The following is a 144,179-nucleotide window of genomic DNA, read 5'->3' as shown; positions in this document are numbered from 1 at the left end:
ATATAGTGTTTTTACTGTATAATATAGTGTTTTACTGTAAAATATACTGGGGTTTTTTTACTGTATAAAAGTGTTTTTACTGTAAAATTCACAGTATTAAATTGTATAATATAGTGTTTTTACTGTAAAATATAGTGTTTTACTGTAAAATATACCGTTTTTAATTGTATAATATAGTGTTTTACTGTATAATAGTGTTTTACTGTAAAATAGTGTTTTTACTGTAAAATATACCGTTTTTAATTGTATAATATAGTGTTTTTACTGTAAAATATGCAGTGTTTGACAATAAAATATACAGTTTTAAATTGTATAGTATAGTGTTTTTACTGTAAAATATAGTGTTTTTACTGTATAATATAGTGTTTTACTGTAAAATATAGTGTTTTACTGTAAAATATAAATTTTTTTACTGTATAATAGTGTTTTTACTGTAAAATACACAGTATTAAATTGTATAATATAGTGTTTTTACTGTAAAATATAGTGGTTTTACTGTAAAATATACAGTTTTTTACTGTATAATATAGTGTTTTTACTGTATAATATAGTGTTTTTACTGTAAAATATAGTGTTTTACTGTAAAATAGTGTTTTTACTGTAAAATATACAGTTTTTAATTGTATAATAGTGTTTTTACTGTAAAATATAGTGTTTTACTGTAAAATAGTGTTTTTACTGTAAAATATACAGTTTTTAATTGTATAATAGTGTTTTTACTGTAAAATATAGTGTTTTACTGTAAAATATACAAGTTTTTTTTACTGTATAATTTAGGGTTTTACTGTAAAATATAGTGTTTTACTGTAAAATATAGTAATTTTACTGTAAGATATATGCAGTGTTTGACTGTAAAATATAGTGTCTTACTGTAAAATATACATTGCTTTTACTGTAAAATACACAGTTTTTACTGTATAATATAGTGTTTTACTGTAAAATATAGTGTTTTACTGTAAAATATACAGGTTTTTTTTACTGTATAATAGTGTTTTTACTGTAAAATACACAGTATTAAATTGTATAATTTAGTGTTTTTACTGTAAAATATAGTGTTTTTACTGTAAAATATACAGTTTTTTACTGTATAATATAGTGTTTTTACTGTATAATATAGTGTTTTTACTGTAAAATATAGTGTTTTACTGTAAAATAGTGTTTTTACTGTAAAATATACAGTTTTTAATTGTATAATATAGTGTTTTTACTGTAAAATATAGTGTTTTACTGTAAAATATACAAGTTTTTTTTACTGTATAATTTAGGGTTTTACTGTAAAATATAGTGTTTTACTGTAAAATACAGTAATTTTACTGTAAAATATATGCAGTGTTTGACTGTAAGATATAGTGTCTTACTGTAAAATATACATTGCTTTTACTGTAAAATACACAGTTTTTACTGTATAATATAGTGTTTTACTGTAAAATATAGTGTTTTACTGTAAAATATACCGTTTTTTTACTGTATAATAGTGTTTTTACTGTAAAATACACAGTATTAAATTGTATAATTTAGTGTTTTTACTGTAAAATATAGTGTTTTTACTGTAAAATATAGGTTTTTTACTGTAAAATATAGTGTTTTTACTGTAAAATATACAGTTTTTTACTGCATAATATAGTGTTTTTACTGTATAATATAGTGTTTTTACTGTAAAATATAGTTTTTTACTGTAAAATATAAAAATTTTAATTGTATAATATAGTGTTTTACTGTAAAATAGTGTTTTTACAGTAAAATATACCGTTTTTAATTGTATAATATAGTCTTTTTACTGTAAAATATACCGTTTTTACTGTAAAATATAGTGTTTTTACTGTAAAATATACAAGTTTTTTTACTGTATAATATAGGGTTTTACTGTAAAATATAGTAATTTTACTGTAAAATATATGCAGTGTTTGACTGTAAAATATAGTGTCTTACTGTAAAATATACATTGCTTTTACTGTAAAATACACAGTTTTTACTGTAAAATATAGTGTTTTAATGTAAAAAATATTTTTACTGTAAACTAAACAGTGTTTTACTGTAAAATATACAGTACTTCTACTGTAAAATATAGTGTTATACTGTAAAATATACAGTTTTTACTGTAAAATATACACTGTTTACTGTAAAATATACAGTGTTTTACTGTAAAATATACAGTTTTTACTGTTAAATATACAGTTTTTACTGTAAAATATAGTGTTTTTACTGTAAAATATACTGTACTTTTACTGTAAAATACTGTTTTACAGTCAAATAAACAGTGCGTTTACTGTGAAGTGAATTATAATTATATAGCGCTTTTCTCTAGTGACTCAAAGCGCTTTTACATAGTGAAAGCCAATATCTAAGTTCCATTTAAAGCAGTGTGGGAGGCACTGGGAGCAGGTGGGTAAAGTGTCTTGCCCAAGGACACAACGGCAGTGACTAGGATGGCGGAAGCGGGGATCGAACCTGGAACCCTCAAGTTGCTGACACGGTCACTCTACCAACCGAGCTATACCGCTTTTTAATAAATACTGCATATTTAATGTAAAATATGCAGGTTTTTGTACTGTAAAATATAGTGTTTTACTGTAAAATATAGTATTTTTTACTGTAAAATATACAGTGTTTTACTGTAAAATAAACAGTGCTTTTACTGTAAAATAAACTGTGTTTTTACTGTAAAATATAGTGTTTTTACTGTAAAATATAGTGTTTTACTGTAAACTAGACAGTGTTTTACTGTAAAATATACAGTGTTTTACTGTAAAATATACAGTGCTTTTACTGTAAAATAAACTGTGTTTTTACTGTAAAATATACTGTTTTACTGTAAAATATACAGTACTTTTACTGTAAAATATACAGTATTTTACTGTAACATATACAGTGCTTTTACTGTAAAATAAACTGTGTTTTTACTGTAAAATATACTGTTTTACTGTAAACTAAACAGTGTTTTACTGTAAAATATACGGTACTTTTACTGTAAAATTTACAGTTTTTACTGTAAAATATAGTTTTTTATTGTTATTATTAACATAAAACTATAATCGTTCATAACATAAAAACTATAATAGTTAATAATATACAAACGATAATCGTTTTTAACATAATAACTATAATAGTTAATAACATAAAAACTATAATTGTTAATAATATAAAAACTATAACAGTTAATAACATAAAAACTATAATAGTTAACAATATAAAACTATAATAGTTAATAATACAAAAACTATAATAGTTAACATAAAACCTATAATAGTAAATAATATAAAAACTACAATAGTAAATAATACAAAAACTATAATAGTTAACATAAAACCTATAATAGTAAATAATATAAAAACTATAATAGTTAATAATATAAAAACTATAATCGTTAATAATATAAAAACTATAATAGTTAATAACATAAAAACTATAATAGTTAATAACATAAAAACTATAATAGTTAACATAAAACCTATAATAGTAAATAATATAAAAACTATAATAGTTAATAATATAAAATCTATAATAGTTAATAATATAAAAACTATAATAGTTAATAACATAAAAACTATAATAGTTAATAATATAAAAACTTTAATAGTTAATAACAAAAAACTATAAATCGTTTATAACAAAACTATAATAGTAAATAATATTAAAACTATAATAATTAACATAAAATCTATAATGTTAATAACATAAAACTATAATAGTTAATAACAAAAAACTATAATCGTTTATAACAAAACTATAATAGTTAATAACATAAAATATTGTATTGTTTTTAACATAAAATCTATAATAGTTAATTGTATAAAAACTGTAAGTGTTAATAACATAAAAACTGTTATAGTTTATAACATAACAAATATAATAGTATTTGTTGAGTGAAATGACTTGTGAGACAGCGCCCTCTGTTGGACTGAAAGCTGCACTACTCTTTCCCGCCTGCAGATAGTGCCACCAAACGTATTGAACAAAAAGGTTGGAATGTGTTAGCCAAAAGTTGAAAGATTGTTGAAGAAGATGATCAGCATGGAAGAATATTTGCTGAAGTTTGCATCCTAACGACTTGTGTCAGTCACCTTCGTTGAAGAAGGCCAGCGCCATCATCAGCCTGTCCAGTGCCAGCGGCATGGCGTCCGTGGTGTGCACCACCAGGGACACGCCCCCTGCCAGCCCGAAGAACAGATACATGGTGGCGTGCTGCCAGTTCATCACATCTTTCCACTGCTTCGCTGGCCAGTCATACAGCTGCAGGTGTGGCCCGTCTGACAGGAACTGCTCTGCAAGCATGCCTAAACCATCATGTACATCAACTTTACTCTTAGCATGTATGTCATGTACATTAACTTTACTCTTAGCATGTCATCATGTACATTAACATTACTGTTAGCATGTCATCATGTACATCAACTTTACTCTTAGCATGTATGTCATGTACATTAACTTTACTGTTAGCATGTCATCATGTACATTAACTTTACTCTTAGCATGTCATCATGTACATTAACTTTACTGTTAGCATGTCATCATGTACATTAACTTTACTGTTAGCATGTCATCATGTACATTAACTTTACTCTTAGCATGTCATCATGTACATTAACTTTACTCTTAGCATGTATGTCATGTACATTAACTTTACTCTTAGCATGTCATCATGTACATTAACATTACTGTTAGCATGTCATCATGTACATCAACTTTACTCTTAGCATGTATGTCATGTACATTAACTTTACTGTTAGCATGTCATCATGTACATTAACTTTACTCTTAGCATGTCATCATGTACATTAACTTTACTGTTAGCATGTCATCATGTACATTAACTTTACTGTTAGCATGTCATCATGTACATTAACTTTACTCTTAGCATGTCATCATGTACATTAACTTTACTCTTAGCATGTATGTCATGTACATTAACTTTACTCTTAGCATGTCATCATGTACATTAACTATACTCTTAGCATGTCATCATGTACATTAACTTTACTCTTAGCATGTCATCATGTACATTAACATTACTCTTAGCATGTCATCATGTACATTAACTTTACTCTTAGCATGTCATCATGTACATTAACTTTACTCTTAGCATGTCATCATGTACATTAACATTACTCTTAGCATGTCATCATGTACATTAACTTTACTCTTAGCATGTCATCATGTACATTAACTTTACTCTTAGCATGTATGTCATGTACATTAACTTTACTCTTAGCATGTCATCATGTACATTAACTTTACTCTTAGCATGTATGTCATGTACATTAACTTTACTGTTAGCATGTCATCATGTACATTAACTTTACTCTTAGCATGTCATCATGTACATTAACTTTACTGTTAGCATGTCATCATGTACATTAACTTTACTGTTAGCATGTCATCATGTACATTAACTTTACTCTTAGCATGTCATCATGTACATTAACTTTACTCTTAGCATGTATGTCATGTACATTAACTTTACTCTTAGCATGTCATCATGTACATTAACTATACTCTTAGCATGTCATCATGTACATTAACTTTACTCTTAGCATGTCATCATGTACATTAACATTACTCTTAGCATGTCATCATGTACATTAACTTTACTCTTAGCATGTCATCATGTACATTAACTTTACTCTTAGCATGTATGTCATGTACATTAACTTTACTCTTAGCATGTCATCATGTACATTAACTATACTCTTAGCATGTCATCATGTACATTAACTTTACTCTTAGCATGTATGTCATGTACATTAACTTTACTCTTAGCATGTAATGTACATTAACTTTACTCTTTACTCTTAGCATGTCATCATGTACATTAACTTTACTCTTAGCATGTCATCATGTACATTAACTTTACTGTTAGCATGTTATCATGTACATTAACTTTACTGTTAGCATGCCTAAACCATCATGTACATTAACTTTACTGTTAGCATGTCATGTACATTAACTTTACTGTTACCATGTCTAAACCATCATGTACATTAACTTTACTCTTAGCATGTCATCATGTACATTAACTTTACTCTTAGCATGTATGTCATGTACATTAACTTTACTGTTAGCATGCCTAAACCATCATGTACATTATCTTTACTCTTAGCATGTCATCATGTACATTAACTTTACTGTTAGCATGTCATCATGTACATTAACTTTACTCTTAGCATGTCATCATGTACATTAACTTTACTCTTAGCATGTCATCATGTACATTAACTTTACTCTTAGCATGTCATCATGTACATTAACTTTACTCTTAGCATGTCATCATGTACATTAACTTTACTCTTAGCATGTCTAAACCATCATGTACATTAACTTTACTCTTAGCATGTCATCATGTACATTAACATTACTGTTAGCATGTCATCATGTACATTAACTTTACTCTTAGCATGTATGTCATGTACATTAACTTTACTGTTAGCATGTCTAAACCATCATGTACATTAACTTTACTCTTAGCATGTCATCATGTACATTAACTTTACTCTTAGCATGTCATCATGTACATTAACTTTACTCTTAGCATGTAATGTACATTAACATTACTGTTAGCATGTCTAAACCATCATGTACATTAACTTTACTCTTAGCATGTATGTCATGTACATTAACTTTACTCTTAGCATGTCATGTACATTAACTTTACTCTTAGCATGTCATCATGTACATTAACTTTACTCTTAGCATGTCATGTACATTAACTTTACTCTTAGCATGTCATCATGTACATTAACTTTACTCTTAGCATGTCATGTACATTAACTTTACTCTTAGCATGTCATCATGTACATTAACTTTACTGTTAGCATGTCTGAACCATCATGTACATTAACTTTACTGTTAGCATGTCATCATGTACATTAACATTACTGTTAGCATGTCTAAACCATCATGTACATTAACTTTACTGTTAGCATGTCATCATGTACATTTAGCATGCTTAATCCATCATGTACATTAACTTTACTGTTAGCATGTATGTCATGTACATTAACTTTACTGTTAGCATGCCTAATCCATCATGTACATTAACTTTACTGTTAGCATGTCTAAACCATCATGTACATTAACTTTACTGTTAGCATGTCATGTACATTAACTTTACTGTTAGCATGTATGTCATGTACATTAACTTTACTGTTAGCATGTAATGTACATTAACTTTACTGTTAGCATGTATGTCATGTACATTAACTTTACTGTTAGCATGTAATGTACATTAACTTTACTGTTAGCATGTATGTCATGTACATTAACTTTACTGTTAGCATGTATGTCATGTACATTAACTTTGCTGTTAGCATGTAATGTACATTAACTTTACTGTTAGCATGTATGTCATGTACATTAACTTTACTGTTAGCATGTAATGTACATTAACTTTACTGTTAGCATGTATGTCATGTACATTAACTTTACTGTTAGCATGTAATGTACATTAACTTTACTGTTAGCATGTATGTCATGTACATTAACTTTACTGTTAGCATGTATGTCATGTACATTAACTTTGCTGTTAGCATGTAATGTACATTAACTTTACTGTTAGCATGTATGTCATGTACATTAACTTTACTGTTAGCATGTATGTCATGTACATTAACTTTACTGTTAGCATGGCATGTACATTAACATTACTGTTAGCATGTCTAAACCATCATGTACATTAACTTTACTGTTAGCATGTCATGTACATTAACTTTACTGTTAGCATGTCTAAACCATCATGTACATTAACTTTACTGTTAGCATGTCATGTACATTAACATTACTGTTAGCATTTCATGTACATTAACATTACTGTTAGCATGTCTAAACAATCATGTACATTAACATTACTGTTAGCATGTCATGTACATTAACTTTACTGTTAACATGTCATGTACATTAACACTACTGTTAGCATGTCATGTACATTAACATTACTGTTAGCATGTCTAAACCGTCATGTACATTAACATTACTGTTAGCATGTCATGTACATTAACATTACTGTTAGCATGTATAAACAATCATGTACATTAACATTACTGTTAGCATGTCATGTACATTAACATTACTGTTAGCATGTCTAAACCATCATGTACATTAACATTACTGTTATCATGTCATGTACATTAACAATACTGTTAGCATGTCTAAACAATCATGTACATTAACATTACTGTTAGCATGTCTAAACCGTCATGTACATTAACATTACTGTTAGCATGTCATGTACATTCACATTACTGTTAGCATGTATAAACAATCATGTACATTAACATTACTGTTAGCATGTCATGTACATTAACATTACTGTTAGCATGTCTAAACCATCATGTACATTAACATTACTGTTATCATGTCATGTACATTAAAATTACTGTTAGCATGTCATGTACATTAACAATACTGTTAGCATGTCTAAACAATCATGTACATTAACATTACTGTTAGCATGTCATGTACATTAACATTACTGTTAGCATGTCTAAACCATCATGTACATTAACATTACTGTTAGCATGTCATGTACATTAACATTACTGTTAGCATGTTTAAACCATCATGTAGATTAACATTACTGTTAGCATGTCTAAACTATCATGTACATCAACATTACTGTTAGCATGTCTAAACCATTATGTAGATTAACATTACTGTTAGCATGTCTACATAATAATGTATATGATTAAATAATGTTAGCATGTCTACATAATAATGTATATGATTGAATACTGTTAGCTTGTTTACATAATAATGTATATTATTAAATACTGTTAGCATGTCTACATAATAATGTACATGATTAAATACTGTTAGCATGTCTACATAATAATGTATATTATTAAATACTGTTAGCATGTCAACATAATAATGTACATTATTAAATACTGTTAGCATGTTTACATAATAATGTATATTATTAAATACTGTTAGCATGTTTACATAATAATGTATATGATTAAATACTGTTAGCATGTCTACATAATAATGTACATGATTAAATACTGTTAGCATGTCTACATAATAATGTATATTATTAAATACTGTTAGCATGTCTACATAATAATGTACATTATTAAATACTGTTAGCATGTTTACATAATAATGTATATTATTAAATACTGTTAGCATGTTTACATAATAATGTATATGATTAAATACTGTTAGCATGTTTACATAATAATGTATATGATGAAATACTGTTAGCATGTTTACATAATAATGTATATGATGAAATACTGTTAGCATGTCTACATAATAATGTATATTATTAAATACTGTTAGCATGTTTACATAATAATGTATATGATGAAATACTGTTAGCATGTTTACATAATAATGTATATGATGAAATGCTGCTAGCATGTCTACATAATAATGTATATTATTAAATACTGTTAGCATGTCTACATAATAATGTATATTATTAAATACTGTTAGCATGTTTACATAATAATGTATATGATGAAATACTGTTAGCATGTTTACATAATAATGTATATGATGAAATGCTGCTAGCGTGACACGCACACTAAGTGAGTGCAAGCTCACCCACAAAAGAGAAGAAGAGGATGAGGGAACATTCCACCACCTCCAGGCGGCGCTGTGACGCCCGGCTGGTGAGTCGCGTGGAGCCGATGTTCCTGTTCCTGCGAGTGGCGTGCCACAGCGAGAACTTGGCCGTCCACCAGAGCCCGCCCAGCAGGAAGAAGGTTCCGGGTAGCGCGTGGCCCTTAAAGCTCCCCATGGCGAGCACCTGGGAACCAGGAAAGGAACACGCTAGTCATCAACAGCGCCCCTGCAGGTTGCACTCATGTACTGCAGGCCCATCACGTCCACACAGGAGAACAACTTCATTACAGTGGATTCACACATGCATGACATTTAATTATCATATCTTTTATTTAAAATAATTATATTCTTTTTTTTACAACAAGAGCATGAAACATAAAACCCATTAAAAAATAAACAAAACCGTTATATCTATTGATAAGTCTGTTGAAAATGTAAAAGTTGTTTTTTAAATAAATATATATTACTTATTTATAGCATGTCTACATGATTAAATACTGTTAGCATGTCTACATAATAATGTATATTATCAAATACTGTTAGCATGTCTACATAATAATGTATATGATTAAATACTGTTAGCATGTCTACATAATAATAATTATGATTAAATACTGTTAGCATGTCTACATAATAATAATTATGATTAAATACTGTTAGCATGTCTACATAATAATGTTTAGGATTAAATACTGTTAGCATGTCTACATAATAATAATTATGATTAAATACTGTTAGCATGTCTACATAATAATGTATATGATTAAATACTGTTAGCATGTCTACATAATAATGTATATAATTAAATACTGTTAGCATGTCTACATAATAATGTTTATGATTAAATACTGTTAGCATGTCTTCATAATAATAATTATGATTAAATACTGTTAGCATGTCTACATAATAATGTATATAATTAAATACTGTTAGCATGTCTACATAATAATGTATATAATTAAATACTGTTAGCATGTCTACATAATAATGTACATGATTAAATACTGTTAGCAAGTCTACATAATAATATTTATGATTAAATACTGTTAGCATGTCTAAATAATAATGTTTATGATTAAATACTGTTATCATTTATACAAAATAATGTTTATGAATAAATACTGTTAGCATGTCTACATAATAATGTTTATGATTAAATACTGTTAGCATGTCTACATAATAATAATTATGATTAAATACTGTTAGCATGTCTACATAATAATGTATATGATTAAATACTGTTAGCATGTCTACATAATAATGTTTATGATTAAATACTGTCAGCATGTCTTCATAATAATAATTATGATTAAATAATGTTAGCATGTCTACATAATAATGTATATAATTAAATACTGTTAGCATGTCTACATAATAATGTTTATGATTAAATACTGTTAGCATGTCTTCATAATAATAATTATGATTAAATACTGTTAGCATGTCTACATAATAATGTATATAATTAAATACTGTTAGCATGTCTACATAATAATGTATATAATTAAATACTGTTAGCATGTCTACATAATAATGTATATAATTAAATACTGTTAGCATGTCTACATAATAATGTACATGATTAAATACTGTTAGCAAGTCTACATAATAATATTTATGATTAAATACTGTTAGCATGTCTAAATAATAATGTTTATGATTAAATACTGTTAGCAAGTTTACATAATAATGTTTATGATTAAATACTGTTAGCAAGTCTAAATAATAATGTTTATGATTAAATACTGTTATCATTTATACAAAATAATGTTTATGAATAAATACTGTTAGCATGTCTACATAATAATGTATATGATTAAATACTGTTAGCATGTCTACATAATTAAATACTGTTAGCATGTCTACATAATAATGTATATAATTAAATACTGTTAGCATGTTTACATAATAATGTTTATGATTAAATACTGTTAGCATGTCTACATGATTAAATACTGTTAGCATGTCTACATAATAATGTATATAATTAAATACTGTTAGCATGTCTACATAATAATGTACATAATTAAATAATGTTAGCGTGTCTACATAATAATGTACATAATTAAAAACGATTAGCATGTATACATAATAATGTACATAATTAAATACTGTTAGCATGTCTACATAATAATGTACATAATTATATACTATTAGCATGTCTACATAATAATGTACATGATGAAATACTGTTAGCAAGTCTACATAATAATGTTTATGATTAAATACTGTTAGCATGTCTACATAATAATGTTTATGATTAAATACTGTTAGCAAGTCTAAATAATAATGTTTATGATTAAATACTGTTATCATTTATACATAATAATGTTTATGATTAAATACTGTTATCATTTATACATAATAATGTTTATGATTAAATACTGTTATCATTTATACATAATAATGTTTATGAATAAATACTGTTAGCATATATACATAATAATGTATATGATTAAATACTGTTAGCATGTCTACATAATAATGTATATAATTAAATACTGTTAGCATGTCTACATAATAATGTTTATGATTAAATACTGTTAGCATGTCTACATAATAATGTATATAATTAAATACTGTTACCATGTCTACATAATAATGTTTATGATTAAATACTGTTAGCATGTCTACATAACAATGTATATGATTAAATACTGTTAGCATGTCTACATAATAATGTTTATGCTTAAATACTGTTATCATGTCTACATAATAATGTACATGATTAAATACTGTTAGCATCTCTAAATAATAATGTATATAATTAAGTACTTTTAGCATGTCTACATAATCATGTTTATGAATAAATACTGTTAGCATGTCTACATAATCATGTTTATGAATAAATACTGTTAGCATGTCTACATAATAATGTATATGATTAAATACTGCTAGCATGTCTACATAATAATGTTTATGATTAAATACTATTAGCATGTCTACATAATAATGTACATGATTAAATACTGTTAGCATCTGTAAATAATAATGTATATAATTAAATACTGTTAGCATGTCTACATAATAATGTATATAATTAAATTATGTTAGCATGTCTACATAATAATGTATATAATTAAATACTGTTAGCATGTATACAGAATAATGTATATAATTAAATACTGTTAGCATGTCTACATAATCATGTATATGATTAAATACTGTTAGCATGTCTACATAATAATGTACATGATTAAATACTGTTAGCATCTCTAAATAATAATGTATATAATTAAATACTGTTAACATGTCTACATAATCATGTATATGATTAAATACTATTAGCATGTCTACATAATAATGTACATGATTAAATACTGTTAGCATGTCTACATAATCATGTTTATGATTAAATACTGTTAGCATGTCTACATAATAATAATTATGATTAAATACTGTTAGCATGTCTACATAATAATGTATATGATTAAATACTGTTAGCATGTCTACATAATAATGTATATAATTAAATACTGTTAGCATGTCTACATAATAATGTTTATGATTAAATACTGTTAGCATGTCTTCATAATAATAATTATGATTAAATACTGTTAGCATGTCTACATAATAATGTATATAATTAAATACTGTTAGCATGTCTACATAATAATGTATATAATTAAATACTGTTAGCATGTCTACATAATAATGTACATGATTAAATACTGTTAGCAAGTCTACATAATAATATTTATGATTAAATACTGTTAGCATGTCTAAATAATAATGTTTATGATTAAATACTGTTATCATTTATACAAAATAATGTTTATGAATAAATACTGTTAGCATGTCTACATAATAATGTTTATGATTAAATACTGTTAGCATGTCTACATAATAATAATTATGATTAAATACTGTTAGCATGTCTACATAATAATGTATATGATTAAATACTGTTAGCATGTCTACATAATAATGTTTATGATTAAATACTGTCAGCATGTCTTCATAATAATAATTATGATTAAATAATGTTAGCATGTCTACATAATAATGTATATAATTAAATACTGTTAGCATGTCTACATAATAATGTTTATGATTAAATACTGTTAGCATGTCTTCATAATAATAATTATGATTAAATACTGTTAGCATGTCTACATAATAATGTATATAATTAAATACTGTTAGCATGTCTACATAATAATGTATATAATTAAATACTGTTAGCATGTCTACATAATAATGTATATAATTAAATACTGTTAGCATGTCTACATAATAATGTACATGATTAAATACTGTTAGCAAGTCTACATAATAATATTTATGATTAAATACTGTTAGCATGTCTAAATAATAATGTTTATGATTAAATACTGTTAGCAAGTTTACATAATAATGTTTATGATTAAATACTGTTAGCAAGTCTAAATAATAATGTTTATGATTAAATACTGTTATCATTTATACAAAATAATGTTTATGAATAAATACTGTTAGCATGTCTACATAATAATGTATATGATTAAATACTGTTAGCATGTCTACATAATTAAATACTGTTAGCATGTCTACATAATAATGTATATAATTAAATACTGTTAGCATGTTTACATAATAATGTTTATGATTAAATACTGTTAGCATGTCTACATGATTAAATACTGTTAGCATGTCTACATAATAATGTATATAATTAAATACTGTTAGCATGTCTACATAATAATGTACATAATTAAATAATGTTAGCGTGTCTACATAATAATGTACATAATTAAAAACGATTAGCATGTATACATAATAATGTACATAATTAAATACTGTTAGCATGTCTACATAATAATGTACATAATTATATACTATTAGCATGTCTACATAATAATGTACATGATGAAATACTGTTAGCAAGTCTACATAATAATGTTTATGATTAAATACTGTTAGCATGTCTACATAATAATGTTTATGATTAAATACTGTTAGCAAGTCTAAATAATAATGTTTATGATTAAATACTGTTATCATTTATACATAATAATGTTTATGATTAAATACTGTTATCATTTATACATAATAATGTTTATGATTAAATACTGTTATCATTTATACATAATAATGTTTATGAATAAATACTGTTAGCATATATACATAATAATGTATATGATTAAATACTGTTAGCATGTCTACATAATAATGTATATAATTAAATACTGTTAGCATGTCTACATAATAATGTTTATGATTAAATACTGTTAGCATGTCTACATAATAATGTATATAATTAAATACTGTTACCATGTCTACATAATAATGTTTATGATTAAATACTGTTAGCATGTCTACATAACAATGTATATGATTAAATACTGTTAGCTTGTTTACATAATAATGTTTATGCTTAAATACTGTTATCATGTCTACATAATAATGTACATGATTAAATACTGTTAGCATCTCTAAATAATAATGTATATAATTAAGTACTTTTAGCATGTCTACATAATCATGTTTATGAATAAATACTGTTAGCATGTCTACATAATCATGTTTATGAATAAATACTGTTAGCATGTCTACATAATAATGTATATGATTAAATACTGCTAGCATGTCTACATAATAATGTTTATGATTAAATACTATTAGCATGTCTACATAATAATGTACATGATTAAATACTGTTAGCATCTGTAAATAATAATGTATATAATTAAATACTGTTAGCATGTCTACATAATAATGTATATAATTAAATTATGTTAGCATGTCTACATAATAATGTATATAATTAAATACTGTTAGCATGTATACAGAATAATGTATATAATTAAATACTGTTAGCATGTCTACATAATCATGTATATGATTAAATACTGTTAGCATGTCTACATAATAATGTACATGATTAAATACTGTTAGCATCTCTAAATAATAATGTATATAATTAAATACTGTTAACATGTCTACATAATCATGTATATGATTAAATACTATTAGCATGTCTACATAATAATGTACATGATTAAATACTGTTAGCATGTCTACATAATCATGTTTATGATTAAATACTGTTAGCATGTCTACATAATAATGTATATAATTAAATACTGTTAGCATGTCTACATAATAATGTATATAATTAAATTCTGTTAGCATGTCTACATAATAATGTATATAATTAAATACTGTTAGCATGTATACATAATAATGTATATAATTAAATACTGTTAGCATGTCTACATAATAATGTATATAATTAAATTCTGTTAGCATGTCTACATAATAATGTATATAATTAAATACTGTTAGCATGTCTACATAATAAAGTACATGATTAAATACTGTTAGCATGTCTACATAATAAAGTATATAATTAAATTATGTTAGCATGTATACATAATAATGTAGATTATTAAATACTGTTAGTATGTATACATAATAATGTATATAATTAAATACTGTTAGCATGTCTACATGATAATGTATATAATTAAATACTGTTAGCATGTCTACATAATAATGTATATATTAAATACTTTTAGCATGTCTACATAATAAAGTACATGATTAAATACTGTTAGCATGTCTACATAATAATGTATATAATTAAATTCTGTTAGCATGTCTACATAATAATGTATATAATTAAATACTGTTAGCATGTCTACATAATAAAGTACATGATTAAATACTGTTAGCATGTCTACATAATAATGTATATAATTAAATACTGTTAGCATGTCTACATAATAATGTATATGATTAAATACTGTTAGCATGTCTACATAATAATGTATATGATTAAATACTGTTAGCATGTCTACATAATAATGTATATGATTAAATACTGTTAGCATGTCTACATAATAATGTATATAATTAAATACTGTTAGCATGTCTACATAATAATGTATATAATTAAATACTGTTAGCATGTCTACATAATAATGTATATAATTAAATACTGTTAGCATGTCTACATAATAATGTATATAATTAAATTATGTTAGCATGTCTACATAATAATGTATATAACTAAATACTGTTAGCATGTCTACATAATAATGTATATAATTAAATTCTGTTAGCATGTCTACATAATAATGTATATAATTAAATACTGTTAGCATGTCTACACAATAATGTATATAATTAAATACTGTTAGCATGTCTACATAATAAAGTACCTGATTAAAAATGTGGTCACCCCTGGCTTACTCTCTAGCGTGACTATAAATAGCATCATTTGTCTGTGAAATGGTAGTAAGTACACCTCTGCACATGAAAACTGTGATTTCGTGCAACAATACGCTGTAAAGGTCGCTCATTTGTGGCGTGGGAGAGGAGGACCCTCACACCCATCACAAGTAGACGCTGCCTCCTCTTCAGCGTGAGCGCAAACAGTCGCGTCGCCACGGCAACCATGCAATCAAGCCCCTCCCACTGAGGCAGAACATAAAAGTGTTTCATCGCCTTGTTGTTTCATCCCAAATTCATGGAATCACAATCACTAAACATGACAAGAAAACAAGGGATGTACAGTATATATGTACATACAGTATAAGTATATATGTACAGTATATATGTACATACAGTATAAGTATATATGTACAGTATATATGTACATACAGTATAAGTATATATGTACAGTATATATGTACATACACTATAAGTATATATGTACAGTATATATGTACATACACTATAAGTATATATGTACACTATTTATAAGTATATATGTACACTATTTATACAAACACTATAACTATATATGTACACTATTTATACACACACTATAAGTATATATGTACACTATTTATACACACACTATAAGTATATATGTACACTATTTATACACACACTAGAAGTATATATGTACACTATTTATACATACAGTATAAGTATATATGTACACTATTTATACACACACTATAAGTATATATGTACACTATTTATACACACACTACAAGTATATATGTACACTATTTATACACACACTATAAGTATATATGTACACTATTTATACACACACTATAAGTATATATGTACACTATTTATACACACACTATAAGTATATATGTACACTATTTATAAGTATATATGGACACTATTTATACACACACTATAAGTATATATGTACACTATTTATACACACACTATAAGTATATATGTACACTATTTATAAGTATATATGGACACTATTTATAAGTATATATGGACACTATTTATAAGTATATATGTACACTATTTATACATACACTATAAGTATATATGTACACTATTTATAAGTATATATGTACACTATTTATACATACAGTATAAGTATATATGTACAGTATTTATACACACACTATAAGTATATATGTACACTATTTATACATACACTATAAGTATATATGTACACTATTTATACACACACTATAAGTATATATGTACAGTATTTATACATACACTATAAGTATATATGTACAGTATAAGTATATATGTACACTATTTATACATACACTATAAGTATATATGTACACTATTTATACACACACTATAAGTATATATGTACACTATTTATACACACACTATAAGTATATATGTACACTATTTATACACACACCATAAGTATATATGTACACTATTTATACACACTATAAGTATATATGTACACTATTTATACACACACTATAAGTATATATGTACACTATTTATACACACACTATAAGTATATATGTACACTATTTATACACACACTATAAGTATATATGTACACTATTTATACACACACTAGAAGTATATATGTACACTATTTATACATACACTAGAAGTATATATGTACACTATTTATACACACACTATAAGTATATATGTACACTATTTATACACACACTATAAGTATATATGTACACTATTTATACACACACTATAAGTATATATGTACACTATTTATACATACACTATAAGTATATATGTACACTATTTATACACACACTATAAGTATATATGTACACTATTTATACACACACTATAAGTATATATGTACACTATTTATACACACACTATAAGTATATATGTACACTATTTATACACACACTAAAAGTATATATGTACACTATTTATACACACACTATAAGTATATATGTACACTATTTATACATACACTATAAGTATATATGTACACTATTTATACACACACTATAAGTATATATGTACACTATTTATACACACACTATAAGTATATATGTACACTATTTATACACACACTATAAGTATATATGTACACTATTTATACATACAGTATAAGTATATATGTACACTATTTATACACACACTATAAGTATATATGTACACTATTTATACACACACTATAAGTATATATGTACACTATTTATACATACACTATAAGTATATATGTACACTATTTATACACACACTATAAGTATATATGTACACGATTTATACGCACACTATAAGTATATATGTACACTATTTATACACACACTATAAGTATATATGTACACTATTTATACATACAGTATAAGTATATATGTACACTATTTATACACACACTATAAGTATATATGTACACTATTTATACACACACTATAAGTATATATGTACACTATTTATACGTACAGTATAAGTATATATGTACAGTATAGGTATATATAAACAGTATTTATATGTACAGTATAAGTATACATAAACACTTTTTATACGTACAGTATAAGTATATATAAACACTATTTATACGTACAGTATAAGTACGTATGTACAGTATTTATACCTACAGTATAAGTATATATGTACAGTATTTATACATACACTATAAGTATATATGTACAGTATTTATACATACAGTATAAGTATATATGTACAGTATTTATATATACAGTATAAGTATATATGTACAGTATACATATGTATGTACAGTATGAGTATATATGTACAGTATAAGTGTATACTGTATGTACAGTATAAGTATATATATATACAGTATATATATGTATATATGTGTGTGTACAGTGTATATACAGTATGTACAATATAAGTATATATATACAGTAGTTATATGTACAGTATAAGTGTATATGTACAGTAGATATATGTGCAGTATAAGTATATATGTACAGTATAAGTATATAAAGTATGTACAATATAAGTATATATGTACAGTATAAGTATATATGTACAGTATAAGTATATGTGTACAGTAGATATATGTGCAGTATAAGTATATATGTACAGTATAAGTATATACAGTATGTACAATATAAATATATATGTACAGTATAAGTATATATGTACAATAGATATATGTGCAGTATAAGTTTATACGTACAATATAAGTATAGATGTACGGTAGATATATGTACAGTATAAGTATATAAAGTATGTACATTATAAGAATATATGTACGGTTTAAGTATATATGTACAGTTTATATATGTACAGTATAAGTGTATATATGTACAGTATAGGTATATATGTACAGTAGATAAATGTACAGTATAAGTATATATGTACAGTTTAAGTATATATGTACAGTTTATATATGTACAGTAGATATATGTACAGTATAAGTATATATGTACAAGATAAGTATATATGGACAGTATAGGTATATATGTACAGTAGATAAATGTACAGTATAAGTATATATGTACAGTTTATATATGTACAGTATATATGTACAGTTTAAGTATATATGTACAGTATAGGTATATATTTGCAGTAGATATATGTACAATATAAGTATATATGTACAGTATAAGTATATATGTACAGCATATATGTACAGTATAAGTATATATATGTATAGTATATATGTACAGTATCTATTTAAATGATGAAATAAGTATGATATGCTGTACAATTAGGATGATTCTCTGTACATCTATTCATAAGAGTGTATTTTTTGTAATAATTTAATTTTTTCTGTACTTATTTTATATTCTTTCTTCTTTTTTTATATGACATTCACTATCATTATGGTATGTTTAATTTAAAAAAAAAAAAAGAAGTAATATTAAAGGACAAAATATTGTATCATTTTGTGAAATCATTGCATAGTTTTTTTTTAAAATAACATTCACTATAATTATTATTATTTATTTTTTAAATAAGAACAGTAACAAATAACAAGATATTGTATAACTTTGTGATGAAATCATAAAATAGGGCAAGTCGGAGGCAGCCAACAACCCTACTCTAGTGCGCCCAGAAAGTCCTCTAAAAAACATCCAAAAATACAAGTATTAGTGATATTGTTATTATAAGTGCTAACGCCGAGGAACTACTTTTAGTGAGCTATCAATCTTATGCTGCTATATTGACATACTGAGCTGCTGCATCGCTTCTGAGTTGGTGAAAGTTAATTCTGGTTTATGAATCATGCCTCTCACCTGGAGAGTAGAAGGTTGTGGACATAAACCCACAAGTTGGTCAACTTTGACATCCAACTACACCCGGAGATGGCGAGAAAGACATGAAAAAAACAAATGTTTCTCTCTTTTAACGCTTTGTGAGGAGTATGATTAATTTTTTATGTAAACGGGAAGACATAAACATCCCGTCAGTCCCCAGTGAGAGCAGACAATGTACAGTAAGTGATTGTTTTATTATGTTTGCAACAACATAGCAGGATCTGTTTCTAAAACGTGTAGATCATCCTCCTTATATTCAAAAATAGAAATTTCTGGATCATCATTTGTCCCAAAGTAGTCTTTGTTGTCTCTCGTCAAGTCTGCCAGGATTAGTAGTGTTGTTGTTGTTGAAGGGAAGTGAGCGAAATGTATTAATATTACATGTTATTATGAATGTGACGGATACTACACGAGCAGTGAAGTTGTCACGTTGTGTAAATGGTGAATAAAAACAGAATACAATGAATGAATGAGAAACTTTGTTATTTTTTGCGAATATTAGCTCATTTGGAATTTGATGCCTGCGACATGTGCCAAAAAAAAGCTGGCACAAGTGGCAAAAAAGACTTAGAATGCTCATCGAACACTTATTTGGAACATCCCACAGGTGAACAGGCTAATTGGGAACAGGTGGGTGCCATGATTGGGTATAAAAGCAGCGTCCGTGAAATGCTCAGTCGTTCACAAACAAGGAGGGTCACCACTTTGTCAACAAATGCGTGAGCAAATTGTTTGAGAACAACATTTCTCAACCAGCTATTGCAAGGAATTTAGGGATCTCACCATCTACGCGCCGTAATATCATCAAAAGGTTCAGAGAATCTGGAGAAATCACTGCACGTAAGCCATGATATTACGGACATTCGATCCCTCAGGCGGTACTGCATCAACAAGCCACATCAGTGTGTAAAGGATATCACCACATGGGCTCAGGAACACTTCAGAAAACCCACTGTCAGTAACTACAGTTGGTCGCTACATCTGTAAGTTCAAGTTAAAACTCTACTATGCAAAGCCAAAAAATATTTATCAACAACACCCAGAAACGCCGCCGGCGAACTCATCTAAAATGGACTGGTGCAAAGTGGAATAGTGTTCTGTGGTCCACATTTCAAATTGTTTTTGCAAATTGTGGACGTCGTGTCCTTTGGAACAAAGCGGAAAAGAACCATCCGGATTGTTCTAGGCGCAAAGTGTAAAAGCCAGCATGTGTGATGGTATGGGGGTGTATTAGTGCCCAAGACATGGGTAACTTACACATCTGTGATGGCGCTGAAAGGTATGAATGCTGAAAGGTACATACAGCTTTTGGAGCAACATATGTTGCCATCCAAGCAACGTTATCATGGACGCCCCTGCTTATTTCAGCAAAACGATGTGTTGCTGCCACTAAATTCTAAGTTAATGATTATTTGCACACAAAAAAATTAACATTAAATATATTGTCTTTGAAGTCTATTCAATTGAATATATCATTGTATTCCGTTTTTATTTACCATTTACACAACGTGACAACTTCACTGGTTTTGGGTTTCGTACATGTTATTACGAATGTGACGGATACTACATGACATATATACTTACAGCGTGTATATAAAAACTTAATGGAGGTTTTGGATAAATAGTATAGGGCAGGGGTCACCAACGCGGTGCCCGCGGGCACCAGGTAGCCCGTAAGGACCAGATGAGTAGCCCGCTGGCCTGTTCTAAAAATAGCTCAAATAGCAGCACTTACCAGTGAGCTGCCTCTATTTTTTAAATTGTATTTATTTACTAGCAAGCTGGTCTCGCTTTGCCCGACATTTTTAATTCTAAGAGAGACAAAACTCAAATAGAATTTGAAAATCCAAGAAAATATTTTAAAGACTTGGTCTTCACTTGTTTAAATAAATTCATTAATTGTTTTACTTTGCTTCTTATAACTTTCAGAAAGACAATTTTAGAGAAAAAATACAACCTTAAAAATGATTTTAGGATTTTTAAACACATATACCTTTTTACCTTTTAAATTCCTTCCTCTTCTTTCCTGACAATTTAAATCAATGTTCAAGTAAAAAAAATGTTTTTATTGTAAAGAATAATAAATACGTTTTAATTTAATTCTTCATTTTAGCTTCTGTTTTTTCGACGAAGAATATTTGTGAAATATTTCTTCAAACTTATTATGATTAAAATTCAAAAAAAAAATTCTAGCAAATCTAGAAAATCTGTAGAATCAAATTTAAATCTTATTTCAAAGTCTTTAGAATGTTTTTTTACATTTTTGTTCTGGAAAATCTAGGAGAAATAATGATTTGTCTTTGTTAGAAATATAGCTTGGTCCAATTTGTTATATATTCTAACAAAGTGCAGATTGGATTTTAACCTATTTAAAACATGTCATCAAAATTCTAAAATGAATCTTAATCAGGAGAAATTACTAATGATGTTCCATAAATTGTTTTTTTTAATTTTTTCAAAAAGATTCGAATTAGCTAGTTTTTCTCTTCTTTTTTTTTTCGGTTGAATTTTGAATTTTAAAGAGTCGAAATTGAAGATAAACTATGTTTCAAAATGTAATTGTCATTTTTTTTTCGTGTTTTCTCCTCTTCTAAACCGTTCAATTAAGTGTAAATATCATTAATTATTAATAATAACATAGAGTTAAAGGTAAATTGAGCAAATTGGCTATTTCTGGCAATTTATTTAAGTGTGTATCAAACTGGTAGCCCTTCGCATTAATCAGTACCCAAGAAGTAGCTCTTGCTTTCAAAAAGGTTGGTGACCCCTGCTATAGAGCTAGCTGACACTTGCTAATGTTTATTTACCATTTAGAATGCATTTAATACAGAAAAACATAAGTGTTCCTGTCTTACATAAGGATTGTAAACGATAGGCAAAAAAAAAACACCTAAAAAAAAGTGCAGTTCCCCTTTAAGAGGACCTGGCATCCTTTTTCTAGAAGTTATCCACCAAGAGGAAAGTCTTAAAAGATGTTTGCAGTGTTAACGCAGAGAACGCTCGTAAAAGTATTTTTACTCAAAATACTACTAAAAGTATGTGCCGCGTGTACTAGTCGTTGAGTACAAAGATAAATGTGTTTATTTACTAGTAAACCGAAGTAAAACAACACTTTAAATACGTCAAGAAAACATAAAGAAGGGGGTTACTTAACTTACTTACCCAAGAAGCTTTAGTTTATGCCGATTTGAAAACACGTTAAGGCAGGAATTTAAAGCATGTTGGTTGTCTCCGACTTGAATAAAGTTGTTGAAAAAGTGAGTAAAAAGAGCCTTCATCAAGTGAAGTAAACAGCGTCTCTCCTCCGACTCCTGCTCGCCTCCGATCTGCTTTCTTTTTTCCTCCTTTTTCTTCTCATCTTCTGCAGGGCTCAGCTAGAAGCCTCCTCATTGGCTGACTGCGGCCACTGACGTCATCGACTCCCGCCTCTATTGGCCGAAGCCCACGTCAATCTCAGGTGTCCACGTGTGCACACTTTCACTCCTAAAGAAAGGAGCGGGGGCGGAGGGAAGAGCCGAGTCGAACCGAGCGGAGCCGAGTGGTGGCGAGTCCAGGAGTACGTGAAGTAAACAGCAGCAGGAAGAGCGAAGTGTTTGTGTTGAGTTGGAGTAGTTTGACTCACAAACCTTGCAGGGGACACATTGGATTGTGATGGTGGGGGGAAAAAACGAGTCGTTCCTGAAGGCAACATCTGTTTAAAAATGAATGACGGAAAACGTCTATAAATATCATTTGAATTGATTTAAGATTATAGAAGCCCGTTTGCGCCACTAGAAATACACCAATGACGTAATTATGAGGTAAAAGTCATAATTGTGACATTTTAAAAGTCAAATTTATAAGATTAAAAAAGTGGAAATTATTAGATACAAAATCGAAATTATGAGATAAAAAGTGAAAGGGTGAGCTACATTATCGAAATTATAAGATAAAAAAAGTGGAAATTATGAGATACAAAATCGAAATTATGAGATAAAAAGTGAAAAGGGTGAGCTACATTATCGAATTTATAAGATAAAAAAAGTGGATATTATGAGATAAGCAAGTCGAAATTATGAGATAAAAATTGGAAATTATGAGATAAAAAGTGGAAATTATGAGATACAAGAGAAACATGAATAATTTTTATCTCATAATTTTGATGTTCTTATCTCAAAATTTTCACTTTCTTCTCTAATAATTTCGACTTTGTTTCTCATAAATTCCACTTTTTATCTCATAATTTCCACTTCATATCTCATAATTTCGATTTTGTATCTCATAATTTCCACTTCTTATCTTATAATTTTCACTTTTTATCTCATAATTATGACTTTGTTGCTCATAATTTCCACTTTTTATCTCATAACTTCGACATTGTTTCTCATAATTTCCACTTTTTATCTCATCATTTCCACTTTTTGTCTCATAATTTCGACTTTGTATAACGTAAATTCCACTTTTTATCTCATAATTTCCACTTCCTATCTCATAATTTCTACTTTTTATCTCATAATTTCGAATTTGTATCTCATAATTTTCCCTTTGTATCTCATAATTTCCACTTCTTATCTTATAATTTCCACTTTTTATCTCGTAATTTCGACTTTGTTTCTCATAGTTTCCACTTTTTATTTCATAACTTCGACATTGTTTCTCATAATTTCCACTCTGTGTCTCATAATTTCCACCTTTTATCTCATAATTTCCACTTTGTATCTTACAATTTCTACTTTTTATCTCATAATTTTCACTTTTTATGTCAGTATTTTGACTATGTGTTTCATAACTTCGACTTTTTATCTCATAATTTTCACTTTTTATCTCATAATTTCCACTTTGTAGCTCATAAATTCCCATTTTTTTCCTCAAAATTTCCACTTCATATCTCATAATTTCGATTTTGTATCTCATAAATTCCACTTTTTATCTCATAATTTCCACTTCCTATCTCATAATTTCTACTTTTTATCTCATAATTTCGATTTTGTATCTCATAATTTTCCCTTTGTATCTCATAATTTCGACTTTGTTTCTCAAAGTTTCCACTTTTTATCTCATAACTTCGACATTGTTTCTCATAATTTCCACTTTGTGTCTCATAATTTCCACCTTTTATCTCATAATTTCCACTTTGTATCTTACAATTTCTACTTTTTATCTCATAATTTTCACTTTTTATCTCAGTATTTCGACCTTTTATCTCATAATTTCCACTTTGTATCTTACAATTTCTACTTTTTATCTCATAATTTTCACTTTTTATCTCAGTATTTCGACCTTTTATCTCATAATTTCCACTTTGTATCTTACAATTTCTACTTTTTATTTCATAATTTTCACTTTTTATCTCAGTATTTTCACTATGTATCTCATAACTTTGACTTTTTATCTCATAATTTTCACTTTTTATCTCAAAATGTCCACTTTGTATCTCATAATTTCCATTTTATTCTCATAATTTCCACTTTGTATCTCATAATTTCCACCTTTTATCTCATAATTTCCACTTTGTATCTTACAATTTCTACTTTTTATCTCATAATTTTCACTTTTTATCTCAGTATTTCGACTATGAATCTTATAATTTCGACTTTTTATCTCATAATTTTCACTTTTTATCTCAAAATTTCCACTTTGTATCTCATAATTTCCATTTTATTCTCATAATTTCCACTTTGTATCTCATAATTTCCACCTTTTATCTCATAATTTCCACTTTTTATCTTACAATTTCTACTTTTTATCTCATAATTTTCACTTTTTATCTCAGTATTTCGACTATGTATCTTATAATTTCGACTTTTTATCTCATAATTTTCCCTTTTTATCTCATAATTTCCACTTTGTACCTCATAATTTCCACCTTTTATCTCATAATTTCCACTTTGTATCTCATAATTTCCAATTTTCAACTCATAATTTCCACTTTGTATCTCATAATTTCTACTTTTTATCTCATAATTTTCACTTTTTATCTCAGTATTTCAACTATGTATCTCATAATTTTGACTTTTTATCTCATAATTTCCACTTTGTATCTTACAATTTCTACTTTTTATCTCATAATTTTCACTTTTTATCTCAGTATTTCAACTATGTATCTCATAATTTCGACTTTTTATCTCATAATTTCCCCCTTTTATCTCATAATTTCCACTTTGTACCTCATAATTTCCCCCTTTTATCTCATAATTTCCACTTTGTACCTCATAATTTCCCCCTTTTATCTCATAATTTCCACTTTGTACCTCATAATTTCCACCTTTTATCTCATAATTTCCACTTTGTATCTCATAATTTCCAATTTTCAACTCATAATTTCCACTTTGTATCACATAATTTCTACTTTTTATCTCATAATTTTCACTTTTTATCTCAGTATTTCAACTATGTATCTCATAATTTTGACTTTGTATCTCATAATTTCCCCCTTTTATCTCAAAATGTTCACTTTGTATCTCATAATTTTCGCCTTTTATCTCATAATTTCCACTTTGTATATCATAATTTCCCATTTTTATCTGATAATTTCGACTATGTATCTTATAATTTCGACTTTTTATCTCATAATTTTCACTTTTTATCTCAAAATTTCCACTTTGTAGCTCATAATTTCTACTTTTTATCTCATGATTCCAACCTACTTATCTCATAATTTTGATTGATCTCATTAGTCTGAGACAACAAAAAAAATAGTTTGCCTTTACGTCATAATTTTGACTTCTTCTCTCATAATCATGACTTTTATCTCACGAGTTAGAATATTTTTTTCATCTTTTTCAACTAGAAAAAAAGGGTCAAAATATTAGGAACGTAATTGGAACAAATACAAATAATAACACATTTTATTTGTTAGGTTTAAGAACACACATTATGAGCATTAAATCTTACACACATTGTTAAACAACACCAAATGAAGAAAAACAACAACAAAAAGTTAGCTAACAAAAGAGAGTGTAAATATATTCTACGTTGAAATAACTACTTTACAAACACAACTTTATAGAACGAGAGCAGAAATATGAGATATATAAGTCATAAATAAACAAAAAGTTCAGAAGATGGCGTTGGCCTCGAACCACAGGAGACATCAGCGGTGTCTCCGCCCACATGAGACATCAGCGGTGTCTCCGCCCACATGAGACATCAGCGGTGTCTCCGCAGGGACAGCTGACGGCGGAAAGTGTGCTGCCCCTCCATAGCCGACACGGGCTCGTCCGCCGACCTCCGCCTGCCACTCAGCAGTCGCCGCACCAGACAGGCCGCCGCCACCGCCGCCTCGCTGCCGCTTCGTGCTCGGCACTGCACCGACCTGCGGCCGACCTTGGGCAAAACAGATAAAGATGGAGAAATAGTTGTCATATTTTGGTGCCTGGCATGTTTTCACTGCAGGACTGGTCATGCATGGCGAGGCAGGACTGGCATGTTGGCACATGACAGAGACAATGGAACAAACAATGAGTATAACAGCATTCTTGCTGCAAACACCACGCAGTATTTGGAACAACAACAACAAAAGACAAGGTCACCGCGCAAAAGGAGTCATTCCAAAGAAGTGACTTCATTATAAACAAAATCATAATAAGTACAAAAAAATAATAATGTTAGCATCGCGTGTTGTTAGCATTGTGTGTTGTTAGCATCGGGTGTTGTTAGCAGAGGTGGGTAGAGTAGCCAGAAATTGTACTCAAGTAAGAGTACTGTTAATTTAGAGATTTATTACTCGGGTAAAAGTAAGGAGTAGTCACCCAAATATTTACTTGAGTAAAAGTAAAAAGTATGTTGTGAAAAAACTACTCAAGTACTGAGTAACTGATGAGTAACCTGTTCGTTCAATGATGACGGCAACAAATAATGCACAAAAACATAAAAATAGCAATGAGTAAATTCAGAGCCAGGAATATCTCTTAAGCAACTAAAACAATAATATATATGAAATAATAATAATACATTAACATAACAAAAATGAAGGCAAATTGAGCCACAATAACTTAACTTAACATAGGCTCAGTAGGCAGAGATTACAAAGGAAAATAACAAGTTAGCCTTTACGCAAACCATAAACTGATAGGTGTGGGCGGCACCTGGGAACACACTGTGCCATCAATTGATTAACGTGGACCCCGACTTAAACAAGTTGAAAAACTTATTCGGGTGTTACCATTTAGTGGTCAATCGTCTGGCTCTGTTTGATTGGTGAAACGGAGTCAAACGTCACCAGTGACTGCATTTGATTGGTGAAACGGAGTCAAACGTCACCAGTGACTGCATTTGATTGGTGAAACGTCACCAGTGACTGCAATTGATTGGTGAAACGTAGTGAAACGTCACCAATGACTGCATTTGATGGGGTGAAACGGAGTCAAACGTCACCAGTGACTGCATTTGATTGGTGAAACGGAGTCAAACGTCACCAGTGACTGCATTTGATTGGTGAAACGTCACCAGTGACTGCAATTGATTGGTGAAACGTAGTGAAACGTCACCAATGACTGCATTTGATGGGGTGAAACGGAGTCAAACGTCACCAGTGACTGCATTTGATTGGTGAAACGGAGTCAAACGTCACCAGTGACTGCATTTGATTGGTGAAACGTCACCAGTGACTGCAATTGATTGGTGAAACGTAGTGAAACGTCACCAATGACTGCATTTGATGGGGTGAAACGGAGTCAAACGTCACCAGTGACTGTATTTGATTGGTGAAACGGAGTCAAACGTCACCAGTGACTGCATTTGTTTGGTGAAACGTCACCAGTGACTGCAATTGATTGGTGAAACGGAGTGAAACGTCACCAGTGACTGCATTTGATGGGGTGAAACGGAGTCAAACGTCACCAGTGACTGCATTTGATTGGTGAAACGTCACCAGTGACTGTATTTGATTGGTGAAACGGAGTGAAACGTCACCAGTGACTGCATTTGATTGGTGAAACGGAGTCAAACGTCACCAGTGACTGTATTTGATTGGTGAAACGTCACCAGTGACTGCATTTGATTGGTGAAACGGAGTCAAACGTCACCAGTGACTGTATTTGATTGGTGAAACGGAGTCAAACGTCACCAGTGACTGCATTTTTTTGGTGAAACGTCACCAGTGACTGCAATTGATTGGTGAAACGGAGTGAAACGTCACCAGTGACTGCATTTGATGGGGTGAAACGGAGTCAAACGTCACCAGTGACTGCATTTGATTGGTGAAACGGAGTCAAACGTCACCAGTGACTGTATTTGATTGGTGAAACGGAGTGAAACGTCACCAGTGACTGCATTTGATTGGTGAAACGTCACCAGTGACTGCAATTGATTGGTGAAACGTAGTGAAACGTCACCAATGACTGCATTTGATGGGGTGAAACGGAGTCAAACGTCACCAGTGACTGCATTTGATTGGTGAAACGGAGTCAAACGTCACCAGTGACTGCATTTGATTGGTGAAACGGAGTCAAACGTCACCAGTGACTGTATTTGATTGGTGAAACGGAGTCAAACGTCACCAGTGACTGCATTTGATTGGTGAAACGTCACCAGTGACTGTATTTGATTGGTGAAACGGAGTGAAACGTCACCAGTGACTGTATTTGATTGGTGAAACGGAGTCAAACGTCACCAGTGACTGTATTTGATTGGTGAAACGTCACCAGTGACTGCATTTGATTGGTGAAACGGAGTCAAACGTCACCAGTGACTGCATTTGATTGGTGAAACGGAGTGAAACGTCACCAGTGACTGTATTTGATTGGTGAAACGGAGTGAAACGTCACCAGTGACTGTATTTGATTGGTGAAACGTCACCAGTGACTGCATTTGATTGGTGAAACGTAGTGAGACGTCACCAGTGACTGCAATTGATTGGTGAAACGTAGTGAAACGTCACCAGTGACTGCATTTGATTGGTGAAACGGAGTGAAACGTCACCAGTGACTGTATTTGATTGGTGAAACGTCACCAGTGACTGCATTTGATTGGTGAAACGTAGTGAAACGTCACCAGTGACTGCATTTGATTGGTGAAACGGAGTCAAACGTCACCAGTGACTGTATTTGATTGGTGAAACGGAGTGAAACGTCACCAGTGACTGTATTTGATTGGTGAAACGTCACCAGTGACTGCATTTGATTGGTGAAACGGAGTGAAACGTCACCAGTGACTGCAATTGATTGGTGAAACGTAGTGAAACGTCACCAGTGACTGCATTTGATTGGTGAAACGGAGTGAAACGTCACCAGTGACTGTATTTGATTGGTGAAACGTCACCAGTGACTGCATTTGATTGGTGAAACGTAGTGAAACGTCACCAGTGACTGCATTTGATTGGTGAAACGGAGTCAAACGTCACCAGTGACTGCATTTGATTGGTGAAACGGAGTGAAACGTCACCAGTGACTGCAATTGATTGGTGAAACGTAGTGAAACGTCACCAGTGACTGCATTTGATTGGTGAAACGGAGTGAAACGTCACCAGTGACTGTATTTGATTGGTGAAACGTCACCAGTGACTGCATTTGATTGGTGAAACGTAGTGAAACGTCACCAGTGACTGCATTTGATTGGTGAAACGGAGTGAAACGTCACCAGTGACTGTATTTGATTGGTGAAACGTAGTGAAACGTAGTGAAACGTCACCAGTGACTGCATTTTATCCAATCCAATCCAATCCACTTTATTTATATAGCACATTTACACAACAAGAATGTTTCCAAAGTGCTGCACAGCCATGTTAAAAACAATATTAAAAACAATATTAAAAACTATATTAAAAACAATATTATGCTACACCAATGACTGAATAAAAACAAAGAATAAATGAATAGAAAACCAATACAGAGACAATATAAAAAATAAATATGATTAAAAACGATTTTAAAGGGTGAAACCAATTAAAACAGTAAAATAGACATCAAAATTTATAACCCTAACCCTAACCACACAGGACAACAGAGGACAGAAGACCACACAACTCACGTAGTGTTAAAAGCCAAAGAATAAAAGTGGGTCTTTAGACGAGACTTAAAACACTCCACTGTGGGAGCAGTTTGAACATGGAGGGGCAGAGTGTTCCAGAGTTTAGGGCCGACCACAGAGAAGGCCCTGTCTCCCCTGGTTTTAAGTCTCGTCCTGGGCACCACGAGCTGGAGCTGGCTCTCGGACCTCAGAGCGCGCGCAGGAGTGTAAATTTGGATGAGGTCCGAGATATACTGAGGTGCCAGTCCATGTAAAGCTTTAAAAACAAACAGCAAGGATTTAAAATCAATTCTAAAATGAACAGGGAGCCAGTGCAAACTCCGAAGAATTGGGGTTATATGCTCACGTTTCCTGGCCCCTGTTAAAAGTCGTGCTGCCGCGTTCTGGACTAACTGCAACCGGGAGAGAGCTTTTTGGCTAATGCCAGCATAAAGTGCATTGCAGTAGTCTAGGCGACTTGAAATAAAAGCATGCACGACTTGTTCAAAAAGGTTAAAAGATAAAAATGGTTTTACCTTTGCTAAAAGACGAAGATGATAAAAACACGATTTTAAAACGCCATTGACTTGTTTGTCGAATTTAAAATCGCTGTCTATAGTGACGCCAAGGCTGGTGACTTTGGGACGCACATGATTTTGCAATGGTCCCAAGTCAGTGAGGGCCGGACCAATTTTATTGGTGAAACGGAGTGAAACGTCACCAGTGACTGTATTTGATTGGTGAAACGGAGTGAAACGTCACCAGTGACTGTATTTGATTGGTGAAACGTCACCAGTGACTGCATTTGATTGGTGAAACGTAGTGAAACGTCACCAGTGACTGCATTTGATGGGGTGAAACGGAGTCAAACGTCACCAGTGACTGTATTTGATTGGTGAAACGGAGTCAAACGTCACCAGTGACTGCATTTGATTGGTGAAACGTCACCAGTGACTGCAATTGATTGGTGAAACGGAGTGAAACGTCACCAGTGACTGCATTTGATTGGTGAAACGGAGTCAAACGTCACCAGTGACTGCATTTGATTGGTGAAACGGAGTCAAACGTCACCAGTGACTGCATTTGATTGGTGAAACGTCACCAGTGACTGTATTTGATTGGTGAAACGGAGTCAAACGTCACCTGTGACTGTATTTGATTGGTGAAACGTCACCAGTGACTGCATTTGATTGGTGAAACGGAGTCAAACGTCACCAGTGACTGCATTTGATTGGTGAAACGGAGTGAAACGTCACCAGTGACTGTATTTGATTGGTGAAACGGAGTGAAACGTCACCAGTGACTGTATTTGATTGGTGAAACGTCACCAGTGACTGCATTTGATTGGTGAAACGTAGTGAGATGTCACCAGTGACTGCATTTGATGGGGTGAAACGGAGTCAAACGTCACCAGTGACTGTATTTGATTGGTGAAACGGAGTGAAACGTCACCAGTGACTGCAATTGATTGGTGAAACGTAGTGAAACGTTACCAGTGACTGCATTTGATGGGGTGAAACGGAGTCAAACGTCACCAGTGACTGCATTTGATTGGTGAAACGGAGTGAAACGTCACCAGTGACTGCATTTGATTGGTGAAACGGAGTGAAACGTCACCAGTGACTGTATTTGATTGGTGAAACGGAGTGAAACGTCACCAGTGACTGTATTTGATTGGTGAAACGGAGTCAAACGTCACCAGTGACTGCATTTGATTGGTGAAACGGAGTCAAACGTCACCAGTGACTGCATTTGATTGGTGAAACGGAGTGAAACGTCACCAGTGACTGTATTTGATTGGTGAAACGGAGTGAAACGTCACCAGTGACTGTATTTGATTGGTGAAACGTCACCAGTGACTGCATTTGATTGGTGAAACGTAGTGAGACGTCACCAGTGACTGCATTTGATTGGTGAAACGGAGTGAAACGTCACCAGTGACTGCATTTGATTGGTGAAACGTAGTGAAACGTCACCAGTGACTGCAATTGATTGGTGAAACGTAGTGAAACATCACCAGTGACTGCATTTGATGGGGTGAAACGGAGTCAAACGTCACCAGTGACTGCATTTGATTGGTGAAACGGAGTGAAACGTCACCAGTGACTGCATTTGATTGGTGAAACGGAGTGAAACGTCACCAGTGACTGTATTTGATTGGTGAAACGTCACCAGTGACTGCATTTGATTGGTGAAACGTAGTGAAACGTCACCAGTGACTGCATTTGATTGGTGAAACGGAGTCAAACGTCACCAGTGACTGTATTTTATTGGTGAAACGGAGTGAAACGTCACCAGTGACTGTATTTGATTGGTGAAACGTCACCAGTGACTGCATTTGATTGGTGAAACGTAGTGAAACGTAGTGAAACGTCACCAGTGACTGCATTTTATTGGTGAAACGGAGTGAAACGTCACCAGTGACTGTATTTGATTGGTGAAACGGAGTGAAACGTCACCAGTGACTGTATTTGATTGGTGAAACGTCACCAGTGACTGCATTTGATTGGTGAAACGTCACCAGTGACTGCATTTGATTGGTGAAACGGAGTGAAACGTCACCAGTGACTGCATTTGATTGGTGAAACGTCACCAGTGACTGCAATTGATTGGTGAAACGTAGTGAAACGTCACCAGTGACTGCATTTGATGGGGTGAAACGGAGTCAAACGTCACCAGTGACTGCATTTGATTGGTGAAACGGAGTGAAACGTCACCAGTGACTGTATTTGATTGGTGAAACCGAGTCAAACGTCACCAGTGACTGTATTTGATTGGTGAAACGTCACCAGTGACTGCATTTGATTGGTGAAACGGAGTGAAACGGAGTGAAACGGAGTGAAACGTCACCAGTGACTGTATTTGATTGGTGAAACGTCACCAGTGACTGCAATTGATTGGTGAAACGGAGTGAAACGTCACCAGTGACTGCATTTGATGGGGTGAAACGGAGTCAAACGTCACCAGTGACTGCATTTGATTGGTGAAACGGAGTGAAACGTCACCAGTGACTGTATTTGATTGGTGAAACATCACCAGTGACTGTATTTGATTGGTGAAACGGAGTGAAACGTCACCAGTGACTGTATTTGATTGGTGAAACGTCACCAGTGACTGTATTTGATTGGTGAAACGGAGTGAAACGTCACCAGTGACTGTATTTGATTGGTGAAACGTCACCAGTGACTGTATTTGATTGGGGAAACGTCACCAGTGACTGTATTTGATTGGTGAAACGTCACCAGTGACTGTATTTGATTGGTGAAACGTCACCAGTGACTGCATTTGATTGGTGAAACGTCCCCAGTGACTGCATTTGATTGGTGAAACGGAGTCAAACGTCACCAGTGACTGCATTTGATTGGTGAAACGGAGTCAAACGTCACCAGTGACTGCATTTGATTGGTGACACGCAGCCATGCATAGATCCTACTTTGAAGGTCTGTCTGACAGACCAAAACAAACAAAGCGTGCATAAACAGATGGATAAAAATCAGTAGCGAGCTGAATGTAGATAAATGGAGCGGAGTAAAAGTAGCGTTTCTTCTCTATAAATATACTCAAGTAAAAGTAAAAGTATGTTGCATTAAAACTACTCTTAGAAGTACAATTTATCCCAAAAGTTACTCAAGTAGATGTAACGGAGTAAATGTAGCGCGTTACTACCCACCTCTGGTTGTTAGTATTGCATGTTGTTAGCATCGTGTGTTGTTAACATTGCGTGTTGTTAGCATCACGTGTTGTTAGCATTGTGTGTTGTTAGCATTGTGCGACATTAGCATTGCGTATTCTTACCCTTGCGTGTTGTTAGCATCGTGTGATGTTAGCATTGCGTGTTGTTAGCATCACGTGTTGTTAGCATTGTGTGTTGTTAACATTGCGCGACGTTGCCATGCGCGTTCTTACCGTTGCGTGTTGTTAGCATTGTGTGTTGTTAACATCGCATGTTGTTAGCATTGTGTGTTGTTAACATTGCGTGTTGTTAGCATCGCGTGTTGCTAGCATTTTGTGTTGTTAGCATTGTTCACCACAACATGATGGTAGAAAAGAAGACCAATAGTGTAACACATATAATAAGTGCAAAAGTAAACATGTGTGAAGTAGTGACCATGTGACCATGTGACCAAGTGACCATGTGACCATGTGACCAAGTGAACATGTGACCAAGTGACCAAGTGACCATGTGACCAAGTGACCATGTGACCATGTGACCAAGTGACCAAGTGACCATGTGACCAAGTGACCAAGTGACCATGTGACCATGTGACCAAGTGACCAAGTGACCATGTGCTATCTTCACCTCCTCATGTAGGGCGTGCACACACGGCAGTCCTTCAAGCGCCATGCCGCCATCTTGGAAGACGTTGTCATGGCAGAGCGCACACAACTTGTCAACATCCTTCTGGAAAACAACAACAACACAAATGTACATTTTTAACATTTGCACATTTGCAGTCCTGCAGCGTGTTTATTTGTGTGAGATATCATGTGCGATACAAATGGCCCTGCAGTGTGTGTTTACTAGTGTGTGATATCATGTGTGATACAAGCAGTCCAACAGCGTGTTGACTTGTGTGTGATATAATGTGCGATACAAGCAGTCCTGCATAATGTTTACTTGTGTGTGATATCATGTGCGATACAAGCAGTCCTGCAGCGTGTTTATTTATGTGAGATATCATGTGCAATACAAGCAGTCCTGCATAGTGTTTACTTGTGTGTGATATCATGTGTGATACAAGCAGTCCTGCATAGTGTTTGCTTGTGTGTGATATCATGTGCAATACAAGCAGTCCTGCAGCGTGTTTACTTGTGTGAGATATCATGTGCGATACAAACTGTCCTGCAGCGTGTTTACTTGTGTGTGATATCATGTGCGATACAAGCAGTCCTGCAGCGTGTTTACTTGTGTGAGATATCATGTGCGATGCTAGCAGTCCTGCAGCATGTTTACTTGTGTGTGATATCATGTGCAATACAAGCAGTCCTGCAGCGTGTTGACTTGTGTGTGATATCATGTGCGATACAATCAGTCCTGCATAATGTTTACTTGTGTGTGATATCATGTGCGATACAAGCAGTGCTGCATAGTGTTTGCTTGTGTGTGATATCATGTGCAATACAAGCAGTCCTGCAGCGTGTTTACTTGTGTGAGATATCATGTGCGATACAAACTGTCCTGCAGCGTGTTTGCTTGTGTGTGATATCATGTGCAATACAAGCAGTCCTGCAGCGTGTTTACTTGTGTGAGATATCATGTGCGATACAAACTGTCCTGCAGCGTGTTTACTTGTGTGAGATATCATGTGCGATGCTAGCAGTCCTGCAGCGTGTTTACTTGTGTGTGATATCATGTGCGATACAAGCAGTCCTGCATCGTGTTTACTTGTGTGTGATATCATGTGCGATACAAGCAGTCCAACAGCGTGTTGACTTGTGTGTGATATCATGTGCGATACAAGCAGTCCTGCATAATGTTTACTTGTGTGTGATATCATGTGCGATACAAGCAGTGCTGCATAGTGTTTGCTTGTGTGTGATATCATGTGCAATACAAGCAGTCCTGCAGCGTGTTTACTTGTGTGAGATATCATGTGCGATGCTAGCAGTCCTGCAGCGTGTTTACTTGTGTGTGATAGTATGTGCGATACAAGCAGTCCTGCAGCGTGTTTACTTGTGTGTGATATCATGTGCGATACAAGCAGTCCTGCGTAGTGTTTACTTGTGTGTGATATCATGTGTGATACAAGCAGTCCTGCATAGGGTTTACTTGTGTGTGATATCATGTGCGATACAAGCAGTCCTGCATAGGGTTTACTTGTGTGTGATTAAAACTGACTTTAACACTTTTAATGTGTTAGCTTATTTTTGCACTTAAATGCCGTTTAATGCCGTTAGTAACTGGAAGCATCGTGTAATTGTGCGACCACAGAGGTGGTTGTGTGTCACTTACCACCGCCAATGTGTGTTTGTCCTGCAGAGAGAGTCTCTTCTCCAGGGATTCGGTGAGTTCCGGGATGGTGCTGATGCGCTTCTCTGTCATGGCCGACTTGTGGCGCCCGCTGTCGTCGGAAGAAGCCCTGCGAGCTCTCTGGTGACTTCGCACCTCGCCCTTCTCCTCCCTCTTCTGCCCGTGGACGGAGGCCGGCGCCATGGCGTTGGCGTGCAGCCGCTTCAGCTTCATGGCGTCTAATTGGGACTGACAAAGGAATTAAGTTTTTACACAACCTTGCACAATTTTACACGTTACACAGCGCCACACAGCGTTACGCGGCGTTACACAACATTACGCAACGTTACATGTTACTCAATGTTACATGTTACACAGCGTGACACAGCGTGACACAGTGTTACACAATTTTACACATTACACAACATTACACAGTGTTACACGATTGTATACGTTACACAGCATTACACAGCGTTACACAATTTTACACGTTACACAGCATTACCCAATTTGACAGGTTACACAGCGTTACACAGCATTACACAGCGTCACACAGCGTCACACAGTGTTACACAATTTTACACATTATACAACATTACAAAGTGTTACACGATTTTACACGTTACACAGCATTACACAATTTGACAGGTTACACAGCATTACACAGCGTTACACAGCGTCACACAGCGTCACACAGTGTTACACAATTTTACACGTTATACAACATTACAAAGTGTTACACGATTGTATACGTTACACAGCATTACACAGCGTTACACAATTTTACACGTTACACAGCATTACACAATTTGACAGGTTACACAGCATTACACAGCGTTACACAGCGTCACACACAATTTGGCATGTTACAGTGTTGCACAATTTGACACGTTACACAACATTACACAGTGTTACACGATTGTATACGTTACACAGCATTACACAGCGTTACACAATTTTACACGTTACACAGCATTACACAGTTTGACAGGTTACACAGCGTTTACACAGCATCACACAGCGTCACACAGTGTTACACAATTTTACACATTATAAAACATTACAAAGTGTTACACGATTTTATACGTTACACAGCATTACACAGCTTTACACAATTTTACACGTTACACAGCATTACACAATTTGACAGGTTACACGGCATTACACAGCGTTACACAGCGTCACACAGTGTTACACAATTTTACACGTTATACAACATTACAAAGTGTTACACGATTTTATACGTTACACAGCATTACACAGCGTTACACAATTTTACACGTTACACAGCATTACGCAATTTGACAGGTTACACAGCATTACACAGCGTTACACAGCGTCACACAGAATTTGGCATGTTACACAGTGTTACACAATTTGACACGTTATACAACATTACACAGTGTTACACGATTGTATACGTTACACAGCATTACACAGCTTTACACAATTTTACACGTTACACAGCATTACACAATTTGACAGGTTACACAGCATTACACAATTTGACAGGTTACACAGCATTACACAGCGTCACACAGTGTTACACAATTTTACACGTTATACAACATTACAAAGTGTTACACGATTTTATACGTTACACAGCATTACACAGCGTTACACAATTTTACACGTTACACAGCATTACACAATTTGACAGGTTACACAGCGTTACACAGCGTTACACAGCGTCACACAGAATTTGGCATGTTACACAGTGTTACACAATTTGACACGTTATACAACATTACACAGTGTTACACGATTGTATACGTTACATAGCATTACACAGCGTTACACAATTTTACACGTTACACAGCATTACACAGTTTGACAGGTTACACAGCGTTACACAGCGTTTCACAGCGTCACACACAATTTGGCATGTTACACAGCGTTACACAGTGTTACACAATTTGACACGTTACGAGGTGTCACACAGAGTTACGTGGCGTTACACAGTGTTACACAGCTTTACACAATGTTACACAACGTCACACAATGTCACAGAGTTACACAATTAGGCATGATACACAGCGTTACACAGCGTTACACAATGTTACACGATGTTTCACAATGTTACACATTACACAGTATCACACAGAGTTACACAATTTGGCATGTTGCACAGCATTACAGTGTTACACAATTTGACACGTTACACAGTGTTACACAATTTGACACGTTACACAGTAATACACAGTGTTACACAGTGTTACACAGTGTTACACGATGTTACACTTTACACAGTATCATACAGAGTTACACAATTTGACACGTTACACAGTGTTACACAGCGTTACGTGGTGTTACACAATTTGACGTGTGTTTTTTGTTTCTTGTCCATAGTGTAGCCTTTGTGCTATTTTAGTTTATAGCTTAGTTTGTTCTCCGCCTTGTGCGCGCCTTTTGTTTGTACCCTTTTGTTTGTTTTTTGCCAAAATGTTTTATTAAATCATGTTTTCTCACACAACGCCTGCCATCATATCTGCATCTTGGGGTTCGTCAACTACAAACTATGACAGAAGGAAGAAAGAAAGGAATGAACAAAGGAAGGAAGGAATGAGTTAAGGGTTGAAGGAAGGAAGGAAGGAAGGACTATAGGAAGGAAGGAAGGAAGGAAGGAAGGAAGAAATGAAGGAACGAAGGAAGGAAGGAATGAGTTAAGGATTGAAGGAAGGAAGGATTACAGGAAGGAAGGAAAGAATGAACAAAGGGGGGAATGAGTTAAGAATTGAAGGAAGGAAGTATTATAGGAAAGAAGGAATATAGGAAGGAAGTAAGGAAGGAAGGAAGGAAGGAAGGAAGGAAGGAAGGAAGGAAGGAAGGAAGGAAGGAAGGAAGGAAGGAACGGACCAAGAGGACTAAGGAAACATGGAAGGAAGGAACGAAGGAGGGAGGGGAAGGAACAAAGGAAGAAAAAGAAGGGTGTGAAGGAAGGAATGAGTTAAGGGTTGAAGGAAGGAAGGAAGGAAAGAGGGAAGGAGGGAAGGATTGAAGGAAGGAAGGATTATAGTAAGAAAGGAAGGAAGGAATGAACAAAGGAAGGAAGGAAGGGAATGAGTTAAGGGTTGAAGGAAGGAAGGAAGGAAGGATTATAGGAAGAAATGAAGGAAGGAAGGAAGGAAGGAATGAACAATGGAAGGAAGGAAGGAATGAGTTAAGGGTTGAAGGAAGGAAGGATTATAGGAAGGAAGAAAGGAAGGAAGAAAGGAAGGAAGAAAGGAAAGAGGGACGAGGGAAGGAGGGAAGGGTTGAAGGAAGGATTATAGGAAGAAAGGAAGGAAAGAATGAACAAAGGAAGGAAGGGAATTAGTTAAGGGTTGAAGGAAGGAAGGAAGGAAGGATTATAGGAAGAAAGGAAGGAAGGAAGGAAGGAATGAACAATGGAATGAAGGAAGGAATGAGTTAAGGGTTGAAGGAAGGAAGGATTATAGGAAGGAAGGAAGGAAGGAAGGAAGGAAGAGAGGAAGGACAGAGGGAAGGAGGGAAGGATTGATGGAAGGAAGGATTATAGGAAGAAAGGAAGGAAGGAATGAACAAAGGAAGGAAGGGAATGAGTTAAGGGTTGAAGGAAGGAAGGAAGGACTATAGGAAGGAAGGAAGAAAGGAAGAAATGAAGGAACGAAGGAAGGAAGGAATGAGTTAAGGATTGAAGGAAGGAAGGATTATAGGAAGGAAGGAAAGAATGAACAAAGGGGGGAATGAGTTAAGAATTGAAGGAAGGAAGTATTACAGGAAAGAAGGAATATAGGAAGGAAGGAATGAAGGAACGAACGAACGAACGGACGAAGAGGACTAAGGAAAGGGTTGAAGGAAGGAAGGAAGGAAGGAAGGAAGGAAGGAAGGAAGGAAGGAAGGAAGGAAGGAAGGAAGGAAGGAAGGAAGGAAGGAAGGAAGGAATGAACAAAGGGGGGAATGAGTTAAAAATTGAAGGAAGTATTATAGGAAAGAAGGAATATAGGAATGAAGGACGGACGGAAGGAAGGAAGGAAGGAAGGAACGAAGGAACGAACAAAGGAAGGAAGGAAGAAATTAGTTAAGGCTTAAAGGCCTACTGAAAGCCACTACTACCGACCACGCAGTCTGATAGTTTATATATCAATGATGAAATCTTAACATTATAACACATGCCAATACGGCCGGGTTAACTTATAAAGTGACATTTTAAATTTGCCGCTAAACTTCCGGTTCGAAACGCCTCTGAGGATGACGTATGCGTGTGACGTAGCCCGGCGAACACGGGTATGCCTTCCACATTGAAGCCGATACGAAAAAGCTCTGTTTTCATTTCATAATTCCACAGTATTCTGGACATCTGTGTTCGTGAATCTGTTTCAATCATGTTCATTGCATTATGGAGAAGGAAGCCGAGCAAGCAAAGAAGAAAGTTGTCGGTGCGAAATGGACGTATTTTTCGAACGTAGTCAGCCACAACAGTACACAGCCGGCGCTTCTTTGTTTACATTCCCGAAAGATGCAGTCAAGATGGAAGAACTCGGATAACAGAGACTCTAACCAGGAGGACTTTTGATTTGGATACACAGACGCCTGTAGAGAACTGGGACAACACAGACTCTTACCAGGATTACTTTGATTTGGATGACAAAGACGCAGACGTGCTACTGTGAGTATGCAGCTTTGGCTTTTTTTTGCGTATGTACGTAACTTTTTTAAAATATATAAGCTTTATGAACCTTGGGTTAGGTGAACGGTCTTTTGGGCTGAGTGATTGTGTGTGTTGATCATGTGTTTGAATTGTATTGGCGTGTTCTATGGAGCTAGGAGCTAGCAGAGGAGCTAGGAGCTAGCATAACACGTACCGTACCGTACGTGCGCGTCACGTACGTAACTTTTTAAAAATATATAAGCTTTATGAACCTTGGGTTAGGTGAACGGTCTTTTGGGCTGAGTGATTGTGTGTGTTGATCAGGTGTTTGAATTGTATTGGCGTGTTCTATGGAGCTAGGAGCTAGCAGAGGAGCTAGGAGCTAGCATAACAAACACGCAGGTGTTATTATGCAGGATTAATTTGTGGCATATTAAATATAAGCCTGGTTGTGTTGTGGCTAATAGAGTATATATATGTCTTGTGTTTATTTACTGTTGTAGTCATTCCCAGCTGAATATCAGGTACCGTGAGTATGCAGCCTTGGCTGCTAAACATTCGATAACTTGACCGTATGTGCGCGTCACGTACGTAACTTTTTAAAAATATATAAGCTTTATGAACCTTGGGTTAGGTAAACGGTCTTTTGGGCTGAGTGATTGTGTGTGTTGATCAGGTGTTTGAATTGTATTGGCGTGTTCTATGGAGCTAGGAGCTAGCAGAGGAGCTAGGAGCTAGCATAACAAACACGCAGGTGTTTTTATGCAGGATTAATTTGTGGCATATTAAATATAAGCCTGGTTGTGTTGTGGCTAATAGAGTATATATATGTCTTGTGTTTATTTACTGTTGTAGTCATTCCCAGCTGAATATCAGGTCACCCCCGGCTCTCACAGCATCTTCCCTATCTGAATAGCTTCAACTCCCCACTAGTCCTTCACTTGCACTTTACTCATCCACAAATCTTTCATCCTCGCTCAAATTAATGGGGAAATTGTCGCTTTCTCGGTCCGAATCTCTCTCACTTCATGCGGCCATCATTGTAAACAATAGGGAACTTTGCGTATATGTTCAACTGACTACGTCACGCTACTTCCGGTAGGTGCAAGCCTTTTTTTTATCAGATACCAAAAGTTGCAATCTTTATCGTCGTTGTTCTATACTAAATCCTTTCAGCAAAAATATGGCAATATCGCGAAATGATCAAGTATGACACATAGAATAGATCTGCTATCCCCGTTTAAATAAAAAAAATTCATTTCAGTAGGCCTTTAAGGGAAGACAGGAACATTGTAAGAAAGGAATGAAGGTGCAGAGGAAGGAAGAACGATTATAGAAAGGAAGGAACATAGGAAGGAAAGAAGGAACAAATGAAAAAAGGAAGGAAAGAAGGAGGAAAGGAAGGATGGAAAGAGAAAAGGAAGGAAGTAATGAGTGAACATTTTTAAGAAGGAAGGAAGGACTGAAGGAAGAATGGAAGGAAGAAAGGAAGGAATGAGTGAATGCAGGAAGGAAGGAAGAAAGAAAGAAAGGAAGAAAGGAAAAAAGAAGAAAGAAAGGAATAAATTAAGGAAGGAACAAACGAAGGAAGGAAGGAAGGAATGAAGGAAGTAAGGAAGAAAGAAAGAAAGAAAGAAAGAAAGGAAGAAAGGAAGAATGCAAGAAAGAAAGAAAGAAAGAAAGAAAGAAAGAAAGAAAGAAAGAAAGAAAGAAAGGAAGGAAGGAAGAAAGGAAGAATGCAAGAAAGAAAGAAAGAAAGAAAGAAAGAAAGAAAGGAAGAAAGGAAGAAAGAAAGAAAGAAAGAAAGAAAGAAAGAAAGAAAGAAAGAAAGAAAGAAAGGAAGGAAGAAAGGAAGAATGCAAGAAAGAAAGAAAGGAATGAAGGAAGGAATGAATGAAGGAAGGAAGGAAGGAAGGAATGAAGGAAGGAAGGTAGAATGTACATGTGTGTTCCATTACTTGCATCTATTATGTACAATTTTACAACAAGTAGTTTTCCAACAATTATTAGATGTTTGTAAATAAATGTAATATTTATGGAAGTTTCAGTCTGCATTTAGGGAGAACCAAAGTACTTTTAAAGATGGTGAACGATCTCAGGTGGAGTTCTGACTCTCAGTCTTGGTTCTACTGGATCTTAGTGCTGCCTTAGATCAGGGGGGTCCAAACTTTTTCCACTGAGGGCCGCACATGCAAAAATGAAAGCATGCGGGGGCCATTTTGGTATTTTTCATTTTCAAACCATAACAAAATATATGGATTTGTTTTTTTGTTTTTTTGTTTTTTTTACCTTTTGGGCTCCCGGGGACCATAAAGGGTCTAAGTCAATAAAATGTTAAAAATAAGTCAAATTATTTATTTTATTTTATTTAACGCTTACAGTAAATCACCATGCTTGACGGTAGGAATGGTGTTCCTGGGATTAAAGGCCTCACCTTTTCTCCTCCAAACACATTTCTGGGTATTGTGGCCAAACAGCTCCATTTTTGTTTCATCTGAGCACATAACTTTCCTCCAGAAGGTCTTATCTTTGTCCATGTGATGTCAGATGAAACAAAAATGGAGCTGTTTGGCCACAATACCCAGCAATATGTTTGGAGGAGAAAAGGTGAGGCCTTTAATCCCAGGAACACCATGCCTACCGTCAAGCATGGTGGTGGTAGTATTATGCTCTGGGCCTGTTTTGCTGCCAATTGAACTGGTGCTTTATTTACAGAGAGTAAATGGGACAATGAAAAAGGAGGATTACCTCCAAATTCTTCAGGACAAGCTAAAATCATCAGCCCGGAGGTTGGGTCTTGGGCGCAGTCGGGTGTTCCAACAGGACAATGACCTCAAACACACGTCAAAAGTGGTAAAAGAATGGCTAAATCAGGCTAGAATTATGGTTTTAGAATGGCCTTCCCAAAGTCCTGACTTAAACGTGTGGACAATGCTGAAGAAACAAGTCCATGTCAGAAAATCAACACATTTAGCTGAACTGCACCAATTTTGTCAAGAGGAGTGGTCAAAAATTCCAGCAGAAGCTTGTGGATGGCTACCAAAAGTGCCTTATTGCAGTGAAACTTGCCAAGGGACATGTAAGCAAATATTAACATTGCTTTATGTATACTTTTGACCCAGCACATTTGCTCACATTTTCAGTAGACCCATAATAAATTCATAAAAGAAGCAAACTTCATGAATGTTTTTTTGTGACCAACAAGTATGTGCTCCAATCACTACATCACAAAAAAATAAGAGTTGTAGAAATGATTGGCAACTCAAGACAGCCATGACATTATGTTCTTTACAAGTGTATGTAAACTTTTGACCACGACTGTATATACATACATATATACACATATACATATATACATATATATATGTATAGTAACTGCATGTAAAGTAACTATACACAAAATTAAATGTTAAAAAATCAGTGTAAAAATATTCAGTTCAAAAATTCAGTGTATAAAAATTCAGTGTTTAAAACATCAGTGTAAAAAATTTAGTGTATAAAAATTCAGTGTAAAAATATTCAGTATTTAAAATTTCAGTGTATAGAAATTCAGTGTTTAAAACGTCAGTGTAAAACAATCAGTGTACAAACCCCGTTTCCATATGAGTTGGGAAATGGTGTTAGATGTAAATATAAACGGAATACAATGATTTGCAAATCCTTTTCAAGCCATATTCAATTGAATATGCTACAAAGACAACATATTTCATGTTCAAACTGATAAACTTTTTTTTTTTTTTGCAAATAATAATTAACTTAGAATTTCATGGCTGCAACACGTGCCAAAGTAGTTGGGAAAGGGCATGTTCACCACTGTGTTACATAGCCTTTCCTTTTAACAACACTCAGTAAAGTTTTGGGAACTGAGGAGACACATTTTTGAAGTGGAATTCTTTCCCATTCTTGCTTGATGTACAGCTTAAGTTGTTCAACAGTCCGGGGGTCTCCCTTCTGCTATTTTAGGCTTCATAATGCACCACACATTTTCAATGGCAGACAGGTCTGGACTACAGGCAGGCCAGTCTAGTACCCGCACTCTTTTACTATGAAGCCACGTTAATGTAACACGTGGCTTGGCATTGTCTTGCTGAAATAAGCAGGGGTAACCATGGTAACGTTGCTTGGATGGCAACATATGTTGCTCCAAAAGCTGTATGTACCTTTCAGCATTAATGGTGCCTTCACAGATGTGTAAGTTACCCATGTCTTGGGCACTAATAATCCAATCCAATCCAATCCACTTTATTTATATAGCACATTTACACAACAAGAATGTTTCCAAAGTGCTGTACAGCCATGTTAAAAACAATATTAAAAACAATATTAAAAACAATATTATGCTACACCAATGACTGAATAAAAACAAAGAATAAAGGAATAGAAAACCAATACAAAAACAATATAAAAAATAAATATCATTAAAAACTATTTTAAAGGATAAAACCAATTAAAACAGTAAAATAGACAACAAAATTTATTTTAAAAAAACACAGAGGACAAAAGAGGACAGAAGACCACACAACTCACGTAGTGTTAAAAGCCAAAGAATAAATGTGGGTCTTAAGACGAGACTTAAAACATTTAATACACCCCCATACCATCACACAGCCTAGAACAATCCGGATGGTTCTTTTCCTCTTTGATCCGGAGGACACGACGTCCACAGTTTCCAAAAACAATTTGAAATGTGGACTTGTCAGACCACAGAACACTTTCCCACTTTGCATCAGTCCATTTTAGATGAGCTCAGGCCCAGCGAAGCCGACGGCGCTTCTGGGTGTTGTTGATAAACGGTTTTCGCCTTGCATAGGAGAGTTTTAACTTGCACTTACAGATGTAGCGACCAACTGTAGTTACTGACAGTGGGTTTCTGAAGTGTTCCTGAGCCCATGTGGTGATATCCTTTACACACTGATGTCGTTTGTTGATGCAGTACAGCCTGAGGGATGGAAGGTCACGGGCTTAGCTGCTTACGTGCAGTGATTTCTCTACATTCTCTGAACCCTTTTATGATATTACGGAGCGTAGATGGTGAAATCCCTAAATTCCTTGCAGTAGCTGCTTGAGAAAGTTTTTTCTTAAACTGTTCAACAATTTGCTCAGGCATTTGTTGACAAAGTGGTGACCCTCGCCCCATCCTTGTTTGTGAATGACTGAGCATTTCATGGAATCTACTTTTATACCCAATCATGGCACCCACCTGTTCCCAATTAGCCTGTTCACCTCTGGGATGTTCCAAATAAGTGTTTGATGAGCATTCCTCAACTTTATCAGTATTTATTGCCACCTTTCCCAACTTCTTTGTCACGTGTTGCTGCCATCAAATTCTAAAGTTAATGATTATTTGCCAAAAAAAAAAATGTTTATGAGTTTGAACATCAAATATGTCGTCTTTGTAGCATATTCAACTGAATATGGCTTGAAAAGGATTTGCAAATCATTGTATTCCGTTTATATTTACATCTAACACAATTTCCCAACTCATATGGAAACAGGGTTTGTATAAAAATTCAGTGTAAAAAATGTCAATGTTTAAAAAAATCAGTGTAAAAATATTCAGTTTAAAAATTCAGCTTTTGGCCCTCGACCTAATTCTTTTAGCCCAATGTGGCCCCCAAGTCAAAAAGTTTGGACACCCCTGATATACACAATGTAAACAGTTAAAAAGCCAATGAAATAATGATATTATTATTGTGAATATTAGTTATTTACATCCCTCTTGATGAATATTAATATGTAAGACTTTCATGAACAAAGGTGAAGTTTTTACCACGGTGGGAAGCGACGCCCTTCGGTCCACTCTGGTCCCTGCGGGTCTTCGAAAGCTGTGTTTCCTGTCCCGGGACCGTCCGCCCTCGGCGCCGTGCCCCCAGTAGCTGCTCATCCAGTTGGTGAAGTTGCCGTCGTCGTCGTCGTCGTTGTCCGTGATGATGGCGGGCAGCAGACGCAGCGCCATGGCGGCTCACACAGGCTGCAGACTCGGGGACGATACCGGCCGCGATCCTGATATCTCGCTCTTCGGTGGAGAGGAATGAAGGTCGCTGGTGTCGGATGCGAGGAAGGAAGAGCATGTCAGGGTTTTGGCACCGAGCCTCTTTTGTCTTTCCAGCGCGGCAGCGGCCTGAGGCAAAGTCCACTCGCCATACTTTCCATGCGCATGACCTATAATCATCGATAATTATGGAGCGCAGTTTGACACCGCATGTGTCCCACTGGCCTCTAGCTCGTGTCACACAACTCATCTCACATCGCACACTAGGACGACTACACAACTCATCTCTCGTCGCACACCAGGACGACTACACAACTCATCTCAGAAGGCGGGCTCACATTACACCAGTTTTAAAATCTGGGCATTGGCTCCCTGTGTGTTCCAGGATCAATTTTAGGCGTCTTCTTGTGGTTTATAAATGTTTTTTATCGTTCAGATTTGCTTACACTAATTGTCAGGTTCAAACACTGATGACATCTATTAAACAGGACAAGAAGCAAAGAATCAAACAGAGACAGAATTCAATTTGGCTCAGTGAGGAGAAACGTGCACATCTGTACCCTTGCACAGTGTCGTCACGCTCTGCCAAAAGATTGCACGCCTCCTTCTTTTATTTTGGACCTTCCCTGACCACATGGCAACAGCTGCTTCCAAAGGGACGTGGGTCGTAAACAGCCGTCGCCTTTGATTACAAAACAGTTCAAAAGAAAAGGTCTGTTCAAAAAAATTTTTTAGGCTTCTTCTTGTGGTTTATAAATGTTTTTTATGGTATCGGCCCTTCTTATCGGTCAGATTTGCTTACACTAATTGTCAGGTTCAAACACTGATGACATCTATTAAACAGGACAAGAAGCAAAGAATCAAACAGAGACAGAATTCAATTTGGCTCAGTGAGGAGAAACGTGCACATCTGTACCCTTGCACAGTGTCATCAGGCTCTGCCAAAAGATCGCACGCCTCCTTCTTTTATTTCGGACCTTCCCTGACCACATGGCAACAGCTGCTTCCAAAGGGACGGGGGTCGTAAACAGCCGTCGCCTTTGATTACAAAACAGTTCAAAAGAAAAGGTCGGTTCAAAAAAAATTTTTAGGCTTCTTCTTGTGGTTTATAAATGTTTTTTATGGTATCGGCCCTTCTTATCGGTCAGATTTGCTTACACTAATTGTCAGGTTCAAACACTGATGACATCTATTAAACAGGACAAGAAGCAAAGAATCAAACAGAGACAGAATTCAATTTGGCTCAGTGAGGAGAAACGTGCACATCTGTACCCTTGCACAGTGTCATCACGCTCTGCCAAAAGATCGCACGCCTCCTTCTTTGTTTTTGGACCTTCCCTGACCACATGGCAACAGCTGCTTCCAAAGGGACGGGGGTCGTAAACAGCCGTCGCCTTTGATTACAAAACAGTTCAAAAGAAAAGGTCGGTTCAAAAAAATTTTTTAGGCTTCTTCTTGTGGTTTATAAATGTTTTTTATGGTATCGGCCCTTCTTATCGGTCAGATTTGCTTACACTAAGCCCTGAGCAGGAGACAAGAAGATGTCAGAGAAGTTAACCAATGTTACACGTTACACAGTATCACACAGAGTTACACAATTTGGCATGTTACTCAGCGTTACGCAGTGTTACACAATTTGACACGTTACACAGCGTTACGTGGCGTTACACAGTGTTACACAATTTGACACGTTGCAGAGCATTACAGAGCGTTACAGAGCGTTACGCAGCGTTACACAGTGCTACACAGTGTTACACAGTATTACACAACGTTACACAATTTTACACAACATTACACAAATGTTACCCGACATTACACAACGTTACACAACCCCCAAAAACGGTTGGTAGTTTCCATTCACCGTCTCATTGATATTATCGTACAGTCAAACTTTACGTTAGGGGACCAAGGAAACATGGAAGGAAGGAAGGAAGGAGAAGGAACAAAGGAAGAAAAGAAGGGTGTGAAAGAAGGAATGAGTTAAGGGTTGAAGGAAGGAAGGAGGTAAGGATTGACGGAAGGAAGGATTAAAGGAAGGAAGGAATGGACAAAGGAAGGAAGGAAGGGAATGAGTTAAGGGTTGAAGGAAGGGAAGATTATAGGAAGAAAGGAAGGAAGGAAGGAAGGAAGGAAGGAAGGAAGGAAGGAATGAACAATGGAAGGAAGGAATGAGTTAAGGGTTGAAGGAAGGAAGGAAGGAAGGAAGGAAGGAAGGAAGGAAGGAAGGAAGGAAGGAAGGAAGGAAGGAAGGAAGGAACGAACGAACGAACGAACGAACGAACGAACAATGGAAGGAAGGAAGGAATGAGTTAAGTGTTTGAAAGAAGGAAGGAAGGATTGAAGGAAGGAAGAAAGAAAGGAATGAACAAAGGAAGGAAGGAGCAATGAGTTAAGGGTTGAAGGAAGGAAGGAAGGACTATAGGAAGGAAGGAAGAAAGGAAGAAATTAAGAAACGAAGGAAGGAATGAGTTAAGGACTGAAGGAAGGAAGGATTATAGGAAGGAAGGAAAGAATGAACAAAGGGGGGAATGAGTTAAGAATTGAAGGAAGGAAGTATTATAGGAAAGAAGGAATATAGGAAGGAAGGAAGGAAGGAAGGAAGGAAGGAAGGAAGGAAGGAAGGAAGGAAGGAAGGAAGGAAGGAAGGAAGGAAGGAAGGAAGAAACGAAGGAAGGAAGGAATGAGTTAAGGATTGAAGGAAGGAAGGATTATAGGAAGGAAGGAAAGAATGAACAAAGGGGGGAATGAGTTAAGAATTGAAGGAAGGAAGTATTATAGGAAAGAAGGAATATAAGAAGGAAGTAACCAAGAGGACTAAGGAAACATGGAAGGAAGGAACAAAGGAGGGAGGGGAAGGAACAAAGGAAGAAAAGAAGGGTGTGAAGGAAGGAATGAGTTAAGGGTTGAAGGAAGGAAGGAAGGAAAGAGGGAAGGAGGGAAGGATTGAAGGAAGTAAGGATTATAGGAAGAAAGGAAGAAAGGAAGGAAGGAATGAACAAAGGAAGGAAGGAAGGGAATGAGTTAAGGGTTGAAGGAAGGAAGGATTATAGGAAGAAAGGAAGGAAGGAAGGAATGAACAATGGAAGGAAGGAATGAGTTAAGGGTTGAAGGAAGGAGGGATTATAGGAAGGAAGGAAGGAAGGAAGGAAGGAAGGAACAATGGAAGGAAGGAAGGAATGAGTTAAGGGTTGAAGGAAGGAAGGATTATAGGAAGGAAGGAAGGAAGAAAGGAAGGAAGAAAGGAAAGAGGGAAGGAGGGAAGCATTGAAGGAAGGAAGGATTATAGGAAGAAAGGAAGGAAGGAATGAACAAAGGAAGGAAGGAAGGGAATGAGTTAAGGGTTGAAGGAAGGAAGGAAAGAAGGAAGGAAGGAAGGAAGGAAGGATTATAGGAAGAAATGAAGGAATGAACAATGGAAGGAAGGAAGGAAGGAAGGAATGAGTTAAGGATTGAAGGAAGGAAGGAAGGATTATAGGAAGGAAGGAAGGAAGGAATGAAAAAGGGGGTATGAGTTAAGAATTGAAGGAAGGAATTATTATAGGAAAGAAGGAATATAGGAAGGAAGGAAGGAATGAAGGAACGAAGGAAGGAAGGAATGAGTTAAGGATTGAAGGAAGGAAGGATCATAGGAAGGAAGGAAGGAATGAACAAAGGGGCTATGAGTTAAGAATTGAAGGAAGGAAGTATTATAGGAAAGAAGGAATATAGGAAGGAAGGAAGGAATGAACAAAGGGGGTATGAGTTAAGAATTGAAGGAAGGAAGTATTATAGGAAAGAAGGAATATAGGAAGGAAGGAAGGAATGAACAAAGGGGGTATGAGTTAAGAATTGAAGGAAGGAAGTATTATAGGAAAGAAGGAATATAGGAAGGAAGGAAGGAATGAACAAAGGGGGTATGAGTTAAGAATTGAAGGAAGGAAGTATTATAGGAAAGAAAGAATATAGGAAGGAAGGACGTGTCACACAACTCATCTCTCGTCGCACACCAGGACGACTACACAACTCATCTCAGAAGGCGGGCTCACATTACACCAGTTTTAAAATCTGGGCATTGGCTCCCTGTGTGTTCCGGGATCAATTCTAGGCTTCTTCTTATGGTTTATAAATGTTTTTTATGGTATCGTTCAGATCTGCTTACACTAATCACTGAGCAGGAGACAAGAAGGTGTCAGAAAAGTTCAACACCTCCTGGACTGACATGGTCTTCATCTTCACAACACCAACAACAACTCAAAGAGTTTCTACCCGACAACTCTGAAAAAGTGACGAGCTGGCAGCTTTCAGGTTGAGGACGCTTGGCTGCTGGCCAGAATCGAGTAGCATCAGACAAATGGGACAGTGTGTGTTTGACCCACACACACACACACACACACACACATGCTAACCTAGAGTCTGACAACAACAAACTGTCCCACCTTCGGGCACAATGTACTCTACATGAGATCTCATCACATGTACACAACATTGTGCGCACCATGTTTCCTGTCCCCGCAAACACACACATCGTATCTCATCTCCAGAAGAAGAGGCACCAGGAACGAGACCAAGGGAGAAGAATGTCGCAAAGTTAACTTTCAGTTTCGATCCCCGTCAAGCTAAAGGAGTAAGTGGACAAAATCATGCAAGGAGAGCGAGAGAAGGTTAATTTGTGTCTTTGTTACGAAAGCTTTTTTTGACGCTGAATTTATGGAACTGAATTTTTTGTGTTCGAATTTCGTGAACTTACTTCTTCTTCTTTTTTTTTTACATTAAATTATGCTGACAATTTAATTGAAAAAAACATGTGTTAGTAAAATGCATGTGTTTTAAAAATTCAGTGAATAAAAATTTAGTGTAAAAAATGTGCTGCTTCAAAAAGCAAGACTCACTTCCGGTAAATTAAGATGAAGCGGTCGCTCCTGTCTCAGAAGCAGCCAATGAGGTGTCAAGTTTAAAGTCACATGACACGAGTCGTGCAAAACCGCATACAAAAGGCACTGAATTTTTAAATACTGAATATTTTTACACTGTTTTTTTTTTTAACACTTAATTTTTATACACTAAAATTTTAAATACTTAATATTTTTACACTGAAGTTTTAAACACGGAATGTTTATACACTCAATATTATTACACTGATTTTTTAAATACTGAATATTTTTACACTGATTTTTTTTAAACATTGAATTTTTTTACACTGAAGTTTTATACACAGAATTTTTTACACTGACATTTTAAACACTGAATATTTTTACACTGATTTTTTTAAACACTTAATTTTTATACACTGAATTTTTAAATACTGAATATATTACATAGATTTTTTGAAACATTGAATATTTTACACAGATTTTTGAAACATTGATTTTTTTTAACACTGAATTTTTAAACACTGAATATTTTTACACTGATTTTTTTAAACATTGATTTTTTTACACTGAATGACGTTCAGTGTAAAACTGACGTTTTAAACACTAAATTTTTCTACACTGAAATTTTAAATACTGAATATTTTTACACAGATTTTTTAATCATTGAATTTTTTTACACTGAATGTTTATACACTGAATGCTTAATGACTGAATATTTTTACACTGATGTTTAAAAAAAACATTTTACACTGAATTTTTATACACACTTTTTACACTGACGTAAACACTGAATTTTTATACACTGAATATATTTACACTGATTTTTTAAACACTGAATTTTTAAACACTTAATTTTTATACACTGAAATTTTATATACTGAATATTTTTACACTGGCTTTTTAAAACACTGAATATTTTTACACTGATTTTCTAAACATTGCCATTTTTTATACTGAATTTTTATACACTGATTTTTTACACTGACGTTTTAAACACTGAATTTTTATACACTGAAATCTTAAATACTGAATATTTTTTAAAACATTGTTTTTTTATACACTGAATGTTTAAACACTGAAATATTTTTACACTGAATTTTTATACACTAAATTTTTTACGCTGACGTTTTAAACACTGAATTTTTATACACTGAATTTTTAAACACTGAATATTTTTACACTGATTTTTTTAAACACTGAAATTTCAAATACTGATTATTTCTACACTGATTTTTTTATGGCAGCACGGTGGAACAAGGGTTAGTGCATGTGCCTCACAATACGAAGGTCCTGAGTTATCCTGACTTCAATCCCGGGCTCGGGATCTTTCTGTGTGGAGTTTGCATGTTCTCCCCGTCACTGCGTGGGTTCCCTCCGGGTACTCCGGCTTCCTCCCACCTCCAAAGACATGCACCTGGGGATAGGTTGATTGGCAACACTAAATGGTCCCTAGTGTGTGAATGTGAGTGTGAATGTTGTCTGTCTATCTGTGTTGGCCCTGTGATGAGGTAGCAACTTGTCCAGGGTGTACCCCGCCTTCCACCTGAATGCAGCTGAGATAGGCTCCAGCACCCCTCGCGACCCCAAAAAGGCACAAGCGGTAGAAAAAAATGGATGATTTTTTTTAAACACTGAATATTTTTATACAGATTTTTTAAACATTTAATTTTTTTACACTGAATTTTTAAACACTGACGATTTTTACACTGATTTTCATACACTGAAATTTTAAATACTGAATATTTTTACACCGATTTTTTTAAAAACTGAATATTTTTACACTGATTTTTTAAATATATATATATATCTTTACACTTATTTTTTTAAACATTTACATTTTGTACATTGAATTTTTATACACACTTTGCTAAGACATTTTTTTAATGAAATTGTCAACATAATTTGAAATTCAAATGCAAAAAATCAGTACCATAAATTCAGTGTAAAAACATATAAATTGTTAAACTTCAATTGAGTGAGAAAATAAAATATTCAGTCTAAGCCTGGGCCCCTGGACAGGGGTCCAGACTGGGGCCAAATAAAAAAAAACTCATAGCTATAGTACACGTAAGCATGTGTGTAAGAGGAATACATCAAACATCAAAGAAAACAAAGGACATTAAAGACATTAAAAGAGCAGAGCTGATACAACCTGTCATTTCTACATACAGCTACAAAAGTAAAACAACAACAACAAAAATAAAAATTTAAAATAAAACAACATATACACTGTGGTGGCCTCTGCGGTGTTCCACGCCATTGTCTGCTGGGGTGGGGTGAGCATGGCCAGAGACAGGAGCAGACCCAACAAAGCAACCAAGAGAGCCGACTCCACACTCTGTCGCACGATCCCAAAGAAACACATGAAAACAAGAGGGAAACATCAGGAACACAAACGGATGATACAAGAGCACAGAGCTCCTGCCACCAGCAGCCACTACATCTTGGATAAAAAAACAAAAACAAAACATGAATATAATAATATAATGATTAATGTTTGTGTTTATTTTAAACAGTGAGTACTGGTGGCCATGCCACTGCCATTTGTAAACTACATAGCGTGTTGGATAAATGTTGATGTGTATTTAAAGATTAAAAATTGTGGGGAATATACATTTAAAAAATAAAATAAAAAAAATTAAAAAAATCTCATTAACATGCAGTACTTCTGCAGACCGCCAGGGGGTATGGTTGAGTGTCGACAGAGAGAACCAACAGAAGGGAAGAGGGGTCATATAAACACTGTTCTTGCTATTAGCACTTAAAATAACGAACAAGCTACAATACCTTTCCTTTTTTATAATGTTCTCCAGTTTTCCTCATTCTGGTTTGTATGTGCGTGAGACAAATGCCAATCAATCTCTGCGTCCATAAGAACTACAACTACCGCCATGCAACATCCCATGATTCCTTGCTGCGCATGCGTGACCTCGCGCAACACAGGAAGCAGAAGAAGACGCATTGGTACTCGCCTGACTGGGTAACTATCATACCTAAAAACAATTATTATTCCAACATAAAAACATGAATTGTTTTTAAAATCTCTTAAAACAACGTAGACATAAATGTGCAAATTATATATTTTTGTGAAAAGGCTTAAACATTTTTTCTAATGTTCATTTTATAATGTTCACATTTTCCTATTACGTTTTTTTAGATAACATGCTAGTTTCATTTTTTACAGCGTTTGTCTGATTTATGGTTAATTGAAAAACGCTAACTAACTTACTATGATCTTACTGGATACACGTGTGTAAATAAAGTTATGTTAAAAAAAAAGCTAATTAAGTTACTATGATCTTACTGGATACACGTGTGTAAATAAAGTTATGTTAAAAAAAGCTAACTAACTATGATCTTACTGGATACACGTGTGTAAATAAAGTTATGTTTAAAAAAGCTAACTAACTTACTATGATCTTACTGGATACACGTGTGTAAATAAAGTTATATAAAAAGCTGACTAGCTTACTATGATCTTACTGGATACACGAGAGTAAATAAAGTTATATAAAAAGCTAACTAGCTTAGTATGATCTTACTGGATACACGTGCGTAAATAAAATTATATAAAAAACTAACTAGCTTACTATGATCTTACTGGATACACGTGTGTAAATAAAGTTATGTTAAAAAAGCTAACTAACTTACTATGATCTTACTTACTATGCTCTTACTGGATACACGTGTGTAAATAAAGTTATATAAAAAGCTAACTAGCTTACTGGCTACACGTGTGTAAATAAAGTTATGTACAAACATTTTTTCAAAAGATAACTAGCTTACAGGCTACATGTGTGTAAATAAAGTTATGTACAAAAAATAAAAACAAAGCTAACTTATCTTACTGGCTACACGTGTGTAAATAAAGTTATGTACCAAAAAAAAGAAGTTGACTAGCTTACTGGATACACGTGTGTAAATAAAGTTATGTACAAAAAAACAAAAACAAAGCTGACTAGCTTACTGGCTACACGTGTGTAAATAAAGTTATGTACAAAAAAAAGCTGACTAGCTTACTGGCTACACGTGTGTAAATAAAGTTATGTACAAAAAAAAGCTGACTAGCTTACTGGCTACACGTGTGTAAATAAAGTTATGTACAAAAAAAGATGACTAGCTTACTGGCTACATGTGTGTAAATAAAGTTATGTACAAAAAAAAGAAGCTGACTAGCTTACTGGCTACACGTGTGTAAATAAAGTTATGTACCAAAAAAAAAGAAGCTGACTAGCTTACTGGATACACGTGTGTAAATAAAGTTATGTACAAAAAAACAAAAACAAAGCTGACTAGCTTACTGGCTACACGTGTGTAAATAAAGTTATGTACAAAAAAAAAGCTGACTAGCTTACTGGCTACACGTGTGTAAATAAAGTTATGTACAAAAAAAAAAGCTGACTAGCTTACTGGCTACACGTGTGTAAATAAAGTTATGTACAAAAAAAAGATGACTATCTTACTGGCTACATGTGTGTAAATAAAGTTATGTACAAAAAAAAAAAGCTGACTAGCTTACTGGCTACACGTGTGTAAATAAAGTTATGTACCAAAAAAAAAGAAGCTGACTAGCTTACTGGATACACATGTGTAAATAAAGTTATGTACAAAAAAACAAAAACAAAGCTGACTAGCTTACTGGCTACACGTGTGTAAATAAAGTTATGTACAAAAAAAAAGCTGACTAGCTTACTGGCTACACATGTGTAAATAAAGTTATGTACAAAAAAAAGCTGACTAGCTTACTGGCTACACGTGTGTAAATAAAGTTATGTACAAAAAAAAGATGACTAGCTTACTGGCTAAACGTGTGTAAATAAAGTTATGTACAAAAAAAAGCTGACTAGCTTACTGGCTACACGTGTGTAAATAAAGTTATGTACAACAACAACAAAAAGCTGACTAGCTTACTGGCTACACGTGTGTAAATAAAGTTATGTACAAAAAAAAGCTTACTGGCTACACGTGTGTAAATAAAGTTATGTACAAAAAAAGATGACTAGCTTACTGGCTACACGTGTGTAAATAAAGTTATGTACAAAAAAACAAAACTGACTAGCTTACTGGCTACACGTGTGTAAATAAAGTTATGTACAAAAAAAAGCTGACTAGCTTACTGGCTACACGTGTGTAAATAAAGTTATGTACAAAAAAAAAAGATGACTAGCTTACTGGATACACATGTGTAAATAAAGTTATGTACAAAAAAAAAGCTGACTATCTCACTGGCTACACGTGTATAAATAAAGTTATGTACAAAAAAAAAAAGCTGACTAGCTTACTGGCTGCACGTGTGTAAATAAAGTTATGTACAAAAAAAAAGCTGACTAGCTTACTGGCTACACGTGTGTAAATAAAGTTATGTACAACAACAACAAAAAGCTGATTAGCTTACTGGCTACACGTGTGTAAATAAAGTTATGTACAAAAAAAAAAGCTGACTAGCTTACTGGCTACACGTGTGTAAATAAAGTTATGTACAAAAAAAAGCTTACTGGCTACACGTGTGTAAATAAAGTTATGTACAAAAAAAAGATGACTAGCTTACTGGCTACACGTGTGTAAATAAAGTTATGTACAAAAAAACAAAACTGACTAGCTTACTGGCTACACGTGTGTAAATAAAGTTATGTAAAAAAAAAGCTGACTAGCTTACTGGCTACACGTGTGTAAATAAAGTTATGTACAAAAAAAAAAGATGACTAGCTTACTGGATACACATGTGTAAATAAAGTTATGTACAAAAAAAAAAGCTGACTATCTCACTGGCTACACGTGTGTAAATAAAGTTATGTACAAAAAAAAAAAAAAAGCTGACTAGCTTACTGGCTGCACGTGTGTAAATAAAGTTATGTACAAAAAAAAAAGCTGACTAGCTTACTGGCTGCACGTGTGTAAATAAAGTTATGTACAAAAAAAAAAAGCTGACTAGCTTACTGGCTGCACGTGTGTAAATAAAGTTATGTGCAAAAAAAAAGCTGACTAGCTTACTGGCTGCACGTGTGTAAATAAAGTTATGTACAAAAAAAAAAGCTGACTAGCTTACTGGCTACACGCAGCTAGCGGATCCTGGGTCGCTCATCATGGCCGCCTCCAAGCCGATAGAGCCGCACTCCGGCAGCGGACTACCCCGTTGGCAGCTGGCTCTGCTGGTCGGCACTCCCATCGTGCTGGGAGTCGGTGCTGTGTACCTGTGGAACCGCAGGAGGACGAAGGAGGGCCGAGGCAAAGGCAGCGGGGAGCGGATAACACCCGAAGGCAGCGCTAGTCCGGAGCAGGGCCAAGACGGCGCCTCCCGGGCCAACCAGGAGGCGGAGATCTCCATGGTACAACTCCTCCATTTTACTTAATAATGTACTTTCATAGGCCGCCTGGCTTTCAACATACTTTGTTCCGTGTGTGGGCGTCTTATCTCGGCCGCATGTGAGCGTGCCGTGGAGGCGGCGTGCAGCCAAGGGCACCTGCCGCTGACAGGCTCCCTTCAGCGGGCGAGGCGGTCATGCTTTGCCGGTCTTATCACTTGTGGTGGATTTAACCGTGTGCTAATGCTAAGCTAGTCTTTGATTTCTTTAACTGCACATTAAACAGACTTTAATGAGCTTTCATGCGCTAACTGAGGAACTCCATTGAAGTCTGAATGGTTGCCAGGTGGGTAGATATGAGCTTCATTTGTGTCTTTGGTGCCAAATATTATTTTTTACATCAAATTGTGCTAACAATTTTATACAACTAAAATTCAGTGTTGAGTTTTAGGCCCCGTTTACACCAAGCCGGATAAGGTTAACCAGGGTAAATCACACCTAACCTTATCCGTGTCCACACACACAACAACGCCCCCGTTTAAGACCCCCGCCCGCCAGAGCAACGCGACCTAGTACGCATGCGCGGAAAATGCGCACTTCATAGTCATTTAACTTATCTGAACAATATCCAGTGTTGTGGTATTTCAATTAACTGGAATCCAGTGTGCTGTGGGGCCCTATTGTAGAATAGAATAGATAGTACTTTATTGATCCCTGGGGGACATTCAGCACCACTGTTCGCTCATACTTTGGTATTTTTACATGTGAATAATATAAATACAGTCTATCATACAGCATTATTCACATGTGAATAATATGAATACAGTCTATTATACAGCATTATTCACATGTGAATAACATATACAGTCTATTATACAGCATTCACATGTGAATAATATAAATACAGTCTATTATACAGAATTATTCACATGTGAATAACATAAATACAGTCTATTGTACAGCATTTTTCACATGTGAATAACATAAATACAGTCTATTATACAGCATTATTCACATGTGAATAACTTAAATACAGTCTATTATACAGCATTATTGACATGTGAATTATATAAATAGTCTATTATACAGCATTATTCACATGTGAATAACATAAATACAGTCTATTATACAGCATTATTCACATGTGAATAACTTAAATACAGTCTATTATACAGCATTATTCACATGTGAATAATATAAATAGTCTATTATACAGCATTATTCACATGTGAATAACATAAATACAGTCTATTATATAGCATTAAGAGTGTCCGCCCTGAGATCGGTAGGTTGTGAGTTCAAACCCCGGCCGAGTCATACCAAAGATTATAAAAATGGGACCCATTACCTCCCTGCTTGGCACTCAGCATCAAGGGTTGGAATTCGGGGTTAAATCACCAAAAATGATTCTCGGGCGCGGCCACCGCTGCTGCCCACTGCTCCCCTAACCTCCCAGGGGGTGATCAAGGGTGATGGGTCAAATGCAGAGAATAATTTCACCACACCTAGTGTGTGTGTGACAATCATTGGTACTTTAACTTTTATCATTCACATGTGAATAACATAAATATAGTCTATTATACAGCATTATTCACATGTGAATAATATAAATACAGTCTATTATACAGCATTATTCACATGTGAATAATATAAATACAGTCTATTATACAGCATTATTTACATGTGAATAACATAAATACAGTCTATTATACAGCATTATTCACATGTGAATATAAATACAGTCTATTATACAGCATTATTCACATGTGAATAATATAAATACAGTCTATTATACAGCATTATTTACATGTGAATAACATAAATACAGTCTATTATACAGCATTATTCACATGTGAATATAAATACAGTCTATTATACAGCATTATTCACATGTGAATAGTATAAATGCAGTCTATTATACATTTAAGTACAGTCAAAAAGGAACATATGCGTTATACAGTCTGATGGCTGTCGGTATGAAGGACTTCCTGTGTCGTTCCGTGTTGCATTTTGGGAGTCTGAGCCTTCCACTGAACGCGCTCATTCTCTCCGCCAGGTCCGAGTGTAGTGGGTGGGAGGTGTTGTCCGTAACGGCTAGGAGCTTTGCTAGACTTCTCCTCTCTGACACCACCGCCAGAGAGTCTAGCTCCACTCCCACCACGTTACTGGCCTTCCTTACCAGCTCGTCCAGCCTGTTTGCGTCCCTCACTCTCAGTCCGCTGCCCCGGCAGGCCACGGCGTACAAGAAGGCGACCGCCACCACCGACTCGTAGAACGTCTTCATCATCTTTGTACAGACGTTGGAGGATCCTAGCCTCCTGAGGAAGTAGAGTAGAGTGCCTCAGCGTGTTTTGACCCATTCAGCTTGTAGTGAATCACACCTGAGACATCATGAATTAATCAAATCCTTATTAGACACGTAAACAATGTGATAAAGAACATTTAACAACAGTTAATCTAGGGATTTAGATGTCTGGTCAGGACACTCCTCACTCTTTTGTCTTCACCTTCATTCTCCATTCATTTTTGGGGACTTTATATACTCTGGACCGAGACGCCTAGTCCGCGATATACATGGCGGACAATAACTGATACAGTCTGCTTTGCCAGTCCAAAAGCATTCGCCGTTTTCCTCGACGGCCAGGTAATACAAAGCACACGCTATCTTTTTTTATCACATCCACGGGAGCCCGCATTCTCGTTGTCTCTCCTTCGACAAATGGACAAAGTTTTTCGCTAAGTAGCATCACAGCTGACCTGGACATTGTTAAGTTCTCTTGCCGTCTGAGAAGTGTCGTATCCCAAATAGCTGCAATCGCTTTCTCTTAAGGTATTCATGTGTGATTTGCACAAGTGTCTGTACATGTAGAAGACTGAGAAACACGGGCATGTCTGGATGATCCGAGCTACGAAACCGCTTTTATTATGAAGCTGGCTGTGGCGTGTTCTTTCTGACGTCACTTCCTGTGTGGGCGTGGTCTTTCTGGCGTCACTTCCTCTCCGAACTCACTTTGTAAACGATCAAGGAGTCCATACAAAGCTAAGTGCCGGAGATTAAAAAATTACACGTGTAAAAATGTGTCCGAAGAGGGGGACCTTAAACGCTGGTTTACTGTGGCTGAAACGGGGCTTAGGCTAAATAATTATTCGTTTAAGGGTTTAAACGACTTAGTGTAGACATGGCCTTAGGCTAATTTCTTGTGGAACTTCGATTTACGAACTAAAAGGGGGTGTTTGCAACATTTACACAGATGCTAGAGGACGCCAACGCAAAAAATGAAGTTACCAAAAAAAAAACACTTTCATAATAAAGACAGAAATGACCTACAGAGGTTGATTTGTGTCGGTCATTTCAAAATGTGTACCGTATTTTCCGGACCATAGGGCGCACCGGATTATAAGGCGCACCGGATTATAAAGCGCATTAAAGGAGTCATATTATTTTTTTCTAAATGTAAAAGACTTCCTTGTGGTCTACATCAGTGTTTTTCAACCTTTTTTGAGCCAAAACCCATTTTTTGCATTGAAAATATCCGGAGGCACACCACCAGCAGAAATCATTAAAAAAGGAAACTCAGTTGACAGTAAAAAGTCGTCATCGCAATTGTTGGATATGACTTTAAACCATAACCAACTATGTATCAATATAGCTCTTGTCTCAAAGTAGGTGTACTGTCACATCATGCCATTTTTTGCTGTTTTCCTGTGTGTAGTGTTTTGGTTCTTGTCTTGCGCTCCTATTTTGGTGGCTTTTCCGCTTTTTTTGGTATTTTCCTGTAGCAGTTTCATGTCTTCCTTTGATGCCTGGTTCACACCAACGGCGCTTGCCGCGCTTTAAAGCGGCGAGCAAAGCGCCGTCATTTTTGTCAATTTTTCCACGAATATCCCGATCTCCGAAGTAATGTTATGCTTTGATACGCTCTGATACGAATTAGTTGCCGCTTTGTTACCGTTCCTCACGATTTGATGCCGCTTTGATCCCGCTTTGATACGCTTTAAATCACGCTTTGATACGTTTATTACGCTTTATTGAACTTTATTACGCTTTGATGCGATCCTGACGCTTTAAATCGGGCTCTGACACGATTATCAAGCTCTGTTGTGCATTGTTACAACAAAAATAAGAAAAAAAATTGAAAAACTCAGTATACTAAGTTTTCGCCACATTTTTTTAGATTTATCTATTTATTTGATTTCTCTTTTTGTTTTATTATATACAGGATAAAACACAATGTAATAAAAAAGAGAAATATGCTAAACAAATAAGTGGAAAAAAAATGTGAAAAACTCATTATACTGTTTCCCACACATTTTTTATACTCATTTATTTTTTCAATTTCTCTTTTTTTTCCGTTATATTATGTTTATTATTTATTATGTTTTATATCTTCATTTCTTTTATTTCTTTGTCATCTTAATAAATATCTATCTTTCATTTCTTATGCTAGCTGACAATAATAAAAGGCATTTCTTTTATTTTTTATAGTCATTTATTTTTTCAATTTCTCTTTTTTTTTCGTTATGTTTTATATCTTCATTTCTTTTATTTCTTTGTCATCTTAATAAATATCTATCTTTCTTTTCTCATGCTAGTTGACAATAATAAAAGGCATTTCTTTTAAACGTAACATATTCTCTATTAACATTTTCATACAGAAAAATGATAGACAGTAATGTCAAACTGCAACATCAAACAGCAGAAGTACAGAAACAACGATCATTGTATAAAAAGGGCAATGATGCAAAAGAGAATGGATTTGTAATCCTGTGTTGGTTTTACATAAAGTTTCAATGTCACTAGTCAATATCACAGTCACTTCCTATTGCGCTTTGAACCAAGATCTGTTAAGCTTTCCTACGCTTTGGGTCAAGCTTTGCTGAGCTTTGTCAGGCTTTGTCACGCTTTGATACGCTCTCGCCGCTTTATTCCATTCTTGACAGAGCGCAGATTTTTTTAAAACCGTTTAAACATTTTTGGCGAACTTGCCGCATGTCCCGCTTCACTACAAGCTTTCCCACGATCCATTAGGACCCTCACGCTTTAATCAGGCTTTGTTACGCTTTAACGCCGCTTTGCATGCCGCTTTAAAGCGCCGTCAAAGCGCAGTTGGTGTGAACCTAGCATGAGCGATATTTCCCGCATCTACTATGTTTTAGCAATCGAGAATATTTCAGTTGTTTTTATCCTTCTTTGTGGGGACATTGTTGACTGTCATGTCATGTGCGGATGTACGTTGTGGACGCCGTCTTTGCTCCACAGTAAGTCTTTGCTCCACAGTAAGTCTTTGCTGTCGTCCAGCGTTCTGTTTTTGTTTACTTTGTAGCCAGTTCAGTTTTAATTTCGTTCTGCATAGCCATCCCTAAGCTTCAATGCCTTTTATTAGGGGCACTCACCTTTTGTTTATTTTTGGTTAGCTACCGGCTGCCACCTACTTGTATGGAAGAGTATTACACGGTTACTCTGCCGAGCTCTAGACAGCACCGACACTCAACAACAACACATCATTTGCAGACTATAATTACTGGTTTGCAAAAAATATTTTTAACCCAAATAGATGAAATTAGATCATCTCCCACGGCACACCAGACTGTATCTCACGGCACGTACAGTGGTTGAAAAACACTGGTCTACATAACATTTGATGGTGGTTCTTTGGTCAAAATGTTGCATAGATGATGCTTTACAGATCATCTTCAAGCCGCTTTCTGGCAGTCACTTCAGGATGCGCCGTTTTGTGGGCGGTCTTATTTACGTGGCTCACCTTCAGCAGCGTCTTCTCCCTGTCATCTTTGTTGTAGCGGTGTAGCGTGCAAGGACGGGAGTGGAAGAAGTGTCAAAAAATGAAGCTAACTGTTTTAATGACATTCAGACTTTACTTCCGTCAATAACGGAGCAGCATCTCCTCATCCGGAAACAACAACACGTGAAAAACTGTTCGACCGGAACTCTCTAATAACTAAAGTTCCTTGGGTGAATAACGTAAACTCACTACACCGGTATGTTTTAAGGCTTTAATGGCAAGTTTACTGACAGATATAAGTAAGAACTCTACACTACTTTATATTAGAAAGGGCAACAGCAGGAGGATGACTGTCCCATAACAAGAAGATAGAGAAAAAGAAGATGCTTTCTGACTACGGCGGACTTATGCAGATCCCAAATACAGATCAGCAGGTACCAGAAATTAAGAAAAGTGGCTTTTGCATAATATTGCGAAACAAAACGGCAGATAATGTCTTACCTTATACACACACACCATAATAATACTCGTACTTGAGTCATATTGCCATCATAGTGCAGTCTACACATATGTCTTATGTGTGACTGCCATCTACTGGTCACATTTATCATTACACCATGTACCAAATAAAACGGCTTTGAGGTCGGTAAGCAAAACAGAGTTATTCCGTACATTAGGCGCACCGGGTTATAAGGCGCACCGTCGAGTTTTGAGGGGAAAAAAGGATTTTAAGTGCACCTTATAGTCCAGAAAATATGGTAATTCCTTCAAAACAAAGACGTAACTCCGGTGAATTAAGACCGAAGCAATCGATCCTGTCTCAGAACCAAATATTTCTGCTCTGAATTTTTTTTTTTTTTTTTAAACTGAATTTTCAAACACACAAACTTTGCTCACAAATTTTTGTTCAAAGAAATTTTCTGAATAATTTGAAATATTCAAAATTCAGTTGGATAAATTCAGTGTCCTTAAACAAGCTTTTTAAATAAAGACATAAATGAACTTCCAAAGTCACTTCAGGAAAAGACTGGACCTCATTGGCTCACTCGAAGACCGGATGTATTTTTAAGCACACATTTTGCTCAGCAATTTTTATTCAAGAAATCGTCAGCAGAGTTTGATGTAAAACAAATTGAGTTCACAAAATGACATTTCAAAACATTCAGTTACATAAATACAGTATCAAAAAAAAGAGTTTTTGTACTGAAGGCACAAACGAACCTCCACAGATTTTTTTACTTAAATATTAATAAGTCTTCCCTGTTTAGTTGTTAACCTCATTAACAGTGAAAGTCCAGGAACATTCTAGAAACTGTAATGATTAACACATTGAATGTAATGATTATCTCCCAGCAGCTCCTTTTTATTGCACATTTAACGCATTTTTGTTTAGTCTGTTTGATTTGTGTAGCGCCAGTTCCCATCAGAAGTATTGTCAAAGTGTGGAATCACATACAGAATTGTACTGTCTGGCTTTGCAGAGTCCTTTGGACCGTGCCCAAGGAGCCAAGAACCGAGGCAACAAGTACTTCAAGGCGGCCAAGTACGAGAACGCCATCCAGTGCTACACCGAGGCCATCGCCCTGTGCCCCGCTGAGCAGAAGAGCGACCTGTCAACGTTTTACCAGAACAGAGCGGCGGCCTACGAGCAGCAGGTTTGACGTTGACACAAAAGCAGGGACGGCCAAACTTTGTACAATATAGAGATGTTTTTCAAAGAACTAGAAAATTCAATTCCAGTAGAAATTTCCTGCGAACGCTGAAGAGCCATAGCCAAACTGAAATGCTAACAGTTCGCACGCTGTCCAGTGTCAAGTAACAGAAAATATGAGCTAAAAAAGCGAGCATGCTAATAGTGTTATGCTAACAATAGCATGCGTTGGAGGTGGGGTAAATAATCGATTTTTATATGCATCACAATTCGGACATGGACAATTGCAGTATCGGTTTGAAATCAATCGATTGATTTATTATGAATAATAAAATGCAGACAGTTGTAAAATCTGGCTGACTGCAGCGAGACATCAGACCAGCTCCTTTATTTTAGGCCACCCAGTTTGACACATTTTCATTAATTTAATAAATGTGTTGGGAATTAATTCAACTGTTATTAATAATGCACTGTTCTTTCAAGGTGCAAGTGATAAACGCTTATTCAGTGAAACAAAAATAAATATATATCAATTAAAGATGCATCAATAATCGATTATTTATTGAATTGTAAGGTGCCCAAAGATTCCCACCCCTAGCATGCGTGCAGTTAGCATTAATGTAATAGGAAAATATAACCTGCCAAATACCTACTAAATTAGCTAAAAAAGCAAGTGTGCTCATGTCAGCATTCTAAAATGCTAACTAACATGCGACAAGTACCAAAATGTATTACTCTAAGGCGTGTACTTGAAGTGTGTTTAAAATGCTAGTATGCATATATATATAATTTAAAAATATATATATATTAAAAAAAAATGTGTATGTATATATATATATATATATATATATATATATATACTGTATATAATTTAACAAAATATATATATTGAAAAATATATATATTTAAAAAATATATATATATTTAAAAACCATTTTATTTCACTATATAAGTATTTAAATAAAAGATATAGATATATTTATATTTTTTAAATATATATATATTTTTCAATATATATTTTTTGTTAAATTATTTATATGTATATATGTGTATATATATATATATGTGTATATATATGTGTATATATATATATATATATATATATTAGAAAATAAGTATTTAAAAAAATATATATATATATATATATATATATTTTTTTTTATAATAATTTTTTTTAATTAAATATAAGGAAGAAAAAAAAGTCTCCCCTAATATATATATTAAAAAAATACTATATATATATATATATATATATATATATGCATATATATATATATATATGCATATATATATATATATATATATATATGCATATATATATATATATATATATATATATATATATATATATATTTAATATATGTTTTTGTTTTTTTTCCTTATATATATTTAGAAATAAATATATAAATATATATATATAAATATATATATATATATATATATTTAATATATATGTATATATATTTTTTCCTTATATATATTTATACATAAATATATATATATATGTATATTTAAAAAAATTATATATATATATAATATATATACATTTTAAAAAAAATGTTTTTTATATATATATTTATTTAAATTATATATATATATACTGTACATTTAAAAAAATATATATTTTAAATATATATATATATTTTTTTTTTAATTTTTATTTTTTTTTAAATATATATTAGGAAAAAAATATATATACTGTATATAAATTTTTTTTAATTTTTTTTTATTAATATAGGCCGGTGTGGCTTGGGTGGTAGCAACTTGAGACTTCCTAATTTGATCCCAAGCTTCCGCCATCCTAGTCACGTCCGTTGTGTCCTTGAGCAAGAAATTTCCCCCTTGCTCCTGATGGGTCGTGGTTAGGGCCTTGCATGGCAACTCCTGCCATCAGTGTGTGAATGTGTAAATAGTCTCAAAGCGCTTTGAGTACCTTGAAAGTAGAAAAGCGCTATACATGACCCATTCACCATATATAGGTGTATACTTACAAACTGTTTAAAAAAAAAAAAAGAACAAGCATACTGACATTAGCATGCTAACAGCTATCATTCGTCAAGTAACAGAATATTTCTCGATGAGGTGTATAAAATTAGCTGGGGAAAAAAGTGATCATGTTAATGTTGGCATCCTAACATGCGTCAAGCACCAAATATATTACTCTGAGGTGTGTACTTGTAAAAAAATGTTTTCATGCTAATGTTAGCATGCATCAAGTACCAAAATGAGCTGAAATGTATAACTACAAATTAGCTAAATAAAAAAAGCTGGGATACTGACGTTAGCATGCTAACAGCAAGTAGCAAAATATTTGACGCTGAGGTATATAAAATTATCTGGAAAAAAAGTGAGCATGTTAATGTTAGCATCTTAACATGGGTCAAGCACCAAATATATTACTCTGAGGTGTGTACCGTATTTTTCGGACTATAAGTCGCTCCGGAGTATAAGTCGCACCGGCCGAAAATGCATTATAAAGAAGGAAAAAAACATATAAGTCGCACTGGAGTATAAGTCGCATTCTTTGGGGAAATGTATTTGATAAAAGCCAACACCAAGAATAGACATTTGAAAGGCAATTTAAAAATAAATAAAGAATAGTGAACAGGCTGAATAAGTTTACGTTATATGAGGCATAAATAACCAACTGAGAACGTGCCTGGTATGTTAACGTAACATATTATGGTAAGAGTCATTCAAATAACTATAACATATAGAACATGCTATACGTTTACCAAACTATCTGTCACTCCTAATCGCTAAATCCCATGAAATCTTATGTATATGTCTAGTGCAGCCCTTTGAGACACTTGTGATTTAGGGCTGTATAAATAAACATTGATTGATTGATTGATTGATAGTCTCTTAGGTGAATGAGCTAAATAATATTATTTGATATTTTAAGGTAATGTGTTAATAATTTCACACATACGTCGCTCCTGAGTATAAGTCGCACCCCCTGCCAAACTATGAAAAAAACTGCGACTTATAGTCCGAAAAATACGGTACTTGAAAAAAATGTGTTGAAAATGCTACCATGCTAATTAGAGATGTCCGATAGTATCGGCAGATAAATGCTTTAAAATGTAATATCGGAAATTATATCGGTATCGGTTTTTTTATTATCGCTATCATTTTTGTAATTTTTTTTTTTAATTATTAAATCAACATAACAAACACAAGATACACTTACAATTAGTGCACTAACCCAAAAAACCTCCCTCCCCCATTTACACTCATTCACACAAAAGGGTTGTTTCTTTCTGTTATTAATATTGTGGTTCCTACATTATATATCAATATACAGGTAAAAGCCAGTAAATTAGAATATTTTGAAAAACTTGATTTATTTCAGTAATTGCATTCAAAAGGTGTAACTTGTACATTATATTTATTCATTGCACACAGACTGATGCATTCAAATGTTTATTTCATTTAATTTTGATGATTTGAAGTGGCAACAAATGAAAATCCAAAATTCCGTGTGCCACAAAATTAGAATATTACTTAAGGCTAATACAAAAAAGGGATTTTTAGAAATGTTGGCCAACTGAAAAGTATGAAAATGAAAAATATGAGCATGTACAATACTCAATACTTGGTTGGAGCTCCTTTTGCCTCAATTACTGCGTTAATGCGGTGTGGCATGGAGTCCATGAGTTTCTGGCACTGCTCAGGTGTTATGAGAGCCCAGGTTGCTCTGATAGTGGCCTTCAACTCTTCTGCGTTTTTGGGTCTGGCATTCTGCATCTTCCTTTTCACAATACCCCACAGATTTTCTATGGGGCTAAGGTCAGGGGAGTTGGCGGGCCAATTTAGAACAGAAATACCATGGTCCGTAAACCAGGCACGGGTAGATTTTGCACTGTGTGCAGGCGCCAAGTCCTGTTGGAACTTGAAATCTCCATCTCCATAGAGCAGGTCAGCAGCAGGAAGCATGAAGTGCTCTAAAACTTGCTGGTAGACGGCTGCGTTGACCCTGAAAAAAAGAGCTGGACTGCTGCTGAGTGGTCCAAAGTCATGTTTTCTGACGAAAGCAAATTTTGCATTTCCTTTGGAAATCGAGGTCCCAGAGTCTGGAGGAAGACAGGAGAGGCACAGGATCCACGTTGCCTGAAGTCTAGTGTAAAGTTTCCACCATCAATGATGGTTTGGGGTGCCATGTCATCTGCTGGTGTCGGTCCACTCTGTTTCCTAGAGATCCAGGGTCAACGCAGCCGTCTACCAGCAAGTTTTAGAGCACTTCATGCTTCCTGCTGCTGACCTGCTCTATGGAGATGGAGATTTCAAGTTCCAACAGGACTTGGCGCCTGCACACAGCGCAAAATCTACCCGTGCCTGGTTTACGGACCATGGTATTTCTGTTCTAAATTGGCCCGCCAACTCCCCTGACCTTAGCCCCATAGAAAATCTGTGGGGTATTGTGAAAAGGAAGATGCAGAATGCCAGACCCAAAAACGCAGAAGAGTTGAAGGCCACTATCAGAGCAACCTGGGCTCTCATAACACCTGAGCAGTGCCAGAAACTCGACTCCATGCCACGCCGCATTAACGCAGTAATTGAGGCAAAAGGAGCTCCAACCAAGTATTGAGTATTGTACATGCTCATATTTTTCATTTTCATACTTTTCAGTTGGCCAACATTTCTAAAAATCCCTTTTTTGTATTAGCCTTAAGTAATATTCTAATTTTGTGGCACACGGAATTTTGGATTTTCATTTGTTGCCACTTCAAATCATCAAAATTAAATGAAATAAACATTTGAATGCATCAGTCTGTGTGCAATGAATAAATATAATGTACAAGTTACACCTTTTGAATGCAATTACTGAAATAAATCAAGTTTTTCAAAATATTCTAATTTACTGGCTTTTACCTGTATATCAATACAGTCTGCAAGGCATACAGTCCGTAAGCACACATGATTGTGCGTGCTGCTGGTCCACTAATAGTACTAACCTTTAACAGTTAATTTTACTCATTTTCATTAATTACTGGTTTCTATGTAACTGTTATTATATTGTTTTACTTTCTTTTTTATTCAAGAAAATGTTTTCAATTTATTTATCTTATTTTATTTTATGAATTTTAAAAAAAAGGACCTTACCTTTACCATACCTGGTTGTCCAAATTAGGCATAATAATGTGTTAATTCCACGACTGTATATATATCGGTATCGGTTGATATCGGTATCGATAATTAAGAGTTGGACAATATCGGAATATCGGATATGGGCAAAAAAGCAATTATCAGACATCCCTAATGCTAATGTTAGCATGCATCAAGTACCAAAATATGGCTGAAATGTATACCTACAAAATTAGCTATAAAAAAAAGCTAGGATACTGACGTTAGCATGCTAACAGCAAGCAGCAAAATATTTGACGTTGAGGTGTATAAAATTAGCAGGGGAAAAAAGTGAGCATGTTAATGTTAGCACCCTAACATGCGTCAAGCACCAAATACTCTAAGGTGAGATCTTGAACATTTTTGCTAATGTTAGTATGCATCAAGTACCAAAATGAACTGAAATGTATACCTACAAAATTAGCTAATAAAAAAAAAAAGCTAGCATACTGCAGTTAGCATGCTAACAGCAAGTAGCTAAATATTTGACGCTGAGGTGTATAAAATGTCTAAAATTAGCTGAAAAAAAGTGAGCATGTTAATGTTAGCATCCTAACATGCGTCAAGCAGCAAATACTCTAAGGTGAGTTCTTTAAAAAAATGTGTTATCAATGCCAGCATGCTAATGTTAGCATACATCAAGTACCAAAATATGACTGCAACGTATACCTACAAAATTGGCTAAAAAAAAAAGCTAGCATACTGACCTTAGCATGCGAACAGCAAGTAACAAATCATTTGACCCTGAGGTGTATGCCTACAAAATTAGCAAAGAAAAGCTAGCATTCTCATGTTAGCATGCTAACAGCTATCATTTCAAATAACAAAATATTTGATGCTGAGGTGTATACCTACAAAATTAGCAAAACAGCTAGCATGCTAATTTTAGAATGCTAACCAAAATGATGAATGTGCCGCACTTTGGACACCCCTGCACTGAGACCTCAGAGGAAAGCTGGAGTTGTTGGACGTGTTCATGCAGTAATACAATCCTTCTGGATTTGGTTGCAGATGAAGTGGACAGAAGTGGTGCAGGACTGCTCCCAGGCGGTGGAGCTCAATCCCCGCTACATCAAAGCTCTCTTCAGGCGGGCCAAAGCGCTGGAGAAGCTGGACAACAAGAAGGAATGCCTGGAAGGTAGACTGCCGCTTTCTGTATGGGGTCAGCCATCTTTCATGTCCTGTAAATATGGAAGTACGTCACCGGTGGTTGCCATGCTTTGACTTGACCAGATGTGACGGCGGTGTGCATCTTGGAGGCCTTCCAGAACCAGCAGAGCATGTTGCTGGCAGACAAGGTGCTCAAGCAGCTGGGAAAGGAGAAGGCCAAAGAGAAATACAAGGTCAGGATGCAACTCTCTTCATAATGTTGGCCTCTCAAAAGCCACGGTTCAGATTTGACCACGGTTTTCAGACACAAAACACCGTAAGTCCCAATAATAACACAAATTAAATGATGTAAAAACCATGATTGATAACTGCACTTTGACAAACTTACTGGCGCTAACTTGCTAGCTTACCGTATTTTCCGCACTATAAGCCGCCCCGTGTTGTAAGCCGCACCTTCAATGAATGGCATATTTCAAAACTTTGTTTACCTATTAGCCGCCCCGTGTTATTAGCCGCACCTACGCTACGCTAAAGGGAATGTCAAAAAAACAGTCAGATAGGTCAGTCAAACTTTAATAATATATCACAAACCAGCGTTCTAACAACTCTGTTCACTCCCAAAATGTAATGTGCAAATGTGCAATCACAAAAATAGTAACACTCAAAATAGTGCAGAGCAATAGCAACATCAATAACTCAACGTTGCTCGAACGTTAGTGTCACACAACACACAAAATAAACATTTAAAGCTCACTTTCTGAAGTTATTACTCATCCACAAATCCCTCGAATTATTCTTCTTCGGTGTGCTTCACTTGTTTTTTGACACCATCTATGATGTGGACGCATGCAGTCATAGATCAACAGGGACGGAGCTGCATGAAAAAAGTCACCCGGTCCCTTCGCTCATCTTTTCTTCATCCATCCATCCCTTCGAGTTAGCTTTTATGATGACGCCGGCTGGAAAGTTCTCTTTTGGCAAGGTCTTCCTTTTGAATATCACCGTGGGTGGAAGTTTCTGGCCGTTAGCATGGCAAGCTAGAACCACAGTAGGACGACTTCTCATTCCCTGTGGTGCGAATATTCACCGTACGTGTTCCCGTTGTATCCACAGTGCGGTTCACATGAATATCAAAAGTCAGTGGAACCTTGTACGCGTGTCTCTTAGTAGGAGACATTTTGTGGTCTTTACAGAAACACACAAATGAAATGAAACGTAATATCCGCGCGCTTCTTCTTCTACGGGGGCGGGTGCTCACCTTGGCGGTTGCTTACAGTAGAAGAAGAAGCGCGTCCTCTTCTATGGGGGCGGTTGCTTACGGTAGAAGAAGAAGCGCTTCCTCTTTTACGGGGAAAGACCTAAACTTTATGAAAATAAATATTAATATTAATCCATATATAAGGCGCACCGGGTTATTGGCTGCACTGTCAGCTTTTGAGAAAAATTGTGGTTTTTAGGTGCGGCTTATGGTGCGGAAAATGCGGTACAGGAAAACAAGAAACATTAACATCTTTCCCGATTTTAAAAGGACGTATTTCAATCTAAACTTAAGTAAACAAATGACTGTGTGATTAACTAAGATATTCGATTGTGTACTTTGACCCTACAAACTATGCTCGTCAGTTTTAAACACTGATGACATCTATTAAACAGACAAAGAAGCAAGGAATCAAACAGAGACAGAATTAAATTTGGCTCAATGAGGAGAGCGCGTACACCTGTACCCTTGGACAGTGTCCCACCACGCTCTGACGAAAGATTGTACGCCGTGAATTATTTAGAGTTTTTTGCTGTTTTCCTGTGTGTTGTGTTTTACTTCTTGTCTTGCGCTCCTATTTTGGTGGCTTTTCCTGTTTTTTTTTTTATTTTCCTGTCGCAGTTTCATGTCTTCCTTTGAGCGCTATTACCCGCACCTGCTTTTTTAGCAATCAAGAACATTTAAGTTGTTGCTATCTTATTTTGTGTGGACATTGTTGATTGTCATGTCATGTACGGATGCACTTTGTAGACGCTGTCTGCTCCACACGCTGTAAGTCTTTGCTGTAGTCCAGCATTCCGTTTTTGTTTACTTTGTAGACAGTTCAGTTTTAGTTTCGTTCTGCATAGCCATCCCTAAGCTTCAATGCCTTTTCTTAGGGGCACTCACCTTTTTGTTTATTTTTGGTTTAAGCATTAGATACCTTTTTACCCGCACGCTGCCTCCCGCTGTCGCCTGCATATTGTGATCACGACAAACCATCGTCGTCTCACACGACCTGTTACCGACATCTACAAAGCAATAAGCTACCGGCTGCCACTTACTGATATGGAAGAGAATAACATGGTTACTCTGCCGAGCTCTAGACAGCACCAACACTCAACAATGGCACATTATTTACGGATTATAATTACTGCTTTGCAAAAAATATTTTTAACCCTTGTGCTCTCCTACAGTAGGGCCGAAAACCGGTTACTTATGTGATAAGATTGTTCAGTTTGAAGGTTCGCAGTCAGAATTTTTGCCAGGAAGCTTTTCATAAGTTAATTTTATTCAATTGCAATGTGTTTTTGATTGCAAGTTGTTAGAATAGGATACAAACATTAAGTTTACACATATTCTCTTAAGAACTATTTCGGTTCTATTGAATGCAGGTGAGATAGGCTCCAGCACCCCCTGCGACCCCAAAAGGGACAAGCAGTAGAAAAGGGATGGATGGATGACTCCCATTATAACTGATGTATTTTAAAAGAGAGTAATCCTGGTATATCACTTAGATTTTTCCATAAAAACCAAATGAATCTCATTCTTGCCAATTGATAGACAAGAAAATTGTAGTTTAAGAGTGATTGTGAAAGCGTTATTATTGGAGCTTTGATGAGCGTAAATTAGTTAGACTGCCATTAACCCGCTAAAATGCATCAAAAATGATTTTGTGCAGTTATATGTGTATACCACGGCAGATATATATAAAATACTTCTGTAAACTCAATAAATGTAACCGAGTCCTGCCTGTTTCTCTCTGCACTGTAAAAATTATAGTTTTTGTCTACTTATCTACTGTATAAAATTCAATGTTATCACGAATAATTGACCTAATCAAGGTCAAATATTCCACTCTGCAACTTATTTTTAAAAATATTACATATTTTGCATTTTCACATTATAAAAAAAACTGTTGCTATTTATGACAAAAAGGCCATTAAAATAAGTTGTTGGAGTTGTTCAAATATTGCAAGCGTTGACATTTTTGTGAACGGATCTCTTTTGGATCCTAAGAGTAAGTGTGTGTAGTCAATCTTTAAGGTTGCACAAGGGTTAACCCAAATTGGTGAAATTACATCATCTCCCACGGCACACCAGACTGTATCTCACGCCGCGGCACAGTGGTTGAAAAACACTGATCTAATCAAATCTTGCTCCTTAAAACTCTAATTTTGTCCTACAGAATATTTTGTTGATCATTTGTGTTCTATAAATGTCCAAAAGTGGCACCGCCACCTTTTTTTTTTTTTCAAAGAATTCTTGTTTTTTTTTTAAGGCTGCAGCTAACGATTATTTTTCTATCGATTAATCTATAGATTTTTTTTCGATTAATCGGTTAATCTATAGATTATTTTTTTCGATTAATCTATAATTATTTTTCCTTTTACCGATTATTTTTTTATTCAAAATGAAGATGAAAAAATAAATGTAGGCCAGTTTTTTCGAAAGGCATGGCTTTTATTTACAAAAAAAAAGAAGTATGGCCACTCAGTCAACATTGACAACAACATGACTAAATATTCTGTAACAATGTAAACATTTAAAACTTTTAACCTTTAACAAAATTAAAAGTAGCTTATATGCTTTTTAATGTGCAAATATAAAAGTCAACATCTAGTGCAAATCTTAATATTCTGCAATAGTATAAGCATTTCAAAAGTAAAAGTATTGCTTATTTTGCTTTAAAATGTGCAAAAATAAAGATAAACATCCAATACAAAAAAGTGTAAAACGAAATATTCTGTAACAACAGTGTAAACATTTCAACAAAAGTGAAAGTATTGCTTATTTGCTAAAATGTGCAAAAATAAAGATAAACATCCAATACAAAAAAGTGCCAATCTAAATATTCTGGAGCACTGTAAACATTAAGTATTGCTTTTAAAATGTGCAAAATAAACATCCAGTCCAACACAGTACACAATAACCAATTCTACTCATTCCAGTGAGTGACTAACAGTTGTAATGAAGAAAGGTTAGCATGTCTACATGCTCTGCTTCTTTTCTTGTTTACAATATTCCCAGCAGCTGAAAATAGGCGCTCAGAAGGGGTCGATGTGGCTGGAACTGAGAGGTAATTAGCCTTCACCTCAAGCCAGGACTGCGAGTGAGCTGAGCTGCAGTTTAAGTTTCTAGAAGGTCAACGGGCTCATAGTGATGTTACTAGTAGTTGACTGGGAGGTGTTTATTATCATTTGGGGAGAGTCCGCTGCCTGATGCTCACCTGCTAAACACCTATCTGCTCCACGCTGAAGCGCTGACTACATGCGCTCTGAATACGCACTGCTGATTGGCTGATAATCTTCGTGTGTACCAATCAGATGGTTGTGTGGGTGGGACAATGCTGCGTGTGTACCAATCAGATGGTTGTGTGGGTGGGACAATGCTGCGTGCTGAGACAGAGGCAGGAGCGAAGCAGCTTGTTAAGACTTTAGCAGCTAAAGTTAGCTTTAGCTTAGAAACTCGTTCGGTACACCCCCGTACCGAACCGAAAGCCCCGTACCGAAACGGTTCAATACAAAACACGTACCGTTACACCCCTAGCAGATACAAATGACACATTCATGTTTTTGTGTAATGATGACAACGTATGCTCACGCGGACGATTGACTAGTTGATGGTTGATGGTTTTCTTTTCAAATGTTCGTTCATAGCCATTGTGCTGCTATGATAGGCCATTTACGCTCGACACTGTGCATTCAACAACATTATTAGGCTGTGTATTGAAATACTTCCACACTTTTGACCACTTTTGGCGTGATTTTACCCCCTCGCTCGCACCGCTCGCATCCTCTGCTTTGATCGTCTGCTTTGCGCTTCGCCATGACGGTAGTGTGACGTAAATATGCGACGCGTCGACGCACAAAAATGGCGTCGACGTATTTACGTAACCGACTACGTCGACGCGTCGTTTCAGCCTTAGTTTTTTTGGCTATAAAAAGTAAATGGTGTATGTTGCCTTCAGGGGAAAGGATGTGGACCTGCCTGGTGAACGATGCGTAAAAGAAGAATACACCCTGCTTTGTGAAAAGTAACCTTTTTTTCCCTCCGTCCGCTCTGGCAGAATCGTGAGCCCATGATGCCTTCCCCCCAGTTCATCAAGTCCTACTTTGGTTCCTTCACCGACGACATCATCTCACAGCCGCTGCAGAAGGGCGAGAAGAAAGACGAGGACAAGGACAAGGAGGGCGAGACCGCCGAGGTCACCGCCAGGTCTGAGAAGATCTTGAAGGGTGACGTCATCTCCGCCTTTTTCTCATTGCTCCTCCTCCTCAGCTCTGGTTACCTGAAGGCCAAGCAGTACATGGAGGAGGAGAACTACGACAAGATCATCAGCGAGTGCACCAAGGAGGTGGACTTTGAGGGCCGCTACATGGCAGAGGCGCTGCTGCTGCGCGCCACCTTCTACCTGCTGATCGGCAACGCCAACGCCGCTCAGCCCGATTTGGACCGGGTCATCAACATGCAGGAGGCCAACGTCAAGGTAAGCACCTCCACCAGTGTTTCCCACACATTCATTTATTTGTGGCAGCCCGCCACGAAATAATTACGTCCGCCACAAATAATTTTTTTATTTATTTATTTTTTTGTCCTGTCCAGCTTCTCAGGCAAATCATATAGTTGATGTAGATGCCCATGTAGGCTGTTGAGATTTACTTTACAAAAGAGAAGTGTAGGATACTTCTCTTGCTGCCTTATTTGTATTTGACCACTACTGTTTTCTGTTTATTTGTTACTGACTGTGGCAGGACACCTCTGCCTCTGTTTCACTTTATGTTGCTGGTAAATAATATGGTTGTAGTAGTAGGCTAAAGTTAAATTATTTAGTATGCACTAATTAAAGGGGCAGAGCTTTAAGAGACATTTTAGCTTTTATATTTTATAAGATATATTTTTTGTAAGAACCACAATTAATAAATGTATTTCAGTGAATAACTTATTGTTCAAATCTGTATATAAATATGTACATAAAGTGTTGTAATTATATTGTAAAATGGATGGATGGATGGATGGACGTTTAAAACAAAACTGTTATTATTAATTAGTAAGTATAAATTTTTTGAGCCTTTTTAGAGAAAATCATATTGTAGTAAATTATGCAAATTGCTCTGATGTCATGGTGACCACGCCCATAGCCACGCCCCCACCGCCACAGGTATCTTGGCAGTTTATGGGAAACACTGCCTCCACCCACCATTGTCACATTTCAACCCGCGTTCTGGGGACCCACCACTCAACGTGACCAGTTTTCAGTACATTTGTGTTAATAAATATTGTTTTTCATAATTTTTTATTGCAACATTTAAAAATGAGCTGATCATGTGTGTAGTTTATGGCAGTGTTTTTCAACCTTTTTTGAGCCAAGGCACATTTTTTGCGTCGAAAAAAAATGCGGAGGCACACCCCCAGCAGAAATCATTAAAAAACGAAACTCAGTTGACAGTAAAAAAGTTGTCGCAATTGTTGAATATGACTTTAAACCATAACCAAGCATGCGTCAATATAGCTCTTGTCTCAAAGTAGGTGTACTGTCACCACCTGTCACATCACCCCCTGACTTATTTGGAGTTGTTTGCTGTTTTCCTGTGTGTAGTGTTTTAGTTCTTGTCTTGCGCTCCTATTTTGGTGGTTTTTTTCTCTTTTTTTGGTAATTTCCTGTAGCAGTTTCATGTCTTCCTTTGAGCGATATTCCCCGCATCTACCGTATTTTTCGGATTATAAATCGCTCTGGAGTGTAATTTGCACCGCACCGGCCGAAAATGCATAATAAAGAAGGAAAAAAACATAAGTCGCATTTTTGGGGGAAATGTATTTGATAAAATTCAACAGCAAGAATAGACATTTGAAAGGCAATTTAAAATAAATAAAGAATAGTGAACAACAGGCTGAATAAGTGTACATTATATGAGGCATAAATAACCAACTGAGAACGTGCCTGGTATGTTAACGTAACATATTATGGTAAGATTCATTCAAATAACTATAACATATAGAACATGCTATACGTTTACCAAACAATCTGTCACTCCTAATTGCTAAATCCCATGAAATCTTCTTCCTCGGTGACGCTTCTAAACAACTCTGCCAACTCCAAAGGTAGACAATGCGCCGCTTCCTCTTCTATCGGTACATCTAGTCTCTTACATTAATGAGATAAATAATATTATTTGATATTTTACGGTAATGTGTTAATAATTTCACACATAAGTCGCTCCAGAGTATAAATCGCACTCCCGGCCAAACTATGAAAAAAACTGCGATTTATAATCCGAAAAATACGGTACTTTGTTTTTATCCTTCTTCGTGGGGACATTGTCGATTGTCGTGTCATGTTCGGATGTACATTGTGGACGCCATCTTTGCTCCACAGTAAGTCTTTGCTGTCATCCAGCATTCTGTTTTTGTTTACTTTGTAGCCAGTTCAGTTTTAGTTTCGTTCTACATAGCCTTCCCTAAGCTTCAATGCCTTTTCTTAGGGGCACTCACCTTTTGTTTATTTTTGGTTTCAGCATTAGATACCTTTTTACCTGCACACTACCTCCCGCTGTTTCCGACATCTACAAAGCAATTAGCTACATGCTGCCACCTACTGATATGGAAGAGTATTACACGGTGACTCTGCCGAGCTCTAGACAGCACCGACACTCAACAACAACACATCATTCGCAGACTATAATTACTGGTTTGCGAAAAATATGTTTTACCCCAAATAGGTGAAATTAGATAATCTCCCACGGCACACCAGACTGTATCTCACGGCACACTAGTGTGGTTTATGGTATGTTGCCTAGTCACTTCAGTCTTTGCTGTCTTTGTCTTTTGTTGCGCCCTACAAAGTGTTAATACTGTAAGTATTGTACTTATTACGCACCAGCTGTTTTGAGTGTAGCGTGCATCTTATGAACACATTTGGAGGCGTTGAAATCGCCATGTAAAACCGCTAATGCTAATCAGTAGCATATCAATAGCAACGCCAATGGGTTTTCGCATCAAGCTAGTGTAGTTTTGGAAAAGTGGAGCCTTACTTAACTTAGGTTGGAGCGTTTTTTTGAGTTATTGTCTTTATTGGCATTGGAACTTTTACGTAGAAGTACCTAGAAGTAGTTTGCTAAAGTGGGCGTGACCGTTGGGTTTTATGTGAAGCGGTGCCCAGGAGATCCTGTGGGATTCGGTCTGTGCCCAAAAAAAATTGCTGGCTTCGGTACCCATCCCTAGTTGTGTATGTTCAATAATTAGTAATAGATCAACATTACTATTTGCATCTTGAAGCAAGTGAGTGCGCTATTTGGATGCTCGATACAACACTAGCATGGAAACAGGAGCGCAGAACAACTTATCGTTGATCAAGGTCATTGATGTGTTTAACATTCTTCTCATTGACGATGGGCAATATGTCAAACTCTGTAGATCAGACTTTTTCCAGTGAGGGCCACAGACTGACTAATCAAAAGATCGAAGGCCGTTTTGGTTGTTTTCACCTTCAAGACCTGTATACATTTATGAGAAAATGCTTTTTTGTTAGAAATTTGATGTGAATGCTGAAGAGCCAAAGTTGAACTAAGATGCCAGATAGCGTCAAGTAATAAAAAATGTTTAAAAAGCGCTCAAAAGGAAACATGCTAGCAGTATTATGCTAACAATAGCATGCCTACAGTTAGAATTAGTGAAATACCAAAAATGACAGATGTATACCCGAGTTAAAAAAGATATGTTTAATGTTACCATACTAACTGTAGCATGCGTCAAGTGCCAAAATATATTACTCTGCATTGTAAACCTGGGAAAAAAGGTTTAAATGCTAACATTCGCATTTTAAAATGTTAACATTACCATGCATCAAGTACCAAAATATTACTCTTCGATGAATACTTAAAAAATGTGTTTAAATTGCTAGCATGCTAACATGTGTCATGTACCAAAATGTTACTCTGCAATGTAAAACTGAAAAAATGTGTTAAATGCTTGTATGCTAACGTTGGTATGTTAAAATGATAACATTACCATGCGTCAAGTACCAAAACATATTACTCTGCATTGTAAACCTGGAAGATTTGTTAAAAATGCTACCTTTAGCATGTTAAAATGTTAACATTACTACATATCAGTACCAAACTATATTACTCTGCGATGAATTTCTAAAATATTTGTAAAAAATGTTTGCATGCGAAAATGTTAACATTACCATGTTTAAATAACCAAAATATATTATTCTGCGATGAATACCTAGAAAATGTGTTAGCATGCTAACATTAGTATGTTAAAATGATAACATTACCATGCATCAAGTACCAAAATATATTAATCTGCATAAACCTGAAATATTTGTTAAAAATGCTAAGGTTAGCATGTTAAAATGTCAACATTACTACGCATCACATGCCAAAATATATTAATCTGTGATGAATATATAAAAAAAATTGTTAAAAATATTAGCATGCTAAAATGTTAACATTACCATGTGTGAAGTACCAAAATATTACTTTGCGATGAATTGCTTAAATTGCTAGAATGCTAACATGCGTCATTTACCAAAATATGTTACTCTGCAATGTAAAACTGAGAAAGTGTTGAAAATGCTAGCATGCTAACGTTAGTATGTTAAAATTATAACATTACCATGCATCAAGTACCAAAATATATTACTCTGCATTGTAAACCTGAAATATTTGTTAAAAATGCCAAGGTTAGCATGTTAAAATGTCAACATTACTACGCATCAAGTACCAAACTATAGTACTCTGCGATGAATGTCTAAAAAAATGTTAGCATGCTAAAATGAAAACGTTACCATGTGTCAAGAACCAAAATATATTATTCTGCGATAAATGCCTAGAAAATTTTACAAATGCTAGCATGCTAACGTTAGTATGTTAAACTGATAACATTACCATGCGTCCAGTACCAAAATATATTGATCTGCATTGTAAACCTGAAGGCTTTGTTAAAAATGCTAACGTTAGCATATTAAAATGTCAACATTACTACGCATCACATAGCAAAATATATTACTCTGCGATGACTATCTAAAAAAATTTTTTTAAATGTTAGCATGCTAAAATGTTACCATGACCATGTGTCAAGAACCAAAATATATTATTCTGCCAAGAAAACCTAAAAAATGTCTTACAAATGCTAGCATGCTAACGTTAGTATGTTAAAATGGTAAAAATACCATGTGTGAAGTACCAAAATATATTACTCAGCATTTTTCACAAATCTTTCAGGTTTACAATGAAAACATTAGCATGTAAAATGTCATTACTACGCATCAAGTACCAAAATATATTACTCTGCGATGACTATCTGAAAAAAGTGTTAAAAATGTTAGCATGCTAAAATGTTAATATTACCATGTGTCAACAACCAAAATATATTATTCTGTGATAAATACCTAAAAAAAAAATGTGTTTAAAATGTTAGCATGACCATGTGTCAAGAACCACAATAAATTATTCTGTTATGAATATCTAGAAAATGTGTTACAAATGCCAGCATGCTAACGTTAGCAGAGGTGGGACCAAGTCATTGTTTTGCAAGTCATAAGTCTCAAGTCTTTGCCCTCAAGTATCGAGTCAAGACAGGCAAGTCCCGAGTCAAGTCCAAAGTCAAGACTGGAAAGTCTCAAGTCAAGTCCTGCATTTTGAGTTTCGAGTCCTTTCAAGTCCTTTTAACCAAAGACTAATATATTTACACAGATTGTGTATCCTTTTAAAACGCTGTATTTATTTATTAAAACTAGTGCCTTTGAAATTGCAGGAAAAAAAATAGTGCAGATGTTGCACTTCATAAAAGCACTATTACCAGTCATTTTAAACATTTAACTCATTCCTTTACAGAATAAACACATTTGAAAAAACAAGTGCAACTGTACTAATTTGTACAAAAGTGTTACCATTATCCACGACCCCGAAAGGGACAAGCGGTAGAAAATGGATGGATGGATGGATGGATAGTTCCACAGCAGTTTCTATCCTGTTCTTACCTTATCTCATCTCATACTGAATGTGTGTTGATGTGTGCGTACGCATGAAAACCATAACAAATACATGAACATAACAATGAACAGAGTTGTACTTTTTAGATGTCAGGGCCCTATGCAATATGTACACATTGTTAATATAGTATCTTAATATGGTATACATTTTAACTGACCTTTGTTTGACTATGTTTGTCTATTTGTAGGTGGCTAAAATACGCGGTGCTGCTGACCGCCGTCTAAGGTTACGTTACCGTGTGTGATACATTGACTGACGTAATGTTAAGTGTAGGTACCTCATGCAACCCGTTATAACTTTGGCAGTGAGTTTACAGCCTCACTGATTTAACTACACAGCAAATAAAAGTTACGTTACTTAGCCAATAAACGCTGACTGACGTTACGTTCTTTGTGCAACTTCAAATGTCGAACAAAGTTGGAAGTTGTCCGTCTGTAATCTTCGAACCGCATGTTTAGCATACTGCAATTCGTTTTTTGTTGACCAACTCGTAGTTTTAATACCCGAACGAAGCTATCTTTGGTATCATTTTTTCTCACTGCCGCGTTGTTTGACAGCTCTTCTTCGTTGGTTGTCCTGCAATTTGATTGGATGAATGCTGTGGGATGAAAACAAAGTGGATGTAATTTGATTGGATGTTGTACTGACAGGCAGCACACACGCTGACAGACACACACGTACACAATGAAAGATACGGAGCGCTCCTGAATAACTTTTTAATCTTTGGGTTTTGGGGAAAGTAGCAAGTCTTGTCAAGTCAAAAGGCTCAAGTCCAAGTGAAGTCACAAGTCATTGATGTTAAAGTCTAAGTCGAGTTGCAAGTCTCTTTACATTTTGTCAAGTCGAGTCTAAAGTCATTAAATTCATGATTTGAGTCCAAGTCATGTGACTCGAGTCCACACCTCTGAACGTTAGTACCGTATTTCCTTGAATAGCCGCAGGGGCGTTAATTAATTTAAAACCTCCTGTCACACCTGCGTTTACCGGAAACCGGCGGGATGGCCGTGCATGCGGTAATTATTTTAAAACCTCTTCTCACTCCGGCGTTTACCAAAAGGAATCCATAAAATTTAGGCGTGCGCTTTGAGTGTGATGTAAGCATACCATCATGAAAAGCACATTTAATTAAAAAAAACGTTATTATGGTCTTACCTGTACTTATAAATGGAGTCCATTTGCAGCTCCTTCTGACCAAAAGCATCGATAACTTGTTTATAGAAGTCTTCCTTATTTTCTTTCTTCAGTTTTAAAAGTCTCTGTTTCGATGGAGATATTCCTTTAATTATTACCTCCTGCTTCGATTGAAAGTCCAGTTTAGAAAACTGTTTTATTTTATGTATGTAATCCTCCATTTTAAAAGTTCAGGCAGAGGACAGAAAAAAAAATCTCTTGCTGCGTGTGTTCACTTCTTCTGCAGTACCGGAAGTCGCAAGAAGGATCACTAGCGCGGCAGCGCCCTCTACCACCAGGAGGCGGGAGTCATTTAATGACTTATACAGTATTTCACACACGCAGCTACGGTATATTAATAAAACATAGCTGCTTACTGTTCTCTTTAGCATACTGTACAGGTATTCAATAGCTTGGACCTTAAATCCTACTGAAAAGCTCTTTATCTTTTTTCCTTTGTGCGATTGTAAACTACTGAAAGCAGTTTCCTCCATTTTGAAAATGAGGACAGACGCGTCACTCGTGACGTAACGAATTTGACCCGGTGGAAGTTCTAGCCATATGCTAAATATTTTGCGAAACGAGTTTGACCCGGCGAAAATTACAGACATGCGATAATAAAATTAATATTTTGCGAAACGAATTTGATCCAGCTTCAATAATAAACCGGCGATAAGGCCAAGCATGCGTTAATTATTTTGAGAAACGAGTTTGACCCGGCAGTAATTCTAGACGTGCGAATACTATATTCCCTGCGCCAATTCAAGGAAATACGGTATGTTAAAGGCCTACTGAAATGAAATTTTTTTATTTAAACGGGGATAGCAGATCCATTCTATGTGTCATACTTCATCATTTCGCGATATTGCCATATTTTTGCTGAAAGGATTTAGTATAGAACAATGACGATAAAGTTCGCAACTTTTGGTCGCTGATATAAAAAAAAAGCCTTGCCTGTACCGGAAGTAGCGTGACGTCACATGAGGAAGGACTCCTCACATTTCCCCATTGTTTACAATGCAGCGAGAGAGATTCGGACCGAGAAAGTGACGATTACCCCATTAATTTGAGCGAGGATGAAAGATTCGTGGATGAGGAAAGTGAGAGTGAAGGACCAGAGAGAGGCAGTGCAGGACGTATCTTTTTTCGCTCTGACCGTAACTTAGGTACAAGGGTTCATTGGATTCCACACTTTCTCCTTTTTCTATTGTGGATCACGGATTTGTATTTTAAACCACCTGGGATACTATATCCTCTTGAAAATGAGAGTCGAGAACGCGAAATGGACATTCACAGTGACTTTTATCTCCACGACAATACATCGGTGAAGCTCTTTAGCTACGGAGCTAACGTGATAGCTTCGGGCTCAAATGCAGATAGAAACAAAATAAATAAATCCCTGACTGGAAGGATAGACAGAAGATCAACAATACTATTAAACCATGGACATGTAAATACACGGTTAATAATTTCCAGCTTTGCGAAGCTTAACAATGCTGTTGCTAACGACGCCATTGAAGCTAACTTAGCTACGGGGCGGCGGCGGGTGTTGTAGCTTTCGACGACACCCCGGCCGCCATCAGAGTCGGCAAGAAACATATATTTCCCCAAAGTTACGTACGTGACATGCACATAGCGACACGCACGTACGGGCAAGCGATCAAATGTTTTGAAGCCAAAGCTGTACTCACGGTAGCGCGTCTGCTATCCACCTCAAAGTCCTCCTGGTTGTGTTGCTGTAGTCCGCCGCTAATACACCGATCGCACCTACAGCTTTCTTCTTTGCAGTCTCCATTGTTCATTAAACAAATTGCAAAAGATTCACCAACACAGATGTCGAGAATACTGTGGAATTTTGGGATGAAAACAGAGCTTTTTTGTATTGGATTCAATGTGTCCAAATACTTCCGTATCAACCATTGACGTCACGCTCATACGTGATCATATGTATAGACGTTTTCAACCGGAAGTGTGGCGGGAAATTTAAAATTGCTCTTTATAAGTTAACCCGGCCGTATTGGCATGTGTTGCAATGTTAAGATTTCATCATTGATATATAAACTATCAGACTGCGTGGTCGGTAGTAGTGGCTTTCAGTAGGCCTTTAAAATTATAAAAATACCATGTGTCAAGTACCAAAATATATGCTAACGTCAGCATACGTCAAGTATCAATATGACTGATGACATCTATTAAACAAGACAAAAGGCAAATAATTAAACAGAGACAGAATTCAATTTGGACTCATTTGAGGAGAAACGCCTGGACACACCGTACCCTTGTACAACCTCCAGCACGCTCTGCCAAAAGATTGCATGACTCCTTCTTTTATTTTGGACCCTGCCACATGGCCACCACTGTTTCCAAAGGACAAAGGTCGTAAACAATTCACAGAAAAGGTCAGTTCAAAAAGAGGTCCATAAAATACTTCAAAAAGAGGTCGTCTGGAAATTGGGCAGATCCTGTCATCTCTCCGCTTTGAAGTCCTTGGATTAGAACAATATCTTTCTGTTGATTACCATACATAAAAGAACACAGGAACACCTTCATCTTGCTTTCCCCCTACACAGTGGAGTTTTACGAACCTTACTCTTGGTAGGTTTCAGAGACGGCTTTTGTCTTCTTGCCTGGAACTCAGTTCAACACAAAGTTTTTTGTGACAACTTACAATTATTCTAACAATGACACTGGTTTATACCTTTTACAATGAGCCTAAAAAAGGTAGCCTACTAGCGTTAGCATGCTAACAAGTAGCATTCGTCAAGTAACAATATTTGACTGAGATGTAAACTAGCAAAATGTTTAGTTTTTTTAAAAAGCTATCACGCCAGCATTAGAATGCTACCATTCAAAACTTTGGACACCCCTGCCGATACATTTGAGTGTTTGATTAGGGGTTATAGCGCCACCTGTTGTCATGGTCTCAAGGCCTTTGTGTCCCCGGTCTGCAGCTGCGAGCCAACGCCCTCATCAAGCGGGGCAGCATGTACATGCAGCAGCAGCAGCCGCAGCTCTCCACGCAGGACTTCAACATGGCGGCCGAGATCGACACCCGCAACCCCGACGTGTACCACCACAGGGGGCAGGTAGGAGGAGCCCGGAGGGGCAGGTGGGCGTGGCCAAGCTCTCACCGCGCCCTTGTCTCCTCAGCTGAAGATCCTGCTGGACCAGGTGGACGAGGCGGTGGGCGACTTTGACGAGTGCATCCTGCTGAGGCCCGACTCGGCTCTCGCCCAGGCCCAGAAGTGTTTCGCTCTGGTAAGTCCGCCTCCGCCGCCACTCTTAATCCCGCCTCCTTTCCCAGCGATGACACGAGCGTTGCTGTTCAGTACAGACAAGCATACACCGGCAACAACCCCTCACAAGTCCAGATCGCCATGGACGGCTTCGAGGACGTGATCAGAAGGTTCCCCAGGTGTGCTGAGGGCTACGCGCTCTACGCTCAGGTGGGTACACGCTCCTAATCGCCTCATGTTGCATCATACACGCTCCTACTCGCCTCATGTTGCATCATACACGCTCCTAATCGCCTCATGTTGCATCATACGCGCTTCTACTCGCCTCATGTTGCATCATACACGCTCCTAATCGCCTCATGTTGCATCATACACGCTCCTACTCGCCTCATGTTGCATCATACACGCTCCTAATCGCCTCATGTTGCATCATACACGCTCCTACTCGCCTCATGTTGCATCATACACGCTCCTAATCGCCTCATGTTGCATCATACACGCTCCTACTCGCCTCATGTTGCATCATACACGCTCCTACTCGCCTCATGTTGCATCATACACGCTCCTAATCGCCTCATGTTGCATCATACGCGCTTCTACTCGCCTCATGTTGCATCATACACGCTCCTAATCGCCTCATGTTGCATCATACACGCTCCTACTCGCCTCATGTTGCATCATACACGCTCCTACTCGCCTCATGTTGCATCATACACGCTCCTACTCGCCTCATGTTGCATCATACACGCTCCTACTCGCCTCATGTTGCGTCATACACGCTCCTACTCGCCTCATGTTGCGTCGTACACGCTCCTACTCGCCTCATGTTGCGTCATACACGCTCCTCCTCCTCGCCTCATGTTGCATCATACACGCTCCTACTCGCCTCATGTTGCGTCATACACGCTCCTACTCGCCTCATGTTGCATCATACACGCTCCTACTCGCCTCATGTTGCGTCGTACACGCTCCTACTCGCCTCATGTTGCATCATACACGCTCCTACTCGCCTCATGTTGCGTCGTACACGCTCCTACTCGCCTCATGTTGCATCATACACGCTCCTACTCGCCTCATGTTGCATCATACACGCTCCTACTCGCCTCATGTTGCATCGTACACGCTCCTACTCGCCTCATGTTGCGTCATACACGCTCCTACTCGCCTCATGTTGCGTCATACACGCTCCTACTCTCCTCACGTTGCATCATACACGCTCCTACTCGCCTCATGTTGCGTCATACACGCTCCTACTCGCCTCATGTTGCGTCATACACGCTCCTACTCGCCTCATGTTGCGTCATACACGTTCCTACTCTCCTCACGTTGCATCATACACGCTCCTACTCGCCTCATGTTGCGTCATACACGCTCCTACTCGCCTCATATTGCGTCATACACGTTCCTACTCTCCTCACGTTGCATCATACACGCTCCTACTCGCCTCATGTTGCGTCATACACGCTCCTACTCGCCTCATGTTGCGTCATACTGGCGATGTCATGGAATAAACTTCTTCTCTGCAGGCTCTGACGGATCAGCAGCAGTTTGGAAAGGCAGACGAGATGTACGACAAGTGCATCGAGCTGGAGCCAGACAACGCCACGACTTACGTGCACAAGGGGTGAGTAAGACTGGTATCCTAGCAACGCTGAGGCACAGGACACTTCATTAGGTACACCAGCACAGCACACACAAAATGACAATGATTGAGTTATTAGACTCCTATAGTCTATTTAAGAAAACAATCTCCAATTAGTGTCCGCTCAAGAAACATTAACAGCTGTGGCTGTAGGCAACCTGTCTGGTGGAGTTAACTCTGCAAGATGGCAGAAGCTCCACTTAACATGCAAATGTTATGCAAGGTTGCTATTTTCATCTGTCATAGCCAATAGGTTAACATGCTAGGCCGGGGGTCGGCAACCCGCGGCTCTAGAGCCGCATGCGGCTCTTTAGCGCCGCCCTAGTGGCTCTCTGGAGATTTTTCAAAAATGTATGAAGAATGTAATGAGGGGGAAAAAAATCTATTTTTTTGTTTTAGTATGGTTTCTCTAGGAGGAAAAACATGACACAAACCTCCCTAATTGTTATAAAGCACACTGTTTGTATTAAACATGCTTTACTGATTCGAGTATTTGGCGAGCGCCGTTTTGTACTACTAATTTTGGCGGTCCTTGAACTCACCGTATAGTTTGTTTACATGTATAACTTTCTCCGACTTTCTAGGACGTGTTTTATGCCACTTCTTTTTCTGTCTCATTTTGTCCACCACACTTTTAACGTCGTGCGTGAATACACAAAGGTGAGTTTTGTTGATGTTATTGACTTGTGTGGAGTGCTAATCAGACATATTTGGTCACTGCATGACTGCAAGCTAATCGATGCTAACATGCTATTTAGGCTAGCGATATGTACATATTGCATCATTATGCCTCATTTGTAGCTATATTTGAGCTCATTTAGTTTCCTTTAAGTCCTCTTAATTAAATGTATATCTCATGACACATGTAATATGGCTTTTAATTTTTTGCGGCTCCAGACATATTTGTTTTTGTATTTTTGGTCCAATATGGCTCTTTCAACATTTTGGGTTGCCGACCCCTGTGCTAGGCTATAGGCTGCTCGCAGCTACACAACAGCTAAGCACACAAGCTGAGGGATTACAATCCCAGGAAGTTACATTTACATGAAAATATTTATATCCTGCTCTTTATTTTCCACAGGTCATAAAAATATCAACAATTATCGATATGATACACTGATATCGCGATACAGTTTTCAGCCGTATCGGACACTTTTGAAAGAAAAGTTGTGTTTGTGCAGATTATTACAGCTGCAGTGGAAGCAAGACCTGGACTTGGGTCTGGACCTGATCAGCAAGGCCATCGAGATTGACAACAAATGTGACTTTGCCTACGAGACCATGGGAACCATCGAAGTCCAAAGGTAGGCTTGAACCACCTGACCGTGTGTGTGCGTGTGTGTGTGACCCCGAGCGACTTCCTTCCAGGGGCAACCTGGACAAAGCCATCGAGATGTTCAACAAGTCCATCAACCTGGCCAAGTCCGAGATGGAGATGGCCCACCTGTACTCTCTGTGCGACGCGGCCTACGCCCAGACCGAGGTGGCCAGGAAGTACGGCCTCAAGCCGCCGACGCTGTGACGTCCCAGCCCACCTTGAACTGTTCGCTGCATTGTTTCTCTTCCCTTTCCAAGGCTTTGGAATGCAGACTCTTCTTTTTTTATTTTATTTTTTTTCTTTGGATGCACTTCTCACAAACATGTCAAAGTTGATTGGATAAAAGTTCACTAGCAAATGTTTTTTTTTTTTACTTTACTTTGCCTGTTTTATCTACTTTTTTAATACGTTCTGTGCAGCATGTTCTGGATGTCCGTGCACCGACCTTTGACCTGAAGAAGAATAGTCTCCCTTCTATTGTACAGTTGATTCTATTTTTGTTTGCTGAGAAATGAGTCATGATCTTGTACAGAGAAGCACTCTTCATCTTTGCTGACCAAAGCCACTTTCCACCCCAATAAAGTTCTTGTGTTGCACTGCTTGCTGTCTTTACTGCACAAGACAATAACAATGTGTGAGCAACATGTGTTAAGACCAGAGCAATGTTTGTTCGTGGTAACATTCAGTGTCACAAATATTCACATAAAAACTTGTGGACTTTTGCCAGCTGAAGTTTTTCACGTCGTATTATGCAGACAATTTTTACAACGTTTAAAAATTCAGGGTAGAAAAATCAAAAACTTATGGAAGCTACTTTTTTTTTTTTTTATTACGAAAGCTTTTTCTGACACTGAATTGTATTGCATTTGAATTCTGTCAACATTTTTTTTTTTTTACATAAAATGTTATATATAAATATATTTATTATATAAATCCTGTTTTTATATTCTGGTAAAAATTACCTTGCTTATAAGATCATTTATATATGTTAAATATGTTGCTTATATATTGGATAGTTTATATATATATATATATATATATATATATATTCTGTTAATTACGTTGCTCATATTGAATCATTTATACATATATATATATATATATATATATATATAAATATTTGTGTTTATATATATATACATATATATAAAGTAATAATTATACATATATTTATAAATTATCCAATATATGAGCAACATGTTTAACAGAATATATATATATATACATAATATTTAACAGAATATAATATGTTGCTCATATGAGCAACATATTTTAACAGAATATATATACTTATATATTCTGTTAAATATTACATTGCTTATGTATTGCATCATGTTTTATATATATATCCTGTTAGATATTATGTTGCTTATATATTGGATCATTTATTTACATATATATATTTATATACATCATGTTAAATATTATGTTGCTTAAATATAGGATAATTTATATATATATATATATATATACTGTCAATTACGTTGCTCATATATTGGATAATTATATTTATACATATATTCTGTTAAATATCTTGCTCATATATAGTATTGGATAATATATATATATATATATATATATATATATATATATATATATATATATACTTAATATATATGTAATAATTATACATATATATAAATATTTAACAGAATATATATATACATGTATATACAGTATATTGATCCAATATATGAGCAACGTAATTAACAGAATATATATATATAAATAATTATCCAGTATATTTAACATATATATATATATATATATATATATATAAAGTTAAAGTGCCAATGAGTGTCACACACACCAGGTGTGGCGAAATTATTATATATATATATATATATATATATATATATATATATATATATATATATATATATATATATATATATATATAAATGATCCAATATATGAGCAACATATTTAACCGAATATATATATATATATATATATATATATATATATATATATATATATATATATATATATACATTATATATACATATATACAGGTATATATATACATTGATGATGTGTTGAAGTGTGATTGCAGTCTTCAAAGCAGTTTTCTGAGTGATTTGTGTGAATTATGGTTTTTCGTCTCATAATTGTAATTTTTTATCCCGTAATTTTGACTTTTTAATTGCATAATTTTAAACGTTATCTCATATATATGAATTTTACTCATATTTTTGTACACATATTTATAATTACTTTTTATTACATAATTGTGATTTGTCATGTCAAAATTAGGACTTTTTTTTATCTCATAACTCAACTTTTTATTTCTTATCTCATACTTATGATTTATCTTCCCATAATTATATTTTCCATCCATCCATCCATTTTCTACCGCTTATTCCCTTTGGGGTCGCGGGGGGCGCTGGAGCCTATTTCAGCTACAATCGGGCGGAAGGCGGGGTACACCCTGGACAAGTCGCCACCTCATCACAGGGCCAACACAGATAGACAGACAACATTCACACACTAGGGCCAATTTAGTGTTGCCAATCAGCCTATCCCCAGGTGCATGTCTTTGGAGGTGGGAGGGGCCTATCCCCAGGTGCATGTCTTTGGAGGTGGGAGGGGCCTATCCCCAGGTGCATGTCTTTGGAGGTGGGAGGAAGCCGGAGTACCCGGAGGGAACCCACGCAGTCACGGGGAGAACATGCAAACTCCACACAGAAAGATCCCGAGCCCGGGATTATCTCGTAATTTCCATTTTTAAAATCTCATAATTAAGACTTTTTATCTCATAATTTTGACATTTTATCTCATAATTATGCATTTTACTCATATTTTTGTATATATATTGTGACTTTTTATTACGTAATTATGATTTTTCATGTCATAATTAGGAGTTTTTATCTCATAACTCGACATTTTTTTAAATTACGACTTCTTATCTCATAATTATAATTTCCCTTCTCATAATTATATTTTTGTATTTCATAATTTTTTCTCATAATTATGATTTTTACTCATATAATTATTATAATATATTATCATTATTTTTCATGTTCTAATTATGCCTTTTTTTTTTTTACTTGACTTTTTATTTCATAATTACGACTTCTTATCTCATAATTGTGATTTTTCTTCTCTTTTCTTCTCTTCCGCCCAAATGCAGCTGAGATAGGCTCCAGCACCCCCTGCGACCCCGAAAGGGACAAGCGGTAGAAAATGGATGGATGGAATCTACTTCTTATCTCATAATTATGATTTTCTTCTCATAATTATATATTTTTTTAATCTCATAATTAAGACTTTTTATGTCATAATTTGGACATTTTATCTCATAATTATGAATTGTACTCATATTTTTGTATATATATATATTGTGACTTTTTATTACATAATCATGATTTTTCATGTCATAATTAGGACTTTTTATCTCATAACTCGACATTTTTCATAATTACGACTTTTATCTCATAATTATAATTTTTCTTCTCATAATTGTATTGTTTTAATCTTGTCATTTCCATCCATCCATCCATTTTCTACCGCTTGTCCCTTTTGGGGTCGCGGGGTTTCGATTTTTAAAATCTCATAAGACTTTTTTTCTTATAATTTTCACATTTTATCTCATAATTATGATTTTTACTCATATAATGATTTCATTATATTACATTATCATGATTTTTCTCGACTTTTAATTTCATAATTAAAACTTCTTATCTCATAATTATGATTTTTCTTCTCATAATCATATTTTTTTAATCTCATAATTTAGATTTGTTAAAATCTCATAAATAAGACTTTTTATCTCATAATTTTGACATTTTATCTCATAATTATGAATTGTACTCATATTTTTGTATATATATAGTGACAATTTATTACGTAATTATGATTTTTCATGTCATAATTAGGACTTTTTTTTAATCTCATAACTCGACTTTTTATTTCATAATTACGACTTCTTATCTCATAATTATGATTTTTATTCTCATAATTATATTTTTTAATCTCGTAATTTCCATTTTTTAAATCTCACAATTAGGATTTTTTATGTCATAATTTGGACATTTTATCTCATAATTATGAATTGTACTCATATTTTTGTATACATATATATTGTGACTTTTTATCACATAATCATGATTTTTCATGTCATAATTAGGACTTTTTATCTCATAACTCGACATTTTTCATAGTTACGACTTGTTATCTCATAATTATAATTTTTTTTTCTCATAATTACATTTTTTTAATCTCGTAATTTCGATTTTTTAAATCTCATAAGACTTTTTTTCTTATAATTTTCACATTGTATCTCATAATTATGATTTTTACTCATATAATTATTTCATTATATTACATTATCATGATTTTTCATGTCATAATTATGACTTTTTTATCTCATAACTCGACTTTTAATTTCATAATTAAAACTTCTTATCTCATAATTATGATTTCTCTTCTCATAATCATATTTTTTTAATCTCACAATTTAGATTTGTTAAAATCTCATAAATAAGACTTTTTATGTCATAATTTTGACATTTCATCTCATAATTATGAATTGTACTCATATTTTTGTATATATATTGTGACTTTTTATTACGTAATTATGATTTTTCATGTCATAACTCGGACTTTTTTTTATCTCATAACTCGACTTTTTATTTCATAATTACGACTTCTATCTCATAATTATGATTTTTATTTTCATAATTATATTTTTTAATCTCGTAATTTCCATTTTTTAAATCTCACAATTAGGATTTTTTATGTCATAATTTGGACATTTTATCTCATAATTATGAATTGTACTCATATTTTTGTATACATATATAAATGATAAATTAATAAATATATACATATATATTGTGACTTTTTATTACATAATCATGATTTTTCATGTCATAATTAGGACTTTTTATCTCATAACTCGACATTTTTCATAGTTACGACTTCTTATCTCATAATTATAATTTTTTTCTCATAATTACATTTTTTTAATCTCGTAATTTCGATTTTTTAAATCTCATAAGACTTTTTTTCTTATAATTTTCACATTGTATCTCATAATTATGATTTTTACTCATATAATTATTTCATTATATTACATTATCATGATTTTTCATGTCATAATTATGACTTTTTTATCTCATAACTCGACTTTTAATTTCATAAATAAAACTTCTTATCTCATAATTATGATTTTTCTTCTCATAATCATATTTTTTTAATCTCACAATTTAGATTTGTTAAAATCTCATAAATAAGACTTTTTATGTCATAATTTTGACATTTCATCTCATAATTATGAATTGTACTCATATTTTTGTATATATATTGTGACTTTTTATTACGTAATTATGATTTTTCATGTCATAATTAGGACTTTTTTTTATCTCAAAACTCGACTTTTTATTTCATAATTACGACTTCTTATCTCATAATTATGATTTTTATTCTCATAATTATATTTTTTAATCTCGTAATTTCCATTTTTTAAATCTCACAATTAGGATTTTTTATGTCATAATTTGGACATTTTATTTCATAATTATGAATTGTACTCATATTTTTGTATACATATATAAATGATAAATAAATAAATATATACATGTATATTGTGACTTTTTATTACATAATCATGATTTTACATGTCATAATTAGGACTTTTTATCTCATAACTCAACATTTTTCATAGTTACGACTTCTTATCTCATAATTATAATTTTTTTTCTCATAATTACATTTTTTTAATCTCGTAATTTCGATTTTTTAAAATCTCATAAGACTTTTTTTCTTATAATTTTCACATTTTATCTCATAATTATGATTTTTACTCATATAATTATTTCATTATATTACATTATCATGATTTTTCATGTCATAATTAGGACTTTTTATCTCATAACTCGACATTTTATTTCATAATTACGACTTTTTATCTCATAATAAAAACATTTCTTCTCATAATTCTATATTTTTTTATCTCTTAATTTCGATTTTTAAAATCTCATAAAGCTTTTATCTCATAATTTTGAGATTTTATCTCATAAATATGATTTCTACTCATAATTATTTTATTATATTACATAATCACGATTTTCAATGGATGGATGGATGGATTTTTCATGTCATAGTTATGACATTTTATCTCATACTTCGACTTTTTATTTCATAATTACGACTTCTTATCTCATAATTGAGACTTTTGGTCTCTAGTACTGTATAATAATGCTTTTATATATATATATATATATATATATATATATATATATATATATATATATATATATATATATATATATATATATATATATATATATATATATATATATATATAATCAGATTTCCTTAGCCCCGCCCCTCGGAGCGTAACAACTCTCGCGAGACTTGGGCCGTTGACGGCGTTTGACGTGTCTCCGTCAACACAACAATGGCGGAAGCTGAGGAGGGAGCTTTACTGGCCACTTGGTGAGACAATTTGTGATTCTGTCCTCAAAGTCCGACACGCCGATAAACATTTTTTAAGCTGTCGCGTTTTAACGGAGCTGGACGTGAAGAGTTTGTGTCGGTAATCCGCTCCAGCGAGGTTTCCCGTACTCGTCGCCACTTCGCCAGCTAATGGGTGATAATCGCGAGTATTAGTGACGTCACAACTAGTGATAATAGTCAGTGATGTCATCACTACATGACGAAAATGGCGACTAGGAATATGTCCGTGTCATTACTTTATAACAATTCACTGTCCTGTACGTCGCTAGGTCAGCCGGCTAGCATGCTAACAATGGCTGGAAGTCACATAGCTGACATTTCTACTCATTGTTTCCGCTATTTGTCTGCTTCAGGTCGGGGTGGCCAAACTCCGGCCCCGGGGCCATTTGTGGCCCTCAGCTCGTTCTTTATTGGCCCGCGACACTGTCTAATGACAATGTAAGCACATTCCGCATTAGAACAATACGTACAAAAAACTAGAATATGTCATTTTAGGAGAAATTGCGTGTGAATGCATTTCAACGTTGAAATGCTAACGTTAGCATGTCAACGTTTGAAATACTAATGTTAGCATGCTAAAAGTTAGAATGTGTCAAATACCAAGTCATATAATTAGGAAGTGTACGCATGTAAAATGAAATGAAAACGTTAGCAAGTTACCAGTTAGCATGTATTTTACAGGACTTTGGCTGTAAAACTGCCTAAAAAAAATTTCCATGCTAATGTTGGTATGATCGAATGTTAATGTTAGTACGCTTACAGTTAGCATGTGTCAGGTACCGAGTTATAGCACTCACAGGAGTTAAGCTGTAAAATTAGCTAAGGAAAAAAAAGTTAGCAAGTTAACAATTAGCATGTATCAAGTACCAAGTTATAGGACTCGCAGGAGTTAAGCTGTAAAATTAGCTAAGAAAAAAAAAGTTAACAATTAGCATGTATCAAGTACCAAGTTATAGGACTCGCAGGAGTTAAGCTGTAAAATTTTCTAAATAAAAAATAAAAATTAGCATGTATCAAGTACCAAGTTATAGGACTCGCAGGAGATAAGTGGTAAAATTTTGTAAAAAAAAAAAAAAATTAGCATGTATCAAGTACCAATTTATATGACTCTTGTGTAGTTAGGCTGAAAATCTTGCCTAAAAATTTTTCCATGCTAATGTTGGTATGATCGACTGTTAATGTTAGTACGCTTACAGTTAGCATGTGTCAGGTACCAAGTTATAGCACTCGCAGGAGTTAAGCTGTAAAATTAGCTGAGAAAAAAAAGTTAGCAAGTTAACAAGTAGCATGTATCAAGTACCAAGTTATAGGACTCGCAGGAGTTAAGCTGTAAAATTTTCTTTAAAAAAATAAAAAATTAGCATGTATCAAGTACCAAGTTATAGGACTCGCAGGAGTTAAGATGTAACATTTTCTAAATAAAAAATAAAAATTAGCATGTATCAAATACCAAGTTATAGGACTCGCAGGAGATAAACTGTAAAATTTTGTAAAAAAAAATAAATTAGCATGTATCAAGTACCAATTTATATGACTCTTGTGTAGTTTGGCTGAAAATCTTGCCTAAAATTTTTTCCATGCTAATGTTGGTATGATTGAATGTTAATGTTAGTACGTTTACAGTTAGCATGTGGCAGGTACCGAGTTATAGGACTCGCATGAGTTACGCTGTAAAATTAGCATGTTAACAATTAGCATGTATCATGTACCAAGTTATAGGACTCGCATGCTAACAGCTAACAAGTGTCAGGTATCACGCTATATGACTCTGAAGTGTTTGGCTGCAAAATTGGCTAACAAAACGTTAGCATGCTAATGTTAGCATGCTAACAGCTAACAAGTGTCAGGTATCACGCTATATGACTCTGAAGTGTTTGGCTGCAAAATTGGCTATCAAAACGTTAGCATGCTAATGTTAGTATGCTAACAGCTAACAAGTGTCAGGTATCACGCTATTTGACTCTGAAGTGTTTGGTTGCAAAATTGGCTAACAAAATGTTAGCATGCTAATGTTAGCATGCTAACACCTAACAAGTGTCAGGTATCACGCTATTTGACTCTGAAGTGTTTGGCTGCAAAATTGGCTGACAAAAAGTCAGCAAGCTAACAGTTAACACGTGTCAGGTATCACACTATTTGACTCTGAAGTGTTTGGCTGCAAAATTGGCTAACAAAAAGTTAGCATTCTAACAGCTAACAAGTGTCAGGTATCACGCTATTTGACTCTGAAGTGTTTGGCTGCAAAATCGGCTAACAAAAAGTTAGCATTCTAACAGCTAACAAGTGTCAGGTATCACGCTATTTGACTCTGAGGTGTTTGGCTGCAAAATCGGCTAACAAAAAGTTAGCATGCTAACAGCTAACAAGTGTCAGGTATCACGCTATATGACTCTGAAGAGTTTGGCTGCAAAATTGGCTAACAGAAAGTTAGCATGCTAACAGCTAACAAGTGTCAGGTATCACGCTATATGACTGAAGTGTTTGACTACAGAATTGGCTAACAAAAAGTTAGCATGCTAACAGCTAACAAGTGTCAGGTATCACGCTATATGACTGAAGTGTTTGACTACAGAATTGGCTAACAAAAAGTTAGCATGCTAACAGCTAACAAGTGTCAGGTATCACGCTATATGACTCTGAAGTGTTTGGCTAACAAAACGTTAGCATGCTAAAATTTTAACGTTAGCATGCTAACGGAAAAATTGGCGAGCACTTTAAATGTAGCACTCTAGCATGCTAAAAGTTAGCACGTCTCAAATACCAAGTTATATGACGTTATAAGGCGTTTGGCTGCAAAATTGGCTAAAAAAAAAAGTGAGCGTGCTAATGTTAGCAATGCTGCCTGAGCCAATCAGGGGCCACGATACTGAACAGCAGGGTGGGATTGTTTTGGTCTCTTCTGGTGGCCAATTCTACTGTAATGTTGATATTTTTACTTCATTTTGCCATTTTTCATGCTTGAAACTGCTTCATTCATATTTGGATGTGTGTTTATCAAATATTGTTTGACCTGGTTTTAGTATCTTTAATGTGCAAAATGTATCAAAGTGGTTGTTTATTTTTGCTGCTGTTCCCTCAAGACCAAGTGTCCTTTGCACCGTCAGGGACCAGGATCTAGCGGAGGCTCTGGACTCGGGCGGTTCTGACATGGAGCTGGAGAAAGGCGTGGTCCATGTGCAGGAGGATTGTGTGGGACAAAGAGCAAAGATGTGGAAGGTAGGCCAGTAACACACCTGTGGACGTGCAGTGACGTGACACAACGTTGTTGTTGTTGTGTTGCCAGATTGCTCTGAACGTGTCCGGCAAAGGAGACAGTCTCTCTCCCTGGGATGGAGTCCTGGACTTACCAGAACAGACGCTCATTCACACCCGCAGTCAGCAGCTGATTGGTGAGCAAATGCAGGCATGGCTGTCCTAATCACTGGCAGGCTCTCTCAGCATCACAAGTATTTTAATAATTATAATACATTAGATTTATATAGCGCTTTTGTTAAATAAGTGTCCAAAAAGTACTTCTAGTAAACACCACTTTGTGTATGTAGCTTTAATGCTAATGAGCGGTGTTTGTCTGAGTGTGTCTCCAAGAAGTATGATTGTGTGTACTTGTCCAATGTAATACATGTCAGTATCACATACAACTATGTAACATTAAGGGAGGGACAGGAGGACACACATTAGCAACACTAGCATAGTTATGTGAGCTACATGCTAATATATTTTAACATCATGCTCGGTTAGCAACACTAGCATAACTATGTGAGTTACATGCTAACATGACATTTTAACATCATGTTAGGTTAGCAACACTAGCGTAGGTATGTAAGCTACATGCTAACAATACATTTTAACATCATGCTAGGTTAGCAACACTAGCATAACTATGTGAGCTGCATGCTAACAATACATTTTAACATCATGTTAGGTTAGCAACACTAGCACAGCTATGTGAGCTACATGCTAAAATTACAATTTAACATCATGCCAAGTTAGCAACAAATGTATAGCTATGTGAGCTACATGCTAACAATACATTTTAGCATCCTGCTAGGTTAGCAACACTAGTATAGCTATGTGAGCTACATGCTAACATTGCAATTTAACATCATGCCAGGTTAGCAACACATGCATAGCTATGTGAGCTACATGCTAACAATACAATTTTAACATCCTGCTAGGTTAGCAACACTAGCATAACTATGTGAGCTATATGCTAAAATTAAATTTTAACATCATGTTATGTTAGCAACACTAGCATAGCTATCTGAGCTATATGCTAACTTTACATTTTAATATCATGTTAGGTTAACAACACTAGCATAGCTATGTGAGCTACATGCTAACAGTACATTTTAACATCATGGTAGTTTAGCATCACTAGCATAGCTATGTGAGCTACATGCTAACATTAAATTTTAACATGTTATGTTAGCAAAACTATCATAGCTATGTGAGCTACATGTTAACATTAAATTTTAACATGTTATGTTAGCAACACTATCATAGCTATGTGAGCTACATGCTAACATTAAATTTTAACATGTTATGTTAGCAACACTAGCATAGCTATGTGAGCTATATGCTAACTTTACATGTTAATATCATGTTTGGTTAACAACACTAGCATAACTATGTGAGCTACATGCTAACATTACAATTTAACATCATGTCAGGTTAGCAACGCATGCATAGCTATGTGAGCTACATGCTAACAATACATTTTTAACATCCTGCTAGGTTAGCAACACTAGTATAACTATGTGAGCTACATGCTAACATTAAATTTAAACATGTTATGTTAGACACGTTCATAGCATAGCTATGTGAGCTATATGCTAACTTTACATTTTAACATAATGTTAGGTTAGCAACACTAGCATAGCTCTGTGAGCTACATGCTAACATTATATTTTATTATCATGCTAGTTTAGCAACAAGAACATAGCTCTGTGAGCTACATGCTAAAATTAGATTGTATTATGCTAGGTTAGCATATTCACATGATCGATCTTACAACTCCCACATTTGTAGGTGATTGACGGATTGCATTATAGGATGTGTAGTGAAGCCCTTATTTTGTATAAACAAGTAACAAATAGAATTGCACCGCTGATACAAACAGGTGGAGAAATGAGAAAATGTTGCACAAATTTGTTTATTTCAGCAATTTACAAAGTGAAAGTAATATTTGACATAAGATCATAACATGCAACTCACGATATGCCAAGCCTTCTTTTGATATCATTTTGATGATTATGGCTGATAGCTTATGAAAAGCTGGAGTTGAAAATCTAAGACATTTTGGGGTATTTGAAAAAATAAAGCGATGATCATCAAAATGATAATAAATAAAGGCTTGCCATATTTCACTTTGTATTTAATGAGTTTATATCACATATTAGTTTCACATTGTCAGGTTCAAACACTGATGACATCTATTAAACAAGACAAGAAGCAAGGAATCAAACAGAGACAGAATTAAATTTGGCTCAATGAGGAGAAACGCATAGACAGTGTCTCACCACACTCTGACGAAAGATTGTACGCCTCCTCTTTTATTTGGACTTTCCCTGATTACATGGCAACAGCTGTTTCTAAAGGTACGGGGGTCGTAAACAGCCATCGCCTTTGATTACAAACAGTTCAAAGAAAATGTTGTAAAACAGTTCAAAGAAAAGGTCCCTGGAGAAGGAGTCAGGTCCTGCTTCCTCTTTGCTTTGTAGTTCTCGGGTCAAGACAAAATCTGTTGATTACAATACATCAAAGGAACAGAACACCTTCATGTCGCTTCCCATCCTACACAGTGGAGTTTTACAAGCCTTCTTCTTGGTAGGATCAAAGACAGCTTTTGTCCTCTCGCCGGGAACTCAGTGACACACAAAGTTTTGTGATAACTTCGATACAATTATTCTGACACATTTGAAGTTGGATTGCTGACATGTATGGACATTTACCCCACATTCTCATTGATTTAACTGTATACTTGTTTTAAAAAGGCAAAACAATGTTACACATACAGTTAAAAAAACAATCAGACATCATATTCTCATAGATAGATAGATAGTACTTTGTTGATTCCTTCAGGAGATTTCCCTCAACAAAATTAAAAGTTAATTGGTTTAACTGTACATTTGTTTTAAAAAGGCAAAACAATGTTACACATACAATACATTTAAAAAACAATCAATTATTAACTAGTATTTACATATATTTTGTTTTCCTGTTCATCAAAATTATAATAAATAAAGGCTTGCTCGACCATGCAGCCCATTTTTCTTCAAGTGCCTCCTTATTGTGCATCTTGAAACAGCCACACCACAAATTTTCAGAGAGTCCTGTATTTCAGCTGAAGTTATTTGTGGGTTTTTCTTTGCATCTCAAACAATTTTCCTGGCAGTTGTGGCTCAAATCTTTGCTGATCTACCTGAATCCCTCATTTTCCACTTCTTAATCAGCGTTTGAACACTGCTGATTGGCATTCTCAATGCCTTGGATATCTTTTTATACCCCTTTCCTGTTTTATGCAGTTCAATTACCTTTTCTCGCAAAATTCTTTTGCCTTCCCCATGACTCGGAATCCAGAAACATCTGTGCAGCACTGGATGAAAGATGCAATGGTCTGTCAGGAGCCCAGAAACTCACTGACCTTTTATACACACACATTAATTACAAACAAACATGTCACAGGTGAGGATTGGAACCTTGATTAGACATTCAAACCTGTTTGTGTCAACTTTTGTGCATGTTATCAGATCAAAGTCACTGGGGTATGTAAACTTTTGGTCAGGGTCATTTGGGTACTTTCTTTTGTCATTTTGATTGGAAAAAGAGTAAACACAGTTGTTTGCCATTAAATAGCTTCACACAACCATTAAGTATGAGTGGAAGTAAGGTTTTTGTGTTATCGTTCATATTCTCTGAAGAAAGGCCAAGACATCATAAATTCTCCCAGGGTATGTACACTTATGAGCACGACTGTATGTATGTGTGTATGAATAACGGTGCGTATGTGAGTATATGTGTATTTGTATGTACAATATATGTCCTCATCTAATGTCTCTTAATTGTCCGCCGCCCGCGTTCAGACCAGCTGGAAGCGTCCGACGGGGACAGGACGGGTCTGGTGTCCGACGTGGAGGCGGTCATCACCTTCTACTGCAAGTCTCGCAACATCAGCTTCACCTCGGAGCTGAGCTGGCCACACCTCCTCAAGCCGCTGCTGGGCCTGGGGCTCCCGCGCAGCGACCTGTACAACTGCTTCTACGCCGTCATGAACAAGCACATCCCACGGTGAGCGGGGCCGCGCCTCGGGAACCTCCTCGCACTGTCAGGGGGGGGGGCCAAAACTGAAGCAGAAAAACCTGCCTTGTTTTGTAGGGAGTGCGTGCCCAAAGGCCACCCCTTCCACCTGTACAGACTACTCCTGCAGTACCACGAGCCAGAACTCTGCTCCTTCCTGGACACCAAAAAGATCACCCCTGACTCCTACGCCATCCACTGGGTGCGTTTGACTTCCTGCGCCTTTCGGGCTCTTGAACGGTCTTAACAATGTCCCTGCTTCTCCTGCACAGCTGGGCAGCCTGTTCTCCAGCCATTGTCCACCCGATGTCACGCAGGCCCTGTGGGACGCCTACCTCCAGCAGGCTGACCCTTTCCTCGTCTTCTTCCTCATGCTCGTCATCCTCGTCAATGCCAAGTAGGCGCTCCTGAGGCCCGTCTCCTTCCTGACGCAGATCACCTTCATATGTTGCTAAACTGATGTTTTCTTTCCCTCAGAGAAACCATCCTTGCCAAAGAAGCAGACAGCAAGGAAGCCATCGTCCGTAAGTTCTCTTTTCATGCTTATGTACATATACAAACCCCAAAACCAGTGAAGTTGTCACGTTGTGTAAATGGTAAATAAAAACAGAATACAATAATCTGCAAATCCTTTTCAATGTATATTCATTTCAATACACTGCAAAGACAAGATATTTAATGTTCCAACTGGAAAATGTTGTTATTTTTTGCAAATATTAGCTCATTTGGAATTTGATGCCTGCAACATGTTTCAAAAAAGCTGGCACAGGTGGCAAAAAAGACTGAGAAAGTTGAGGAACGCTCATCAAACGCTTATTCGGAACATCCCATAGGTCAGGGGTCGGCAACCTTTACCACTCAAAGAGCCATTTTGGCAAGTTTCACAAATTAAAGAAAGTAATGGGAGCCACAAAAAAAATTTTAAAATTTAAAATGAAAAACACCGCATACAAAGCTTAAATGCCTTGTGCTTTGTTAACTAGGGGTCTCCGACACACGCACCGGCACGCACTTTAATGTGGAAATTTGATGTTAGTGCAGCCCGCGAGTTTTGAATGAATGGCGCTTGATAGCGTCATACTTGCCAACCCTCTCATTTTTCCCGGGAGACTCACGAATATCAGAGCGTGATGACACTGCATTTGGCGCCCTCTACAGTCTGCCCTAACAGTGTACCTGCTCGACCACACGTAGAATGCAATTTCAGCTTGCTCACGTAAGTGACAGCAAGGCGTACTAACTCAGCAGCCACACATCTTACACTGACAGTACCAATACCCAGAATCCCATGCAGCCCTAACTCTTCCGCTCAACCAACGCACGGAGAGGGGGGGGGGTTTGATGTGTGGGGGGATTTGGTGGTAGCGAGGGTGTATAATGTAGACCGGAAGAGTTAGGGCTGCATGGGATTCTGGGTAATGGTTGTGTTGTGTTTATGTTGTGTTACGGTGGGATGTTCTCCAGAAATGTGTTTTTCATTCTTTTTTGGTGTGGGTTCACAGTGTGGCGCATATTTGTAACGTAACAATGTTAAAGTTGTTTGATACGGCTACCGTCAGTGTAAGCTGTGTGGCTGATGACTAAGTATGCTTTGCTGTCTCCTGTGTGTGCAAGTAATAACAACATGCAACATGTGGCTGGACTGGTACGCTGTATGTAAATGCTATAGAGGACAATTACTGCAGTGCAATTAGGGCACGCCCTTTATTTAGTAATTAGAGTGTAAATAGCATTATTTTTTCCCTGGGAGTAATCTATGAGGGACACTGAGATCCATAAGTCTCCTGGGAAAATCGGGGGGGTCGGCATGTATGTAGCTGAGCCGCATCAGAGTGGTCAAGGAGCCGCATGCGGCTCCGGAGCCGCGGGTTGCCGACCCCTGCCATAGGTGAACAGGCTAATTGGGAACAGGTGGGTGCCATGATTGGTTATAAAAGCAGCTTCCATGAAATGCTCAGTCATTCACAAACAAGGATGGGGCGAGGGTCACCACTTTGTCAACAAATGCGTGAGCAAATTGTCGAACAGTTTAAAAACAACATTTCTCAACCAGCTGTTGCAGGGAATTTAGGGATTTCACCATCTACGCTCCGTAATATCATCAAAACGTTCAGAGAATCTGGAGGAATCACTGCACGTAAGCGATGATATTACGCACCTTCGATTCCTCAGGCTGTACTGCATCAAAAAGTGACATCAGTGTGTAAAGGATATCGCCACATGGGCTCAGGAACACTTCATAAAACCACTGTCAGTAACTACAGTTGGTCGCTACATCTGTGAGTGCAAGTTAGAACTCGCCTATGCAAAGCGAAAGCCATTTATGAATGATTGAATGAATGATCTTTATTGTCATTGTGCATGTACAGGTACAGGTCCAACGGAATTTAGATTGCTTCCCTGAGGTGCTTTGCATTTTTTTAAAAAGAAGAAACCACACAATATACAAAAACAACACAATATGCAATATACAATGTGGCCTAAGACCACTCTAAGAGGCAATGTAAAAGAAAACGAGACAGTAAAAAGTATAAAGTGACTAGAGAGGAGTAATGCTGAATCCCAGTGTGCTAAGGGGGTGGGAGTCAGCATTTCCTACCTCCTATGCTGTGCAGGCTATTTATTGTGGATTAATTGTGTGAATAAATATGATAAATATTGTCCAGTTGGCATGTAATCGCTGATTGCACAGTCCCGGATCGTGATTGACCGGTGGCTTCCTCATGTTGCACGTGAGGGAGTTTTTGTTTTTTAGCTGCGTTTAGTGCAGTTATGGCCCGGGGATAGAAACTGTTCCTGAGTCTATTTGTGCGGGTTCGCATGGTTCTGAAACATCTGCCGGAAGGCAGCCGATCGAAGTGGCTGTTGCCGGGGTGGGATGGGTCCTTGAGTATGTTGGCTGCCTTCTTCAGGCAGCGGGAGTTATACAGTTCTTCCAGGGAGGGGAGGGGGCACCCGATGATTTTTTGGGCCGAGTTGACGACCCTCTGGAGAGCTTTCCTCTCTGCTGCTGTGCAGCTGCAGAACCATACGCAGATGCAGTATGTGAGGATGCTCTCCACAGAACAGCTGTAGAAGGACACCAGCAGATCATGTCTCAGGTGGAGATTCCTGAGTACTCTCAAGAAGTAGAGCCTCTGCTGTGCCCTCTTGACGATGGCCGTGGTGTTGGTCCTCCAGGACAGGTCCTCGTCCAGGTGAACTCCCAGGAAGCGTAGGGATGAGACTCTTTCCACACAGCCCCCGTCGATGTACAGGGGCTGCATGGTAGTTTTTCTCCTCCTGCTGTCCAAGATCACTTCCTGGGTCTTGAGCTGGTTCAACTTCAGGTTGTTCACCCTGCTCAAGACTGCCAGCTGCTCCACCTCGTCCCGGTATGCCGTCTCTTCGACCCCAGAGATGCAGCTCACCACCGTTGTGTCATCGGCAAACTTTATGATGTGGTTGCCGGGGTGGGTGGCTGTGAAGTCGTGGGTGTAGAGTGAGTAGAGCAGGGGGCTCAGCACGCAGCCCGAGGTCTGCTAGCTTGGTCACCAGTCTGTCAGGTAAGATGGTATTAAATGCAGAGCTGAAGTCTACAGAGAGCAGCCGTACATAGCTCCCCCCCCCTCCATGTGGGACATGGCGGAGTGGAGATCCGTAGCGATGGCGTCCTCCGTAGACCTGTTGGCTCGGTAGGCAAACTGATGGGGGTCCAATGCGGGCGGTAGGGATGAGAGGATGTGGGTCCTGACCAGTTTCTCGAAACACTTCATTGTGATGGAAGTGAGTGCCACTGGCCGGTAGTCGTTCAGACAGCTGACAGTGTTTTTCTTTTTGGGGACCGGGATGATGGTGGAGGTTTTCAGGCAGGATGGGACGGTGGCCTGGGACAGGGACCGGTTGAAGATGTCGGTGAGGACACCAGCCAGCTGATCAGCGCAGTCTCTCAGCACCCGTCCGGAGACGCCGTCCGGTCCCGCAGCCTTCCTCGGGTTCACGGCTTTCAGTGTGCGTCTGACCTCGTGTTCCGTCACTGAAAGGGTGAGGCTGCTGTGGTCTGCCGAGTGAGGTGTGACTGCTGATTGAGGTGTGGCTGTTGGGTGAGGTGTTGCTACTGAGTGAAGTGTGACTGCTTCCGATGGTGCTACCTCAAAGCGGGCGTAGAAGGAGTTCAGCTCCTCTGCCAGCCGGGGGTCTCCCCTGCCGGCCGGGAGGTTGCTGGGCCTGTAGTTGGTCATGTGCTGGACCCCCTGCCATACCCTCCTGGAGTCGTTGCTTTGGAAGCAATCCTCAATCTTCGTTTTGTAGTCCTCCTTAGCCTCCCTGATACCACGCTTCAGGCTGGCTCTGGCAGTGCTGTAGAGCTCCCCGTCGCCAGATCTGAACGCGGTGTCCCTCTCCCTCAGCAGCCTCTGCACCTCTCTCGTCATCCATGGCTTTGTGTTGGAATAGACTCGGACGCGCTTATCCACAGTAACAGAGTCTGTGCAGTGTTTTATGTAGCCCAGTACTCCTGATGTGTATTTCTCCAGGTCCTCGTCTACAAAGACCTCCCACGCAGTGGTGTCAAAGCAGTCTTGCAGCTTTTCAGTGGCACCTTCAGGCCAGGTATTGATGATCTTTGTTGTGGTGGGAGCACTTATCCGGGTGGGGGTGTATGCTGGGATGAGTAGCAGGGATATGTGGTCTGACTGGCCCATGTGTGCTAAAGGTTTAGCTCTGTAGCCCAGTTTAATATTGGAGTAAACCTTGTCCAGTGTGTTTTTGCCTCTTGTGGCACATTTTACATGCTGGTGTAGTTTGGGGAGCACTACCTTCAGATTAGCATGGTTAAAGTCTCCTGTGATGATATGAGCAGCCTCCGGATACATGCTTTGTTGCTGGTTGATTGTATCATGCAGCTGACCTAGCGCCGTGCTAGCGTTAGCATCTGGCGCTATGTACACTGCGGTTAGCAACACAGCATGGTATTCCCTCGGCAGGTAAAAGGGTCGACATTTAATAGTCAGATATTCTAGATTAGGGGAACAGTGGCTACTCACAATGCTTGTGTGTGTTCCCCATGTGTCCTTTGTGAATATTAATAGTCCTCCTCCACGCGATTTCCCTGTAGCCTCTTTATCAACAACACCCAGAAATGCAGCCGACTTCGCTGGGCCCTAGCTCATCTAAGATGGACTGATGCAAAGTGTAAAAGTGTTCTGTGGTCTTGACGAGTCCACATTTCAAATTGTTTTTGGAAACTGGACGTCGTGTCCTCCGGACCAAAGAGGAAAAGAACCATCCGGACTGTTATAGGTGCAAAGTGTAAAAGCCAGTATGTGTGATGGTATGGGGGTGTATTAGTGCCCAAGACATGGGTAACTTACACATCTGTGAAGGCACCATTAATGCTGAAAGGTACATACAGGTTTTGGAGCAACATATGTTGCCATTCAAGCAACGTTACCATGGACGCCCCTGCTTATTTCAGCAAGACAATGCCAAGCCACACGTTACAATAGCGTGGCTTCATAGTAAAAGAGTGCGGGTACTAGACTGGCCTGCCTGTAGTCCAGACCTGTCTCCCATTGAAAATGTGTGGCGCATTATGAAGCCTAAAATACCACAAGGGAGACCCCCGGACTGTTGAACAACTTAAGCTGTACATCAAGCAAGAATGGGAAAGAATTCCACTTCAAAAATGTGTCTCCTCAGTTCCCAAACGTTTACGGAGTGTTGTTAAAAGGAAAGGCCATGTAACACACTGGTAAAAATGCCCCTGTGACAACTTTTTTCAATGTGTTGCTGCTATTAAATTCTAAGTTAATGATTATTTGCAAAATAAAATGAAGTTTCTCAGTGTGAACATGAAATATCTTGTCTTTGCAGTCTATTGAATTGAATATAAGTTGAAAAGGATTTTTCAAATCATTGTATTCTCTTTTTATTTACGAATTACACAACATGACAACTTCACTGCTTTTGGGTTTTGTACTTATTCGACTGATTTTTATTTTTTATTCTTATTTTATTCTTGATTTATTTAATTAATTTCTTTATTTGTGGGGTGGAGGAGAAAAAATACTTTTACTAGCCGCTGCAATGTGTAAGCCGCAGGGCTCAAAGCGTGGGAAAAAAATGGCGACTTATAGTCCGTAAACGTCTTGTACTGGGTGGGTGTCAGGCGTACTTATTTAACTGATTTAAATTTTTGTATTCTTATTTATTTAATTAATTTTTTTATTTGGGGGGGAAAGACAATTTGATTTGTATTGTATTTCTATTAACTGTTACGTCAAAAAATTTCAATAAACAAATGTTAAAATAAATAAATTATTTAAAAATTAATATTTGGTTTTAACTAGGGCTTGGCGATACGGCTGAAAACGGTATCATGATATCAATGTTTTACGTGGAAAAATCTATAAATTAGCTGCTGCAATTTGTAAGCCGCAGGGCCCAAAGCGTGGGGAAAAATGGTAGCTTATAGTCCGTAAATGTCTTGTACTGGGTGTCAGGTGTACTGATTTGTATTTTTTTATTCTTATTCATTTAATAAATTGCACGGTGGAACTGGGGTTAGTACGTGTCCCTCACAATACGAAGGTCCTGGGTTCGATCCTGGGCTCGGGATCTTTCTGTGTGGAGTTTGCATGACTGCATGGGTTCCCTCCGGGTACTCCGGCTTCCTCCCACCCCCAAAGACATGCACCTGGGGATAGGTTGATTGGCAACACTAAATGGTCCCTAGTGTGTGAATGTGAGTGTGAATGTTGTCTGTCTATCTGTGTAGGCCCTGTGATGAGGTGGCGACTTGTCCAGGGTGTACCGCGCCTACCGCCCAAATGCAGCTGAGATAGGCTCCGTAGGGGACAAACGATAGAAAATGGGTGGAATGTATTTATTTGGGGGGTGGAAGAGAAAAAAGACCCATAAATTAGCCGCTGCAATCTGTAAGCCGCAAGGCTCAAAGCGTGGGAAAAAATGGCGGCTTGTAGTCCGTAAATGTCTTGTACTGGGTGTCAGGTGTACTTATTTGACAGATATTTATTTTTTTATTCTTATTTATTGAATTAATTTCTTTATTTGGGGGGTGGAGGAGAAAAAAGACCCATAAATTAGCTGCAGGGTACAAAGCGTGGGGGAAAAAATGTCGGCTTATTGTCCGTAAATGTCTTGTACTGGGTTTGAGGTGGACTTATTTGACTGATTTTTATTTTTTAAATTCTTATTTATTGAATTGATTTCTTTATTTGAGGGGTGGAGGAGAAAAAAGACCCATAAATTAGCTGCAGGGTGCAAAGCGTGGGGAAAAAAATGTCGGCTTATAGTCTGTAAATGTCTTGTACTGGGTGTGAGATGTACTTATTTGGCTGATATTTATTTTTTTAATTGTTTTTTATTGAATTAATTTCTTTATTTTGGGGGGTGGAGGAGAAAAAAGACCCATAAATTAGCTGCAGGGTGCAAAGCGTGGGGAAAAAATGTCGGCTTACTGTCCGTAAATGTCTTGTACTGGGTTTGAGGTGTACTTATTTCACAGATTTTTATTTTTTTATTCTTATTTATTGAATTAACGTCTTTATTTGGGGGGGCGGAGTAGAAAAAAGACCCATAAATTAGCTGCATGGTGCAAAGCGTGGGGAAAAAATGTCGGCTTATTGTCCGTAAATGTCTTGTAGTGGGTGTGAGGTGGACTTCTTTGACTGATTTTAATTTTTTTAATTTTTATTTATTGAATTAATTTCTTTATTTGGGGGGTGGAGGACAAAAAAGACCCATAAATTAGCTGCAGGGGGCAAAGCGTAGGGGAAAAAATTACGGCTTATTGTCCGTAAACGTCTTGTACTGGGTGTGAGGTGTGGTGTGTCATTTCGCTGGCAGAAATGCTGGAAGAGTCTCCATCCCGGCTGGAAGCTGAAGACATTGAGGATCTGTTCTCTCTGGCCCAGTACTACCAGAGCAAGACCCCTCTGTCGCTCAGGAAGGTGGGACTCCTCTTTGTGGAGATGCTGGCCGGCACTGATGCTGAGTGACTCTTCTCCACTCCTTGCAGATGAACCAGAACCTGTTTGGGAGCAGCTTGGTGGCTCTGAAAGAGGAGGACATAGACCTGAGTCAGGCTCTGTGCCTCCCCGTGTCTGTCCCTGAAATCCTGCAGGCCAACCAGCTGCAGCAGGTCCCCCAGCTCCAACGCTCTGAGCTTCTTGACACGCACGAGCTAACATGTGCCCGTACTGGACTTGTCTCCCCAGGACGGAGTGCGCTTCTTTGTGGTGGACTGCAGGCCGGCCGAGCAGTACAACGCCGGGCACCTGTCCACCGCCTTCCACCTGGACTCTGACCTTGTGAGTGTTTTCTGCTTGAGGACCAAAGAGCTGCGTCACATCCATATCTCTCTACAGATGCTCCAGAACCCATCAGAGTTCGCCCTCTCGGTGAAGTCTCTCCTGGAGGCCCAGAAGCAGTCCCTGGAGTCGGGCTCCGTCGCCAGCGGAGAGCACCTGTGCTTCATGGGAAGCGGCCGAGAGGAGGAGGACATGTACATGAACATGGTGCTGGCCCACTTCCTGCAGGCGAGTCACTCAGCGGGCTGTGAAGTCCACTTCCACCAAGCTGACTGAAGGCTTTGTCTTGCAGAAAAACAAAGAGTACGTCAGCATCGCCAAGGGGGGCTTCATGGGTGAGTGAGCATGTCCACGCATACTTTTTGTAGCCCTTAACCCTTTAAAGCACGACTGTCCAAACTTTTTGAGTTGGGGACCGCATTGGGCTAAAAAAATTTGGCTGGGGGCCAAAGGCAGTAACTATAATATATATTGTCAGGTTCAAACACTGATGACATCTATTAAACAAGACAAGAAGCAAGGAATTAAACAGAGACAGAATTCAATTTAGCTCAATTGAGGAGAAACACTTAGACACTAAGGGCACAGTGTCTCACCATGCTCTGATGAAAGATTGTACGCCTCCTCTTTTATTTGTCCTTTCCCTGATTACATGGCAACAGCTGTTTCTAAAGGAAGGGGGTCGTAAACAGCCGCTGCCTTTGGTTACAAAACTGTTCAAAGAAAAGGTCGTAAAACAGTTCAAAGAAAAGGTGCCTGGAGGGAGGTCAGGCCCGGCCTCCTCTCCGCTTTGTAGATCTCGGGTAAAGACAAAATCTTCCTGTGGATTACAATACATAAAAAAAACCGACCCCCTCATGTCGCTCCCCATCCTACACAGTGGAGTTTTACCAGCCTTTTGCTTGGTAAGATCAAAGACAGCTTTTGTCCTCTCGCAGGGCGAGCTGAACTCAATGTAACACAATGTTTTGTGATAACTTAGATACAATTATTCTGACATATATATACCAGGGTGGTTCGGTATACCAGTACTAATAAGGTACCGCAATACTAATTGATTGAAATCGGTACTATACTGCCTTTGAAAAGTACCGGTACCGTTCTTTCATCTGCATGGTGCTGTGCGGCGGTGACTACAGAGCCGAGGCGCATGATGTTGAGTGTGTCCAAACGCACGCACAAAGTGCATGTAAACAATAACATCTTGAAGAGGAAGAATGGCAAAAAAAAACGACAATTCTTTGGTCAATAAAGAGGGTGATGAAGTACAATATGGAGGTATTTGGGCTTCAAAACTAACAATAAAGGTGGCGCTTTAAACAAGGAAGCAACGCGCTTCAAGTGTTGTTTTAAAACACGTCTTGCCAAATGTGTAGATACACAACATGTAGATACGTAACATGTAGATGCGTAACATCTGGATACACAACATGTAGACACGCAACATGTAGACGCGCAACATGTAGACGCGCAACATGTAGACGCACATGTAGATACGTAACGTGTACCGTAGATACGTAACATGTAGATACACAACATGTAGATACACAACATGTAGATACGTAACATGTAGATACGTAACATGTGGATACGTAACATGTGGATACACAACATGTAGATACGTAGCATGTAGATACGTAACATGGTGATACGTAACATGTAGATACGTAACATGTAGATACGTATTACGTAACATGTAGATGCACATGTAGATACGTAACATGTAGATACACAACATGTAGATACACAACATGTAAATATGTAACATGTAGATACGTAACATGTAGATACGTAACATGTAGATACGTAACATGGTGATACGTAACATGTAGATACGTAACATGGTGATACGTATTACGTAACATGTAGATACGTAGCATGTAGATACACAACATGTAGATACACAACATGTAGATACGTAACATGTAGATACGTAACATGTAGATACGTAACATGTAGATACGTAACATGTAGATACACAACATGTAGATACACAACATGTAGATACGTAACATGTAGATACGTAACATGTAGATACGTATTACGTAACATGTAGATACGTAGCATGTAGATACACAACATGTAGATACACAACATGTAGATACGTAACATGTAGATACGTAACATGTAGATACGCAACATGTAGATACGCAACATGTAGATACGCAACATGTAGATACACAACATGTAGATACACAACATGTAGATACACAACATGTAAATATGTAACATGTAGATACGTAACATGTAGATACGTAACATGTAGATACGTAACATGGTGATACGTAACATGTAGATACGTAACATGGTGATACGTATTACGTAACATGTAGATACGTAGCATGTAGATACACAACATGTAGATACACAACATGTAGATACGTAACATGTAGACACATAACATGTAGACACATAACATGTAGATATGTAACATGTAGATACGTAACATGTAGATACGTAACATGTAGATACGTAACATGTAGATATGTAACATGTAGATACACAACATGTAGATACACAACATGTAGATACGTAACATGTAGATACGTAACATGTAGATACGTAACATGTAGATACGTATTACGTAACATGTAGATACGTAGCATATAGATACACAACATGTAGATACACAACATGTAGATACGTAACATGTAGATACGTAACATGTAGATACGTAACATGTAGATATGTAACATGTAGATACGTAACATGTAGATACGTAACATGTAGATACGTAACATGTAGATATGTAACATGTAGATACGTAACATGTAGATACACAACATGTAGATACGTAACATGTAGATACGTAACATGTAGATACGTAACATGTAGATACGTAACATGTAGATACGTAACATGTAGATACGTAACATTTAGATATGTAACATTTAGATATGTAACATGTAGATACGTAACATGTAGATATGTAACATGTAGATACGCAACATCTAGAGACACAACATGTAGATACGTAACGTGTAGATACGTAACATGTAGATACGTAACATGTAGATACGTAACATGTAGATATGTAACATGTAGATACATAACATGTAGATACACAACATGTAGATACACAACATATAGATACATAAACATGCACAAAGCTGCTTGGCTTGATGCCAAACATTAGCGAAGTTAAGACCGCCCATCTAACATTAACTAATGCAATTAAAATGACTGAATTTTGTAACAAATTGCTACAGTTTTATATTTAACAAATGTGTGTTTTACCTGCTGCATGTTTTATCTGGGTACATTTATCCACATTTTTATTTTTAGTACTTACTAATGATTGTATTTGTCTTAAAGCACAGACCAGGATTGGCAACCATAAATCATAAATAATATAATATTATGTGAATAAAGTTTTTTTTTAAATTATATTCTAATCTAATTCTTGATTATGAAAAATTGTAAATTTGTTAATTGAGTGCAACAAGAAAAACACAATGTGTGTAATGCCCTTTAATTTATATTTTAACCTTCTAAAATTGTTCTTTGAGTGCAATAGGAAACATATGTTTATTATATTGTAAGGTTAAAATAAAGCCAAAATGTAAATTTTTTCGTATATATAAGAAAATATTTGTGAGAGCTTGTGTGTATTTGTTTGCTCCCAGCCCTGCAGCAGCACCTGGTGGACATGAACGTGGAGGGTTTGGACTCCTCCTACATCCACTGGATCGTCAGCACTTCGGGATCGCACAGCAGCCTGAGCTCAGCAGACGTACGCCGACACTCGTTTGTAGCGTTTAGGCGCTTGGTAGAAAAAAGTCATGTAGTCATGTCGCTTCTGCCCCTCCAATCCAGGGGGACTCCCTCAGCGACAGCAAAGGTGTCAAGTCTCTGGTCAACAAGATGACCTTCGCCCTCAAGTCCAAGTCGGTGAACGTGAAAGAAAAGATGATCAGCTTCATTGAGAACACGGCGACACCTGTCGACAGGTGAGAAGTTGAACTTAAAGGGGAACTGACCATTTTTTTGGGAATGTTGCCTATCGTTCACAATCATCATGAGAGACAAGAAGACAAAATGTTGGGGTTTTTTTGCATTTTAACATACAAATTGTCTCCTTCTTGGTGGCTAACAATGCAGCTAACATTAGCAATCAATTCTACCTCTAAATCACTTTAAAAATGCGATCAAAAACCGTCAACAATACTTCACATATTGTTATGAAGGTGTCTGTTACTACATTATATGTTTACTTGCAGTGTGTATATTGTACATATTACATATTGTTATGAAAGTGTATGTTACTACATTATATATATATACTTGCATTGTGTATATTGTACATATTACATATTGTTATGAAAGTGTCTGTTACTACATTATATATATATACTTGCAGTGTGTATATTGTACATATTGCCTATTGTTATGAAAGTGTCTGTTACTACATTATATATACTGTATACTTGCATTGTGTATATAAAACATTACATATTGTTATGAAGGTGTCTGTTACTACATTATATATATACTTGCAGTGTGTATATTGTACATATTACATATAGTTATGAAGGTATCTGTTACTACATTATATATATATATACTTGCAGTGTGTATATTGTACATATTACATATTGCTATGAAGGTGTCTGTTACTACATTATATATATACTTGCAGTGTGTATATTGTAAATATTACATATTGCTATGAAGGTGTCTGTTACTAAATTATATATATATACTTGCAGTGTGTATATTGTACATATTACATATTGTTATGAAGGTGTCTGTTACTACATTATATATATACTTGCAGTGTGTATATTGTACATATTACATATAGTTATGAAGGTATCTGTTACTACATTATATATATATATACTTGCAGTGTGTATATTGTACATATTACATATTGCTATGAAGGTGTCTGTTACTACATTATATATATATACTTGCAGTGTGTATATTGTAAATATTACATATTGCTATGAAGGTGTCTGTTACTACATTATATATATACTTGCAGTGTGTATATTGTACATATTACATATTGTTATGAAGGTGTCTGTTACTACATTATATATATACTTGCAGTGTGTATATTGTACATATTACATATAGTTATGAAGGTATCTGTTACTACATTATATATATATACTTGCAGTGTGTATATTGTACATATTACATATTGCTATGAAGGTGTCTGTTACTACATTATACATATACTTGCAGTGTGTATATTGTAAATATTACATATTGCTATGAAGGTGTCTGTTACTACATTATATATATATATACTTGCAGTGTGTATATTGTACATATTACATATTGTTATGAAGGTGTCTGTTACTACATTATATATATACTTGCAGTGTGTATATTGTACATATTACATATAGTTATGAAGGTATCTGTTACTACATTATATATATATACTTGCCGTGTGTATATTGTACATATTACATATTGCTATGAAGGTGTCTGTTACTACATTATATATATACTTGCAGTGTGTATATTGTAAATATTACATATTGCTATGAAGGTGTCTGTTACTAAATTATATATATATACTTGCAGTGTGTATATTGTACATATTACATATTGTTATGAAGGTGTCTGTTACTACATTATATATATACTTGCAGTGTGTATATTGTACATATTACATATAGTTATGAAGGTATCTGTTACTACATTATATATATATACTTGCAGTGTGTATATTGTACATATTACATATTGCTATGAAGGTGTCTGTTACTACATTATATATATACTTGCAGTGTGTATATAAAACATTACATATAGTTATGAAGTTATCTGTTACTACATTATATATATACTTGCAGTGTGTATATTGTAAATATTACATATTGCTATGAAGGTGTCTGTTACTACGTTATATATATACTTGCAGTGTGTATATTGTACATATTACATATAGTTATGAAGGTATCTGTTACTACATTATATATATATACTTGCAGTGTGTATATTGTACATATTACATATTGCTATGAAGGTGTCTGTTACTACATTATATATATACTTGCAGTGTGTATATAAAACATTACATATAGTTATGAAGTTATCTGTTACTACATTATATATATACTTGCAGTGTGTATATTGTAAATATTACATATTGCTATGAAGGTGTCTGTTACTACGTTATATATATACTTGCAGTGTGTATATAAAACATTACATATTGTTATGAAGGTGTCTGTTACTACATTATATATATACTTGCAGTGTGTATATTGTACATATTACATATAGTTATGAAGGTGTCTGTTACTACATTATATATATACTTCCATATACTTGTTCTTGTCTCTCATAATGATTGTGAATGATAGGCAACATTCCCCCAAAAAAAGCAGTTCCCCTTTTAACGTACAGTAGATAGGATGTTGACAACTTGAGTTTTCACCTGACGACTACATCCATCAATCTATATCCGCCAATACTTGTATATTCATCGTACTTTGTACCTTATTTCACGCTAGAATGTCTTTCAATCTGCCCTGGCCAGAGAAGGCGATTCCTGATAGGTAAGCGCTGGCGAACCCGCTTTGTCAGCAGCGAGAACGCATGTCCTTGTGCAGCAGTAACCCTCTCACACACACGCCGGCCATGCTTTCACTAACCACACAGCGAGCATCCACTCATCCTCACCTTGTCCTTGTCGCACTACACGTAGGAGCAGGAGCTGCACTGTTAGCACGCCAAGTCTTTCCATGCCATCCTTGTTGCTTTGGACCAGTGTTTCTTAACCATAGGGCCGGGGGCCGCCCAAAATGATCAGTTGTAATACACTTTCCCACCACTTGTGGCAGTACACTGCAAATTTGTCTTCCACTAGCCAAGGTTTCCAATTGTATTTCAATAAATCTCCCTAGTTTTAAGAGCTATTTACTTATATTTAGTCACTGACTTTACCTAATAATCTTACTTTAGCAGGAATAATTATATGGTTTCTATTCTAGTTTCAAAATGTTAAAATTTAGCAAATAATTACATTATATAACAATTATATCAAATATCTTGTTTAAATAGTTAAAGATTTTAGTTAGATGTTTTGGAATAATAATATGGTTTCTATTCTACTTTAAAAATGTTAAAATTGAGCAAATAATTACATTATATAATAATTATATCAAATATTTTATTTAAATAGTTAAAGATTTGAATTAGATATTTTGTTTTTTCTCCACATAGAAAATCTTGTATAAAGATTATGCAACATCTGAAGATTGCTGAATTTAAGAATTGCAATATAATACTTGTTTTCAGAATAAAATACCTAATAATCTTACTTTAGCAGGAATAATTATATGGTTTCTATTCTAGTTTCAAAATGTTAAAATTTAGCAAATAATTACATTATATAACAATTATATCAAATATCTTGTTTAAATACTTAAAGATTTTAGTTAGATGTTTTGGAATAATAATATGGTTTCTATTCTAGTTTAAAAATGTTAAAATTGAGCAAATAATTACATTATATAATAATGATATCAAATATTTTATTAAAATAGTTAAAGATTTTAATTAGATATTTTGGTTTTTCTCCACATAGAAAATCTTGTTTAAAGATTATGCAACATCTGAAGATTGCTTAATTTAAGAATTGCAATATAATACTTATTTTCAGAATAAAATACCTAATAATCTTACTTTAGCAGGAATAATTATATGGTTTCTATTCTAGTTTCAAAATGTTAAAATTTAGCAAATAATTACATTATATAACAATCATATCAAATATCTTGTTTAAATAGTTAAAGATTTTAGTTAGATGTTTTGGAATAATAATATGGTTTCTATTCTAGTTTAAAAATGTTAAAATTGAGCAAATAATTACATTATATAATAATGATATCAAATATTTTATTTAAGTAGTTAAAGATTTGAATTAGATATTTTGTTTTTTCTCCACATAGAAAATCTTGTATAAAGATTATGCAACATCTGAAGATTGCTGAATTTAAGAATTGCAATATAATACTTATTTTCAGAATAAAATACCTAATAATCTTACTTTAGCAGGAATAATTATATGGTTTCTATTCTAGTTTCAAAATGTTAAAATTTAGCAAATAATTACATTATATAACAATGATATCAAATATCTTGTTTAAATAGTTAAAGATTTTAGTTAGATGTTTTGGAATAATATGGTTTCTATTCTAGTTTCAAAATGTTAAAATTGAGCAAATAATTACATTATATAATAAATATATCAAATATTTTATTTAAATAGTTAAAGATTTTAATGAGATATTTTGGTTTTTCTCCACATAGAAAATCTTGTATAAAGATTATGCAACATCTGAAGATTGCTTAATTTAAGAATTGCAATATAATACTTATTTTCAGAATAAAATACCTAATAATCTTACTTTAGCAGGAACAATTATATGGTTTCTATTCTAGTTTCAAAATGTTAAAATTTAGCAAATAATTACATTATATAACAATTATATCAAATATCTTGTTTAAATAGTTAAAGATTTTAGTTAGATGTTTTGGAATAATAATATGGTTTCTATTGTAGTTTAAAAATGTTAAAATTGAGCAGATAATTACATTATATAATAATTATATCAAATATTATATTTAAATAGTTAAAGATTTGAATGAGATATTTTGGTTTTTCTCCACATAGAAAATCTTGTATAAAGATTATGCAACATCTGAAGATTGCTTAATTTAAGAATTGCAATATAATACTTATTTTCAGAATAAAATACCTAATAATCTTACTTTAGCAGGAACAATTATATGGTTTCTATTCTAGTTTCAAAATGTTAAAATTTAGCAAATAATTACATTATATAACAATTATATCAAATATCTTGTTTAAATAGTTAAAGATTTTAGTTAGATCTTTTGGAATAATAATATGGTTTCTATTGTAGTTTAAAAATGTTAAAATTGAGCAGATAATTACATTATATAATAATTATATCAAATATTATATTTAAATAGTTAAAGATTTGAATGAGATATTTTGTTTTTTCTCCACATAGAAAATCTTGTATAAAGATTATGCAACATCTGAAGATTGCTTAATTTAAGAATTGCAATATAATACTTATTTTCAGAATAAAATACCTAATAATCTTACTTTAGCAGGAATAATTATATGGTTTCTATTCTAGTTTCAAAATGTTAAAATTTAGCAAATAATTACATTATATAACAATTATATCAAATATCTTGTTTAAATAGTTAAAGATTTTAGTTACATGTTTTGGAATAATAATATGGTTTCTATTCTAGTTTAAAAATGTTAAAATTGAGCAAATAATTACATTATATAATAATTATATCAAATATTTTGTTTAAATAGTTAAAGATTTGAATTAGATATTTTGGTTTTTCTCCACATAGAAAATCTTGTATAAAGATTATGCAACATCTGAAGATTGCTTAAAGGCCTACTGAAATGAATTTTTTTTATTTAAACGGGGATAGCAGATCTATTCTATGTGTCATACTTGATCATTTCGCGATATTGCCATATTTTTGCTGAAAGGATTTAGTATAGAACAACGACGATAAAGATTGCAACTTTTGGTATCTGATAAAAAAAAGGCTTGCCCCTACCGGAAGTAGCGTGACGTAGTCAGTTGAACATATACGCAAAGTTCCCTATTGTTTACAATGATGGCCGCATGAAGTGAGAGAGATTCGGACCGAGAAAGCGACAATTTCCCCATTAATTTGAGCGAGGATGAAAGATTTGTGGATGAGTAAAGTGCAAGTGAAGGACTAGTGGGGAGTTGAAGCTATTCAGATAGGGAAGATGCTGTAAGAGCCGGGGGTGACCTGATATTCAGCTGGGAATGACTACAACAGTAAATAAACACAAGACATATATATACTCTATTAGCCACAACACAACCAGGCTTATATTTAATATGCCACAAATTAATCCTGCATAAAAACACCTGCGTGTTTGTTATGCTAGCTCCTAGCTCCTCTGCTAGCTCCTAGCTCCATAGAACACGCCAATACAATTCAAACACCTGATCAACACACACCATCACTCAGCCCAAAAGACCGTTTCCTTAACCCAAGGTTCATAAAGCTTATATATTTTTAAAAAGTTACGTACGTGACGCGCACATACGGTCAAGTTATCGAATGTTTAGCAGCCAAGGCTGCATACTCACGGTACCTGATATTCAGCTGGGAATGACTACAACAGTAAATAAACACAAGACATATATATACTCTATTAGCCACAACACAACCAGGCTTATATTTAATATGCCACAAATTAATCCTGCATAATAACACCTGCGTGTTTGTTATGCTAGCTCCTAGCTCCTCTGCTAGCTCCTAGCTCCATAGAACACGCCAATACAATTCAAACACCTGATCAACACACACAATCACTCAGCCCAAAAGACCGTTCACCTAACCCAAGGTTCATAAAGCTTATATATTTTTAAAAAGTTACGTACGTGACGCGCACGTAGGTACGGTATGTGTTATGCTAGCTCCTCTGCTAGCTCCTAGCTCCATAGAACACGCCAATACAATTCAAACACATGATCAACACACACAATCACTCAGCCCAAAAGACCGTTCACCTAATCCAAGGTTCATAAAGCTTATATATTTTTAAAAAGTTACGTACGTGACGCGCACGTAGGTACGGTACGTGTTATGCTAGCTCCTCTGCTAGCTCCTAGCTCCATAGAACACGCCAATACAATTCAAACACATGATCAACACACACAATCACTCAGCCCAAAAGACCGTTCACCTAACCCAAGGTTCATAAAGCTTATATATTTTAAAAAAGTTACGTACATACGCAAAAAAAAGCCAAAGCTGCATACTCACAGTAGCACGTCTGCGTCTTTGTCATCCAAATCAAAGTAATCCTGGTAAGAGTCTGTGTTGTCCCAGTTCTCTACAGGCGTCTGTGTATCCAAATCAAAAGTCCTCCTGGTTAGAGTCTCTGTTATCCGAGTTCTTCCATCTTGACTGCATCTTTCGGGAATGTAAACAAAGAAGCGCCGGCTGTGTACTGTTGTGGCTGACTACGTTCGAAAAATACGTCCATTTCGCACCGACAACTTTCTTCTTTGCTTGCTTGGCTTCCTTCTCCATAATGCAATGAACATGATTGAAACAGATTCACGAACACAGATGTCCAGAATACTGTGGAATTATGAAATGAAAACAGAGCTTTTTCGTATCGACTTCAATGTGGAAGGCATACCCGTGTTCGCCGGGCTACGTCACGCGCATACGTCATCCTCAGAGGCGTTTCGAACCGGAAGTTTAGCGGCAAATTTAAAATGTCACTTTATAAGTTAACCCGGCCGTATTGGCATGTGTTATAATGTTAAGATTTCATCATTGATATATAAACTATCAGACTGCGTGGTCGGTAGTAGTGGCTTTCAGTAGGCCTTTAATTTAAGAATTGCAATATAATACTTATTTTCAGAATGAAATACCTAATAATCTTACTTTAGCAGGAATAATTATATGGTTTCTATTCTAGTTTCAAAATGTTAAAATTTAGCAAATAATTACATTATATAACAATTATATCAAATATCTTGTTTTAATAGTTAAAGATTTTAGTTAGATGTTTTGGAATAATAATATGGTTTCTATTCTAGTTTCAAAATGTTAAAATTGAGCAAATAATTACATTATATAATAATTATATCAAATATTTTATTTAAATAGTTAAAGATTTTAATTAGATATTTTGGTTTTTCTCCACATATAAAATCTTGTTTAAAGACTATGCAACATCTGAAGATTGCTGAATTTAAGAATTGCAATATAATACTTATTTTCAGAATAAAATACCTAATAATCTTACTTTAGCAGGAATAATTATATGGTTTCTATTCTAGTTTCAAAATGTTAAAATTTAGCAAATAATTACATTATATAACAATTATATCAAATATCTTGTTTAAATAGTTAAAGATTTTAGTTAGATGTTTTGGAATAATAATATGGTTTCTATTCTAGTTTAAAAATGTTAAAATTGAGCAGATAATTACATTATATAATAATTATATCAAATATTTTATTTAAATAGTTTAAAGATTTGAATTAGATATTTTGGTTTTTCTCCACATAGAAAATCTTGTATAAAGATTATGCAACATCTGAAGATTGCTGAATTTAAGAATTGCAATATAATACTTATTTTCAGAATAAAATACCTAATAATCTTACTTTAGCAGGAATAATTATATGGTTTCTATTCTAGTTTCAAAATGTTAAAATTTAGCAAATAATTACATTATATAACAATTTTATCAAATATCTTGTTTAAATAGTTAAAGATTTTAGTTAGATGTTTTGGAATAATAATATGGTTTCTATTCTAGTTTAAAAATGTTAAAATTGAGCAAATAATTACATTATATAATAATTATATCAAATATTTTATTTAAATAGTTAAAGATTTGAATTAGATATTTTGGTTTTTCTCCACATAGAAAATCTTGTTTAAAGATTATGCAACATCTTAAGATTGCTTAATTTAAGAATTGCAATATAATACTTATTTTCAGAATAAAATACTTATTTCTACCTTTTAAAAGTCCTGCTAATTTCTAGATATACAAGTCTTGATTGAGGATGTCTTATCGGGTAAAATGGACCGATAATTTCACTAGTTTTTTGCAGTTTTTCCCCCCAAATCTACTCTTTTTATCTTATATTTTGTCAGCTCTTTCTTGCAGTGTAATGACAATCTCAAACAAACAGAAGACGTGTGGAGCTAAAGTCATAGAGAAGTTTCTTAAGCGCAAAAACTATGACTAAAGTGGGAAATCTGTGTTTTCATTTGCACTTTAATTTTATTGAAAATGTTCTTAATAATATTCATTATTAATTTTGTTTATTTTATTAGCACAACATAATTATATGTAAAAAAAATAATGATAATAATGTGGGCCCCGAGGTCAAAAAGGTTAAGAACCCCTGCTTTAGACCACTTTCTCAGCTCATTTACATGTTTGGCTAGCTCCCCAAAAACTATCATTAGCATTATTTTCTCATGCATTTTCACATTTCAATTGGGGCTGGACGATTATGGCAAAAATAATAATCAGGATTATTTTGATTTGAATAAAACAATTGTTTTAGTCCTTTGAAAACATTGTAGCACTAAAACTCAACTTTACATTTAATTTCAAAGAACCACGGATATAAATTAGTAACAGACAAGGGAAACAGCAATAAATTAGAAATAATAGCGTTAAAATAAAACAATAAAATTCAGTTTTTCCGTGTGCTTTTTGGGTCATAACATTTTTTCATAAAAAAGCAAAAGTCCTCAAAGCATACTTATTTGTGTCAGTAAGTTCTTTAAGTACATTATGATTTTGCAAGGTACTTTTTTTAAACCTTTATTTTGTTAGTGCAGTTGTACCAGATGTTGCACACAAAGCTCTTATTGTGAAGGGGGGAGGTGTGCTGCTGTTCTGAGCTTGACGAGTAAGGAGACAACTTGAGGATGTAAAAAAAAAATATTGTGACTGCTGTCCTGTTTGTACATTGATGTTACATCCATGATGTCGTTCACAACAACACAACAGATGAGATGTGTTGTGTGTGTATGATTGTTTGTACATTGATGTTACATCCATGATGCCGTTCACAACAACACAACAGATGAGATGTGTTGTGTGTGTATGATTGTTTGTACATTGATGTTACATCCATGATGTCGTTCACAACAACACAACAGATGAGATGTGTTGTGTGTGTATGATTGTTTGTACAACGATGTTACATCCATGATGCCGTTCACAACAACACAACAGATGAGATGTGTTGTGTGTGTATGATTGTTTGTACAACGATGTTACATCCATGATGTCGTTCACAACAACACAACAGATGAGATGTGTTGTGTGTGTATGATTGTTTGTACATTGATGTTACATCCATGATGTCGTTCACAACAACACAACAGATGAGATGTGTTGTGTGTGTATGATTGTTTGTACAACGATGTTACATCCATGATGCTGTTCACAACAACACAACAGATGAGATGTGTTGTGTGTGTATGATTGTTTGTACATTGATGTTACATTAATGATGTTGTTCACAACATATGATGTGTTATGTGTGTATGATTGTTTGTAATTTATTACATCCATGATGTCGTTCACAACAGATGAGATGTGTTGTGTGTGTACGATTGTACATTGTTGTTACATCCATGATGTCGTTCACAACAACACAACAGATGAGATGTGTTGTGTGTGTGTATGATTGTTTGTACATTGATGTTACATTAATGATGTCGTTCACAACAACATAACATATGATGTGTTGTGTGTGTATGATTGTTTGTAATTTGTTACATCCATGATGTCGTTCACAACAACACAACAAATGAGATGTGTTGTGTGTGTATGACTGTTTGTACGTTGATGTTACATCCATGATGTCGTTCACAACAACACAACAGATTAGGTGTGTATGATTGTTGTACATTGATGTTACATCCATGATGTCCTTCACAACAACACAACAGATGAGATGTGTTGTGTGTGTATGCTTGTTTGTACATTGATGTTACATCCATGATGCCGTTCACAACAACACAACAGATTAGGTGTGTATGATGGTTTGTACATTGATGTTACATCCATGATGTTGTTCACAAGAAAATGAGATGTGTTGTGTGTATGATTGTTTGTACATTGATGTTACATCCATGATGTCGTTCACAACAACACAACAGATTAGGTGTGTATGATGGTTTGTACATTGATGTTACATCCATGATGTTGTTCACAAGAAAATGAGATGTGTTGTGTGTGTATGATTGTTTGTACATTGATGTTACATCCATGATTTCGTTCACAACAACACAACAGATTAGGTGTGTTGTGTGTGTATGATGGTTTGTACATTGATGTTACATCCATGATGTTGTTCACAAGAAAATGAGATGTGTTGTGTGTATGATTGTTTGTACATTGATGTTACATCCATGATGTCGTTCACAACAACACAACAGATGAGATGTGTTGTGTGTGTATGATTGTTTGTACATTGATGTTACATCCATGATGTCGTTCACAACAACACAACAGATTAGGTGTGTATGATGGTTTGTACATTGATGTTACATCCATGATGTTGTTCACAAGAAAATGAGATGTGTTGTGTGTGTATGGTTGTTTGTACATTGATGTTGCATCCATGATGTCGTTCACAACAACACAACAGCTGAGATGTGTTGTGGGTGTATGATTGTTCTTGCTAGCTTTAGTTTCTTAGTTTCAAGTGGGCGTCTCCACATTGTTTAGTTCAGGATGTGTTTTAGGGATAAACGAGCGCTATTATTTCTTCTTCTTATAATGACAGCATTTCACTCACAATGTCAATTTCCCTGATATTCTGCCTTTAACGGCGGATTCAGTTTTAATTGGTGTCAACATTGTGTACGTGCTGAAAGATTCATTTATGTTTGTTTATCAAAATATAACTATAGATGTCAACATTGTGTACGTGCTGAAAGATTCATTTATGATTATTTATCAAAATATAACTATAGATGTCAACATTGTGTACGTGCTGAAAGATTCATTTATGATTGTTTATCAAAATATAACTATAGATGTCAACATTGTGTACGTGCTGAAAGATTCATTTATGTTTGTTTATCAAAATATAACTATAGATGTCAACATTGTGTACGTGCTGAAAGATTCATTTATGATTATTTATCAAAATATAACTATAGATGTCAACATTGTGTACGTGCTGAAAGATTCATTTATGATTGTTTATCAAAATATAACTATAGATGTCAACATTGTGTATGTGCTGAAAGATTCATTTATGATTATTTATCAAAATATAACTATAGGTGTCAACATTGTGTATGTGCTGAAAGATTCATTTATGTTTGTTTATCAAAATATAACTATAGATGTCAACATTGTGTATGTGCTGAAAGATTCATTTATGATTGTTTATCAAAATATAACTATAGGTGTCAACATTGTGTACGTGCTGAAAGATTCATTTATGATTGTTTATCAAAATATAACTATAGATGTCAACATTGTGTACGTGCTGAAAGATTCATTTATGATTGTTTATCAAAATATAACTATAGATGTCAACATTGTGTATGTGCTGAAAGATTCATTTATGATTGTTTATCAAAATATAACTATTGATGTCAACATTGTGTACGTGCTGAAAGATTCATTTATGATTGTTTATCAAAATATAACTATAGGTGTCAACATTGTGTATGTGCTGAAAGATTCATTTATGATTATTTATCAAAATATAACTATAGGTGTCAACATTGTGTATGTGCTGAAAGATTCATTTATGTTTGTTTATGAAAATATAACTATAGATGTCAACATTGTGTATGTGCTGAAAGATTCATTTATGATTGTTTATCAAAATATAACTATAGATGTCAACATTGTGTACGTGCTGAAAGATTCATTTATGATTGTTTATCAAAATATAACTATAGATGTCAACATTGTGTATGTGCTGAAAGATTAATTTATGATTGTTTATCAAAATATAACTATAGGTGTCAACATTGTGTACGTGCTGAAAGATTCATTTATGATTGTTTATCAAAATATAACTATAGATGTCAACATTGTGTACGTGCTGAAAGATTCATTTATGATTGTTTATCAAAATATAACTATAGATGTCAACATTGTGTACGTGCTGAAAGATTCATTTATGATTGTTTATCAAAATATAACTATAGGTGTCAACATTGTGTATGTGCTGAAAGATTCATTTATGATTATTTATCAAAATATAACTATAGGTGTCAACATTGTGTATGTGCTGAAAGATTCATTTATGTTTGTTTATGAAAATATAACTATAGATGTCAACATTGTGTATGTGCTGGAAGATTCATTTATGTTTGTTTATCAAAATATAACTATAGGTGTCAACATTGTGTATGTGCTGTAGTGTACAGCTCTGGTAATGGGTACATTTGCACCCACCTGCACAAATTGGGAGTCCTTTGTACAGGGTCATGCGGACCCTATGTACTTAAAAATGTAACAATCAAAATAAATATGACTTTTTTTTGTTTGTTTACTAGGGCATGCATATATAATATGCATTAGTTTGACCATTTAAAATCAATGATAATAAAAAGGAGATGCTTGGAAATAGCATAAAAATGTCCCAAAAACTTGGAGAAACGCGATTCATAGCGTTACTTTTTGGTGTAACCATCATGAGCGTTCTGTTCAGGTGTATTTCTTTTATATTTTGATAAATCATCATATTTATGTATTAATACATTTAAATAGGTATTGATCAATCTTTAAGCTGTGTGTATTTGATTTCAGTTTGCTTTTGACATCTTATTTAGAATTGTAGTTGAAACTATTACAACCTTGTGTTGCGCTCATGATGGCGTAACCAAACTAAATTTCATTTAATGGTCTTATTTTGAATATTTATTCCCTTTTTTACATTTAGTATATTTAAATATTCTTGTATAAACATTGAATACATTTCAAATATCAATAAAATGCAATTGCCTTCATCTTATCGTAATGTTTAGTTACACCAAGTCATGAGCGTAACACTAAGCTTCATCACTTTGACTTGTAATATCTCTAATTCTGCTGGTGTTTTATGCTTTTTTCTTTTCGGAACATGTACTATACATATAATACAATAAAGTCCCATATAAAATTATGTTTCTAGCAATACTTTAATTTTGCCTTTGAAAGTAACACTCCAATGTCCATTAGTGGAGCTGTACATTGTAAATTCATGTATGATTGTTTATCAAAATATAACTGTAGATGTCAACATTGTGTATGTGCTGAAAGATTCATTTATGATTGTTTATCAAAATATAACTGTAGATGTCAACATTGTGTACGTGCTGGAAGATTCATTTATGATTGTTTATCAAAATATAACTATAGATGTCAACATTGTGTATGTGCTGAAAGATTCATTTATGTTTGTTTATCAAAATATAACTATAGATGTCAACATTGTGTACGTGCTGGAAGATTAATTTATGTTTTGTTCACATTTGCTTTCTTTTATTCAGACTCGCCGAATTGACCCACCGCTTCATGTAATGTGGCATGGTGCGTCATTTAAAGCGGCCCGCCGCGTCATGTAAAGCGGCCCGCCTCATCATTTAAAATACGGCCCACTGCTTCATGTGAGGCGGCATGGTGCGTCATTTAAGAATGGCTCGCCGCGTCATGTCAGGCGGCCCGCCGCATCATTTAATTTGGCCCACCGCTTCATGTAATGTGGCATGGTGCGTCATTTAATACGGCCCGCAGCGTCATTTAAATCGACCCACCGCTTACTGTAATGCGGCCCGCCGTTTCATGTAAGGCAGCATGGTGCTTCATTTAAAGCGACCCGCCGCTTCATGTAATGTGGCATGGTGCGTCATTTAAAGCGGCCTGCCGCTTCATTTACATTAACCCACCACTTCATGTAATGCGGCCCGCCGTTTCATGTAAGGCGGCACGGTGTGTCATTTAAAGCGACCCGCCGCTTCATGTAAGGCGGCCCGCCGCATCATTGAAAAAACGGCCCACTGCTTCATGTGATGCGGCATGGTGCGTCATTTAAGAATGGCTCGCTGCGTCATTTCTTGCGGAGCGCCACTTCATTTAAATCGACCCGCGGCTTCATGTAAGGCGGCCCGTCGCGTCATTTAAGTACGGCCCGCCGCTTCATGTAAGGCGGCCCGCCGCATCATTGAAAAAACGGCCCACTGCTTCATGTGATGCGGCATGGTGCGTCATTTAAGAATGGCTCGCTGCGTCATTTCTTGCGGAGCGCCACTTCATTTAAATCGACCCGCGGCTTCATGTAAGGCGGCCCGTCGCGTCATTTAAGTACGGCCCGCCGCTTCATGTAAGGCGGGCCGTGGCGTCATTTAAGTACGGCCCGCCGCTTCATGTAAGGCGGGCCGTGGCTTCATGTAAAGCGGCATGGTCGGTCATTTAAAGCGACCCGCTGCTTCATGTAAGGCGGCCCACCTCTTCATGTAATGTGGCATGGTGCGTCATTTAGAATGGCTCGCCGCTTCATTTAAATCGACCCGTCGCTTCATGTAAGGCGGCCCACCTCTTCATGTAATGTGGCATGGTGCGTCATTTAAAGTGGCTCGCCGCTTCATGTAAGGCGGCCCGCCGCATCATTTAAAAAACGGCCCACTGCTTCATGTGATGCGGCATGGTGCGTCATTTAAGAATGGCTCGCTGCGTCATTTCTTGCGGAGCGCCACTTCATTTAAATCGACCCGCCGCTTCATGTAAGGCGGCCCGTCGCGTCATTTAAGTACGGCCCGCCGCTTCATGTAAGGCGGGCCGTGGCTTCATGTAAGGCGGCATGGTCGGTCATTTAAAGCGACCCGCTGCTTCATGTAAGGCGGCCCACCTCTTCATGTAATGTGGCATGGTGCGTCATTTAAAGTGGCTCGCCGCTTCATTTAAGTCGACCCGTCGCTTCATGTAAGGCGGCCCACCTCTTCATGTAATGTGGCATGGTGCGTCATTTAAAGTGGCTCGCCGCTTCATGTAAGGCGGGCCGCGGCTTCATGTAAGGCGACATGGTCGGTCATTTAAAGTGACCCGCCGCTTCATGTAAGGCGGGCCGCGGCTTCATGTAATGCGGCATAGTGCGTCATTTAATACGGCTCGCCGCTTCATTTAAATCGACCCGCCGCTTCATGTAAGGTGGCCCGCCGCTTCATGTAAGGCGGCATGGTCGGTCATTTAAAGTGACCCGCTGCTTCATGTAAAGCGGCCCACCGCTTCATGTAATGTGGCATAGTGCGTCATTTAATGCGGCTCACCGCTTCATTTAAATTGACCCGCCGCTTCATGTAAGGTGGCCTGTCGCTTCATGTAAGGCGGCATGGTGCGTCATTTATCGCGGCCCACCGCTTCATGTAATGTGGCATGGTACGTCATTTAATGCGGCTCGCCACTTCATTTAAATCGACCCGCCGCTTCATGTAAGGTGGCATGGTGCGTCATTTATTGCGGCCCACCGCGTCATGTAACGTGGCATGGTGCGTCATTTATCGCGGCCCACTGCTTCATGTAACGGGGCATGGTGCGTCATTTATTGTGGCCCACCGCGTCATGTAACGTGGCATGATGCGTCATTTATTACGGCCCACCGCTTCATGTAACGTGGCATGGTGCGTCATTTATTACGGCCCACCGCGTCATGTAACGTGGCATGGTGCGTCATTTATTGCGGCCCACCGCGTCATGTAACGTGGCATGGTGCGTCATTTAATGCGGCTCGCCGCTTCATTTAAATCGACCTGCCGCTTCATGTAAGGTGGCCCGCCGCGTCATGTAAGGCGGCATGGTGTGTCATTTAATTTGGCCCGCCGAATGTGTCATTTTACGTGCCCGCCCAGATCTTTTAAATGTGGCCCTCCAGAGGCAATTGCACTAAAAATGCCGCCCCTGACTTGGACCAGGACTGTTAGACTAGAGCAGGGGTCGGCAACCTTTACCACTCAAAGAGCCATTTTGGCAAGTTTCACACATTAAAGAAAGTAATGGGAGCCACAAAAATGTTTTTAAAATTTAAAATGAAAAACACCGCATACAAAGCTTACATGCTTTGTGCTATGTTAACCAGGGGTCTCCGACACACGCACCGGCACGCACTTTAATGTGGGAATTTGATGTTAGTGCAGCCCGCGTGTTTTGGATGAATGTCGCTTGCGTCACACTTGCCAACCCTCTCATTTTTCCCGGGAGACTCCCGAATATCAGAGTGTGATGACACTGTATTTGGCGCCCTCTACAGTCTGCCCAATCAGTGTACCTGCTCGGCCACAAGTGGTATGCAGCTTTAGCTTGCTCACGTAAGAGGCAGCAAGGCTACTAACTCAGCAGCCACACATCTTACACTGACGGTACCAATACCCAGAATCCCATGCAGCCCTAACTCTTCCGCTCAACCAACCACGAAGAGGGGGGGGGGGGGATTTGGTGGTAGCGGGGTGTATAATGTAGCCCGGAAGAGTTAGGACTGCATGGGATTCTGGGTAATGGTTGTGTTGTGTTTATGTTGTGTTACAGTGGGATGTTCTCCAGAAATGTGTTTTTCATTCTTTTTTGGTGTGGGTTCACAGTGTGGCGCATATTTGTAACGTAACAATGTTGAAGTTGTTTGATACGGCTACCGTCAGTGTAAGCTGTGTGGCTGATGAGTAAATATGCTTTGCTGTCTCCTGTGTGAGCAAGTAATAACAACATGCAACATGTGGCTGGACTGGCACGCTGTAAGTAAATGCTATAGAGGACAATTACTGCAGTGCAATTAGGGCACGCCCTTTATATAGTAATTAGAGTGTTAATAGGATTATTTTTCCCTGGGAGTAATCTATGAGAGACACTGACATCCATAAGTCTCCTGGGAAAATCAAGCATGTAGCTGAGCCGCATCAGAGTGGTCAAGGAGCCGCATGCGGCTCCGGAGCCGCGGGTTGCCGACCCCTGGACTAGAGAAAAGTGGTGCAGGAAGACCTGCAGAGTGCTGCTACAACTGGGAGGACAACAAGTCTCACAACGTTCTCACACTTCTTTAAACTACTTCAAATCTTCTTCATTTTTTCACCTATTTGCACTTTTTTTTTTTCTCAGAGAGTGTGCTTCTCCCCGTGTGCTACCACATGTAGGGATATGCAAATGAGTGAGGGATATGCAAATGAGTGATGCATATGCAAATGAGTGAGGAATGTGCAAAGTTGTCAGGTGGAGTCAATAAGTTGAAAGGTGATGAAAGTCAAAAGAAAACCAGGACTGGACTTCCTCCATCCCACCTTTCATTGTGTCTCACCTCCATCTTGCACGTGTCATGTCGGCCACATTAGGCGTGGACTAAGCCCCTCCCCTTGTGCCCGCAGACACGTCAGCAGCAGCGACCGGGTGGGCAAGCCGTATCGGGGCGTGAAGCCCGTCTTCAGTATCGGCGACGAAGAGGAGTACGATACAGGTGAGGCCCCTCCCCCTCCCCCGCACACAACGCAGCTGACGCACACCCGGGCTCCCTTGCAGACGAGATCGACAGCTCGTCCATGTCGGACGACGACAGGAAGGAGATCGTCAACATCCAGACCTGGGTCAACAAAGCGGACGTCAAGCATCACATCCCGTGCAACGAGGTCAAGGAAACAGGTCACATGTTCCCCAGGTCAGCCAATGACAGACGAGAGGTTTAAGTAAACACATGACGTCGCCTCCAAGGTTTTTGTTCCTTTTTTTTTAATCCTAAAGACTCTCAAACGTTGGCTTTTGAGGATAAACCTTTTGTCAAAGCAGGCTTCGCTACACGTCTTAAAATGCAGTGAGTCAGTTACACATGTGGGAGTTTTGTCGGTGAATGTGCTAACTTAGCGTGTTCATACGGTGCTGATATTGGAGCAGTGAGTCTTGGCCGATACTGATTTTGATTCGATTTGATTCGACCCCGAAAAGGACAAGCGGTAGAAAATGGATGGATGATTTGTTCATTGTTTTAGATGAGGGTTAGATCTTAAATGTAGTCCAATACTTGTTTGATGGATGATATCGAACCGATCTCACATTTAGATCAGGACATACTTAGTTATGATGTAAAGTTAGCATGTAGCTCACATACTATGTTAGCGTTGCCAATGCTAAACCAGCATGATGTTATAATGTAAAGTTAGCATGTAGCTCTCATAGATATTCTAGTGATGCTAACCTAGCATGATTTTAAAACTTGAAATTAGCATGTAGCTCACATAGCAATGCTTGTTTTGCTAACCTAGCATGATGTTAAAATGTAATGTTAGCATGTAGCTCACACAGATATGGTAATGTTGCTAACCTAGCATGATGTTAAAATGTAATGTTAGCATGTAGCTCACATAGCAATGCTTGTTTTGCTAACCTAGCATGATGTTAAAATGTACTGTTAGCATGTAGCTCAGGCAGCTATGCTAGTGTTGCTAACCTAGCATGCTGTTAAAATATAATGTTAGCCTGGAGCTCACATAGCTATGCTAATGTTGCTAACCTAGCATGGTGTTAAAATATAATGTTAGCATGTAGCTCACATAGCTATGATAGTTTTGTTAACCTAGCATGCTGTTAAAATATAATGTTAGCATGGAGCTCACATAGCTATGGTAATGTTGTTAACCTAGCATGGTGTTAAAATGTAATGTTAGCATGTAGCTCACATAGAATGATGTTAAAATGTAATTTTAGCATGTAGCTTACATAACTATGCGAGTGTTGCTAACCTCGCATGATGTTAAAATATAATGTCAGCATGTAGCTCACATAGCTATGGTAATGTTGTTAACTTAGCATGGTGTTAAAATGTAATGTTAGCATGTAGCTCACATAGCAATGCTAATGTTGCTAACCTAGCATGATGTTTAAATGTCATGTTAGCATGTCGCTCACATAGAATGATGTTATAATGCAATTTTAGCATGTAGCTTACATAACTATGCTAGTGTTGCTAACCTAGCATGATGTTAAAATATAATGTCAGCATGGAGCTCAAATAGCTATGGTAATGTTGTTAACCTCGCATGGTGTTAAAATGTAATGTTAGCATGTAGCTCACATAGCTATGCTAATGTTGCTAACCTAGCATGGTGTTAAAATGTAATGTTTGCATGTAGCTCACAGAACTATACCAATGTTGCTAACCTAGCATGATGTTGAAATGTCATGTTAGCATGTCGCTCACATAGAATGATGTTAAAATGTAATTTTAGCATGTAGCTTACATAGTTTTGCGAGTGTTGCTAACCTAGCATGGTGTTAAAATGTAATGTTAGCATGTAGCTCACATAGATATGCTGATTTTGTTAACCTAGCATGATGTTAAAATGTAATGTTAGCATGTAGCTCACATAGCAATGCTTGTTTTGCTAACCTAGCATGATGTTAAAATGTACTGTTAGCATGTAGCTCAGGCAGCTATGCTCGTGTTGCTAACCTAGCATGATGTTAAAATATAATGTTAGCATGGAGCTCACATAGCTATGCTAATGTTGCTAACCTAGCATGGTGTTAAAATATAATGTTAGCATGTAGCTCACATAGCTATGATAGTTTTGTTAACCTCGCATGGTGTTAAAATGTAATGTTAGCATGTAGCTCACATAGCTATGTTAATGTTGCTAACCTAGCATGGTGTTAAAATGTAATGTTAGCATGTAGCTCACAGAACTATACCAATGTTGCTAACCTAGCATGATGTTTAAATGTCATGTTAGCATGTCGCTCACATAGAATGATGTTATAATGCAATTTTAGCATGTAGCTTACATAACTATGCTAGTGTTGCTAACCTAGCATGATGTTAAAATATAATGTCAGCATGGAGCTCACATAGCTATGGTAATGTTAACCTCGCATGGTGTTAAAATGTAATGTTAGCATGTAGCTCACATAGCTATGCTAATGTTGCTAACCTAGCATGATGTTAAAATGTACTGTTAGCATGTAGCTCAGACAGCTATAGACCTAGACAAACATTAATGATCCACAAGGTGGATCATTAAAATGTCACGTTGGCATGTCGCTCACATAGAATGGTGTTAAAATGTAATTTTAGCATGTAGCTTACATAACTATGCTAGTGTTGCTAACCTAGCATGATGTTGTAATGTAAAGTTAGCATGTCGCGCACATAACTATTCCAGTGTTGCTAACTTACTAACCTCGCATTACGTTATAGTGTAATGTTAGCATGTAGCTCACATAGATATGCTAGTGTTGCTAACCTAGCATGGTGTTAAAATGCAATGTTAGCATGTAGCTCACATAGCTATCCTCGTGTTGCTAACCTAGCATGATGTTAAAATGTAATGTTAGCATGTAGCTCACATAGCTATCCTCCTGTTGCTAACCTAGCATGATGTTAAAATGTAATGTTAGCACGTAGCTCACATAGATATGATAGTGTTGTTAACGTGTGTCCTTCCATCCCTCCCCTACATGATACATGACATCTTAACATTGGACAAGTACACAGTTAGTGTAAGTCAAAAGTACACAAAAGTACTTTTTGTGGACTGTTGCGTCTAACCAGCTTTTCCTCTCAGGGAATTAAAGTCACTGGTCTAGTTCTTTCCATGACATATATGCTGAGTAAGACGGACCACCAAGACAGAATAGGAATATTATCAAGTTTTACTGAAGCTACAGGAGAACAGCTCAGACCAATACATTCATACCGGCTTCTCAAATTGTTCTAACCTTCAAACGGAACAAAAATACTTCTTATGTAGACAAAGAGAAACTGGTATACAGAATATACAATGGAAAAGTACTAGCTGCTCCAAACATAAATATGAATCTAGAAAGAACTTTTAAACATATATGCATTCTCCACAAGACACACTCCCTGCCAGCTCATTAGTATTAAAGCTAACACACACAGTTGTGTTTACTAAAAGTACTTCTAAAGTGTGTAAATGAGAACATTGACAACAACTCTCAAAAGTGTTGTTTTTAATTACAGCCACCTGCTCGTGACGGCGACTCACATGTACTGCTTACGCGAGATCGCCTCCAGGAAAGGTTTCTCGTACATCCAGTCCAGACAAGCGCTGAGCTCCGTGGTGAAGATCACGTCCAAGAAGAAGCACCCGGAACTCATCACCTTCAAGTTCGGAAGCAACAACTCTGCGGGAGTGGAGATCTCCGCCGTGGAACGGTACTTTCACCCTCATGCATGTTAGCTTTTGAGCTAGTCCTGCAGGTAGACACCTCAGAACAAAATGTTATTTCACCTAGGCTAAGTGTTGGCATGCTAACGTTAGCATGCTAGCGTTTGAGCTAATTTTGCAAGCATACACGTCACAGTAAAATATTTTATTTTACATAGAGTAACGTAGCAAAACCTTAATTTTACAAGTAGACACCTCAGAATATTATTTTATTTTTTCACAAGTGTTGACATGCTTAAGTTAGCATGCTTGCTTTTTTCACCTATTTTGCAGATGTATACTTAAGTCTTTTATTTTGTTACTTGACGCTCGCTTATTTGTAGGTATACACCTTCTAATCATGCTAACTATTGGCATGCTAAGAGCTTTTTTTGCTGACTTGACAGGTGATATTGTTACTCGACGCTACCTGGCTAACTGTTGACTTTTAAAGCATGCTAACTATTAGCATGCTAACCGCTTTTTTTGCTGACTCGACAGGTGATATTGTTACTTGACGCTAACGTGCCATCTGTCGACTTTTAACGCATGCTAACAGCTTTTTTTTGCTGACTCGGCAGGTGATATTGCTACTTGATGCTACCTGGCTAGTGTGCTAACTGTCGACTTTTAACGCATGCTAAATATTAGCATGCTAACCGCTTTTTTTTGCTGACTCGACAGGTGATATTGTTACTTGACGCTACCTAGCTAACGTGCTAACTGTTGACTTTTAACGCATGCTAAAGGCTTTTTTTTGCTGACTCGACAGGTGATATTCTTACTTGACGCTACCTAGCTAACGTGCTAACTGTTGACTTTTAACGCATGCTAAAGGCTTTTTTTTGCTGACTCGACAGGTGATATTCTTACTTGACGCTACCTAGCTAACGTGCTAACTGTTGACTTTTAACGCATGCTAAAGGCTTTTTTTTGCTGACTCGGCAGGTGATATTGTTACTTGACGCTACCTGCCTAACGTGCCAACTGTAGACTTTTAACGCCTGCTAACTATTAGCATGCTAACAGCTTTTTTTGCTGACTTGATATATTGCTGACTATATATATTGTTACTTGACGCTTACGTGCTAACTGTAGACTTTTAACGCATCCTAACGGCTTTTTTTTGCTGACTCAGCGGGCAATATTGTTACTTGACGCTAACGTGCCAACTGTCGACTTTTAACGCATGCTAACGGCTTTTTTTTGCTGACTCGGCAGGTGATATTGCTACTTGACTCTACCTGGCTAGTGTGCTAACTGTCGACTTTTAACGCATGCTAAATATTAGCATGCTAACCGCTTTTTTTTGCTGACTCGACAGGTGATATTGTTACTTGACTCTACCTGGCTAGTGTGCTAACTGTCGACTTTTAACGCATGCTAAATATTAGCATGCTAACCGCTTTTTTTTGCTGACTCGACAGGTGATATTGTTACTTGACGCTACCTAGCTAACGTGCTAACTGTTGACTTTTAACGCATGCTAAAGGCTTTTTTTTGCTGACTCGACAGGTGATATTCTTACTTGACGCTACTTAGCTAACGTGCTAACTGTTGACTTTTAACACATGCTAAAGGCTTTTTTTTGCTGACTCGGCAGGTGATATTGCTACTTGACGCTACCTGGCTAGTGTGCTAACTGTCGACTTTTAACGCATGCTAAATATTAGCATGCTAACCGCTTTTTTTTGCTGACTTGACAGGTGATATTGTTACTCGACGCTACCTGGCTAACGTGCTAACTGTCGACTTTTAACGCAGGCTAACGGCTTTTGTTTGCTGACTCGGCAGGTGATATTGTTACTTGACGCTACCTGGCTAGTGTGCCAACTGTTGACTTTTAACGCACGCTATATATTAGCATGCTAACAGCTTTTTTTGCTGACTCGGCAGGTGATATTGCTACTTGACGCTTCCTGGCTAGTGTGCTAACTGTCGACTTTTAACGCATGCTAAATATTAGCATGCTAACCGCTTTTTTTTTGCTGACTCGACAGGTGATATTGTTACCTGACGCTACCTGGCTTTTAACGCATGCTAACGGCTTTTTTTTGCTCACTCGACAGGTGATATTGTTACTTGACGCTAACGTGCTAACTGTAGACTTTTAACGCATGCTAACGGCTTTTTTTTGCTGACTCGGCAGGTGATGTTGTTACTTGACGCTACCTGGCTAGTGTGCTAACTGTTGACTTTTAACGCATGTTAAATATTAGCATGCTAACCGCTTTTTTTGCTGACTTGACAGGTGATATTGTTACTTGACGCTACCTGGCTAGTGTGCTAACTGTTGTCTTTTAACGCATGCTAAATATTAGCATGCTAACCGCTTTTTTTTGCTGACTCGACAGGTGATATTGTTACTTGACGCTAACGTGCTAACTGTAGACTTTTAACGCATGCTAACGGCTTTTTTTTGCTGACTCGGCAGGTGATATTGTTACTAGACGCTACCTGGCGCTATATATTAGCATGCTAACAGCTTTTTTTTGCTGACTCGGCAGGTGATATTGTTACTTGACGCTAACGTGCCAACTGTCGACTTTTAACGCATGCTAACGGCTTTTTTTTTGCTGACTCTGCAGGTGATATTGCTACTTGACGCTACCTGGCTAACGTGCCAACTGTCGACTTTTAACGCAGGCTAACGGCTTTTGTTTGCTGACTCGGCAGGTGATATTGTTACTTGACGCTACCTGGCTAATGTGCTAACTGTTTACTTTTAACGCATGCTAACTATTAGCATGCTAACCGCTTGTTTTGCTGACTCGACAGGTGATATTGTTACTTGACGCTACCTGGCTAATGTGCTAAATGTTTACTTTCAATGCATGCTAAGTATTAGCATGCTAACCGCTTGTTTTGCTGACTCGACAGGTGTTATTGTTACTTGACGCTACCTGGCTAATGTGCTAACTGTTGTCTTTTAACGCATGCTAAATATTAGCATGCTAACCGCTATTTTTGCTGACTCGGCAGGTGATATTGTTACTTGACGCTAGCGTGCTAACTGTTGCCTTTTCGGCATTCACACGCAATTTCTACGGAAATAGTTGTTTTCCCTGGTATTCATGTAACACTGCAATGACGAAAAAGATATCGACACCCCTCCTTTATATCGAAAAAAAACAACAAACATTAGTCAGCTTCTTATTTGTTTGTCATGTCTCCCCCTCAGGTATTTGATACCCAACGCCGGCGACGCCACCAAGGTGATCAAGCAGCAGATCATGAAAGTTCTGGATGCCCTGGAGAGCTCCTAAGAGAGGACCAAGGACTCTGCAGATTGTGGTCTCAGACTGCACAGGGGCGGCGTGACACACTACCACAGTCAAGCCACGCCCCTCTTACACTAACTTATGAAATCTGTAATATATATATATATATATATATATATATATATATATATATATATATATATATATATATATATATATATATTGAATATACTGTATTTTTCTTTGATTCTACAAACATGACAGTATAATTCTACTTTGGACACTCCCTTCTGGCCTTAACTGAGCACAGGTTGAATGATTACAGTTTGAACACTCAGTCGTCATCCACACAAGTCTACTAGAGTTGGTCAAGATGGTCTGGCGCTGCCTTTGGAGCTTGGAGAGTTACACTACTTGACTTCAACAAAACAACAGGAGTCACGAGGGGAATGTTTACGCTGTTGTCGTTCCCTTTTGAGGCTCCTCCCACTGGACTCTTGCACAGGCTTCCGAGTTGTTTGTATTACGAAGCCAGCTTCTGTAAAAAAAAAGAGAGCAGCCTTATCAAGTAGGAAGTGTTTGAGGTGGAGTATAAATATGTACATACGTACGTGAGTGCTGGCATATAAAGCACATCCTGAGGTGAGATGTTGAAAGGTTTAAATATTCTCTTGTTTGCTTGCCTTTTGTCCCGCTGATGACAGAAAGTTCCATGATTGAATGACTTCTCCTTGGTTGATGATTTAATAGACTCTACAATAATTTCATGCATTCTGTTGTCATTTACAGTTACTTTCAGTATTTCGACATCCTTAATGTGGAGTCTTTGCACCACTGGATGAACATCGCTGGCTCCGGGTGTTACAACTTGTGGGGGGAAACAATGCAACATTGCACATTACTGTACTGCTATTATTTTTGTAAGCGTTTTCCTGCTTTTAATAAATTAAAGTGATATGATTGCAGTCATGTCCTGTAGTCTATGGTTAGCATGTTTACACACATACATATACATACTGTATGTGTGTGTGTATATATATTATATATATATACACACATATATGTGGGGGGGTTGTATATACCTGTATATACACGTGTGTGTGTATATGGGTATACATACACAAATTATGTGTGTGTGTATATATATATATATATAAACATATTTACACATATGTATGTATATACAAATAAGTGTATATATACGTGTGTATATACACTCGTGTGGGGGGGTGTATATATACATATGTATATATATATATGGGTATATATACATGTGTGTGTGTATGTATATATACACACATTTACTCATATATGTGTATATCTATAAACATACACATATATACATATACAAATGTGTGTATATATACATGTGTGTA

The 144,179-nt window shown here is 36.1% G+C and overlaps 4 protein-coding genes across 7 annotated transcripts in view; 2 read left to right on the top strand and 2 right to left on the bottom strand.

Moving 5' to 3' along the window:
- tmem45a (transmembrane protein 45a) overlaps positions 1–24,270 on the bottom strand; it is a 29,340-nt gene extending 5,070 nt beyond the window's left edge. Inside the window, exons 1-3 of the mRNA XM_062039492.1 lie at positions 24,099–24,270; positions 9,544–9,748; positions 4,062–4,274 (exon numbers count right to left, since the gene is read on the bottom strand). Coding sequence (XP_061895476.1) covers positions 4,062–4,274; positions 9,544–9,739 — 409 coding nt within the window. The 5' untranslated portion in view covers positions 9,740–9,748; positions 24,099–24,270. The remainder of the gene's footprint in view (positions 1–4,061; positions 4,275–9,543; positions 9,749–24,098) is intronic.
- Positions 24,271–27,766: 3,496 nt separating this feature from the next.
- lnp1 (leukemia NUP98 fusion partner 1) lies at positions 27,767–48,580 on the bottom strand. Its single transcript, XM_062038511.1, has 4 exons — positions 48,192–48,580; positions 37,816–38,061; positions 36,163–36,264; positions 27,767–28,241 (listed from the first exon to the last, which is right to left on the bottom strand). The coding sequence occupies exons 1-4, from the start codon at positions 48,375–48,377 to the stop codon at positions 28,065–28,067; spliced, it is 711 nt and encodes a 236-aa protein (XP_061894495.1). The 5' UTR covers positions 48,378–48,580; the 3' UTR covers positions 27,767–28,064.
- A 7,516-nt stretch (positions 48,581–56,096) lies between these two features.
- Positions 56,097–92,394, top strand: tomm70a (translocase of outer mitochondrial membrane 70 homolog A (S. cerevisiae)). The gene is made up of 13 exons (XM_062038510.1): positions 56,097–56,243; positions 59,323–59,589; positions 66,788–66,961; positions 73,096–73,222; positions 73,318–73,427; positions 78,501–78,649; positions 78,713–78,920; positions 88,554–88,688; positions 88,753–88,860; positions 88,932–89,048; positions 90,365–90,462; positions 91,662–91,784; positions 91,849–92,394. Exons 1-13 carry the CDS (start codon positions 56,097–56,099, stop codon positions 92,000–92,002), a joined length of 1,917 nt encoding a protein of 638 aa, XP_061894494.1. The 3' UTR covers positions 92,003–92,394.
- A 5,718-nt stretch (positions 92,395–98,112) lies between these two features.
- tbc1d23 (TBC1 domain family, member 23) lies at positions 98,113–143,764 on the top strand. Of its 4 annotated transcripts, none has more exons than XM_062039489.1 (19): positions 98,113–98,239; positions 101,365–101,476; positions 101,544–101,649; positions 105,343–105,547; positions 105,635–105,758; positions 105,829–105,953; positions 106,034–106,080; positions 113,405–113,508; positions 113,577–113,699; positions 113,776–113,868; positions 113,926–114,096; positions 114,161–114,203; positions 117,495–117,601; positions 117,685–117,818; positions 120,345–120,389; positions 135,791–135,879; positions 135,942–136,077; positions 139,396–139,590; positions 142,764–143,764. In XM_062039489.1, the coding sequence occupies exons 1-19, from the start codon at positions 98,202–98,204 to the stop codon at positions 142,846–142,848; spliced, it is 2,082 nt and encodes a 693-aa protein (XP_061895473.1). In that variant the 5' UTR covers positions 98,113–98,201; the 3' UTR covers positions 142,849–143,764. The 4 variants fall into 4 exon arrangements, with proteins under 4 accessions (XP_061895473.1, XP_061895474.1, XP_061895472.1 ...); XM_062039491.1 differs by having other exon boundaries at positions 98,170–98,239; positions 101,341–101,476; XM_062039490.1 differs by lacking the exon at positions 120,345–120,389.
- The last annotated feature ends 415 nt before the right edge of the window (positions 143,765–144,179 follow it).

This window comes from Entelurus aequoreus, linkage group LG27 (assembly GCF_033978785.1).
Source record: "Entelurus aequoreus isolate RoL-2023_Sb linkage group LG27, RoL_Eaeq_v1.1, whole genome shotgun sequence".
Taxonomy (NCBI): Eukaryota; Metazoa; Chordata; class Actinopteri; order Syngnathiformes; family Syngnathidae; genus Entelurus; species Entelurus aequoreus.
Note: the sequence above shows the minus strand (reverse complement) of the source record. Positions and strands in the feature narration are given on the sequence as shown.

What these genes read in the sequence shown, in the direction of transcription:
- tbc1d23 (XM_062039488.1), top strand. Translation starts at nt 98,202, where the DNA reads ATGGCGGAAGCTGAGGAGGGAGCTTTACTGGCCACTTG. An exon ending in AAAGAGCAAAGATGTGGAAG is followed by an intron (nt 101,477 to 101,543) that starts GTAGGCCAGTAA and finishes TTGTGTTGCCAG; the next exon opens with ATTGCTCTGAACGTGTCCGG. An exon ending in CCGCAGTCAGCAGCTGATTG is followed by an intron (nt 101,650 to 105,342) that starts GTGAGCAAATGC and finishes GCCCGCGTTCAG; the next exon opens with ACCAGCTGGAAGCGTCCGAC.
- lnp1 (XM_062038511.1), bottom strand. Translation starts at nt 48,377, where the DNA reads ATGGCGCTGCGTCTGCTGCCCGCCATCATCACGGACAACGACGACGAC. An exon ending in GGGCGTCGCTTCCCACCGTG is followed by an intron (nt 38,062 to 48,191) that starts GTAAAAACTTCA and finishes TTCCTTTGTCAG; the next exon opens with TCCCAATTAGACGCCATGAA. An exon ending in TGCACGCCCTACATGAGGAG is followed by an intron (nt 28,242 to 36,162) that starts GTGAAGATAGCA and finishes GTTTTGCCCAAG; the next exon opens with GTCGGCCGCAGGTCGGTGCA.
- tomm70a (XM_062038510.1), top strand. Translation starts at nt 56,097, where the DNA reads ATGTGCGTGAGACAAATGCCAATCAATCTCTGCGTCCATAAGAACTAC. An exon ending in TGCAGGAGGCCAACGTCAAG is followed by an intron (nt 78,921 to 88,553) that starts GTAAGCACCTCC and finishes CCCGGTCTGCAG; the next exon opens with CTGCGAGCCAACGCCCTCAT. An exon ending in CCCAGAAGTGTTTCGCTCTG is followed by an intron (nt 88,861 to 88,931) that starts GTAAGTCCGCCT and finishes GTTGCTGTTCAG; the next exon opens with TACAGACAAGCATACACCGG.